This window comes from Macrotis lagotis, chromosome X (genome assembly GCF_037893015.1).
Source record: "Macrotis lagotis isolate mMagLag1 chromosome X, bilby.v1.9.chrom.fasta, whole genome shotgun sequence".
Lineage (NCBI taxonomy): Eukaryota > Metazoa > Chordata > Mammalia > Peramelemorphia > Peramelidae > Macrotis > Macrotis lagotis.
The window spans coordinates 151,378,702-151,494,208 of NC_133666.1; the positions used below are offsets into that span (position 1 = coordinate 151,378,702).

The following is a 115,507-nucleotide window of genomic DNA, read 5'->3' on the forward strand; positions in this document are numbered from 1 at the left end:
CAGTTTGTTGTTTTGTTTTGTTTTTTTCATGAGGTATTTTATATATTTTTTTATTCTTTTGAATTTGTATTAATGACTCTTGATGTTTCATAGTCATTAGCTTCCACTTGCCCAATTCTAACTTTTAAGGAGTAGTTTTCCTCTATTAGTTTTTGTACCTTCCTTTTCCATTTAGCCAGCTGTATTTTTAAGGAGTTATTTTCTTCAGTATATTTTTGTCTTCCTTTTCAGTTGGCCAGTTCTATTTTTTAAGCAGTCATTTTCTTTTTTCCAAGCTATTGAGTCTTTTTAATAATTCTCCTGTATCACTCTCATTTCTTTCCCAATTTTTCTTCTCTCTCTCTCTTAAATGATTTTAAGCTCCTTTTTGAGCTCTTTCATGAGTTCTTTCTAGGCTTGAGACAACTTCTCATTTGGGGGGGTTGCCCCTAAGTATTTTAATATTCTTGTCCTCATCTGAGTTTGGGACATGATCTTCCTTTCATAATAAGTCTATGGTCAGATTCTTTTTTTTTCTTTTCCTTTTATCTTTTTCCTTTCTTTTAAATTTAAGCTATACTCTTGGAATGGAAGGAGCACTGTCTCTGGTTTCTTGTGCCAATGTCTACAGGCCCTGGCTGTTTACCAGTTGCTATACTGATGTTGCCCTGAGGCCCATGGGGGGGGGGATCTGATGCTACCTTAATGGGGTTGGGTGAGGGACAACCGGTTCTGCTGGAGACCACACGGGTCTGACAGCTCACCTGGTGCTGAGTTAGGATCTTAGTGCTAGTGTCTGGCATGTGGTGAGACCAGTAAGATATTTTTGCATTTCCCTGGGGCTACACTGAAGTATAGGGAGGTCTGATTGTGGAAGGCCGCCTGTTTGTCCCAGGCTAGGCTGAAGCATGTGGCAGTTGTCAGAGCTGGAGTCTGCCCATTGCCCTGGCAATGCTTGGGCATGTGGGGGGTGGGGGTGGGGGGCTCCTGGTGATAGTATTTGCCTGCTCCATCACACTTGGACTCAGGATCTCCTACTGGTTTGCTAAGGTGAGGCTTATGGCTGGCTTGCTGGGATGCTTCCTGTCCTGGACTCACTCATTTTCCCTGAATGAGACAGAACCTTCCTGTCAATTTTCCAAGTTTCTCAGGTCCAAAGATTGTTTTATCCCAACTTTTTACTGGTTCCACTATTCCAGAACTTTTTTGTGGTTCCATTTTATTGTTGTTTGGAAGTGAATATGGGAAAGTTATGTAGATTTTACCTCTTACTTCACAATCCTGGTTCCTAGAAGTCCTCAAGGTTACAGTTTAAAGAAAGGTGCCTTGAGCAAAGTGTGCTAGAGTGCACTTAGCTCAAGGTCTACAACTTTAACCCCTTTTCCAAGTATAGAACTAAACTACTACCAAAAAAATATAACTCACAGGCATAGATCCAGTGAAATTAAATAAAACCTATTGTGATTATGAACTTAATAAAAACCTATGTTTACAAGCTGTTGTGAAGATGATTTTCCAAAACAAAAACAGGATGAGCACAGTACCTAATTCGGTTCTTATGAAGGAGAAACTGAAAATTATAGGGTGGAATCAAGAGTTTAATAAGGGCAGACCAAGATTTGTCAACCAAACCAAACTACTAACTAGAGAGTAGCCAGTGCAGACCAGGCAAGCCAGAGAGTCAGGGATCAAACAGATGTTTAATTTCAAAAACAGGGAAATAAATCGCAAACTAGGACACAATGGCCAAGGACCTGCCTCTAGTTGGGTAACCTGAGGAAGTATGAGGACACTTCTATCAAAGACTATGCTATGGACTTGTAGCCTTGACATTGAGGGGTAACAGCAACAATAAGACAAGTTTGATTCTTAATAGGGCTTTATGACCAGAAGAAGAGTGTTTGTCCAAAGTTGTCTAGGTTCAGAGAACATCTGGTTCTGGTCAAAGCAACACAACAATTATATGATATTTTGCCAGGAGGTGAGATCATCCTAAGGGTGAGTGTAAAGGATTGTTGTTATGCTAAGCTCACAGTTTACTTGCTGGGCCTTAGCCCTGTAAAAAAGGTGGTCTTCTAATATCTTTACAGACTTATACTTATTATTGAGCTTTCTCCTACTGGTGAAGCTATCAATTGATCAGCAAGTATTTATTATCTAGTAAGTACTAGTTCTTGGTAACCAAGTGATGCAATGGATAAAGCACTGGGCCTGTTCAAATCCAACCTCAGACATCATTTGTGTGACCCCGAACAAGTCACTTATCCCTGTTTGCCTCAGTTTTCTTCATCTGTAAAATTAACTGGAGAAGAAAATGGCACTCCAAAGTATTTACCAAGAAAACCCCAAATGGAATCAAAAAGAACAGGACATGACTGAAAAAACAACAACAAAATATCAGTTACTGTGCTGCTGACCATCAGGGATGAAAGGCTGAAACAATCTAAACTAGAAATAAGCTTAGAAGAGACAAGTACTTTTTTAAAAGTACAAAGATAAAGTTAATAAATATAAATATAGAAAGAGTTGCTAAAGAAAAGACAGTTTGGGGTGAAGGCATGATCATTTAGGGGCATCTGGAAAGATTCTGTGCAGAAGATATCTTTTTTTTTAGTTTATTACAAGGCAATGGGGTTAAGTGACTTGCCCAAGGCCACACAGCTAGATAGTTATTGTGTCTGAGGTCAAATTTGAACTCAGGTCCTCCTAACTCTAGGGCCTGTGCTCTATTCACTGTGCCACTTAGCTTCCCCCCAGAAGATGATATCTTACAGAAAAAGTTATAGGTGAGAAGGAAATGGATTCAAGAGTGAGAAATAGAAAAGAAAGTTTTTGCTTGATCACCCAAAGAAGAAGAGGAGTAATTTACAATAAGCCTGGAAAAGATAAATTGAGACCAGTCCATGTAAGGTCATTAAAAGGTAAACAGAGGAGTTTGTTTCTAGAAGCAATAGGAAGTCACTTGAATGTAAGTAATGAAGTTATACAATCAGATCTATGCTTAAGGAAAACAAATCTTTTAGGGAAAATTTTAATGGTGAGATACTTGAAGTAGGAAGACTTTAAGAAGGTTATTGTGATAATATAGGCAAAATGTGATGAAAACCTGAGCTAAGGTTATACCTTTGTCAATAAAGGGAAAGGGTCAGATTTGAGAGACAGTGTGAATGAAGATAGAAGATGAAACATTTGCCAGCTGATTGGATTTATGGCGTGAGAGAGAATGGGATAATGCTAAACTTGTAGACCTAAGCCACTAGAAGGATCTTCAACAGAAACAGGTAAATATGAAATAGGATGAAAAATAGTGATTTCTTTTAAAGACATATCTCTGAAGTCTAAGACTTTTTAGTCAAGATGTAGAATTTGATATACATTTCTGAACATGACAAGTAAGGCCTTTTATTTGGCTTGTTTATTTGTTAGGTTTTTTTTTTCTTTCACTGCTTTTGTTTTCTTCTATATGGGGTTGAAAGTAGGTATAAAAAGAAAATAAATGCTTGTTAAATGAAAAAATACTTTAAAGAATATATGACATGTTCAGTAGTCAAATGGTGATGGGAGACTGAAATTCAAGGAAGAGTTTGAGATGGCTTTTTAATTCTGAGAAATCACTTGCCTAAAAATTGTATTAAATGCTTAAGAGATGTTATAGTGTGGTATATAGATTGTAAAAAGGGAAAAGAGAAGAACCAGATCAGAAGTTTGAGGAATACCCACAGTTAGAGGTCAGTTAAACATAGAGGATAGTCAGCAAGGGTGACTTAGAAGGAATGATAAGATATGTGGAAGACAAACTAGGAGGTGATAGTATCACAAAAACCCAGGAGGAAAAGGTTATCTAGGAAAAGAGAAAAGAGGTAGTTCATAGTAACAAATGTTCCAGATACAACAAGAATGATTAGGATTTATAAAAGACTATCAGTTTTGAAAATTAAGAACTCCTTAGCAATTTTAGAGAGATAAGAAGTTGGAATGCAAAGAGAAATAAGTGGCAAAGCTATGGAGGCAGCTGGTATAGATAACTTTTTTCCAAAGAATTTGGCTGAGAGAAGATGGGAGAAATAGAGCAATAGCTTAAGATGATGGTCAAAAGAGTCTAGTAAAGACTCTTTTTTAGTGTAGGAGAGACTTGGGTATGTTTAAAGGAAACAAGGAAGAAACCAGTTGGTAGGGAGAGATTGCATATTCAAGAGTGAGGGGAAATGATTTAGGTATACAGTTTGGGGAAGAAGATGGAATTCGGTGCACAGGAAGAGAGTTTGCCCTTGACAAAGAAGGATTGTTTCTTCCTCAGAGAAGGGCAAAAAGGAGAAGAGAATGGGAGATAATACTGAGGTTTTAATGCCATCCCCAACCAAAGTAAAAAACTATGGAGTGGGAATGTAGAGCAAAACACACTAGGATCACTTTTTAAAACGTCTTTTATGTTTTTCCTTTCTTTCTCATGGTTTATTTTGCCCCCTTCACAATATGACTTATAAATGAAAATATATTAAACACCATTCTACATGGACGATTTTTACCAGATTGTTCACAGTCATGGGGATGGGGAAAGGAAGGGAGGATGGTAGAAAAAATCGGAACTCAAAAACCAGCAAATGGATGAATGTTGAAAGCTACTTTTGCATGTAATTGGATGGAAAAAATAACATAATAAAGAAGAAAAGTGAGGAAAAAATAATGGGAGAAAAGGAAACTCTAGTAGTTGTCAAAAATGTTTTCTTCCCAGTAGTCTGGCAAAGTAATACTAGTATTATGATACCCAAATGCCAGATAAGGAAACAAAAATCCAGGAGGTAAAAGTGACTTGTCTGAGTTAGTTATTCATGTTGAAGTCAGGATTTGAACCTATGCTTCCTAATTTCAAGTCCTGCATCCTTCCACTAACTATTTCACACTGCTACTATAATCCATATGGGAGGTAACACAAAAGTCTTAGTGTAATTTGAGCTGTTAATATTTTAACTTACACTCTTGTCATTCAGGATCACATCAAATTTGGAACCTCTAAAAATGCTTAGTCACAATGAAAAATAGAGTAAGGAATGATAAATTGACCTATCTGAACCTCACACAAAACAACAAGCTGAATAGAGGACAGGGGTGCCCCACAGTGGACAGAGAGCTACTTCAGATCAGGAAGCTCTGGGTTTAAACCTTGCTAGTTCTCTGACCCTGAAGAAATCAACAAGTCTCAGTTTACCCATCTTAAAAACAGGGATAGTATTCTCATTTATCTCAGAGTTATTATGAGACTCAGATAAGATAGCATGTAAACTGCTATTAAATGATCATTTAATTAAAAAAAAATCCAGAATCTCTTCCTCCTCCTCTCCTAGAAATGAGAGCAGGCAAAAATTGCTGCCTTGTTTCTATTTGCTGACATATCAGAGAAATGAGTTCTACAGTAGCATAAAAAGAAAAGGGAGGGGAAGAATGATCTCAGCCTCAAAAGTCAAAGCAGCTGCTTACTTTTGTCATAGGTTTCAATTTTGCAAAATTGGAAATTCGTCTGCAGACGATAAACTGCCTTCCAGACCTGCTACAGGTTACCTGCTACAGGTTTGGTAAAAATGATTTCTTAAGGACATAAAGTTTAAGTCAGAACCTTCTCATCTTATGGGTCATAAAAATGTAATGTCATTATTTTGACTGACTTGGTTCGTCCAATCACATTCCAGTATGCAAATGATCTTCAGTCAGTTCAGAGGAAAAGGAACAAATAAAGCCCAGGGTTCAGTCAGGATAAAATTGCAGTCTGTCAGCTGTTTAACTTACCTCGTGTCTTCAGGATCAGCTCAGAAATGTCGTCTAAGAAACCGACCCCAGCGAATCCAGCAGAGGGGACCATACCTGCCCCACTCACCAACTGCAAAATCCAATATACTAAGGTTAGTACAATTAAACTGCATATTTGTTCCCTTATCTTAGGGAGGTGAAAAATACACTTATTTAAAGAGGGACAAGATTAATTTAAAGTAGCCTTAAAGAATCTTAAATAAAAAAAAAAATAGTTGCTATGCAAAATGGGGATTTTGGTAAAGAAACTTGTTGAATACAAGGAAAAAAATAGCCTAATATAACTTTGCTCATATTTTCTTGCTTAAACTGTTCTGTTAGTAAGTCTTCTTATAGGAGCCAGTGCAAATTACTTAATAGTTAACCAACGTAGTTTGTATGCAAGCATGTGGGGAAGCAGGGAATATTTGAGGATAATTATTTGAATGAGTAAATTTGAGGGGAAAATCTGTAGGAAACCCAGAATAAAGCCATATGCATTATGAATACATTTATATATATATATATATATATATATATATATATATATATATATATACATGTATATATACATAATAGAAAAGCATGTTGCTATTAATTAGTACAGATGCCCTGCAGCTAACTTGTCAATATTAGTAACATAGAGCCAAAGCAGGCCTCCCGGCATTTCCACTTAGGAAGTTGTTGCTAAAACGAAAATAAGATAGGGTTCCAGCTTTATTAAGTCTTAAATGTTCCTCTGATGTGTACTCATTCCACACTGTTATGTAAAAGCTCGTAAATGCATTTGCAGAACCTATGCAGAAAGATTTTTTTTTAATTTCCCATCCTGACTCTATAAACTTGTGATAGCTTCTTATATATTTTAAACTTTTTACTTTGGCTGAACTGGAAAGTCAAAGATGTAAATATTTATTACATTTATATATATATATTTATTTTGCTTTGTGAACAAACCATTTTAATAACAAAGAAATTGGCAAAGGAGAGAGGGGGGGTCCCATTATTTGCAGTCTTGAGAATTTAGGCATTTGAAAATTTTAGCATGTTTCTGTTTTCATAAATAGAATGTGTGAGATAGCCTTGACTATGTAAGTGTTTAGTTAAATTTTGTTTTTTGAAAGTGTCAAATTCTGCAGACCATTCTTTTCAGAAATGCTTTATTTGGAGGTCTAAATTTTCTTTTAATATTATTGCAGGTCAGATTTATGTCTGAAGTTTATGGAGTCAATGAATTCAGTAACTATAAAAACATCTTTATTCTCATTAGTTGCTCCCTCCCCAACTCCAGAGTTACCATACATTAAAGGCACTCTATCCCTTCTACCACCACCACCTCTAAGAAGTAGACAATATAAAGTGATATTTTTGAAATATGATTTTCCACATAGTATTTGTTGATTCTGTCATTTCAGTCTTATCTGATTCTTCATGACCCATTTGGGGTTTTCTTGGCAGGGATACTGGAGTGGTTTGCCATTTCCTCCTCCAGCTATTTTACAAATAAAGAAACTGAGGCAAACTGGGTAAAGTGACTTGCCCAGGGTCACATAGTGAGTGTCTAAAGTCAAATTTGAAAGATGACTCTTCCCCAGGCCTAGTGCTCTATCCACTGCAATACCTAGTTGTCCCCACCAGATAGTAACTGTTGTTAATTATTACAGGGCTATCTGCCATAAGTAAAGGTGTGAAATCAAGCAAATGAGAACCTCCTTAGGGCTCAATTCCCTTTTTATTGACAAAGTCTGAGTTGGAATAAATTTTTTGTATCTGCTAACTCTCATATTCTGCTAAAGTCTGATTTTTTTTTTGCTATAATTTTATGCTTTAGTAAACTCATATCTCCCCAATCCAAACTAATAAACATAAGACTAGCCCCCTTTTATTGTTGGGAGTAGGGAAATGAGGAAATTATATTGACTAACAAGATGGTGGACCAGGTAGTTAGGCAATAATGAATACTAAGCTTTCAAAAAGAATAAAAACTCTCTTAACCAATATTACAGAGCAAAGGAAAGTGAACTAATGCCGTTAAAGCACAGAACCCTTTGATTCCAAGATAGGGATAAATAGCAAAAAGTAATTCCAGAATTCTTCAATAGGAAAATAAAGTACATAAGAGAAGGGTGTGAAAGAATAAATTTCAGAATTTGTAAAAGTAAAAAATAATTAGATTAGGGAAAAATTGAATTCAAGTAGAAAGGGCTTTTTTCAAATAAGTAAAAAGTAAAATTTTAAACAACAGAAAAATACAGAAATGGAAAAATAATCTAGAGGAAGGCAAAAGGCAAAATATTAAAAAAATATAGTATCTACTATATAAGTCAAAGGCAATGACCTCAAATACAAGAAGTACAGATTCAATGTAAGATTCATAGAGGGGAATAAAACTGAAGAACTTGTATGCAATATTTTAAGAAATAAAATAACCCGGGACTTCTGAATACTCAAATTAGATAGAAAATGGAGCTCAAACTTGGTACATTTAATATGTTTTAATTCTTTGAGGAATACAAAGAAATAAATCTCTATATATTATGAATCAGAGAATAAAAACAGTATATGCAAAAAGGGAAAAGAATTCGAAGAGAATGAGATAAAAAAGTCTTTAAGAAAAAGAAACAAGTAAAAGAAATTGAAAATAATAAGAGGAAGATTTTGAATTACCTAAGTGATAAGGGGGAAAGGGAGGGAACAGGAAAAGAATTGGATAATTTGGAGAAATTAAGAAAAACAAATGAATAGATTAAACTAAAACTAAGGAAAAGGTTGACAAGCAGGAGAGGTAGTGAGGTTGGGGAGAGTTGTAGAAATAGGGTTTCATCAAATAAGGTTAAGAAAAATTAATCATTGGAACACTGGGACCAAAAAAAATCTTGTTTGTTAAAGCAATAGTGTAGAGTCAGAGGAAAGTATTAACCTAACTTATAACTTTACATGAAAATTTTTTAACCAGTCCAATAAAATAATAGTGATAGATGGGATAAGAAACAAAACCCCACAAGAAGATGCTTACAAAAAAAAAACACTAAAAAGTAAATATATAAATAAAATTGAGAGGCAAAAATATTCCAAAAAACAGGTAGTATAATTATGCTATCAAACCAAGCAAAAGTAGAAATTTGTAATGGAGAGATAAATGAGGAAATAATATTATGCCTAAAAGAACCATAGGTAACAAATCAAATAATACTATTAAATTCATATTCTCCAAATGGCATGGAAATCTATATCCATAAAGGAAAATATTTACTAAATTGAAAAATAATTTAGATTTTTTAACACCACAACAGTAATTGAAACCTTTTATGCTTCTTTCTCTGAGATAGATAAATATAAAAGAAAAATGAAAAGGGGAAAAAATAGAATTAAATGAATTGTCAGTGAATTTAGAGCTGAATGACTAAAGATACCTCACAAAAGGGAACATTAAATAATATACTTATTACCACTAAATAAATAAATAAATAAATAGTAGTTCTATCAGATACAGAATTCTTTCCTAAATAATAATATCCTAAAAAAACATACATGATAAGAGAAGGATTAATGTACTGAATATGCATTTTAAAAATTGAAAACTGAAAAAAATAAACTCAAGTAAGCACAAAAGATTAAATCTTAGATTTTTTTTGCAAGGCAAATGGAGTTAAGTGGCTTGCCCAAGGCCACATAGCTAGGTAATTATTCAGTGTCTGAGACCGGATTTGGACCCAGGTACTCCTGACTCCAGGGCAAGTGCTTTATCCACTAAGCCACCTAGCCATCCCAAGATTAAATCTTAAATGTTAAAGAATAATCAAATTTAATTAAAACCAAAAATAAAAGTTTAAAGAATTAATATATAAAGTTAATCATTGAAGGAGAAAGGACAGAGTAGAAAGGCCTGTTAGTGAGCAGCAGGTCTGTTTTAGTATTTTCTCTACCAGAAAGATGGAGTTTAGGCTGATATGAGAGGTGATATGGAAGGAAAATCTCTAGAAATTCTCATATTCTTAACTTCTCTGTCACTGAATAATTTGTGGAATCTTTCATAAGTTTCAGTTTCTGTTTTGGCCCAAATGAGTTAAGAGAGGAGAGGATTTTTTTCTAACATAGATATCCTCTCTGACTAATAAACCTTAGCCCATTTATAGGCACATGTCAAACTTGCTATAAAAATTGATTTTGATTTTACTCTCTGTCTTCATGAGAAAGATTTGTCCATAAGCAGAATAAAAAGTCCCTGATGCCCTGATGTAATGACAATGGGAATGACCTGGAACCCTTGAAAAATGCCAACTATGATATCTGAAATTCTACAACCAGTTACTCCTTTGAATTATATGGTGTCTTCTTTCAAATGGCAAAGATCCCTACAAGGGTAACACATCAAACTGTCTTCTGTCACAGATACCCTGTTGTTTATTACATGATATGAGTGTATCATTTCACTTTAAGTGAGAGCTGAGATAAGGAAAGCTTTGGGGAAATAAGGTCATAGTATTCCAGAATGGGAAAGGAAGATACCACATCCAATATATACCTGAATAGTAGTCCTTTCTATTGACAAATCCTCGGGAAGTTCATTTAGCCTTTTCTAAGAAGTAAAGGAAGATGTTTTGATTTCCCAGCCAAGTCAGGATCACTTCTCTCCACAGAAAATATTACTTCTCAGCGAAAAAGTTGGAGACCATGACACAAGTCAGAAGGATAGATTAGCCATGGTATATGATTTTATAGGATCTTTCCCTTCTGTTAATTTGAATAATTGAGAGAAAAGCTGATAGTCTGTCAACTAGATGGAACCAACCTCTAATCTGAGGATAGCTGGAGCTGTACAGAGCAGGCTAAAGGAAGGAGAATCAGGAATCAAACAGAAGTTTAATTACAAAGTGAGGGAAACAGCTTGCAAGCTAGGAGGCAGATTAGTGATATGTGCCAGGTCCCCTATTGGGGATTGCATTATGGGGAGCTCTCAATACCTATATCAGTGACTACACAATGAGTTGTAGCCATGCCAATGAAGGGTAATAGCAATAATGAGACAATTTTGATTCATAGAAAGACTTTGTGGCCAGAACATGAGTTCAGCAGCTGCTTGTCCAAGCTCAGAGAACACCTGGTGCTTGGCAAATCATTACAATAAAATGTGATTTTGCCAGAGGGTGAGATTATCCAGAGGTAATGCAAAGCATTGTTGTTATGCCAAGCCCAAGTGGACAGCTTGCTTGCTGGGCCTTAACTCTGGAAAACAGGGTGTCTCCCAATATCTTGACAAGTCAAAACATATGGTAGCATATAGCAAAATTCTCTAGCATCACTACCACTAGCCCTATAGCAAATATTACATAGATGCATGTCATTCTTTTTAAAAATTCAGTATTATTTTACTTTTAAATCTTCTTCCCTTCCACCCCTGCACCCTACTCATTGAGAAAGCAGGAAAACCAAAATCCCTTACCAAAAAAAAAAAAATATATATATATATATATATATATATATATATATGTATATATATATATATATATATATATATATATACATATATATATATATACATACAGAGAGAGAGAGAGAGAGAGAGAGAGAGAGAGAGAGAGAAAGAGAGAGAGTCATGTAAAAACAAACCCCCACATTAGCTTTAGTTTGGCCTAGGATGAATGGGGAGGAAGGAAGAAATAAAAAATATGTCAATCTGCACTCTGATTCTATAAGATGAATCTGAAGCTGGATAGTATGTTTATCATGAGTCATTTGGAATTGTGGATGGGCAATGTATCTTTTAACGTTGATTATCTGTATCATATTGTGATTATACAGATTATTTCCCTGATTCTGCTTAGTTCACTTTGCATCTGTTCATATAAATCTTCTCAAGTTGATGTATTGAATACTTAGGTTGAAAATTTCAGGACATTCTGTAACAATTATAGAATTTGGAGGCTCTCTTTGAGGACATGTGTTTATTTCTGCTCAAGAAAACCAAATGTTCAAAAATACAAACTTATAACATAGTTAAATTAGTAGTGTATGAAACAAATGAATAACCATTACCATTCTTAGCTTTGAAGAATGTCCAGTAATTCTTTAAATGGTTGTTGTTCTTCATTCTCAAAGGGGACCAAAATGACATAACTAGGTTAGAATCATGTTATAGTGTGTACAACTGTGGCTGATCAAACCAATATGAACTTGAAATGCTCTACCACAGGTCAGGCATACGTGGTCCATGTGAACATCTGGGGTGGATTTTCTAAATTTGTGCATGTCACATTTCTTTTGAACATTTTGTTTTACTTATAAGAGTACCACATTTTCTCTCTCTCTTCCAGTCCTTTAAATAATGGGTCCCTAGTGAATTTAAGGGGCTACCTCTATTACCTGCTGGAGTGGGAGATAGGAATTAGAAAATTATGGAAACCATTTTCAGTAAAAGGCAAATTAGAAGTTGACATAAATTATATTTGGAATCATAAATTGCAAGTTAATATAGAATCCTTAATATTTGTAAATTCAGTCTATATGAAATTTTGCAGAAGCATACCTACTGTGAAAATTGAGATATGCTTCTATCCAGGGGTAATTATTTAATTTTATAGCTATTTCTTTATAATGAGAGAGTCTAAAAAGGCAGTGCATTAAATTGCCATTTTCATTGCATAAGAAACAAAAAGGGACAGCCAGGGACAAGTTTTAGAAGGACTAGACTTAAAGAAAAAGAGGGGCAGTCTTAGTTATATAAGTAAACAAACAGCTTAAGTCATTTTATATATATATACATATATATATATATATATATATGTATGTATGTATCACAATTAAATTAAAGTACCTGTTTGAAAACTAACAAAAATGAAACACAAATATTTGCCCAAATTTGAAGTCCCAATGCTTTGACTTGTTCTTCCAAATTAAGAAATGTTAAGCCTTTAAGTAAATATTCTTTGTTGCATGGGTGTAGAAAATCATTCATACTTGTCTTTTGGTGCTATTCTACACATTATTTTGGTTGTGATGGTGTAGCTATTGGTGGAAATATACTAAATGCCCCATAAACTCCTCAGAATAAAACTTAGATGAAAGAAATTAAGACTTTTAAAGCATATGAGATATATTTATCAAGTTTTTTTGTTAGTTTGGGGGGTTTTTGTTTGTTTTGTAAGGTATAGGATGGATAGATGGATGTGGCTCTCAAAGATAAATTATTTAGCTCATTTCTGCTTTTCCCTGAGTTAAAAAAAAATCAAGGATTTCCAATGTTAATTTTTCCAATAAGTCCTCACATTTAACTATCATATAAAACAGAAATGAAAGTTCTGTTTTTGTTCCCTTAATTTTTGCTGTCACTTTTTCCTCTGCTTTGTTTTCATTCTTTATTTTCAGTTTTTTCTTTCTCATTTTGTTATCTTTTTTCTCCCATCCTGATCTTAGTCTCACTATTTCCTTCTCTGAATTTTTGTTGTAAACTTGACTTCCATGAGAAATGCTGAATGATAGTGACAAAATCAATAGTCATAACATCATAGGTCATCTTAAATATAGATTTTAAACTGGAAGGGGTTTTAGAAATTATCTGATGCAATCCCTTAATTTTACAAATGAAAAAAGTCTAAGTCCTAGAGATGGAAAAGGGATTTGTCCAAGGTCACACAGACAGAAAAAGTGTCAAAAGGAGGATATGAACCCAAGTACTTTGATTTGAAATATGTTTTCCACTATGACTCTGACTTTTCTGACAAATTATAAGGCTTTAAGGGAGACAGTCAAACCCTTTGAATTTTAGTTTGCTCTGTGTGATACAGTAGAAAATGAATGGGATTTGGAGTTGTGACTTGGCTTTTCAAGTAATATCTGTGTGATTTTAAGGGAGCAAATTTGCCCCCAGGTCTCAGTTGCTTTATCTCCATAATAAAGATGTTAGATTAGATAACCTTTAAAGTTCCTCCCAGTACTAAATCTATTTTATGTAAAGTAGTGATGGGGTCCCAATTAAAGACTCCCCTCCCCAACATTCAGATCTGCTCTGAGTGTCCTTCCTAGCTCCTTTGCTAGAACTAGAAATTCTAGCTATGACTTAATTACTGGTTCTGCAGTCCCTACTTCTACTTTTACCCACGGCCTTTTTGTCTTCTACTTGCCCATTTTCAGTGCCCACTACTTAGGGTGATCCTTGCCTTTTAACCTTTTATGTGAAGATGGGGTCTGTTCTGCCTAAAGACTTAATCACTAATTATCAGTATGCAGGGTGTTCTTTGATATCCAAAATCCCTCCTTAACAAGCACATTTATAACATAATTATAAATTCTGACTCTTCTCACTTTCGTTTTGTGGCTCCAACTTCTAACATCCAGACCCACTTCAAACAGACTTTATTATTTATCTGAGATCATTTTTTTCCTCTCATCTTCCTTCTCTCCCTATACAACTGAGATTTTGTTAGATCCCTCTTTGTCAGAGCATTTCCCAACTCTTGGCCCACTGCCATTACAGTGTCCAATAAAATGCCAACTTGTCTTGGACAAAACCCATTTCTCATAACATCCAACAGGAAACCCCAATATTTTGAAGATGTGAACCCCAACAGTAGGAATGTGATTAATCACCAAAACTTACTTTGCTGAATTATTAGGAGAATCAAATGATCCAGTAATAATAAGTAAATAATAATAACACTTTAAATCATACCTAATAATTTACAAGCTTTCATCATAATAGTTATAATAGTTGGATCCTGAGGGCCTTTTTCAGTTTTGTTTATAATCCTATTATGTATACATTGTTATTGTTGTTTGTCTTTCATTATGGAAGAGGACCAGTGTGTGAACTAGAGTAAGATATTTAATCTTTCTTTGATTCAGTTTCCACAATGGTTAAAAAAAAAGCATTAAGAGTAAATTACCTCCGGGCAGCTGCATGGCAAAGTGGATAGAGCAGTGGTACAGGAGTTAGGAGGACCTGAGTTCAAATCTGACCTCAGACATTTAATAATTAGCTGTGTAACCTTGGACAAGTCACTTAGCCTAATTGCCTTGCAGCAAAAAAAAATAGAGAATAAATTATCGCTAAGGTTCTTTCTAGCTTTAAATCTATCATAAGATCATCTCCACACTCTACCACCTACTGGGCTATATAACGCCATACAAATACTTAGGAGGCTTAGGTTTCTTATCTGTAAAAATGGAGGTTATGGGGCAGCTAGGTGGCACAGTGGATAAAGCACCGGCCTTGGAGTCAGGATTACCTGGGTTCAAATTGGGTCTCCCATTATTTCATGGAATTATACTGAGAACCAAGATTGTAAGAGTGTTCATGAAAAGGCTTTCATAAGTATTAAAACATTATGTAAACATAATGTTCTTATATTTTATTTCCTAATGGATCTTGGTTTAATTTAAATAAGGTTTTTCAATATTTATATTTATTTAGTTGTCTTTTCCTCTATCATGTTTGTCATACACCATTATTTCTTTACTTAGTTTTTTTCTTATAACATTTACTTCAATAAATATTTTTCCTCTCCATCTGATGATTTTGTCCTTCATTCTCAAAGAAGACCATGTCATCAGGGGAGGTGATGCCATGATAAGCACATGAATTTAATTTGAGTGAGGGGGAGCTGTGCTGTCACCAGCCTTACTTTCTCCACCAGTGGCCAGATATGAATCAGGATGACTGGAGATGGCCCTGGATGTGAGACAATCAAGGTCACACAGCTAATAAGTTGCAAGTGTCTGAGGCTGGATACAAACTCCCATCCTCCTGACTCCAAAGTCAGTGTTCTATCCTCTGCACCCCCAAGCTGCCCCCCCTCTCTATTTCTGTATTAGTTTAAACAATCTAATTGAAATTCCCTTCCTGGTACAGTATATGCAAACCTTTGGTGCTTTTAAAAGGTAACTTGTTAAGTTATGCTGAAAGAAAGAACCTGTAAAACTGCCAACCTTCCCTTGAGAAAATAGATCTCTTACCTGACATAGAGATTCCAAGCTAGTCAACCTGATCCTGTCTCCTTTGATCATTGGCATTGTGCTCTGTAGTATCAGAAAAGGACCAAGACAGGGAAGGTTTACTATCAGAGTTCATTTCCCTGCCTTTAAGTGAATTTATAGAAATGTTCCTGGTACAATTTACACAACATGCTTTCCGTATGGCCCTGAAATATTTTCTCTTGAACAGGCTATAGAAGGAAAACAATTGAACCCAATTTCAGATACAGAGCCCAAAGCAAAAATTCAGAGTATCAGAGGAGAGAGGTGAGAATGACCAAAACATTCACTGGAAATATACCAAAAAAAAAAAAGTGAATAAATAACACTAAGGACATAACCAGAGAAGTAGACCCATGCTCCATTAAAATCAGAGATTAGAACTTTCAAGAGTCAATATGGTGGCTTAAGCAGTAAATCTCTGTAACTTTCTCATACTCACCTCCAAACAAACCAAAGAAATCCTGAAACAATAGAATCAGCAAAAAAACAAACAAAAAACAAAACAAAACAAAAACAGGGTGAAATCAGCTTTTAGCTTAGAAGATAAGCAAAAAGATGTCTCAGTCTGGTAAAAGGTCAAGGAAGTCTCCCAATAAGCCAAAAGCAAGCCCTACCTTAGCAAAACAACAATAGATACTGAGCCCCAGTGTGCTAAAAAAGGTAAACACCAACACCAGGTCCTCAATGTTCTTCAGCATGGCCAGAGGAATGAGTAGATCCCAGCTCTGAGAGCCAACTTGTGCTTTACCATAGCTTTGGAAACACATCAGCATTAACCCTGGGGGTGCCTAAGAAACAGGCTCCTCCAGCTGCCAGAGTGTAACTCCAGGGAGAGCGAGAAGCACACCTCCAGTCTCAGCACTTGCCAGTAACTTCTCCCCTACTCCCCTCCTTTCTCCCCTCTCCCTTCATTCAGAAATTGTCAAAGAAATCTTCCCTGATACCTGGAACCCAAGGAAAACACCAAAAGAATCCACTGATCATCTCAGGGAAAAGATCTCAAAAAAAAAACCCTACAAGGAACTTTATAGTCAAATTTCAGAACTATATAAATAGCCAAAATTCAGAACTACCAGGTCAAGGAAAAATTAACACAGGATTTAGTAGCTACAACATCAAAGGATCAAAGGTCATGGAACATGACATTCCAGAAGACAAAAAAAGTTACAATTACAATCAATAATCATCTACCTGGAGAAATTAAGCACAAGGGGGGGGGGAACTGTCATTCAATGAAATAAAAAGATTTCAAGTTTCATAAAGAAACCAATAGAATTGAACAAAGAATTTGATCTCTAATTCCAAATCCCAAGAAAAGCCTAAAATTATAAAAAGGGAAAAGAAAATACTTGGGATTCAATGGACTCAAACTGTTTGCATCCCTATATGGCAAGGTGATTCTTGCAATTCTTAAAATTGTACCATGAAGAAATATACATAGCAGTATGGATATAAGATGAAGTTGAGGGAATGACATTAAAGAAATAAGACACGAGAAAAAAAATAGAATACTGTGTGCAGAAGGAAGGGAGAGATAGAATGGGGTAAATAATTTCACAAAGTGTTATAAAAACTAACTGTAGTGGGGGGAAAGATGGAAGAGTAGGTGATAGACATCTTTTTAAAACCTTTCATCAATATTAGCTCAAAGAGGGAATAAAATGTGCAATCAGTTGAATACGGAAATGCCTTATCAGACAGGAAAGTAGGAGGGAAGGAAACTAAGTAAAATTGTGGGAGTAGGGGAAGGGAGAGAAAGAAGGGCAGATTGAGAAAGGTGGTAGACAAGTAAAACATTGGTAAGGAGGGAAAGGGTGAAAGGAGAAAGAGGACAAACTGCAGGAAAATAAACAATAATTGTAGTTGTGAGTGTGAATGGAATGAACTCTTCCATAAAGTAGATGTGGATGGCAGAATGGATCAAAAACCAGAATCCCACAATATATTGTTTACAAGAAACACACTTGATGCAGGGAGACACACACACACACACACACACACACACAAAATAAAAATAAAGAGTTAGAGCATAATCTACTATGCTTCTACTGAAGTAAAAAAAAAAAAAAAGCAAGGTCTGGACTCAGACAAAAGAAAAGCAGAAATAGACCAAGCTAAAAGAGATAATGAGTAAAACCATCTAAAAGATTCCATGGTCAATGAAGTATCATACTACATTATAAAGCAGTAATCAGCAAAACTATCTGATACTAAGAAATAGAAGAAATAGTAGTCAATGATCATAGGAACCAATGTTTGATAAACCCAAAGACCCCAATCTTTGACATAAGAATTATTTGACCAAAATTGCTGGGAAAACTGGAAAACAGTAGGACATAAATGAGGTCATAGACCAACATCTCACATCATATACCAAGTTAAGGTCAAAATGGGTATGCCATAAGCAAATTAGAAGAGCAATGAATAATCTGTCTATGGAGAAGGGAAGAATTCATGATGAAACAAGAGGTAATGTTATGAAATATAAAATAGATAATTTTGATTATATTAAATTAAAAAATTGCACAAACAAAACCAATGCAACAAAGATTAGAAGGAAAGAAAAAAAGCTGGGATACAATCTTTACATCAAGTATCTGTTAAAAGCCTCATTTATCAAATATATAAAAAATTGAGTCAAATTTTTAAGAATACAAGCCCTTCCCCATTTGATAAATGGTCAAAGGATATGAACAGGTGATTTTCAGATGAAGAAATTTAAGACAAATAGATAGATAGATAGATAGATAGATAGATAGATAGATTAATGGATGGATAAAGAAATACTCAATTCCTATTAACTAGAAAAATGCAAATTAAAACCAATCTGAGGAACCACCTCACACCTATCAGATTGGCTAATATTACAAAGAATGGAAATTATAAATATTGAAGAGGATATGAGAAAAATTGGGACATTAATGCTTTGTTGGTGAAGTTGTGAACTGATCCAACTATTCTGGAGAGCAATTTGTAACTGCACAAAGTGCAGCCAAACTACTGCTTGGTCTATATCTTTAAGACATCATCAAAAGAGAAAAGGAGCTATATATGCAAAAATAATTATAGTAGTCTTTTGTGGTTGCAAAATATTGGAAATTGAGGAGAGGCTCATCATCCAGTAACTGATCAAGAAAGTAGTTGGAGACAAAATATTGGTGAGCCTCAGTGACATCTTTGGTTTTTACCACTGACAGTATATGAGTATAGATTGATTAAAGTATTTTGGGATCATTTGAATCTGCAAAGACACAAGTGCTAACTTTTCTAAACTTCTATCAAGTATGTGGTTCATATAGTATCCCAACAAAGTGTAATGATCAATACAGGGGAAAGATAATTACTTTTGGCCATATCCACCAAATATTTGAGAATAAAGGGAAATTCTTGAAAGATCTGGTGGTTATTAACATATAGATCTTAAGAATTATGTGCTGCTATTGCTAAACGTTGATTGAGGAGACCTAGAAGTATAAGAAATTCAAAGCCCTTCAGAAATTGACAGATAAATACTTGCCTTTTACAAGTTTACAAGTAGATCAAAGTATTTTTGTTTTATGCATGAATTACAGCCTGGAAGATGTGAGAGTTATCTTGTGAAAGAGTAATGATCACAAATACCAATTGTATTTGCCAGCAGAAGTTTCATGTATGATACTTATAACCCCTGTACAAGGGGAAGTTATTGCTTTGAAGTGGACTGTTATTGAAAAGTTCAGACTGTCTATGGAGCAAAATTCTAGATAGTGCCTGACAATCATCAATTGACATATATTTTGATCATTGCCAAGTTGGCACAGTCACAAAGCAGAGATGGATAGCTGTTTCAGTCAATGATGACTTAAGCATACATTACAAGCCAGAAAAGAGCAATAATCCCAAATGCATAGAAAAAATGAAAGTGCTGATATTTAAGGTAATTATGAAGGCTCTATGTGAAACACAAGGAGACAGGCTAGTAAATAGAAGAATAACTGAAAGTTTGGAATATCTATCAGAGGGTGTGTCAATCTCATAGGTAAGCCTTGTTATATTGAACCAAACATCAGTTTTCAGTGAATGACTGGAAGCAAAATCAGTTGGCTGATGGACTGAGGGAAAATGATACATGCCAAGAAGCAAGAGAGTTATGTTAAAAGTCTCAAGTTCCAGTCATCTGAGACAATGAGAAATGTTGGAACTGTGCAGTAGAATACTGGATTGGACTATGAAAGATGCCCCTAATGGTATCAAGAAACAATTGATTCTACTCAGAGCATATCACCCAGATGATTTTGAACATATGAGTCTATAAAAGACCCAGGGTCTAGGAAGAAATTGATTTTGATGGCAAGACCCTTACTTCCTTGCTCCCAGAGTAGTGATGAAATTTGGGGCACTGGCATATCATGAGACATAGGGAATCAATAAAAGTACTAATTCTCACTGGAGATCAAAAACACTTGGGAGGCACTTTGAGGTAGAATGCCTCAACCAGCTTAACTTGATAAGCAGGAGAGATTTTAAGTAGAAAGAAAATAATTTAAAGTGAATCAAAAGACCTTAAACATAGTAGAATAAATTGAAAAGCCAAGAATCCAGGAACATAAAGATGTATTATCATGTGGACTCTAACAGAGTCCACAGGGCTCCCCTTTGTCTACCATATCCTTCAAATTACCTGTGAGGGTGGTACTCACCTCGCCCACCATCACTACCTGCTCACATATAAACATGCATGTATATACACAGTGTAGTGAAGACATCTGTCTTATATTCCTGATCCTAATATTCTAAAACTAAATCTCTCATCCTATGATAAGGCACACAGAGTATAGAAGAAGTGTATTTTTCCTTAGAGTCTTACTTCTCCAGAATTGACTCTTGCAATAATCTATGAGAACCGAGTGAAGTCATTATTTTTAGGAAGTTCATTTCACCATTTTAAGACTCGCCTATGTTCCTTATAGTCATTTTTAAAAAATAAGTCATGGTTCCCATTTTTATATGTCCAAAATAAGTAAAGGGAGAAGTGAGAACTGTAGAATTGTGGTATCTTTGAGTGAAAAGGCTAGGAAAGTGATAACCACTGAGATATAGGAGTATAATGTTTGAGTGTTTCAAGTTTAATCACTGTGGGAAATTTTCTAAAACTAAGTGCACTATGTATATAACCTTGTTTTCCATTTTTATTTTCCAACAGATATTTATAAACAATGAATGGCATGATTCAGTAAGTGGCAAGAAATTCCCAGTCCTTAACCCTGCTACTGAAGAAAAAATTTGTGATGTGGAAGAAGGAGATAAGGTAAGTTCTCTCACATGAACATTATTGGAAAGTTTTCTTTCTCTTTTTTTGGTCCAAGTATACAAACCACTTTATGTTCAAATCATCATTTCTTTCAGAAAATAAATGTACTGGAAAGATTGAGGTTTAGATTTGGAATGAACCATAGAAACCAGAATGTAACTCCCTTGATTTTACAACTGAAGAAACTGAGACCGACAATGAAAGACTTGCCCATGGGCACACATGTAGTATATAATAGAGTATGGCTTAAATGCAAGTATTCATACTCCAAATCCATTTCCCTACATCACTGATAACTCCTAGAAGAAAGTCAAGTTATTTGATAAATATTCTAGATGTCTTATAGATGTCTCAAGAAATATTTGTTGGTGATGCTGTGTTTTAAATGATACTATTTCTAGTAATATTTCCCTTTTCCTTCACCTTAATCATTTATAAATCACCATGAAAATAAACAAAGCATAAGAAAATTTAAATGATAGGTTTTGCTCCCCAAAATAAAATTTATCTCTATACTTAGATATTAAATAATATAATGGAAAAAAAATGCGAAATTTGCAGTCAAAAGATTTCCCTTTCTTTAACTTAATAGATGTATAATTCTAGGAAAGTCACTTAATTTCTTAGGGTCTAAGAACACTTGTGTAAAATGAGTTTTAGAAAAATATTTCTAAGGGTCTTTCTAGCTCTGACACAGTGTGGTTAATGATGCAGTGACTAGTCCTTTTGAAAATATATTAGCACATCTATAAGTTAGCAGACTATGCAAGTATAGAGAGCTTAATTCGTGACTTCAGATCAATGGTTTTCATTTTATATATATATTTATGCTTACATATATGTATATATAATGCATATATCTACACTAATGCATATATACATCTATTTACCCATTAAAATTGATTAAAAATGAATTTTTAAAAATAGACCAATAGAAATTTTTATCCTTTTTATATCTCCCTAAAAGTCTTGTCTTTTAAACTTAAGAGTTTTTCCAGTTGCATCTTATACTACAGAAAACAAAAGTAAGGTTCCGTGTCCCAAAGTCAAGCTACTGATCAGTAAAAGAGATAGAATAGAGCTCATTTTTTTCTGACTTTGTTCCAATGTTCTTTCTGCCATGCCATGCTATTGAATTTGATTTTTAAAAAGTCATAAATGTTTGGATGCTAAAGAGATCTTCCTAAAACACAGGCTGAATATGTTACACAATCTGTCCACAAACTCCTGTGACTCCCAGTTATTACATAAGATAAAATTGGAAAGCAAATTCAGATTTGCATTGGTAAAGTGAATGTTCTTACTAGAGGCACCCTATATAGAGTAGGGTGGTTTTCTAAAACATTCCCAAACTCCAGGTGAGCTCCCTTACTACTATCACTACTAGGGGCTAGAAATCCTGGTTACTATTCTGTTCATTAATATGCTTATAATTTACTTCAGGATCTAAAAGAACACATGCACACAAAATCACTGGTTTGAATCACTTTCCAATTAAATTTTTCAAGGCATTCAACTGTTCCTTTAACATTCAGATCTTTTGTACTTTTGACCCGAGGACATTCTAACAACTCATTTAGAAAAAACAAATTGTTCCAAAGGTTTGCTTTCTGTCCAACAATTTTGTAGACAAATATGCAATGATAACTGCTATTATATGCATTCTGCATTGCTTAGAGACATATATCAATTTGGTAAATGATAAAGTCATTGGAAAACTAATATTCTAGAAGTGACTCTCTTTAAATAAAGTGCCAAAAAATTTTAGGAATTTAATTTGTGAGTAGTGAGCTCACAAATGCCTATATATTTGCCACACAAATTTAGTTTTATTAAGTTTTGTTTCTAAAGTAGCTGGGGGCAGGGCAGAGAGGACTAAATGGAAATTATAAAGCATAGACCCAGCTGTGGGTAGAAAGTTTATCTTTTTTGTTCAATGCTTCTTTCAGGTTATATTCACTAATCCTGAAGGCAACATATTAACACTAGTCTTTGAGTCTACTTAACACATAATCACTAAGATTTAAAGTGAATACTCACTATAAATTAAGTACCAGTTAAAAAATAAATGCTTGTGTCAGATATAAAAGAAGTGAGTAAACGGAGTTCCATAACCTGCTTTTTGTAAATGTTCATAATTAATTTTATATGAATTGAAAACTCATTTTAATTATATTTTAGAGATTTGATATTTTTCTCTTCAAAGTGTTTTCTAAATGGAAAGAAAAATAACACTGAAAACCAAAGTAATGTTGGCTGCTATTAGAAAAGATTACAAATGAAAATTAATAAAAAGTAAACTACTGTGAAGAGGTAGAAAGGAAACTAGATTGGGTTAAATTAGGAAAGGCACTTAACCTCTAGAGTATGCCTATTTTAAACTAGGGTAGTAAACATAAACCTCCCATAATTATTTAATAACCAAATAAGTTAGTAGATATAAATGTGGTTAGAAAACATGAAAAAAATACTCTATAAATGGAATTTGGCACAGATGTTAGAGATCTGCCTGTGTCACCCTGCACCAACCCCTTTTGTTTGTTACTGAGTCATTTTTCAGTCCACTGCACCAATTCCTAGCAACTAAATAAACTTCAATGGCTCCCTGTCTCCTCCAAGGACAAATATAAAATCCTCTTTTGGGTTTTCAGAGCCCTTTATAATCTGACCCTAGCCCCCTTCCGGTTTTCTCTTATTAATACTTTATATTCTACTATGTACTCTTTAGTGCAGTTTCTGGGAAAGTCTAGCTAGTGAACTTTTAGGTCCCGAAATAAATTATAAGCATATTAATGAACAGAATAGTAACCAGAATTTCTAGCCCCTGAGATAAATTTAACTGTGGGAGTGATGTGGTAGTAAGGGAGCTTCCCTGGAGTTTGAGGTCTTAGGATCCCACCTTATCCTATAAAAGGAGCCTCTAGTAAGAACATTCATTTTACCAATGCAAATCTGAATTTGCTTTCCAATTCTATCTTATGTAATAATTGGGAGTTGTGAGGCAGATTTTGTAACATGTTCAGACCTGTGCTTTAGGAAGATCTCTTTGGCCTTCAAATATTTATGCCTTTTTAAAAATCAAATTCAATAACGTGATATTGCCGACACTAGCCTCTACACTTTTCTTTTTTTTGCAATTTAAAAAAAAATCTCACTAGACTTTGAAGTCTTCAAAGAAATTAGAAGACAATAAGTTTAAAAAGAAACCTACATGTAAGATATGTTTTATAAAATACAAGAATATGTTACCTATATAAGAACATTGAACATACATAGATTGGTTAGTGTGTGAGAAGGGTAAACAGATACATGATCTGGGAACTGTTCCAATCTGTATCCAAGGAAATCTGTAATTATTAACTTTTTATGGGAGTAAGAGAAAGTTTGTAGCAATTACCCATTCCTTCACTTTCCCATTTCCAAGAAGGGTAGGAACTGGGCAAAAATTCTATCTATTTAGTACACTTTAAATATTTGAAGTCTACACATCTGATCCTCTTTTAAGAATACAGAATAGGGGCAGCTAGGTGGCACAGTGGATAAAGCACCGGCCTTGGAGTCAGGAGTACCTGGGTTCAAATGCAGTCTCAGATACTTAATAATCACCTAGCTGTGTGGCCTTGGGCAAGCCACTTAACCCCATTTGCCTTGCAAAAACCTAAAAAAAAAAAGAATGCAGAATAAAAAGTCATTTTTATTGGTCATTCTAAAGGAGATGGTAAAATACAATTTAATCTTGACCAACTTAACTTCTCCTGATAATACTGGCTACACAAAAGATAATCACAGAAAAAGAATAATATATTTGTCAAAGAAGAAACCAGTAGATAGAAGTTAGGGAAGTTATATTAAAGTAGTTGATAGAATGCGCAAAAGCAATTAAACTCTTTAGAAACAAGCAACAATCTTACAGAGAACATTCTGTCAGTGAAGACATCTGCTCATAACCATTTCTAGGACACAGGGATTGGGAATCCAGGGAGATGACAGAAGAAGGCATTCCCCATGTGTCTAAAGCTCTGGTGCTCTCATTTAGCATGCAAAAGTTTGCACCTTCTCTCTAATACAACTTGGTCAAATTCTGATTTTCCTAAGTCTCTTCATATTTAGGGAGTTTCATGGACTCAAAAAAAGGTCACATTTTTCTCTTAGATGGCAGCATAGGACTATCCTTCAGGAATACTTCAGGGAACTACCTCAAGTTATCCTTGGACAGGGTTGTTACACAGTAAGGGAATTTTTTAAAAAATAGCATTTTTAAGATGTAGAACAAAGGGCTGCAAAATGTTCGCATTTTAATAGAACTGGGTAATACTCCTCCAGAGACATTTAAAATATATATGATCACTTTTTAATTTTCCCTATCAAATCTTTAAAATATTATATAAGTATACCATGATATATTTTCTGTCCATATATAGATAATATATTTTATTGTTTATATTTAAAATTTGTGGTATATCTGATATCCCCAGTCAGACCCCCCCCAAATAAAAGAAAGCAAATTCCTTGGAAGCAGAAAATATTATTTTTAATCTTTATATCCTGGGACAGCTAGGTGGCACAGTGGATAGAGCATTGGCCCTGGAGTCAAGAGAACCTGAGCTCAAATCCAGCCTCCGACACTTGATATTTACTAGTTATATGACCTTGGACAAGTCACTTAGACCCCGACCCCCCCAAAAAATAGAATCTTTGTATGGATTTGTAGTAGAATTTAATCCCTCTATAAAGATAGAAATGCTAGTAAATGCGCATAGAACTAAGGAAGGCATAAGAGTTGCTCTGATTGCTACTTTTTTTTGCAGGACACCACTTTGTTATGCCTATCTAGTTTTTGAAATGTTCTCCTTGGGGAACTTTTTGCCAGAATTATTACAAGGTTCAAATGAAATAATATTTATAAAGTTCTTTGCAGAATACTTTGCCCGTAGTAGGTATTTAATAAAGGTTTGTTTCCTTATTTTTACTGACTCTAACTGGCTCATCTCTCCTTCAAGAAACCTTGTTACAAATCTGGATGCAACCATTTTGGTTCAGAGAAGAAATTATTGTTTCTAAACACTGTTATGGGAGTTTGATAGAGAAGTCAGAGATGTCCCAGAGTTGGAAACTCTGGACCTAAAAGGCTGTTGCAATAGCAAAAGTAGCAATTTGGGGACCTCTCAGCTAAAAGACAATAACAGGACTGGACAACTGATAAGAGATTACAGTGGACTCCTGTCCTACCACTATGAGCAGGACCAGGACCTGTTTGGTAATTCAACTGTCCATACCTAGTACCTTGTTGTAGTTCCATGGCAAAGAAAAATGCTTGTGTTTGCTACCATAAGCTAAGCCTGCCTAAGAACTATAGCACAGAAAAATGACCAATCTACTTCCCAGATCACAGCAACTTGGAAGAACCAAAAACTTAGAAATTTCCAGAAGTAGCTGAGATAATAGAAGCAAGAAGAAGTCTGAAACTTAAGGCAGTCTCCTCCCCAACCCCTGATGAGTGGACCCCAATTTTAGCATAAAGTTCAGTCAAGAAATAACCTTGGGGGAAAAATAGGTTAGAAAAATGAGCCCAGAAAAAAAAACCTGATTCTAAAAAATTACTATAGTGACAAGCAAGATAAAGATATAAACTTAGCAGATGACAACAGTGTGGATCAGGTACAAGCAAAGCTCCAAAGAAAAATGTACATATATATGTGTGTGTATGTGTGTGTGTGTGTGTGTGTGTGTATTGAACACTAACCCAAAAAGAGTTTTTGGAAGAGTTAAAGAAAGAGCATAATAAATTTTTAATAAAATAAGTTTGATTGGGAAAACACAAGAATTATATAAGAATAATTATGAAAAGAGAATTGATAATTGGAACAAAAAGTACTGAAGAAAATAATAGCTTAAAAACTGAATTGACCAAATAGTAGAAGCGGTACAAAACTTTATTGGTAGTTGTGAGTTGATTATGTTGGGATTATCTCATTAAAAATAGTGAATGGTTAAAAAAGGGAGATGACAAGAGAAAGGGCAAGAGAGAGGAAGAATGAACAAAATTGCCTCATATAAAAGAGTCATACAAGAAAGAGCTTTTACACTGAAGGGAAAAGTGGAGAGGTGGTGGACTTCACTCTCATTGGAATTGGTTTAAAGAGGGAAGAAAATTTACATATATTCAGTTGAATACAGAAATTTATCATATCCAAAAGAAAAGTTAGGAGGGTAAAGGAATACTAAAAAAGTGATAAAATGGAACATGTATCAAAGGGAATAATGTTCAAAAATAAAACTGACTTTTAAGGAAGAACACAATAAAAGGAAGGGATGGGGGGAGAAAGGTTAACAAGAAAAATACATTGGAGGGAAATACAAAGTTAGTAATGATAACTGTGAATATGAATGGAATGCTCTTACTATAAAAGAAAAACAGGAATAGAAATCAGAGTCCTCTAATATGTTATTTATAATAAAGATACTTAAACCAGAAAGACACTCACAGAATTAAAATGAGGGGCTAGAGGAAAATCAACATCTGAAGCAAAAAAATGGTAGGGGGTAGAAACAAAAGTAGACAAAGCAAAAGTAAAAACATATATAATTAAAAGAAATAATTAGGGAAACTCCATTTTGCTAAAAAACAACATGATCAATGAAATGACCTCAAAACTAAACACATATGCACCAAATGCCATTGAATAAAAATTCTTTTTTATTTTTATTTTTTAATTTTATTTGAGGCAATGGGGTTAAGTGACTTGCCCAAGGTCTCACAGCTGGGCACTTATTAAGTGTCTGCAGCTAGATTTGAACTCAGGTCCTCTTGACTCCAGGGCTGGTGCTCTATCTCCTGTGTCACCTAGCTGCCCCTGAATATAAATTCTTAAAGGAAAAAGCTAAATGAGTTACAGGAGGAAATAGTAAAATTTTACTCATGGAGAAATCTTTATTTTTACCCTCCTAGAATCAAATTAACCTAACCATGAAATAAGTTTTTTTAAAAAATAAGGTAATGAGATGAATAGAATTTAAAAGTTAAATATGATGGATGTCTGGGGGAAAATTGACTGAGAATAGAAAGGAGTTTTTTTTCTCAGTTGTATATAGTATTTTCAAAAAAAATTTACCATGTGTTAGAACATAAGAATATCAAAAAAATGCAGAAAGAAGCAGTATTAAATATACCCTTTTCTGATTATAATGAAATAAAAATTACCAAGGAATCATAGATTATAAATTAACTTTAAAATGAATAATTAAATTCTAAAGAATGAGTCAGTCAAAGAAAAAAAATCTTAAAAAGCAATTAATAATTTCAAAATCTGTGTGATGTGAAGTGTGCCATATCCTAGTGTCCTAAGAAACACTGGTGTTCCATATTATATAAAAATCAATTCTATAAAAAATGTCAGTACTAACAAGTTTTTCCTCAACATTGATGTTCCATATTATATGAAAATCAATTTTATAAAAACTGTCAGTACTAATAATGTTTTCCTCAACAGATTTTGAGTAAAGGATGATCAAAATATATGTCATGAAATGAGCACAGTATATGAAATCAAAAGACTCGGGTTCAAATCCCAGTTATCTCACTGTATGATATTGGCAAGATCCTTTTAATATCTCAGAACTTCCATATTCCTCCTTGATAAAATAAGTAAATTGGAATTTAATTAAAATCTTTAAGGTCATTTTAGATTTGCAGCATATTAACAGTTAGGGACTGTTATGTGTAGGAGCACTATAAACTAAACCTGTTGTCCTTGAGCACCAAAATCTTATCTTACTAAGTGCCATGGGAGTGGGAGTGGATTAGAGACTGGAAAGGTATTTAGGCACTGGTGTTCTTGATGCAGTACTTGTCTCCTTTGTCATCCTTCTCTCCTGCCCCTCCAATGCTTGCCTGGGGAAGATAGAGGAAGTCCAGAAGAAGGACTCAACAATTGACCCTAGAAGAGAAGCAAAATTTTTCATTTAAATATATCAGAATTGTTTTTTAAAAAAGTCATTTAACACAAAATCTATGACCCTATGATTTGGAATTACATCATTTTGAAAATGTGAAAATAGACTCAATGTTCCCTCTTTAGGAAATTTCCTCTAATGCTCTCTTATCAGAGTAATATTCCATACTTAACCATATGGATTCCACATTTAAATGTTGTTCTATGGCCAAATTAGATGAGAAAATGTCTTGAGTATTCTTCTAAACTTAGTTTTCTTTGACTTTCTAGGGGGATGTGGACAAAGCTGTGAAGGCAGCAAGGCAAGCTTTTCAGATTGGGTCCCCATGGAGGACAATGGATGCTTCAGAGAGAGGACGGCTTCTGAATAAACTGGCAGATTTAATGGAACGGGACCGTCTACTCTTGGCAGTAAGTATGCACTAGATGAAGCAAGGGATGGGTAGAGGCCTCAATTGTTCTCTTTATTGTGAGCTGGTTTTGTTTTCATTGATGATTTCATGTCCTAAAAAATCTTTTTGGCTTGTAAGGAATCCCTTTTGAGAATGTATTTTTCTTATGTCCTATAAATATTGAAGGAATTTTTACTGATAGATCCTTTTATAGGTAATTGTAGTAGTATTAATAAAAATCCAGTGTTTGTATGACAACTTTAAAGGATTATAAATCACTTTATCACATAATTAGAAAGAGTCTAGAAGAATATCTAGTCCAACCCTTCTACAACTTAGACAAAAATGTCATCTGGCTTTTGCTTGAAGACCTCTAACCCTTATTCCTAATGTGGTCTATTCTGTTCTTAGATAATTTTAATTTTCCTAAGGAAGATTTTCCTTACATCAAATCTAAAATTGTCTCATTTTAACTTCTGCCATTTATGCCTACCTTTATCTACCTGAGCAGAAGAGTAAGACAAATTCCTTTTCCATGGGATTTGCCTTCAAATACAACAAAAATTGAAATTTAATCTACTAAAACATTAAATATCAGAAATGCTACTTCCTTTGTCTACCAAATAGTAGATCAGAATCAAATGATATTTAAGATTTAAAAGACGAGAATAAGCTTGGATGTACCGGATACTGTGCTAAGTGCTTTTTTTTTTCTTTAATAATTATCTCATTTAATCCTCATGACTGACCTTTGAGGTTGATGCTACCCTATTCCTAGTTTACAGTTGAGGAAACTGAAACAGAGAGAAGTTAAGTGACTTGTCAAGGATCACACAAGTAATACCTAAAGCCAAATTTGAACTTAGGTTTGTTCAATTTCAAGACCAGCACTCTTATTTGCTGCATCTGATGTTGATCAATTGAAATAATCTATATGAAAGTAGCTTGTAAAGTGTTATGGTCTAAAGAAATATTATCAGCAGCTTCTTGAATCAGTTGCCACCAAGAACTGTGCCTGACACTTTACATGAAATAAATTTTGAAACTTATGAATATTCAGAAAACAAATTATTCATGCTCTGTCAGCCTTGCCTATTATATTCAAAGCACTGTGCTTATACAAGGGGAAGAGATACAGCAATATTATAATTAAGATATTGTCTCTTCCTCTATTGAGGTTACAATCTACTGAAAGTTGAGGGGGAGGGGAAGGAATATGAGTGTGTTTCTGTGTGTATCTATATATACATATATAATAATATATAATATTAGATATGTGTGTACATGGATATATGTTTTATGTATGCATATATAAAAATCTTCCTTATTGATAGACCTCATTATGTTATCATTCTGGTTAAGATATCTTAGTGCTTCCTATTAATCAACAGTTATCCTTGCCCAGGTTTTCAGGACCCTCCACAATGTGGCCCCATCACCACCTTGCCCCATTCTATGCATTCTCCTTTGAATCTGTAGGGAGTATAAGTCATCTGATAAGTACATTATAGTATAGCATTATAGCCGCCATTTCTCAGAAAATGAAATAAGCCCCTAAAACATTAAGCTTTCCTGTGATGATGTTTTATCCTTCATTCTCAAAAAAGACCATGACATCACGGAGGTGATGTCATGATAAGCATACGAATTGGATTTGAGTAAGTCACCAATCTCACTTTCTTCTCTAGAGCCATCTACTTTCTAGAGTAATCACAACAAATATATGAGAATTCCTCAGTAAGAGCAGCTCCTGAACTGCTAACTCCCGCTAACTAAAAGAAGGCAACTTATCTTGGAGATAGCACCTATTGCCTTAGGTGCATAGAGCTTAAGGAACACAACCAAAGTCACCCTGCTTGTAGGTATTAGAGGGTTAAGGTCTGTTCTTGACTCAAAGCCTAGGACTTCCACTCTGAACCCCCTCTGTGTTACTGTAGATTGTTGCCTAAAATTGTGTTAGTGTAATTCTTTTTTTACAATATCCAGACAAACCCTTGAAATTCAGTTTGGGACCTGATCTTTTTTTTTCAGACAATAGAATCAATGAATGCTGGAAAAATCTTTCCCGTTGCCTATATGATGGATTTGGTGTCTTCTATAAATGTTTTACGTTACTATGCAAGCTGGGCCGATAAGGTTCATGGTAAAACAATCCCAATTGGTAAGTAAATTTGAAGATCCCTTTTTTAAAAATTTCTATTAACACTTTGGTGCTAGAATTATATTTGTCATAAATCTCCTACACTTTCCTCCTTTCTCCTAGTCTTGTCTCCTTTGCTTCAATCTCTGATAAAGATACTTGGCATTTAAAGTCCTGAGTCCAACCTCTCTTTCCAATTACCTTAAATATCCCCTTTCTATACTATATGGCCTTCTCTATTACTCACACATCACACTCCATAGCCCCCTCCATGCCTTTTTAGTGGCTGTCTACTATTCTTATAATGCATTCCTTCTTATCTGTACCTCAAAAAGTCCCTTTATTCTTCCAAAAATTCAGTTCAAACTTCTGTATGGAGCCTTTCCTAATCTCTCCAATTTCTTATGCCTTCTCCTCCAAATTACTTTGTTTAAATTTTTAAAATTTAATATAATAATTAAATTAAAATTTAATAGTAATATTTACTATTTTAACTGATATATTTCTATATTATATTTTTCTATTTATTAGTTTTCTATTTATATTGCATATCTTTTTTATATGTACTTGTTGTCTTCCCCCTCCAAAATGTAAGCTCATTAAGCTTACATCATAAGAAGAGATTGTTTTGTTCTTCGTCCAAGATCCTAGGACAATTCTGACTCAAAATGATACTATATAACTATTTGTGGAATGATTGGTTGATCAATAATACAAATTTCAGCTGTTGAGATTTGTTATGCTTTAATACATGCTTTTGAAAAATTCAGCAAAATCATGTCATTAACAGGCTTAGGAATATTTTAATAAATATAAAATAAAATATGAAATATTTTATTAAAATATTTCTTAACATTTTATAATATTCATAAAATATTATATGATGTTATACATATATTTATTAAAATATAAAATATGGAATACAAATGTGTTAATTATTTTAAAAAGTCAAATTTAACATATACACATATGCCCATTTAATGGCCCAAACATTTCATAACTGATATTTAATGTTATGATGTTTTTTGTTTTCAATCTGCAATGATACTTGATATGCTTAGCTATCAAGTAGTAGCCGACATTCCTTACTCCCATAACACAGTCACAATCACAACCATACTTTATTCTGTTGCTTTGACCTCTCACTAAAAGATATTAATTCAAAAGACAAAAACCCAAGGCCTCATCTCAATTTGTAGAGAAGCAAAAGAATCTATCTTTTGTTTGTTTTTAGTTTGTTTTGTTTTTTTAACAGGATATGCTAAAATGACATGAAAGGATAAATAGTAAGAAATCTGAAAAACAAGAATTGTAGCTGAATTTATCTCAGCTAGCCAGCAGAGGAGAAACTGAAATGACATATTGATGTAAAAGTGGAGGATAGACCGAATTTGAGCATAAAGGTTGGGAGATCAGCTGATTGGTAGTCTGAAACCTTCTAAAGAGCAAATGAAGGAAAGTTCCTCAAGACATGCTCTGCTTCCAACATACAGAACTAACTTCACGCTCCAGTTTAATGAGCCTGGTAGTTGAAGATTTGATGGAAATTATCTTTAAGTTTCCCTAAGGATTTAAAATAACCTTAGCAACACTGAAACTATCTAAAATCTAATAAAGAAACCCAGCCAAGGTGAACCACACATATGAGATAGGGATTGGGCTGGTCAGAGGCAATGAAACAGAATGAGAATGACAAGAGAGTAAGGAAATGATGCTCTATAGACATGGAGCTCATTTGGAGGATCTAGTTTCTATTTTGATAATATGGCAGAAGGAATGAAATGTACAAATGGTTTGAAATGAATGAGTATTAATATTATAATAGTAAATAATACATTTATTTAAATAATTAATAATTGAACATTAAGATAAATTAAATTGAAATATATATTTTATATAATAATAATTTAATTTAAATTAATATTAAGCACCTAGTGTAAATAAGGTCATTATATTCTTGGAAAATACAAAAAGGAAATTTTAAAAATAGTTGGAAGGGCAAAATTGAATATTAAGCAGGGGAATGAAGTCAGATTTAAATCAGATGTCTTGGGGGGAGGAAAAAAAGATGGGGGGAATTTTGGGGAGTTTCTGTTTTTTTTATTTAGATCATTTAAGACAGAATATTTATGGAGGTTGTACCACTATTAAGGAACATTTAGCACAAATATTTTGTGCTAAAGTCCAGGATGGCATTTTATTGTATTCCCTGCCAACTCATCCCCTCCATAAACATGCCATTCCCTATAATTTTCCCATTTATTTTCTGGAGACCTTTGCTAAACTGTTTCAGAATGATTGAAAGAATGGATTACATCACTTTTTGTATCTTACCTATCTCTCTTGTTCTGACATGACTTGAGTGCATGGTTTGAGTAACATCAAATAACATTCAGTATTATAAAATCCTCTTTTTCATAAAAATAATTGGTTTGTTTGCTTCTGGCTATTCCAGAAAAATATTTGTTGGAAATACAATGTTTTGTTTTCTTTTTTTTTATTTGTCTTAGATGGAAATTTTTTCTCATATACAAGACATGAACCTGTTGGTGTTTGTGGCCAAATCATTCCTGTAAGTTGCTTCCACATATAAGACTTTGAAAACTCTCTTATTAAAGGGTGAACCAGTTTCCCTCTACTACCCAAAGGAGTGTTTAGAATTGTACTAAATATGTAAACTAAATACATAAGTGGTGAACTAAATACATGAACAGTAAGTCATATTGCACCTTATTTTACCTGTGGCTAAATATAAATGAGGGATCCTTGAACTCTTCTAGTCATTGGAATATTTTCTAAAATTGCAATATCCTTGAATCTAGCTTATCATTTTATAATCATAAGAATTTTAACTCTTAGCAGTACAAAGGTAGATTTATTATTTTTTAATATTTAACCTTTATTACATTACTATCCACAATGATTCAGTTTGCATTAGTTCTCTCAATATGGAATAAGGCAATAGGGATAGGGACTGGATCTGTGCTTTTATTGGCAAAGGAAATCTTTGGTATTGAACCACCCCCCCCAATGTAGTTCAGCTCCTTCACTATAGTCTAGCAGAGCTGATTAAGGTACTAATTTAAAATGTCCTCTAGCCCACACATTAGAAACAGACTTTATAGCTTTGAGGGTGGCTATCTTTCCACTAGAACTCTAACTCACTCTCTCTCTCGTGCTCTCTCTCTCTCTCTCTCTCTCTCTCTCTCTCTCTCTCTCTCTCTCTCTCTCTCTCTCTCTCTCTCTCTCTCTCATAGTTAATGGTTCTAGCCTTTCAAATCAAGGCAAGCCTGATTTGCTCACCATCTTTTTCAATTGCCGAGTGGTAAGCTCTAATAACAGAACAGTATCATCTTTGAGTTGTGAAAATCCTGAGAAGAGAAGAATCTTCAGTTATAATATAAATAAGAACTTCAGGTTGAGAGGATATTGGTGGGATGCTGATCAGAATCCCCAAGACAGTAAGATCAGAGATACGTTGATGTATATGCATGGACAAAGTACATTCATACCTCTACCATGCATATGTTTATCAAGTAGTGCCAGGAGTATTTTGGCATACTATCCATATAAGAAATTTAGATATAAGAAGACCAGAGCATAAGAATATTAGTAGGAGTAATAATAATAGTAATAATAATAATAATGATGATGATGATGATGATGATAACTAGTATTCCCAAATGTTTTATGGTTTGCTAAGCTCTTTGCAAATATCTTATTTTATCCTCACTACAACCTTGGGAAGTTGATATTTTTATTCCCATTTCAATGATGAAGAAATTGAGACAGATTATAGTTAACTGTCTTATTTAGGGTCATATGGATAAAAAGTGTGTGAGAACACATTTAAACTCAGGTTTTCCTGATTCCACAGTCAGCCTTTTTCATAGCTAATATTTATATAGCACTTTAAAGGTTTGCAAAATATTGTATATATCATCTCACGATTCAAATAATTTATCTCCTTATTTGTTATTTCATGATCCAACTGATATGTTATCTTATGATGTAAAAAAGGTAAATGGAAACATACTTTTCTTTTAACTCATTTAAGTAACAATCCGACCTTACTGAGATTTCTTTTAAAGTCAAAGGAATGTTATCTGGATGATTGAACATTTGCACTTTCCAATATTCGGGTGGATGGATGGATGGGTAGATGGATGGATGAATGGATGGATGGATGGTTGGATGGATGGATGGATGGATAGATAGATGAGAAAATAATTAGATGAATGAATTGATAAATAAATGTAAGTGTATATATCACATAAACTCTATTGAACTTTGTATCTCAAACTAGTTGATGTGCTAAGTAATTCCAGATACTTGATATCAAATATAACTTTAAAAATAATAACTAATAGTCCAGAAGACAAGAAATATTTCAGTGTTTAATCATTTTTTCTCCACATTGAGAATTTGGTTCCTGTTCCATGAACATGTTGCTCTTTGTGTCAGAGATGTCTATTCAATTAAAGGATCAAACCTGTCCTTACAGTTCTACCTCACACATGGTTGTTTTTTCCTAAAAGTACTTTAAAAATATATATGGGTTCCTATCAAAACTTTTAAAATCTGTAAGGTTACAAGTCAAACTGGTATAAATATGTGTGAGAAACCTGGTGATTATGACTTAAAATTGAGTTTATTGTTTTAATAATTCATAGATCCATATTTCAACAATGTGGGTTCTCCATTCTTTGATACCCAACATGATCTCACTATGTAGATAATCTTTTAATTTTTACTGGGGGAAAAATTTTTTTCAGTTGGTGGCCACTCCTCTGATTAGCCTCTCCAAACAGAACTATGTTAGTCTTCAGATAAGCTTTTTAGCTGAAGTAACCTGCTCAAGATTCACCAGATGCCAATATGAGGCACAGGATATGAGTTTAACAGATATGTAATTTCATCATTTATGAGTAAAAATTGATGTTCATCCATTACTTTACAGTGGAATTTTCCTTTGGTTATGCTTACTTGGAAAATTGGACCTGCCCTTTGCTGTGGAAATACTGTGGTTGTTAAACCAGCTGAACAGACCCCACTCACTGCTCTTTATGTAGCATCATTAATTAAAGAGGTAAGTTTGCTAACAATCTTCTATAGGAAAAATTGAAGTACTTAATTGAAGTACTTAATTGAAGTACTTAACTCATTAGCTAGCATTCTTTTTTAATTATATAAATATTTGTTTTCCAATTATTTACAATAATAGTTTATACCTATCATTTTTTGGTAAGGTTTTGAATTTTACACATTTTCCCCCACCCTCCCTTCCCTCCCCATTCCAGTCTGATAATCTTTACATGCTAGCAATCATTCTTGTATCATCTAAAGCCCTTAATTTTTACTACATGAAACAAACACTTCACCTATCTTTGAATTAATTAATGAGCTCTGTCCAAATGTGAGAGAACATGAAAATCATTAATGATGATTTCAGATAATCAAGATAAAAGTCACATCATGATGAAGCATTAGAAGAAGAACCAAAGAGCAATAGATGATAGCTAGTTAGATAGATGGATATAGATGGACAGACAGACAGACAAACAGAAGAAATGTATATATCTACCATTGAGTTATTTTCCTTTCTTGTGTGGTTATTGATATCTCTATCCTGTCCCCTTTGGGTAAAGAAAAGTGAAGAAACAGCAAATATTTTATCTTCAGAACTCAGTAAGGATTTTTTGGCAGGATGAATAAATGAATGTAATCATAGGTGGAGACACAATACTTTTACCCCTTTCCCTTCTTCCTTTATTTTAAGAAGCAGAAAATCATACCAGCCCTTGGTTAATCTGAATTTTTTATGTAAAGCTATTTCATTCCTCAAAAAGAGAACAGAACAGATAGTGAAAAATAAAGCAAAAGGATAAGAATATTCTACTTGATATAACTATCTTCTATAATTAGATTTTGAAAATATTATTTCTGTTACCAAATTCATATTTCCTTTACTGAGTTTGATGGTTCATGGTAAAAGTATATTCATCTACTGGGGTAACTAATAGGCTTGGTGTTCTACTGTAGAGTGAAATATCTAGGTTCTATTCTTATATCTATTTGGTATATCTCTTACAGATAAATATTTCATTACGTTAAAAGTGAACCAATGGGTAAAATTATAAATTCTCCAAATTAGATTTTTGCATAATAATATTAATCCCATATATGTGGAACGCTATGGCTTTCAAAGGACTTTTTTTTTAGGTTTTTGCAAGGCAAATGGGGTTAAGTGGCTTGCCCAAGGCCACACAGCTAGGTAATTATTAAGTGTATGAGATTGGATTTGAACCCAGGTACTACTGACTCCAGGACTGGTGCTTTATCTACTACACCACCTAGCCACCCCCAAAGGACTTTTACATGTATCTGCTCTAGCGAAATTGAAAATACCTATGATTGAATGTTCCATGGATTCTAAATGCTACCACAATTAAAATGGAAGCTATTTCTGAAGAATATAGCCTTCAAATAATAATGAATAAAACATATAAGGTGCAGCTAGGAGGAAACAATCATAGAGTTATTTTGAGATGATTCTTTTTCTTCCTTGGGAAGAACTAAAGAAAGGAAGCAAAGTGTCACAGAAGAGAGTTAGTTAGCAGGTTAGACATGAAACCAGGAAGACCTGATCTCAAATCCTGCCTCAGACACTTACAAGCTGTGTGACCCTGGGCAAGTCACTCGCTCTCTTGGTCTCTTTCCTCTGTAAAGCAGGAATAATAATAGCCAATAACTTGCAGAGTTGAGAATCTAGTGAGATAATATGTAAAGTTCTTTGTAAAATTTAAAGTGTTTTGTAAATGATAATGATAATGAGGTGATTATAAGCAAGGTGTTTTTTCTATTCACAGTAGTTTTAGGATTAATTAGGATTAACTTGTGCTGTCATTCCTTTAGGCAGGATTTCCACCAGGAGTAGTGAATATTGTGCCTGGTTATGGACCCACAGCAGGAGCAGCCATTTCTTCTCACATGGATGTTGATAAAGTGGCCTTCACAGGGTCTACAGAGGTAAGTCAAGTTATATATTAGGGCATTCCCAGTGTTAGTTTATGTAGCCCTTTGGGGGTCAAGCTCCATTTAAGTTACATTCTTCTGTTCTTATCTAATACTTTCGATTATAGTTTGGAAAAAAAGGAGCTGAGAGAGAGAGAGAGAGAGACAGAGACAGAGAGATAAATATTCAACTTAATTCAACAGACATTCATTTAATACCTTTTATTTTCAAGGTCTGAGAGAATGTAAGCTCCCTGAGGGCAAGGGTTTTCTCTCCTTTGATTGAATATATAGTATCTAGACAAAAGTTAACAGATATACATTTAATAAATGATACTTAATTAATTGATAGATAAAGACACCATTATTTCCCCCAGCCCCTACCAGACTGTCCTTCCTTACTTTGTATATAACATATATAATATATATTATATATATATATATATATATATCATAGATTAAAATAAGTTTGAATTCTATCTCACCAACTGATAGGGTAGAGAAGACCAAGGTGAGGTCTATATGTTGTTGTGGTTAAGACACACATATAGAGATTTATAAAAGCTGACAGTGTTTGCAAGGAAGACAAGGTCATGGTTGTGAAGAAGGTGCTTACACATAAGACTGTAATATGATAAATGAAATTGTGATAGTCATACAAATCAAGTCTTGCTGATTTTAAATGATTACTTTCTATTTGGGGTATTACTGAATGAAATCAATGCCAAATGATATGTCAGGTCTAATAAGGACTTAGATGCTTATTGTACTTGAGAAATTACAAAGTACTTTTCTTGCAAAAACCCTATGAAGAAAAGATCCTGAAGTTAGAAAATTTGGGATCAAGTCCAGGTTATTTCATTTACTGTACATTTTCTGTAAAATACAACCACTCAGTGTTTCAGGTTCTTCTTCTATATAATGAAAGAATAGGAGTACATTAACTTTAAAGGTCTGCCTATTCTAATAGGTTATAAGTTGGATAGCTCAAGTAAATGCAATACCCATCTATGTCCAATACAGTAAAGTGTTCATTTTGACAACTTTTAATTATAATAGTAATTCAGGTCTCCCATGCTCCTTTAAAATACCTTGTTTTGTAAGAGCTTTTGTTTCAAAGTTTTATGTTATTTACATAACAGTCAGACCCCTTAGATGCAAAAAATAATAATACCTGATATTTGGATAACACATGTAAAATCTACCTTCATCCTCACAAAAATCCTGTGAGTTAGCTATTATAGGATTTCCACCCCCCCCCCCTGTTTTACAGAGGAGAGGAGCTGAGGCTTCAAAGAGTTGAGTTATATTGTTACCTCAGATAATAGAATAATAGACAAAGAGCAACTAACACAACTGCATTTGAGGACTTCTAGTATTTAACCTGATTACACATCTGACTATCTAGAATGGAAATCACTAAGTGGCATAGTTTTTTGAATCACAAACATTAAGCCAACTTGTACTCTCACTGTTCCATTTACACTTCCAACAATTATTACCTAATCAATTTAATATCCCTGAGGATCAGAAATGTGCCATTAATTCTAGTTTAAATCATGTATGCCAAAATGTTATGAAATAGGAAAGTAAAATAGGAGTGATTGCTGCTTAGCAAGCACTGTTTACAAAAATAAATCCATTGAGGCCCTTTGAGAAGAGAAGGAAAAATGCAGTTTTAAAGAAATGAAGATTCTTAGAAATGCATGTATTGGACAGGAGAATTGGGATAGAAAATTTCAGATGAGCCCCATATCAGGTGAAGTCTGTTTTTATATTCACTTGAAACCAATTGAATTAAAACACTAAATTAACAGGTAATTAATAAAAACAAACAAAATAGATACACATATTTTGTTATCGCTTATGGCAGCAGTCAAGTTCCTTACTTTAATAGAACCATTATCTAATTATAATAGGTGGTTCCTCGATTTGTACTCATCACATCTCCTCTATAAACTCTCATTCTATATAATTTCTGTCTTCAGTGGTTACTGAAGTTAAACATGTGGTCAGATTAATTTGACAGGATTCTCATTCAGCTGTATGACATGAGTTGGCAACAGATATTTTTCATTCACTTTAGTTTTTCAGTTTTGCTGGACAACTGCTATAGAAAATTAAAACTAGGACTTCATTAACATCCATTGAATTTTTTTCCTGTCTGTTGAATTAAAATAGAAATGTGTTACTAAAATATACCCTTACAACATCAATTAACATTTAAAGAGTTTTCTGTTTTCTTATACCAAATTTAAATGTGGTAAATAAGTTGTTAAATATTAACCATTGTAATAGAAACTGTTTATGATTGTTATATATAACTGTTTTGTATATATATATATATATATATATATATATTGTTATAACTGTTATGACTGTGTAAATTTTGTGTAAATCTGCCAAAGTCTGAAAGAAACTCACTTTTTATATCTCAACTTTTCTGTTCTTGGCTTTTTATATCCAGTTATTTCTTTAAACCTCTCTCCATTGCCCACATCAACTTCCTCCTACCCTCTGGAGCTTTCTCCCTGACTCCTTCTCCATCCCTACCCTCTCCAGTCAATGGATTACTAGAAAACTACCTTTAGAAGAGCAGACTGTAATATTATCAAGTCTCCTTTGGTGCGGTTCCCTATCAGAAAGTTAGTTCCATTAAGAAAGGATTAGATTTCAAATCTGTTCACCAGTTAGTGCTATGCTAATATTGACTATGGATCTTTACATTGCCCTTCACACATTCTTCTGTGAAATATAAACATATTAGTTATCCTGGCAAGCTGCTATAAGCCCAGAGGCCTCCGTTCAAACAATGCAATGTTTTAATTGGTTGGGAAAGGGTAAAAAGTGTTAACTTAATGAGCTTCCTAATGAATTTCTTTGGTTGGGGGGGGTCATATATTTGGTTAATGCACATTCTACCTGGACCTTTCTTTGACATTTCCCAACCTCAGTGATTGGGCCTGCCTCCCAACTTTGCCCTATTACTTCAAATTGTGTTTGCTTTAATGTGAGAACTTTCTGAGTTAGGGCAGAGATGAATATTCTGTCTCCTCCCTCTTCTTTTGTTCATTGGACCTCTGTTCTCCCTTTCCTTTCCATGTCATTTTATTCCATTCAAGGCATCTTTCTTCCCAGATAAGAAATTTTTCTGTTACTCCTGATGAGTAGTCAACTTCATTTTTTTTCCTTCTTTTGCACAAGCAAAGATACTTAGCTGCAAAAAAAAAGCAGATCCAAATTCTTTTTTCTATTTTGCACCTTACTCTGCGTTAGTAAAAAGGAGATTGTGATAGTAAACCCAGAGAATAAAGGAGATGATAGACTCAAACCATTTTCAAGTTGAAAAAAAGATATTGGAAGACATTTTCCAACTGAGTAAATATAAAAGAATCAACAGTTTCAATGAAGAAGCATCATGAGATATTCAGGACTTTAGATCCAACTTCTGTGGATGGGAACCAACTTCCTCTTTATATTCTCTTTCAGGTTGGACAGCTAATTAAGGAAGCTGCTGGGAAGAGCAACCTGAAGAGAGTTTCCCTGGAGCTGGGGGGAAAGAGCCCTTGCATTGTATTTGCTGATGCCGACTGTTAGTATATTTAGTGTTTTTATGTTTCTTTTGCTTTCACTATGATTCAGAGAAATCTTTGATCAATAGTCTACAATGAGTTAAATTATTTCTACTTAGATCACTGGGATTAGCCTTTTTTTTTCAATTTAATCAACATTTCCCCTCCTTAGCTCTTCTCTGTGCAAAGAACTTTCATGATTTGATGCTGAGAACACAAAAGACAAAAATCAAAATGTTTCTCCCTTCAAGAGGATTGCATTCTACTTGAGTCTCTATAAAGATAAAACAAACAAAAAACATACATTCTTTATTTATGGAAAATAATCAACTAAACCAAACTAAAAAGGAGTGAGTTATATATTCTTTCTACCACCCTGAGAGAAGCTCATTTTTTAAAAGAATTCTCCCCTAAAATTAATTCAGTAGTATTTTAAGAAGGTGAAAAGATTTCATTAATTTAAAGAAAACAGTATTTAGGTTGTTAAAATGATGATGATGATGATGATGATGATGATGATGATGAAAACAATGACAACAATAACAGTCAGAATTTATTTAACACTTTAAGGTTTGAAAAATGATTTACATATATTATTTCATTTGATTGTCATAAAAACCCTTGGAGGTAGGTGCTATTAGCTCCATTTTATGCTTGAGGAAACCGAGTTTATGTGACATGTCCAGGGTCATATAGCTAGTAAATGTCAGAGGAAAGATTAAAACTGAGATTACTTGACTTTAGATTTAGTATTCTTTCCACTATGCCATATAATGTCCTTTCAGTTATGAAAGGATAATATGAGCAATCTCATCAACCAAACATCTATTAAATAAAAGCATTATTCTTTGAGCCAGGGAAAAAAGTGGACCTTGGCAGTATGCAAAGGTTAAAAAAATACACAAAATTTCCAAACAAACTGCCAAACTATATTTTTAAAAAAGACACTATTGTCTTCTAGTATAGAATTAATGATAAAAAATACAACTTTTTAATTTGCATGCAAATGTCTCAACAATACATGAGAAGCCTTTTCAGAATGTGGACCTACTTTTTAAAATAATAATATATTTCCCTAATTACATGTAAAAACAGTGTTAGAAGGAAGGAAGGACGGCAGAGAGAGAGAGACAGAGAGACAGAGACAGAGACAGAGACAAAGAGAAAGAGAGATTTTGCCCAACTCTATGCCAATAAATTTGATAATCTAAGTGAAATGGATGAATATTTACAAAAACATAAGTTGCCCAGGTTAAATGAAGAGATTAAATACCTAAACAACCCTATCTCAGAAAAAGAAATTCAACAAGCCATCATTGAACTCCCTAAGAAAAAATTTCCAGGGCCTGATGGATTCACAAGAGAATTCTACCAAAAATTTAAGGAACAATTGGTTCCAATTCTATATGAACTCTTTGGAAAAATAGGGAAAGATGGAACTCTGCCTAACTCTTTCTATGAAACCAATATGGTGCTGTTACCTAAACCAGGAAGAGTTAAAACAGAGAAAGAAAATTACAGACCTATTTCCCTAATGAATATAGATGCAAAAATCTTAAGTAAAATCTTAGCAAAATGATTACAACAAGTTATCGCTAGGATAATACATTAATTTAGGAAAAAACAGATATCTTATTGTCTGATCTTGTTACCTTTTAGACCTCTTTAAGGATATGATTTCTCTCTCATCACACCCAATTTGGATCAAGGTACAACATGGAAACAAAGTAAAGACTGACAGATTGCTTTCCATAGGGGGGGTGGGGGGAGGGAAGTAAGATGGGGGGGGATTGTAAAACTCAAATAATATCTATAATAAAAATAAATTTAAAGAGAGAGAGAGAGAGAGAGAGAGAGAGAGAGAGAGAGAGAGAGAGAGAAGGAAGGCAGAAAGAAAGGAAGAAAGAAAGGAAGGGAGGAAGGGAAATGTATTTTGCCAAAAGCAATGTAGCCTGATCTCTTCCTTCAATGCAATTCTAGATCTAACTTATTGCCCATCCAAAGTGATTGCTGAAATTATACATGTGGTCAAATTTATTTCTTAGGATACTTATCCAGCTGTGTGACATAACATGAGTATTTTTCATCCATTTTAGCTTTCTGGTATTTCTGGACAATTACTTTAGAAAACAAAAAGCAGGACTTGATTAATATCCATTCATTTTTTGTCTGTATCACAGCCCACCAGTTCTTTCTCTGGAGTCAGTACTTTTCATCATGATCCTTTGTATTGTCTTGGATCATTGTATTATTGAGAATAGCTAAGTCATTCATAGTAGTTCATCATATATTGCTATTATTATGTACAATGATTTCCTAGTTCTGCTTAATTCACTTCTGAAAATATTCTGATTGTCATTTCTTGCAATACAATTATTTCCCATTACAATCTTATACCACAACTTGTTCAGTCATTTCTCAACTGATGGAAACCCTTCAATTTCCAATTCTTGAAAAAAAGCTGATATAAATATCCTTGTATAAGTAGATCCTCTCTGGCATTTTTTAAATCTCTTTGAGATACATTCTTAGTCATAGTATTGCTGAGTCAAAGGGTATACACGGTTATAAAGCCCTTTGAACTTTTTGAAGCATTGTGAAAGTTTCTTTCTGGGGATAAAAAGATTCATCAAAAGTGAAAAAGGAAATTTTAGATTCCACTCCAGTTGTTTCTTTTACTGTTGCCAGAGAGCAATTACTCGAGCCTTTTCAAAATGATATTATGATTCTATTGAGCACTGGAGATTTGTATAGTTATTTCAAGCTTTTTTCCACCATCCGGTTTTAATACATTCTCCAAAACGTTCAGTGACAATGAGATACAAAAGGAAACATAGACTATCTAAATTTTAAGGGTTAAGAGACACTTTCTTTTCTCTTGGAAAAAAAAATCATTTTTTGGAAATGTATTCTTTTTGACTAACCTGGACGATGTTTCATTTTCAGTGAATAATGCTGTGGAATTCGCGCACCATGGTGTGTTCTTTCACCAGGGCCAGTGTTGCACTGCTGCATCAAGGCTTTTTGTCGAAGAGCCTATTTACAATGAGTTTGTTCAGAGGAGTGTAGAGCGTGCCAAAAAATACACACTGGGGAATCCTCTCAGTCCAGGAGTACAGCAAGGCCCTCAGGTTGGTAAATAAAGGAAGACACACAAAGAAAACAAAAAGCAATAGACAGAAGTAATATTTATCTTGATTTCCTTTCTCTGAATTCAGAATGAAATGATGATGATGAAGCTCATCTTGATTGTTTTCCTGGCAAGACTGGAACAGATTGGAATGATGTTCACAGTCAGGATTTCCCAGTTTGGGGAAGGAAACAAAACTGCCTCTTCTCCTGTTGTTTAAGCCTAATGACTGAAATTAAACAAGGGAACAAATTTAGAATTAAGACTCTAAGAAGGGGAGGCTAGGTGATGCAGTGGATAAAGCACCAGCCCTGGAGTCAGGAGTACCTGGGTTCAAATCCGACCTCAGACACTTAATAATTACCTAGCCGTGTGGCCTTGGGCAAGCCACACAACCCCATTTGCCTTGTCAAAAAAACTTTAAAAAAACCCAGTTCCTTGAGTGTAAGAACCATCTTTTGTTTTTCTTAATATTTTTAATGCTTAGCATAGCATCTGGAATAAAAGAGGACCTCCATAAATAATGATTGACTGACCTTTTTTCCTCCTTCAGTCACTCTGATTAGTTGGCTCTATCCATCATCCATTGAGGATGATTATACTGAAGCATTTCTGTTCTTCACATGAAATGGGTTTATACCTCTCTGTTAAAAGTTTCTAATTAATATAGTAAGTAAAGTTTATAAACAACTTTTTTTTGGCTTGCCCAAGGCCACACGGCTAGGTAATTATTAAGTGTCTGAGGTCGGATTTGAACCCAGGTACTCCTGACTCCAGGGTCAGTGCTCTATTCACTGTGCCACCTAGCTGCCCCCAACAACTTTCAAAGTAGTAAGAACAGGAAATAAGATTGCCAAGGGGCAAGCCAACCCAAAAATCAAAGGAGCATAATTAACAAATTGGATCATACAACTATCACCTCCTAGTAATAGTGCTGAATCTAAGAAGTCATCTAGGCTTTTTTTTTCAGGGTCTTTTGATCCTATTATGTAAATCTCAGATAAGTTCCTGTCTTATGCAAGAAGACCAACAGAGCACTAAATTGTACTGATGACTTTGAGATGATGTGGATATATTAATAATAAATTGTTAATAAATATGTTAATAATAAAGCCCAAGGGAGCATGAATAAGATTTAATTTGTTTCCATAAAAGTTACTATAAAAATGAGAACTCAAAATCCTGTCCCAAACATGCCCCAATTCTCTTCCATTTTCATTTGGGCACAAGCTGCCAAGTGTTCCAAATACCAATCCATAGTTACATGAATCACTCTCTGTAGTTCTTCCCCTCCCCATTCCCTTCCCCATAACACTTGCCTTCTCCCACTACCCTATGCCTGTCCCCACATTGTCTGCTCTATAAATGACTTTTGCCACTTGTCTCTGTACTTTTGGTGCCATTTTGCTTTCACTCTATTCTTTATTAAAATAAGCAAACAGCCTCGCTTCTGGCTGCCATCATGGTCTTTCCCAGTCAGCCAGGTAGCCTGTTCCATTTCATAATTCCATAAATTAATTCGCAATTCACTTCTTATTTTGGCTACCAAAGCTAACTCCTTCCTCCAAAAGGTACTTTTCTCTTTTCTAATTAATTCAATCGTGGTAGCCATACTCTTTTATTTCACACTTTTTATTTCTCAGACTTACTTTTCTTCTGCTTCAAAAATCAGTCTACTTTCCCTTTATCACATATTTAACTATTTCATTTAACCCGGATTTCTTGAATCCAGGGCCATCTCCAGTCATCCTGATTCATATCTGGCCACTAGACCCAGATGACTCAGGAGGAAAAAGGGAGGCTGGTGACCTAGCATAGAATCCCAGTTTCAAATCCAATTCACTTGCTTGTCATGATGTGATCTATAGCAATAATTTGTTTTAAAATGTTAATGCACTCTCAATGTTTGTGTACCCTTGAAAATTCACTTAACTTCTCAGCCTTCCAGAAGTTATTATTAGTCATATGCTTGGGAATGAGAAATATAAAAAATGAAATTTAAAAGAAATATAAAATAGGAAGGGAAGGGAATAAGTACTTATATATCACCTATCATATGGCAGGCACTGTGCTAAGTCTAACGCCTTCATTTTTACTTATTAGAAGTCTGAGTACTTTAATCAAGAGATGAGATTTGAATTTAGGTCTTTTGACTCTAAATCTAGTTTTCTCTACTTCCTAATCTCAAGAAACTCTAGGAATGTTTAGCTCAGAAAAGAGAGAGATCAATGTGGCTGTGATTTTGAGAACAAAATGGGCTGATTCTTCATGACCCCATTTGGGTTTTCTTGGCAGTGATGTTGGAATGGTTTGCCATTTCCTTCCCTAACTTACTTTGACAGAGGAACTGAGGCAAATGGGATTGATTTTCCCAGTCAATGACCAGTATCTGAGGCCAGATTTGAACTCATGAATTTGAATTCAATCTGACTCCACTCTACTGTGTCATCTAGTTACACTTAGGCTGTGATAATTCTATTCAAATATTCTAAGATCATTTGAGCTGAGCCTTTAAATTTGGGTGTATCTATATCTATCTATCTATATATATCTATATAGATAGATAGATAGATAGATAGATATATCATATATGTATGAGAGATTCTTCCAGACAAGAGAAATATTACAGATATAACCAAAAAAATGGCAAATGAATTCTTATATTTAAGGGTCAGTAAAGAGACAAAGAGGAGCAGAGGGTGTACATATGGGAGGTGGTAAGAAATAATATTATGTAGATAGGTCAAGATCAAGAATAGATTTGTTGGGGCAGGTAAGTAGCATAGTATATAGAGCACTGGCCCTGGAGTCAGGAGTACCTGAGTTCCAATCCGGACTCAGACACTTAATAATTACCTAGTTATATGGCCTTGGGCAAGCCACTTAATCCCATTGTCCTGTAAAAAACTAAAACAAAAAGAATAGATTTGTTAAATATGGACAAAGTTTCAATATGATGAAGATTTGCAAGCATCTTTTTTTCAGGATGGGTTAGAGAGAAGAAAATCTAATGTTAGAGGGATCATAAAGAGGATATTGTAAACCAGTAAGAGTGGAAAGGAAGAGACATTTTTAGAAGATAATAATATGAAATGAGTAAGGAGAAGGGGAAAAGTCAAAGATATCACAAATTTTTTCAGTTTATAAACTTAAAAGAATGATGATATTAATGCAAGAAATTAGGAAGGAGAGCCAGTCTAGGGAATGGAAGAAGAGAAAGATGATATTAGTTTAGAAAAGGGTGTTGAATCTGATTCCCATCTTCTGCCCCTTTGGTACCTGCATGATCTTGAGTCTGTCATTTAAACTCAGTTTCCTCATCTACAAAATCAGCACATAAGACTGTAATTATCTTCATTTGTCATAAAATCATAGATTCAGAACAAGAAAAGATCTTAAAATTCACGGGTATAGCCCCAAATGAGGAAATTGAGGCCATAGAACGTAAATAACCAACCCAGAGTCACAGAGGTGTAGATGGTTACCCCCAATTCCTAGATGAACTCTCAGGTTCTATCAAGCTCTAAATCTATGATCATATTATCCAGCTCATTACTTGTATAGTGAAAAGTGGGAAATATGAGACTTAAGAGAACAGCAGAACTTGATGTGTTAATTTGTATATCATTATCAAGTGGTTGTCAGAAGAGAGTGTTTCCAGACCTACAGGTGTGAGAATTCTTATTCTAGCCAACCTCATGAAGGCAGACTAGTCTGGAAGGAGAGGAGGGGAGTACAAAAGAGATGGGGAGTGATCCACAAGTGTCCTACTCTGGAAAGGTCACTGTGTAGTCTTTGGCATACCTGTACCCTAATAGAGTGAGATGAACTATACACTGAAAACCTGTTTGTACAGTAAGATTCATGAAAAAATAAATATTTAAATATTTCTTATTAGGTTGCAGTGAAGAAAATAGAGTAGAGAGTGTTTTCATTTTAAATTTGTAACCCCAGTGCTTAGTATATAAAAGAGAGGGAATAGGGGACTAAACCTGGAATTTCATTTGTATAAAGTAAAGATGTCAAACTCTCAGCCAGCAGGCCACAAACTTGAAATACTACCAACAGTGGCCAGAACCAGATGAAAATGTAATTGGGAAATGTCTAACAATATAAATAAAAATATAACACGATATGGATAAGATTAATTTGTGGTTTTCTAAGTCAGCATAAAGCTTACAGTCAATATAAACTTTTTATTTGAGTTTGATGGCACTAGAGATTTTTGGGGTGAGGAAATCCTTATCAGTGGAGATCAGCACCTTCTATGTAATTTAGTCTTTAGGAAAGTTGTCTTAGAGCACTGATATTTTAAACTGTACACAGATCTTCTAGACTTTAATGCAAGCTGTCTGTTATGTCATATTGCCATTTAGTGACACATAATAAGTGTTTCTTAATGAAAAGATTGAATCTCATTTATTTAATATATTTAAGAACACCTTTCTAATAGCAGTTCAATGAAATAGGCAGTGAAAATATTGTCATCATATTTTAAGGATGAAGAGAATGAGACTCAGTGGTTGAGTAAAATATCTTATCGTCTCATAGTCCTGTTTCTCCTACACCATACTTTATTTTATTTTCTCACCTTCTTTCATAAACAATGAATAACTGGGAAATTTTAAAACTATTATTGTTTTGGTAATTTTTTTCTTTTCATAATAATAAATGTTGAAATACTTAAGAAAATTATTTTTATTTGGGATAACCTCTATGGCACAAAAAATAATATCAAGAGATAGTTACCATGAGAGAATGTTATGCAATAATTGTGTTTGTATTAAGTTGACCATTTCCAAATAATTGGCCTGAAAACACTAATCTTCCCAGTCAAAGCCACCATTTTAATTCTCTTGATGAGTTTTGCCATAAGCTTTATTGATTTCAGGGGAAAGGATAAACTCTTTGAGAACAAATCTCCTAAATTATAGACTCAGTTCTAGATGATTCTAATTTTTTTTAACTAAGAAAAAGTAAACCAATATTAATTGGATTTTTTCTTAATTTTAAAGTATACTAAAATGGATTCATGTTTTAATTATAATTGAATGAAATTATATTATTTCACTTCTCCAAAGCTTTTAGTACAGCATGGTTTAGAGTTTGTCACAATTATATGAAAACATTCTATAATAATTGAAAATCAAACTGGTAAAGTTGGTTAGAGATGAATTTCTTTTTCTCTTTATTTTAACCATGTCAGAGATTCATTTAAATTAGCTAGCCATAAGATTCTTCAATACAAACATTTTTAGTAATAATAATAATAATAATCTTAACTTATATTGATGAAATACCTTAACGTTTACGAATAATAGAGTTTTTAACAAAACAACCAACTTTCTGGTGAGGGAAGCTGTTTAAATATGACATTTGCAACATATAACTATTTTGTTAAACACAAGTTCAAAGAATAATTTTCACTCTAAGTTTTGTTTTTCTTTCCTCTGTTATCCCTTCCCCTCATATTTTCATATAGATTGATAAAGAACAGTACAATAAAATACTTGACCTCATTGAGAGTGGGATGAAGCAAGGAGCCAAACTGGAATGTGGAGGAGGACCCTGGGGAGAGAAAGGTTACTTCATCCAACCCACAGTTTTCTCCAATGTTACTGATGAGATGCGCATTGCTAAAGAAGAGGTAAAGGACTTGGTCACATTCTGTTCTTTAAGTTTTTTGTTGTTTGTTTTTTTTTTTTGCCTTCACACTTGTACACAGTGTCCATTTTCATGGCACAATTGGTTGACTAACTTTGCCAGTAGAATCTAATCTTTTCCTCTCTTTTACCTTAACTGACTTGCCTTATTTATTGATAGAATTGTAACTGTAGCCATTTAGGTTAGGGAACATTAAGCACTCCCCAATCATCTGGCAGTAATTACTAAATATCATATGGCAGTTCTAAACTATATTATACCCAGGTTATATTGCAGATTACTAAACCATCCAGAACAAATTGTTTATTGTAACATATCTGGAGAGATGAAGACTTAATAGCTTCTACTAATATTCCCATCACCCTGACTGAAGAAGGCTTCACTTCTATTCAACTCAAATTTTGGCTTCCCTTTCCATCTAATTCCCTTATCCCATCAAATAACAATAGTGATGATAATTGCTAAAATTTAAATTAACACTCTAAAAATTACAGAGAACTATATAAAATATTTAACAGCAATGTAGAGTAGAGGTCATGTTTATATAGTTGGAGCAATAGAACTTGTGGGTGGCAAATCATTTTATTAATGGTGCTAATATATTACCAATTAAATGGGTCAGTGATATTCTGGAATGCTCTAGACAAATCAGTAGGATCACAGTGTGTATAATACTCCTTAATTCCAACTGGTTAACAATTAATGAGAGAGTGACTATTACAATGATAGGTAGACCATTCTAAAGAGGGGTTGGGGGATTTAACTTTGATTGTCATTTACTTCTAAATTGTCCAGCCTTGGGCAATCTAATCAAAGTATTCATCCCCACCTGTACCTATTTAGAAAACAATGATTTTCTCTACTTTAGATTAAATTCCTTGTAAGGTTGTGTAGGGGTCTAAACAAGATTTAGGAGAAAGTTAATTCAATCTCATTATCAGAAATGTCTTTCAAAGACTGAACCTTGAAATGAGGGCTTTAGGAAAAAGGAGGGAACTCTGGATCTCCCCAAATCATTGGTTATTAAGAAGCATTTCTCTCAGAACACACTAATTACATCTTACTCCCTAGCTTTCTCTTTTTCAGAACAAGAATATCTTATTTATATTTCTCTTTCTGACAAACCTAGTTTTTTTTTTTATTTCCTTAATTGTTGGATCAAACGCTTAGGGTCATAAACTCATAGACACAGAGTTGGAATGGACCCTGGAAGACTATAATACTTGAGGCCTTGAGAGAGTAAATGATTTACCCAAGATTATACAAATAGCCAGCTTTAGATGGAAGATGTGAACCCATCAAAGCCAACGAATGCTATGTACATTGAACTTCTCTGACCCCTCTCCAGTTTGTTAATGTCTTTGTATATGGCAAAAAACAAAAAAGAAGTCATCATAATTGAACCTAATAATTTCATTAAAAGATAATAAATTAGAAGTATAGCTGTTTCATCCCAGAATAGAGAATCTAATAGTAATGTCTTTCAGGGGGTAGAATGGAGGCTGTTCTGAATGGCTCTTGTGAGCCAGATGTTCAAACCTTTCACCTTTAAAAAACAACAAACCTTATTAAACCATGGTTTGATTTCTTGTTTTGTTAACTGACTAAACTTAAGAAAGTGATGAAGGAAATGTTAATAGTGCAGATCAAACCTAAAAGTGAATCACCATTTTCAGAAAGCCAGTTGTGATGTTCTGTGTCTTGTCCTCATAAAGTACAATTAACTAAAGAGAGTATTTGAACCTCTGAGCTCATTTTACCCTTACACAAAGCCATCATTGATATTATGGATAAGTGTCAGAAAGGCCTAGTTTTTAAATCTTGTTTATTATACTAACTAGCTATGTGGATGTATCAATCTGATTCAGCCAATTTCTTTTTTTTAAATTTTTTTTAAATTTTATTTTATTTAAGGCTATGGGGTTGCCCAAGGTCATGCAGCTAAGCAACAATTAAGTATGTGAGGCTGAATTTGAACTCAGATACTCCTGACTCCAGGACCAGTGCTCTATCCACTGTGCCACCTAACTGCCCCTCAGCCTATTTCTTAGCACTTATCTTCTAAGTCATAGGCTGGTAGTGGTCTCTGATATTGCTGGAGCAAATTCCCAACACTGGGAAAATCGCAGATCTTTTATATATCTGTGTTACCTCACTCACTGTGGTACTGCCCTTTTTATGGATAAAATAACTGAGGCTTAATAATGGCAAAGTGACTTGACCAAGGTAGCACAGCTGGTTGATGGAAGTTCCCCTTTTACCTGCAAAACTTCTATATTATCCCATCTGCTATTGATGCTCATTTTGTTTCCCTTTATAATACTCAAATTGCATTTCAATCATCTTCAACTCCAAGGGGCAGTGGCCATATAAGCATTCACTTCTCTTTCAGAGAGGAACTTTACGTCAAGAAAATAATTTATATGTCTTTCTTTTTTTTTTAGGTGTTTTCTTTTTATTTAAGGCAATGGGGTTGAATGACTTGCCCAGGTCACACAGCTAGGTAATTATTAAGTGTCTGAGGCTGAATTTGAGCTCAGGTCCTCCTGACTCCAGAAGCTGTGCCCTATCCACTGGGCCACCTAGCTGCCCCTCATCTGCCTTTGTTACAGAAATCTTATGTACCTGTGTACGATTGCTTCACTCTTTTCATAATGCTTCTTGACCAGACTTGAATTTAAATGGAAAGTTTGTAGCAGAAAATTAATACCCAAGAACATATCTTGCTCGTATTGTTTAGTGTTTAGTATTTTTTAACCTCTTGATACTTTTTAAATATCAGATATTACTAAATCAATTCCTTCCATTGACTCCCCCCCTTTATTTGATTTTATTTTAGTTTTTTTTTTTTTTTAGGTAAGCAATGGGGTTAAGTGACTTGCCCAAAGTCACGCAGTTATGTAATTATTAAATGTCTGAGGTCAGATTTGAACTCAAATCCTCCTGACTCCAGGGGCTATGCTCTATCCACTGCCACATAGTTGCCCCTTCCCCCTTTATTTTTAAATCAAAATTGACTGACAAAGTCATCAAGTATGAGAGCCTATGTAGTTTTACCTCTATAGCACCCTCTTCCCCTAACTAAGAAGAAAGTGGCCCCATTAAATATTTCCTGGATTCAAATATTTTACAGCTGCTGTCAGTTCTTGTTTAAAAGACTGGCCACTGAATTAGATAACTCAAGTATAGAAATTGTTTTTAAACTTGGAGGAGACATTTGATACAACTAAATACAATTCTTTCCTTGTGTGAATATATGGAATATAGGAGGGCAGCTAGGTGGGACAGTGGATAGAGCACTGGTCTTAGAGTCAGGAGGATGGAAGTTCAAATTCAGCCTCAGGGACTTGACTCTTATTAGCTGTGTGATCTTGAGCAATCACTTAACCCTGTTTGCCTCACATCAGGACCATCTCCAATCGTCCTAATCCATATCTGGTCATTGAACCCCCTGATGACTCTGGAGGACAAAGTGAGACTGGTGAAATAGCACAGCTCCCTCTCATTCAAATCTAGTTCATATGCTGGTCACAGTATCACCTCCCTCATATCATGGCCTTCTTCAAAAATGAAGGACAAAAAAAATTAATTTTCTACTAAGATGGGCATCCGTCACTTGAGTATTCCTCATTTAACAAAGCAAAACAGCAACCCCAAAACTCAAAAGATAGTCAGGAAAACTAAAAGGTTTAATAATATACTATGGGTATTTCATAATAGACTATTATTTTCAGTGGATGTTTTCTGTATGACAGAGTAAGTTCGGAATTTCAGATTCTAAAATTTTGCCAACTGAAGGACTAAGGGCCATTCAAATTGGAGATTTTCCATGTAAGATTTTGTTCTCACCAAAGTGAGTTATTTTCTGTTAGTTAAAGATATTGACCCTTTAAGGGTACATGGAATTTCTTACAATAGAAAAATATACATGCATTTGTGTGTATATCGGTTTATAAATGTGTAAGTTTATAAATAAATTATATATGTATGTATTTGTATGTGTAGAGGTGTTATGTACATATATCTTCCTTATTAAGAAACATTGTGAAATTTTCTTTATGTACACATATATATGCATATGTATACAGAATCTCTACACAAACTCATATACATAAATATATGTATATGTGTATATACACACACACACACACACCTTCCTGGTTAGGTAATATTGAGAGTCTGTACATACATGTCTGTATACACGTGCATGCCCACATATTTGTATATATGCATATATACCTGAGCGTATGAGTATATATAAACCTGCATGTATATATTTGCACATAATATATCATATGTATGCATGCAATCAGGTTGTGAAGAATGTGTATGTGTGTACATATATATACATGTAACTCCATTGTGAAGAATAAGTGAGATCAAGTGAATTACCCAGGGTCACATATTCACTGTGTGTCAGAGTTGAGACTTCACCCTTAGGGTTTCTGTCTTGGAGGTAAGCTCTCAACCCACCATGCTGTACTGCTTCTCACTCGCCCACCTGCATGTGAATTATGGGACATTTCTGCAGTCAACCCATCCACATACACAGAGGGTGAGGGGAAAAATATATTAAATATTTACTGAGCCAAGCACTGTGTTAAATACTGAGGACAGAATTATAAACAGACAAGAAACTTACAAAATAAAGGGAAGAAAACAACATATTAAGCGATGTTAAAAGTGTGCTTGTTGGGTGGGCTTGGGGAAGGGGGATACTTATTTGGGGCCACAAGAAGAAGCAGGAAATGGAAAAAAGTCTAAGCTTCAGTAAATTAGATCAAAATCTCACCTCTCACCATCAGATTAGTCAGAGTTGAGTCCAAATTTCTAGCTGAGTGGAGATGATCATAAAATAGGGTAATGGTAAAGAGACATCTGCAAAATGTCTTAAAGGTCTAAACTCTAGGAAAATAAGCTTTCATTTCTCAAAGCCTTGGCACACAGTTTGGAGTCCATATTTTCAATGAGGTGAAGATGATGAGAAAATCATGGTGAAGCGGTCCTTTATCACCTAGGGGAGAAAACATGCAAAGGGGAAAATTCTTCAAAATCACTGTGACTCTTCCTTGCCTCACATATCCTCACCAAAGCCAGATTTTGCAATTACCAAGAATCAAAGCATTCCTCCTACAAACTCTTCTTAGTCATAATGGAATCAGGTGAGAATGCCCATTATAAAAGTGAACCATTTACTGGGACATCCAGGTAGAAGATACTTCAGACAATATATAGTGGCAAAGGAATAGGGTATAGAGCTTGTAATCAGTAAGCAGCACAAGTCATCTTTTTACCAATGTTAGCTCAGGGAAGGAGGGGGATTTAATCAAGCTCATGCTATCCATCCTTTTCATTATAAACTAGAGGAAGTGAATGGAAAAATACACTCAAGGTTGGGCAGGTCGGATTACAGAAAATAAGTGCCAAACCATATTAAAGGTACTACAAACTGGACTGTTCCTTGAAGTTCACAAATATATATCCACTTCTTTCTCAATGATGTAATTGGCTCCAGTAAGACAGAAAGGGAAAAATAGCCAAAATACTGCTTCATAATTATTATAGGATGCCTATATCCTACAGGAAACCCAAAAACCTGAGATTACAAATTCTTAAATCTTGATTCTGTTCATTGCCAGAATAAATCAATTTTTACATTTTAAGAGGCAATCTTAAATAATTTCTGCAAGTCCTAAAGCGTTTTTGAATCATTACCCTCTATTGGCTCCCATAACAACACTGGGATTTGTTCTTTTTTTAAAAAAAAAATCTCTATTGAAGTTTTTTGAAAACACTATTCCTCAACTCCAAAACCACAAGCAGGAATGGAGGATTACCCAGATTAGGGTAGAATCATTGTACTCACCAGATTTGGAACTAGAAACCATCTTAAAAATCATCTAGACATACTCCCTAATTTTAGAATGAAGAAAGTGGAGGCCCAGAGAGATGCTGTGATTTGTCCAGAGTCATTTTACTCCTTAGCAAAAGATATGATTCCTTCTAATTGGACCACACATTCACTCATGGACTATAGGAAATAAAGGGGTAGGGAAGAGGCTTGAACAATTGAGTCACTTCTTGGTTTTACCCAAATCCTTTCCTCCATCCCAGATTCAAAATGGGTCAAGTGCCTCCTGGCTACAGGTAATTTTATACATGAGAGATCAGATGACAAAACATGCTCAATCTGACAGATGAATACTCTCTTTCAGAAAAATCAATGTTAACTTCTGTATCCTGTTCTTGCTAGAGGGTTTCCCCAAAGTCTTAGTACTGTTTGAAGCTTTGACTTTTAGGATATTTATGCAGTATTCATCAAAATTAAATGGGAATAGGAAGTTTAAAAAATTCTCCACTGAAATTTGACTTCTAATATAAAAGCACTGAATTTTAAGTATAGAGTCATAGATCTAAGGCTGGAAGAATCTACCTATTATAACTCTCCCAGTTTGCAAATAAGTAAACAGATGAAAAAGGCAAAGTGTACCATTGTATGTAATCAGAAAACAAAATATATAATTTTTAAAAAGGCAAAGTAATTTGCACAATAACGAACAGATGGTAAGTAGCAGAACCAACATGAGTATCCATGCCCTTTGATTCTGATTTTGGTATTCCCTCCACTGTACCTTGGTGTCTCCTGGCCTGTTTTCTATTAGACATTCATTCAATAAGATATATCAAATTCTACCATGCAAAAGGTAATATGCTAGTCACTAGAAAAACAAAGTCAAATATATCTAAAATCATTCTCTGATCTTGAGGCACTTGCAATCTATCTGATAAAAATTGTTCACCATGGATTCAATTGTAACACAATAGTACGGGGAACGATCTCCACCAAAGTGATTGTATATGTCATTTTAGGAAAACATTCATTCATTAAAAATAAAAAGCTTGCCAAGCTTCAATTCATACCCTAAACTAAATGAAGAAATAAACAAAAACAAACTGTCTATACAACAAGCAAAGTAGTCAACTTGATTTGATTTATGCTTCAACTTTCTTTTCCTTTCTCTCATTCCCTCCACCTCTCTCTCTCTCTCTCTCTCTCTCTCTCTCTCTCTCTCTCTCTCTCTCTCTCTCTCTCTCTCTCTCTTTCTCCTTCTTTCTATGAGCAGATTTTTGGACCAGTCCAACAGATCATGAAGTTTAAAACCCTTGATGAAGTGATCAAGAGAGCCAACCACACCCACTATGGCTTATCAGCAGGAATTTTTACCAAAGACCTTGACAAAGCCTTGACAGTTTCCTCTGCTCTTCAAGCAGGAACAGTCTGGTAAGTTAGACCTTAAAACATCACCTTTTAGGGGCAATTAGGTGGCACAGTGGATGGAGCACTGGCCTTGGAGTCAGGAGTACCTGAGTTCAAATCCAGCCTCAGACACTTAATAATTACCTAGCTGTGTGGCCTTGGGCGAGTCACTGAACCCCATTGCCTTGCAAAAAAGAAAAAAAAACACATTACCTTTAAAGAGATTCACTTACATCTCAAATCACAGTAAGAGGACAAATTTGAATATTTGATAAACAATCTCCTTCCCCCTCCTTTCAAACTAGGAAGGCTACTGGAATGTAGACTTTCTCTGCATATTTTCTGAGTCATAGTTACCTCATCTGTGAAATAAGGAATTGTACTAGGTGAAATCCAGCAATTTTTTTTTACAAGGCAATTGGGTTCAGTGGCTCGCCCAAGGCCACACAGCTAGGTAATTATTAAGTGTCTGAGGTTGGATTTGAACTCAGGTATTCCTGACTCCAGGGCCGGTGTTCTATCCGCCGCAAGACCTAGCCACCCCAAAATCTAGTTCCTATAAATGCCAGCATCCATGATACTATTGTCAAATATCTCTTGGATAATTACTCTAGCAAAGGTTGGTGTGTGTGTTTACTATATTTAAAAGGAGATGCTTAAAGAAAAACTCATTGGCATGTTGATTTTTAACCCATTGACATTCCTACAACTGAACATTTGTTTCTGGACAGAATTAAACACTTTTTTTTCCCCTTGTACTTATTGTGATAACAACTTAAAATGATGGAGTCAATAACAGAGCTCATTATATGCCTTCTAGATGAAGCAATGTTATGTGAATTATCAATTGTACCTATCTCTTGAGTCCCTGATCCGATAAGTTGATAGTATTGAAAACTTAGGGTACAATACATAATCTAATACATGTTTCTTTGAATAGATTAATTGTTTTGACCTGTTCTAGCTAATTTTTTTTCATGTCACAATAGTTAGCCTTAACTAAGGATTTTAAGACAAGGCAAGGAAATTAGTAGTATTTAGTATTTACTTATTCTATATTATACACAGTTCTAAATTCTGGAATTAAAAATATAAATTATGTTGTAGGATCTTTTATGGGACAAAAATAGGACTCTAAAATCTACAGATCCAGATTTTGAGTTGCCAAAGAACATGGATTTTCCTGTCTTATAAAAGCTTTGTATAGTCTTTTTTTTTTCAATATATGTCCACTCTTCCCCACTGATACAGAAGGTTTTGGTGGAATAGTGGTTTAGATAGTTGAGTGGATTGAGCCTGGAATAAGAAAGACCTGAGTTCAAATGTGGCCTCATTCAGTTGCTTGCTATGTGACCCTGGGCAAGTGACTTAGACTCTACTTCAGTTTGATATTTATCAAAGTATTATAATAATAACACTTTACCACCCAGGGTTGTTATGAGTAAATTGACCAAATGATATAATGATTGCAAAGTGCTTAACATAGTAGCTGGCACATATAAATGCTAGGTAATATTTGTAGATTGGATTATGCTTTATTTTTCATGTATTTGATTCACTATTTTAATCCCTTTGATATTATTGTATTTCCTTTGCCTTATTGTTGTTGTCATTAAGAATGGCTGTTTGGTTAAATGAAAATGCATCAGTGGGGGCTCAAGACTAAAATGATGAATATAGAAAGTATATATCTCCCAAAACATAGTTAAGCCTAGGACCTTAAGAAATTTTTAAGCACATTTGGCAGTCCATTTTGGTGAGAACCTACACCCTCTAGTAAGAGAACAAGTGAGTGAGATAGTACAGAGAATAAATAGGTGTCCACATACCCATGTGAGAGTTATGAGGTATTAATATGGCTGACAATTACTTGCTATATTAATAACAACAATCAATATTGTTTAAGTATTCATGGAACAGCTTATAAGTAGTAAAGACTTCCTTGTGATTGTATCCCTTAAAACATAATAAAAATATGGGGTTTTTGCTTCTTGAAGTCACCTGGAGTGTAAAATGAGTGGATACGCTCTCCTCCAATAGGTACCCACATTGATGAGATGACAATGTCATTAAATTATTGAAGTATATAAATTAGTTTAGAGTTAACAGCTAAAGAATTAAATGTTTTAACCTTTCTAGTTTATCTAGAAAATTGTGTATTAATTACCAAATATGAACCTTGTAGGGAGATCTCTAATAGATAGAGAGATGACCTCAAAATCTTGGAGACCTTAGTTCAAGGTCTGCCACTGACACATACCAAAATTCTGGACAAATCATTTAACCATTAAGTGTCCTGGGGCAATTTAGGACCATAAATTACAAAGTGCCTGTAGACCTGCTTTGGTAGAAAACATTTTTTCATCAAAAGTCCTGTATTTCTATGAAATTACAGGCCTGTTCCAAAAATCAAAGGAGATAATATTTGTAAAGCACTAATAGCAAGCATTTAATAATTGCTTTTTCACTTTCCTTTCCTCTCTTCCCTTAAAAAAAATTAACCTCAACATAGTAGGCACCAAACAATTGCTGATGGAATTTAATTAAAAAGTTAATGTTAAAAACTGTTGTCTTTCTAATCTGCAAATATGTTAAACACAAATGTATATGTGAAATATTCACCAGATTGTTCGCCACAGAGGGAAGAGGGCTGGGAAGGGAGGGTGGAAGGAAATTATGTAACTTAAAAATATGCAAAGGCAAGTCGATGAATGCTGAAAAACTTTCATAACATGTAATTGTAAAAATAAAATAAAATATCAATTAAAAAAGAAAAGAAAAAAACCAACTCTTGTTTTTGCAGGGTGAATTGCTATGGTGTGGTTTCTCCTCAAGCCCCTTTTGGTGGATTCAAGATGTCTGGAAATGGGAGAGAATTGTAAGTAAAGCTTTGAGGCATTTTAGATGTCATATCTTCAATTTTCTTTAATTTAATTTAATTTTAAATTTATCTTCATGACACTAGTTGATGTTACCTGTGTGCTCAGAAATAAATTCAAAGCCTATTTTATCATGTACCAACTTTCCTCTTTGAACCTGTTAGTCCAGATATTCTTTGAATCTTAAATTCTGTAGATTAGTATGAAAAAAGCATTCAAATACTTGTGTATATTATACATATATATATATATATTCTTTTAAGGAATTATACAACTTATTTTTCTTCAACTTATTTTAAGAAAAATGTATTAATTTTGCCATTTTAAAAAAATACATAAGGGAATTATTAGGTTTTCCTGGCTTCTCACAGCAGGATTATTTCATTGGGGAAACCTTGATCATATTTGAATCCAGATTTTTCAAAACATATGTTTTAGGTTAACCATCCAAAAGGAAATTTGATATCTGAAAATTTCCTACATAATGTTATAACTTGCCTCAAAAGAGTTTTTCATGAACCATCAGTAGCATGCCTTTTACAACCTTCTGAAATCATGTTAGACAATGTTTAAAATAAATCATTTAGGATATTACTTTGAAATCTCAAGCATAAATTTACTTTTTTTAAGTGTCTAGTTTTTAAGTTTTTAGCTTCTCAGAAATAATTTTGTTTATACATAAATATTGTCTTGGTTAAAAACAGTTATCATTGGGGTGGCTAGGTGGTACAGTGTGGATAGAGCACCGGCCCTGGAGTCAGTAGTACATGAATTCAAATCTGACCCTAGACAATAATTACCTAGCTGTGTGGCAAGCCACTTAACCCCACTGTCTTGCAAAAAAAGGTAAAAACAGTTATCATATCATATGTGATCAAGTTTTATGGAGTTGCCTGTCAGGATCAGAATATTAAAATGAACTTTTCCCTAGTATCTTGATATCTTCATGAATCAGAGGACAAGGTTTTACACCTATAATTTTATTATCTTAATTACAAAGTAATTAATTCGGTAGCAACACCAAGTTATGATGAAATATATCACAGCCTTTGTGGAGATTACAGATTTGTTGGGGTGAGAAGGTATATAATTTTTTTAAAAGAGGTAAAATAAAGAAGAATATTTTGAGATGTGAGGATTGAGCTAATGTCAATAGAAGGAACTCTAGGAATCAAAACATCACTCTATGCCACAGATTAGCTGTTGCTTTGTAACTAAGAGGCTATGTATTTGACCTTCTTCACTATAGCTTAAAGGCAGAATTTGAACTCAGGACTTTCTGATTCCAATGCAGTCCATTCTAATCCTGATTCCATTACTAGTCCTCAATGTCTCTCAAGGAATAGCACAAACTAATATCCAAAAACTTTAGATAAAGTCTATATGCACATAAATATAGAGAGGCATAGAGATGTAAATGAAAATACTTTGAGCAGAGGAAATAGGGTCTACCTCAAAATCTATTGCCAATCTAAATATTTAATTTTCAATTAAAATGACTTAATAATAGACTCACTTGTGTATTTCAAATTGCTGGTTAAGATATAAAACCCAGATTCAAATCAATTTCACAAATCATTCATTAAACAATTACTACATTATCAGTGATGGAAATGTATAGGAAAAAAGAAAGCCACTCCCTGCCTTTATGTAACTTAGATCTTTTTTAATTTTGTTTATTATTTAAGGTAATAGAGTTAAGTGACTTGCCCAAGATCACACAGCTAGACAGTTATTAAATGTCTGAGTCCAACTTTGAACTCAGGTCCTCCTGACTCCAGGTGGGTGCTCTATCCACTGTGCCACCTAGCTACCCCAACTTAGATTAAAAAAAAAAACCACTAAGATATGGGTTAAGAAAAACTAATTCCATAAAGTCAGGATTTTATTTTTTCCTATGCATTTATATCTTACTGTATATTATTATCTGCTGATGGATTTGACCATTTGCTATAACAATGCAACTTGACATCACAAAATAAATACTGATGCTCCATCAGAAATAGTTTTCTGACATTCAAAATTCATATATTTATAAAATTTACTTCTGAATCTTTTCCCATTTCTCTTTCTCCTGCTTTTTCCTCTTAACATTATCTTCCCCAAGTCTTGGCTCTTCTTTTGAGGGTTTCTGCCAAGTCATCCCTGTATACTGTCCAAATTGAATCATTAGATTAATTGAGTAGTCACAAAATAACAGAGTAATATAGTTTTTATTGTAAATTTTAGTTTCTACATCTTAAAATGATATGATTCTAAGTTCATCATAAATGAGAAGTCTGGAAACATTTTAAGTTAAATAGTAAATAAGGCCAAGAAACTAAAGATAGACTGTTCATTTCAGAAATATGCATAGTTGTACCATTTAGCTACTTCATATTGACACGGTACAATGAAATCAAATAACACAGATAAAAAGTACAAAGATTCAAATCCTTAACAAGAATCTCTATATGTTGAAAAGGAACTGAAAGTTCTCCCATAAAAAGTTGGAGGTTTTTGAAAGTTCTGAGAGATAGTTCTGGAGAACTAAAAGTTCTCCCATAAAAACTTGGAGGTTTTTGGCTCAAGCTACACACACCAGTGTTGACTGAATTCCCACAGGAGCCAAGTTTGTAATGTTTAACTGAGGCATTATTTATTGGAAAATACTAGAAGAGAGAGCAGGATAACTTCATAACTTTCAAACAAGAAAAAGAAACATTGATCTTTTGAGATTTAAGACCCCAAATATTCACACAGTTTTATTTTAAAAAGAAACTTATTTCAACTCAAATGTATTAGTTCTACTAACTAGATTCTCATAAAAAGGTATAAGTATACAATGAAAGGATTCTAAATACAAGCAAAATGGTATCCAGAGGAGCTTACATTACTTTTTTAAAAGGGGCTGGGCGGGGGGGGGGGGACCTTAGATAACAGATTTTGCATTAAACATGTTTAGAATACCTAAGAAGCTATTGGATGGATCAGGAAGGTAGAGGTGAGTATGAGGAACAGTGAGAACATCAAATGGGCTAGATTGCAATAGGAAGTCTTGTCCAGAGAATTAGTTATCTCTTTTCTATCACTAATCTAAACAAGGCAAATAAGATTTTTAGGATAGGTATAAAGTCTTCCAGTGTTAACCATTAGAGGGGATAGCTTTTGTGAGGAGTTAAGAGTATGTCTGGATTAAGTTGTTTAATTTGTGATTTGGAGGAAGATAGAGATGACTAGGGACAGAGACTGAATTCAGTTCTACTGAAAAGGATTTTTTGTTAGTTTTCTGCTATGATGCATATGACAGAATATATAATAAGGTGCTTTTTAAGCCTTATTTGGTTTCAAAGCATGTTTGTATGCCTGTGTGTGGCCATCCCAAATTTCAGAAGTTAGCAAAGGTCTTTTCATTCCATGCCAGTCAACATGATAAACACACACTCAAAAGAATATTAGACATTCTCAATGTTAAGTTTGTCTATTGAATGGTCACCTTTAATCTTGTGACAATTTATTAATATTTTAATAATAATTGTAAACTATTCCTGAGTAGTATGATTAAGCTCACTTAGAGATATAACTGGGAAAGGGTGGTTAGGACTTTGCAAAAGGTATCAGTCTGAAAAGAAAGGAATATTTATACTCCCCATGTGGTAACTATCCCCATGCATCACTGGCTGCCAACCTGCACTTCTTTAAGAGATTGGAAAGGGGATATGGGCTCTGGAAGATAACCAGGGTCAAAGTTCTTAGAGGTCAGACAGGGAGGCATACCAACCCTCTTTCCCATTGAAACTACATATAAGGGGAAGCTAGATGGTGCAATGGATAGAGCACCAGCCCTGGAGTCAGGAGGATCTGAGTTGAAATCTAACCTCAGATAATTAATAATTACGTAGCTGTGTGACTTTGGGAAAGTCACTTAACCCCATTGCCTTAAACAAATAATTTTTTTTTAAAAAAAAGTCATATATGCCTGGCTGGCAATGTGGACCTTAAAAAAAAGAAACTATACATAAACTATGTTCCTATGCCTTCCAGTTGTCCTTGGAAATGTGTTGCTATCTCACTCCTCTCATTAGCCTCCAGTTGCTTATGCAGTTAGATATTCCCCTGCATTTGACATTGGAAATATTGCCTAAAATTTTAGCCCTGTGTCTGATGAAGTAACTAACACCTGTAGTACTTAACTACAAAATATAGAACAGTGTTAAAACTTCCAATTTCTAAAATAATATAGTGAGGCATCCAAAAAAAAACTTTTCATATGATTTTATAGGAGGGGAATTATTGGTACATAAAGGGCCTCTAATAGTTAATGCTTCTATTCTTGATGTTTCTGAGAAGATAAAATCTTATACCTACCTTAATGAATGTGTCCAAATTCATACTGAGATATATATTATGTAGTGTATGGATAACAGTATTCAATTGCAATTTTGAATTGTTTTCTCCTCTAGGGGAGAATATGGTCTCCATGAATACACTGAAGTCAAGACTGTGACAGTCAAGATTTCATCGAAGAATTCCTAAAAAATTCCACAGAAGATGGTGCTCTGTATCTTCAATGGCCGAGCATCTCACACCATAAATCACACAAAAAGTTACAGCTACCATTTTCTCTGATTATTTGCATTAGCAGCATAAGAAAAATTCTATCTAGAACATGCTATATACCTTCTTAATCTCATATAAACATGATCAATTTATTCTATCTGAATTTGGGGGATTAGAATCTCTCAAGCATTAAAAAAGTTGTGAGTTTTTCTTGGTAAATGATTTTTGCAGAGATTAAGCCTTAAAAGATTTGAAAGGAGCATTTGGGGTTTTTCTTTCTAGTAATTAGGTTAATTGAAACTTACTGCACATGTTAACTTAACAAATAGATGTACTCTGTTAACTAAAGCTGCTAAGTCTTCTTTGCCTTTGGAAACAGTCTCTAATAAAATAATGACCACTCTACCTAACTGTAATTTTAATATCAGTTTAATTAAAACAATCTTCTATAACACTGTGTACATGTGGATATTTTAAAAACACATCTTTATTATGGAAGTTTCAAATTCATATAAGACATGTTTAATATTGTATTTTTCATATGTTTTATTTTTAAGTCTAAGACACAGATCTCTGAACTTTTCTTCATAAAGGAAGTGTGTTGTTTCTTTTTTTTTTATTTCACTTAAGTCTTATGATTGTCATACTGAAGAAGGCAAAGTGACCAGCATGAACATAGAGGAATAACAAGGGAGGTAGTAAAATTGCAAATTATCAAGTTTACATTTACATTGGGAACACAGAATTTCATAGAGAGACTTGAAAGGGATTTCAGAAGTCATCTATTTCATCCTCCTCATTTTACAAATAAGGAAACAGGGCAGGTAGACTAAATAATTATTTTTTTATTGTTTTTTGAATTTTGCAATTTTTCCCCCAATCTCACTTCCCTCTCCCCCCCACCCCCCACAGAAGGCAGTCTGATTAAACTAAATAATTGTTAAGGTCACAGAACCCAAGTCCTTTGGCTCCAAACCCAACATTGTCCCATCCCTCCAAATTATAAGCAAGAGTGAAGGTAGTTGGCAACTACTTTAGATATCAACCCAGGTCAAAATAGTTCAGCTGAATTTCCAACAGTCATGGAGCAAAGTTCACATAATTGAGTGTCACGTGCCTTGGTTATTCCTAACTGAACTGGATTTTAACAATTTTCCCAAAGGAGTGCTCATGGGAACATTACTACCCGCCCCAGTGTCATCCATTAAAGGATATTAAATACGAAACAAAAGTCAGTGATTATAAGTGACTCAGGAAAAGTGATTTTGGAGGTTACCACAAGTGACCCTATAATGGGATCCTCATAGAAGAGGCAATGACTAGTGTGATATCCCCCACCTGTCCCTAAGAATAGAACTTGGGTGTTCTTAAAACTAGCCTTCTACCTTTATGATTGAGTCGATTTAGAAAAACCAATTAAACAAAGTGAATTTAAGTAGCCAATTGTTTTAGCAGCTGAAAAACTGTTGGTCAACTACCACATTAAAAAAATAGGAAGTTATAGCTGAAGAACTGTCTTGTTTTGGCCAGCTATGACTATAAAGAGGAAGTTTTTTTTTCCTCTATAAATTTTTAGTTTCTCTTTGAAATTTTTGCTAAAAGTCTACTGTGCACAACTAATTTTTAAGGCTTTTTTATCAATTTTAATTCCACTTGTATAATAACTTCTAGGTGTCCTCAATACTTTTCTAGTTTGTTCTATTAGCAAGAATCTCATTTAAGAAGATGATTTGGCTTGGAGAAAATGGAGATCAGAGCTGAAAGGGAATGTCATCCCCTAGAGCAGTCCTACAAGAAGAATTTTTCTTAGAAATAATCCCAGGTGCTGAAGAACCTCACCAGTCACCTACTATTTCACCCATTGTCATGATAAAAATATGCAATAAAGAGAAACTGAGGCACACAAAATTCCACTTTATTAGTATGACTAGCAAATGCCACTGAATTAGATCCAAGACCCCTCAGTAGGCAAGAATGGACCTGACAGAGCAACTCTGTTATGTCATTGTATAAGTGACTTGATAGATTTATTTCACTCATTGGTTGGTATTGCTTACATCAATTCTTCACCACATGGGCCATCATCTCCTGATTAACATTTTTTAGAAAGTCTTATAATGGGCAAATATCATATCACCAGTTTGTTCATCTCTTCACATCATCAGTAAAAACTCACAGATTAGAATTTTTGTGGCTGAACTGAAAATAGAAAGAATTATATCTCTTTCTCATCTGTACATGGTACTTCCATAAAAATTCACCAAATTATGATATAAAAACTTCACAAATTGAGAAAAGCAAAAATATTAAGTGTAACATTTTCAGATCATAATGCAATAAAATTATATTCAATAAAGTACCATGGAAAAATTGATTTGAAATTAAGTAATCTAATCCTAAAGAATGATTGAGTCAAAAAGCAAATCTTAGAAACTTACCAAATGAGATTACTTACCAAAATTTATGGAATGTAATCAAAGTAAGCCATGTCCCATTTATTCTAAGGATTGCTAGTGTTTCATGCTGTGTAAATAACATCTCTATGAGAAAAAAGTCAGTATAACAAACTTTTCCCCCTAAAATAGAAAATACGAAATTATTTACATATCAAAATAGATTTGGAATAATGGATGAAGAGAGAATCTGTACTCATCATGAAATGAGCATTGGCATTTGAAGTCAAAAGACTTGAATTCAAAGCCTAGTTGTCCCACTGTATGAAATTGGTGACTCTATACAACTCTCTGGTGTTCCACATTCATCTCTGGTAAAATAAAGAAGTTGGGCTAATTACTTTGTAAGTGTGAAATTCCATTACTATTATGTTGTTCTGTGGCCAAATTATATTGTGTCAGGACAGCTAGATGGCACAGTGTATATAGCACCAGCCTTGGAATCAGGAGGATGGAGTTAGAATCCGGCCTCAGATACCTGACTTCTACTAGCTGTGTGACCTTGGGCAAGTCACTTAACACTGATTACCTCACACCCAGAGCCATCTCCAGTTGTCCTGCTCCATATCTGGTCACTGGACCCAGATGATTCTAGAGGAGAAAGTGAGGCTGGTGACTTAGCACATCTTCCCCTCACTCAAATCCAATTCATGTGCTTGTCATGGTACCACCTTCCCTGATGCCATGATCTTCTTCAAAAACGAAGGACAGAGACAATTAGGTGGAACAGTGGACAGAGCATGGGCCCTGGAGTCAGAAGCCTCAAATGCTTAATAATTACCTAGCTGTGTGACCTTAGCTAAATCATTTAACCCCATTGCCTTGCAAAAAAAAAAATAAGGACAAACATTATTGTATAATGCCTCTTGACTTTTTCTTCTATATTTAGCCTTTTTTTTCTTTGACATTTTAAGAGAATATGGAAAAGGCAGTAAAAACAGCAAGGGAAGTTTTTCAGCTAAGATGGATGAAGGATGCTTCAGAGAGAGGATAGTTCCTTAACAAACTAGTTGAATTAATTGAAAGGGACAATGATTTGGGCAGTAAATTTGAACCATATGAAGTAAGAGATTGACAGAGGCCTCAATTGTACTCTTTATTTTAAGCTTGTTTTATCTGTGATGGTGTTATCTTGCTCTTTTTTTTACATTGCACAATATTTTAACAATCATCAGAGACTTATTGTCACAAAACTTCATCTTTTCAACACCAGTGCTTTTGCTAGTTTACAAGTGAAAGAAGATGAAGAGGAAATATAATATTAAACCCATTATGATATATATATATAATGTGTTGTTTAATACATTATATATTACATATTTGTAATGAGGAATGCCTTTTCAGAATATATTTCTCCTCTTACCTGTAAGTGTTGAAATTTTATTGCCAACTTCTAACTGGTGGTAGCAGCTGCAGCAGAAGTAGTAGTACTAGTAGTTCTAGTAGTCATAGATACAGGCATAGGCCTAGGCACAGTCATAGTCAATAACAATAACTCAATGTTTATATGAAACTTTTAAGGGTTATAAAAGATTTAATCACAGAAAAGGAACAGATATTTGGAACAATTAGTTCAACCCTTCTACAACTTACCCCAAAATGTCATCTAGCTTTTCCCTGAAGACTTTCAATAAGTAGGAAACCACTATTCCCAAGGCAGTCTGTTCCAAAACCTTAATCTTTGAAGGAAAATTATGCCCTTACAATTAATTCCTCCCCTTTTACTCCTGACACCTCTTCTCCCTTAATATTCTCTTTTTAGCAATGTCAAAAGCTTCTATGGGTTAAACTCTTGTCTCTAAACAGATAATTCTCTTTTTTTACATATCTTGCTACAATCCCCTGAACTTCAGTTTCACATCTTCAGTTACCTATTGGACATTTCAGACTGGATATTGTAGAGCTGTATTAAGGTCAACATGTGTAAAATTAATCTTATTGTCTTTGCCAGGAAATCCTTTTCATTTCCAGGTTTTTTTGGTTTCATTGTTTTTCATTTGCAATGTAAGTAATAACTATTTTTCAGAATTTTCAGAACTGTAATATATATAGACAGAAATGTTGTAAGATGAGAGAATGTGGATGGGTTTTTGTCCAGGACTATCTATGATGATAAGAACAGAGATTCATCATAGCATTACACATACCAAGTAGTTCCAGAAACATTTTGGCATTATTGCCTACATAAGAAGTTAAGACACAAGAAGGTTAGAGAATAATAATAGTAGTAATGATAATAATAATAATAATAATAATAATAACCAGCATTTCTACAGTGCTTTGAGGTTAGCAAAGCACTTTACAAATATTTTATTTTTACAACAAGGAGGATTATGCTCTTATTCCCATTTCAAAGATTAAGGAACTGAAATAGAAGTTAAGTGACTTACCCAGGTTCACACATTATAAGCAAAAGACGACTGAACTCAAACTTTCCTAATTATATAACCAGTACTTTATCTACTTCACCAACTGGTTGCCTCTTATAATAGCTAATATATTATTTTAAGGTTTGCAAAGTATTATCCATGTTATCTTATGATTCAAATTATTTATCTCTGATTTAGGAGCAAATGGAAACATATTTTTTTATTCTTTTTTTTGAAAGATTTTATTTGAGTTTTACAATTTTTACCCTAATCTTACTAACCTCCCCCCCCCAGAAGACAGTCTGTTAGTCTTTACATTGTTTCCATGGTATGCATTGATCTAAGTTGAATGTGATGAGAGTGAAATCATATCCTTAAGAAAAAAAATAAAGTATAAGAGATAGCAAAATTACACAAAAAGAGGATTGTTTTTTTTTTAATTAAAGGTAAATCATATTTGGTCTTTGTTCAAACTCCACAGTTCTTTCTCTGGATACAGATGGTATTCTCCATTGCAGATATCCCAAAATTGTGTCTGATTGTTGCTCTGATGGAATGAGCAAGTCCTTCAAGGTTGATCTTCACCCCCATGTTGCTGTTAGGGTATACATTGTTTTTCTGGTTCTGCTATTTAAGGAAGCGATTTCCTTTAAAGTCAAAGAAATGCCATCTGAATCACTAAATATTTGCACTTTAGTATGCTATTCAGATAGATAAATGAGTCAGTCAATAATTGGATGAATGAATAAATTGATAAATAGCTAGATAAATGAATATATCAAATATATATATATGTATATATAACAATGAGTCCTGTATTTCCAACAAACTAGTTGATCTGCTGAATTATTTTTAATATTTGAAACCTAATATAATAACTTTGAAACAATAACAAGTACTCAAGAGAATAAGAAATATTTCAGTCTTCAATCACTTATGGATCACCATGAGAATTGTTTCCTACTCCATGAAATGTTCTTTCATTAGAAAAGTAATTCAGAAGGACAAAAATTAAAGGATCAAACCTATCCTTCTACACCAACCTCACACAAACACACTGGTTGATTTTTCTAAAAATTCTTTTAAAATGTGAGTTGCCATTGAACCTGTACATTTGAAATATACAGGGTCACAAATCATGTTGGTACCAATATAATTATTACTATGTATTGTTTTAGAAATGTTGAATTGTGAAAAATATATGGACTAAAATTCAGTTCATTATCTTACTACTTCACAGATCCATAATTTCAATAGCATGGGTTCTCTCATCTTTGATCCCAATCATAATATTTCTGTTTAGAAATACTTTCTCAGTTGTTTGCTTGGAGGAAAAAACCTTCAGTTAGTGATCTGATTAGGTTCTCCAAACATAACATTCTTTATATGACATAGAACTTAATATCTCCCCCCCAAACCAAAAAGCATTTCAGCTAGATAGAACCTTCTAGAACATACAATCCACTTTTCAGAGTCACCTCACACTACTATGACTCTCCAAAGTATGGGTTCAATGTAGAATATGATTCAGTATTAATGAAGAAATCAATGCTCCTCTATTGCTTTATAATGGAATTTCCCTTCAATTATGCTTATTTGGAAAATTGGACCTGTTCTTTGCTATGGAAATATTGTGGTTGTCAAAGCAGAAGAGTAGACCACACTCACTGAACTTCATTAATTAGCAAAATAAGCATCATAAGCATCAAAATTAGCATCATTAATTGGCAAAATAAGTTTGCTAAGTCACAATGCGCTCTCTAATAATCGACTAAATGAAAACTTAAACTACTACCATCACTAAAAAGCATTCTACCAATCCAAATTCTTTGCTTCACTTTAAATGAAACCACCTAACTGCAAATTAGCCAATGGGCCCTACCTAAAGATGAGAAAACATGAAAATCATTGTCACTGACTCTAATCCAGATAATGTATTCCATCCTAAGTTCCAGAAGCAAAGTTTTCTTCCTAAATGTCTAAGAAATGCATTCATATTATTTGTTTTGGTTATTTTACTATTTAATTCAGGTAGCATAATATTTATACTACCAGTATAACTGGCAATTTTTAAAGTTTATTAAGTTTGCATGTGGTCTTGAAAACCCTCAATGTTTACCCCTCTTCCACACCTGCAGATCCTATTTTTATAATTCTTCAAAATTTCAATAATATGGTTTTCTTGGTATGTGAGCTCTCTCTACTAACATAGATCATAAACACAACATGAATAATTTGAGGGTCTTTGAGAACTGCTCAGGAAAAAACAACACTCTTCAACTGTCAAGGTGATAAGCATCCCCAAAGTTGGGCTGATTCTCATACAACACTGGTCTATTTCAGTCTTTCTATCTCTGTAGGCTTTCAAGTTTTCAAGCTCTGCCTGAGCCCTTATTCTGAACCAGAAAACGAAATTCAGGGTCTCCTCCTTCCTTTCTCACTTGGAATCTTTCTATCTTAATCCTAGAAGCTTTCAAAATTCCTCAAAAAATAGGTCCACATTCTTCAAATAAAAAAAACATACATTCCCATGATTTGAAGAATGTGGGCCTGATTTTTGAGAAATTTTGAAAGTTTCTATCTGGACTTCAAGATTGAAAAATCCCAAGTGAAAAAAGAAACTTTTAGATTCCATTCCAATTTGTCCCTTTTACTTCTGCCAAAGAGTAATTACTCAAGTCTTTTCAAAGCAATGTTTTGATGCAACTGAGCAATGGAAACTTACACAATCATTTCAAGTTTTACCCACTATCCAGTTTTAATGCAGTCTCCAACAATATGAAGTCCTGGTTAAATAATATCATCATCATCTTAATCACCTTTTATAAATATAATTATTTTGATTTTATATATAACCTGCAAGTTGGTAATGTTTCCTTTACAGTGAATAGTGCTGTGGGATTCCTTCACCAGTGTGTTCTTCCCAAGGCCAGTACTGCACCCTATCAGGGTTTTTGTGGAAGAGTCAATTTACAAGTTTGTTCAGAGCAAAGAGTTGCCAGGATATTACCCTTAAGAAATCCTCTGATAACAGCAAGGCCATCGAATTGGTAAATAAGGGGGCTAATTATCCTGGGGTATATAATGAAGCAGTCAATCCAATAAGTATTTATTGGGAAAAAATAATATAAAAAGAGAATAAATATTTATATATCACTTACCAGAAACTATACTTTTTAAACAAATATTTTATTTAATCACATATAAGGTAAAGAGACTGAGATTTCATACAGGAAACAGGTTTAAAGAGATGATATACCTTACTCACAGTCATAGAAGTAGCCTGTGGCAGAGTGAAATAGAAACTCAGTTCCGTAACTACAAATCTGTTCTTTTTTAATTCCTATCTTATAGGAACTCAAGGAACTCTCATTCTAGTTAAGTAAACAAAGGTATCAAAGTTCTATTCAAATAGTATAAGATTATTTGAACTAAGCCTTCAGAAATGATGACTGGAACTTGAATGGACACAGAGGATAAAGGACCATTCTGAAAAGAAATGTTATGCATATTTACAAAGAGGTAATGCACCTGTAAATGTTTTTTTCCCTTATTTGATATTTAGGTCAAAGAGAAAAAAGAAAAAAGAAAACTATAGAGAAAATAAATTTTTTTTAAATATAGAAAGATTTAACTAAAATAAAAAAATGAGTAAAAAGCAAAAAAAGAAAAAGAATTTTTAAAACATAAAAAATAAAAAGAATAAAACCAATTAACTAATAAAAAATAAAGAGTGACCAACAGCAGGATGTACTGAAGAGTCAGTAAATAGACCAGTCTAAGAGGAGCAAGAGGTACATATTTGGGAAGTGGCAAGAAATGAAGTTAGATAGTTATGGTGAGATCTAATTAGCAATGGTTTTGAAAGCCAGGCCAAAGAGTTTCAGTTTGATGAAGTAGGTTTTAAAGATGATAAAAGCTGTATTTTTTAGAAATTTTGTTTATAAGATATGTATGCAGAATGAGTTAGAGAAAGCCTGAAATAAGGAAGTCATTACATAACAAGTGGAAGTGATTATAACATGGTATGAAATGGACTATGGAGGGGTAAAGTAGAGGTAGAAATGTTTCTAGTCAGACAACCTAAAAGAGTGATCCTCCCAGTGCCAGAAATTGGGAAGAAGAGTCATTCTAGGGAATGGAAGAAGAGAAAAATAATTATGTCAGTTTAGAATGAGCACTGGATTTTATTCTCATCTCTGCCCCTTAGAGAGCACTGGCCCTGAGTTCAAATCTGACATCAGACACTTAATAATTACCTAGCTGTGTGGCCTTGGATAAGCCACTTAACCCCATTGCCTTGCAAAAAAACCTAAAAATAAAAAATAATAAAATAAACTCTACACCTCAATTTCCTCATCATGTAGAACCGAATCTTACTTATATGTGATAAAATCATAAATTTGGATATTTTAAAAGTCTTTAAATGCCATTATTTTAAAGATAAGGGAGCTGAGGACCATGCAGCTTAAGAGACCTTTCCAGAATCACATAGTTGATGGATGGCTAACACCAAGTCTTAGACAATCTCCCAGTTGCTTTCTAGTTCTAAATCTATGGCCATTATTCTGCTTGGTAATTGTGCAAAAAAATAGTTGGAAATATGAGGACAAAAGAATTTAAGGTGTTAATTGCTCCATCATTAGAGTGTAGCTATCTGAAGAGAGTGGAAGAACCAAAAGTATGAATATTTCTAGTTAGCCCCATGAATGCAATCTAGACTGAAAGCAGAAATGGGGAGTGGAAAATGAGATAGGAGCTGATCTATGAGTTTCCTGCTTTATAGGAAGTTCACTATGTACTCTGACTCTCTGATACCCTCAAAGAGGGACAAGGATTATGTACTGAAAAATCTTTTATACAGTAAGAAATATGAATGGAAATGTGAATATCTAAATTTATCTTGTTGTTACAATAAAGAAAATAAAGCAGGGACTGTTTTCATTTTTAATTTGTAACCCTAGAGCTTAGTATATTGTAGACCTTAGGGACTAAATCTGGGATTTCATTCAAATAAAGCAGAGGTGTTAAAATTCTAACCAGTTTTCCAAGAACAGCCTACAAAACTCCCAGGACCAGATAAAACTGTAGCCAGGACCAGATAGAATTGTATTTGGGAAATGTTTAACAAAATAAATAAAAATACAGTACAATATAGATAATAACAAGCTGTGGTTTTCTAAATCAAAATATATGAGACTCAGAAAAGTTTTAGGAACCTCCTTCCTGGATCATAGACAATTGTGAAAGAACTAATAGGAATCTGTTTTAGCCAAAGCTTTTTATTTGTCACCTAAAAAAACCAAAGTAGAGTCAATAAGAGCAAAGTTAGTTAACTAACTATGGTGGGAAAGGATATTCCTTATGAAAAATTTTGGACCTTATCTAGGTACTCATAGGCTACTTATAAGAAAAGGAATATGGTTCATAGGCTAGGAAAATTTCCACTTGTAAAGTTCTCAAGAAAGGAGTTTCTCAGAAAAGGGAGCGGGGAGCATGGGGACATAGAGATAAGAAGCAAGGATGAGTTCTGTCCTGGGGGTTTCATGTCCTTTGACCAGTTTACAAATACTGGAACCAATTTCCACACAAAGTTATGTGCTATAATATCACAGTGAACCCTTTCACTTCAGAGTCCAAGTTAAGCACTTCAGTCAGTCCCATCAAAAGGAATAAATTGTCTTTTTGAATTTGCACTCTCAGGTAAGAAAATTGCCTCTTATCACTACAGGTGATTGCCTGTAACTCCTCTGCAACTTAATCTTAGAAACTTAGAGAGTTGCCTTGAGCTACTTTAAGCTACTTACCCAGGATCACCTAGCCAGTAAGTATCACAGGCAGGTCTAGAACTCAGGTCTTCTTGCCTTTAAAGTAATCTGTCCTTTATGTATCTCAATTACAAAATACTTTGGAACTTACAAAGCACTTTACTCACAATATATCTATGAGATAGTCATTGAAAATGTTATCCCATTTTAAAGATGAAGAAACTGGGACTTATAAAGGTTGAGTGCCTGATGGTCACATAGGTAAGTAAGCAGTAAAGCAAGAACTTAATCCTAAATCTTCTGATTCCAAATCTATTTCTATTTCTCCTTTCTCTCTCAAAAGAAAATATATATGAAAGATTGATAACTTATAAAACCTCTCTTTTGTTTTGATATCTTTTCCTGGCATAAATTATATTTAATTATTTTACAAAGAAACTGAATGTTTAATAAATTCTTAATTAGCATAACCTTAAGGACATACAAAAGTGTCAAGAGATAGTAACCATGACAGAATACTAGTGAGAACTAGTGGGAAATTATTGTATTTATAATGTGTTTAGTACCAATGACATCAGGAGAATGATGTCTTGGAGCCATTAAGGTCCAGTGGCAAGATACTGATTAGGATGACTTGAGATGGTCCTAGATGCAGGGAAAGACCTTATTTAAAATAATTGGTTGTGTTTTGACCAATAATTCTGAGGTTCTTCCCCTCACAGATTGATTTTATTTTAAGTAAGTAAAAGAGGCCATCAAAACTCAAAGAATGAGCAAGTAAGACTTGAGCTGGGACCTCTTGTTGGCCAATCAAGGAGAATCAGAATGATTTGAGTTTATGGCATGGTCGAGGAGTGTTCCAATGGGAGAATTCCAATGGGATATATCATATATCTTTTACATGGGGCAAAAGAGGTAGCTGTCCAAGTGTGTTCAAGTTTTTTAATGAGCCAGGAAGAGAAAAAAAGAAATCTAGCCCGCAAACTCCAAGATAACTTGGAAGGTTTTAGCAATTAAAATTTGTATTCCTTTGGGCAGAGCACCCACAGATCAGAATATGGTTTCCTACATGAAGAGAGGGAGAGGAGGGGAGAGAGAAGGAGAAGAATTAAAGAAGAAAATAAGGAAGTAAGGAAGGAAAGAGGGAAGGTGGGAAGGAAGGAAGGAAAGGAGGGAGGGGTAGGGAGGAGGGAAGGAAAGGAGAGAGGGGTGAGAAGGAAGGAAGGCAGGAAAGGAGGGAGGGGTGAGAAGGAAGGAAGGAAAGGAGGGAGAGAGGAAGGAAGGAAGGAAGGAAGGAAGGAAGGAAGGAAGGAAGGAAGGAAGGAAGGAAGGAAGGAAGGAAGGAAGGAAGGAAATCCCAGATTTAGTCCCTAAGGTCTACAATATACTAAGCTCTAGGGTTATAAATTAAAAATGAAAACAGTCCCTGCTATATTTTCTTTATTGAATCAACAAGATAAATTTAGATATTCACATTTCCATTCACGTTTCTTACTGTATAAAAGATTTTTCAGTACATAATCCTTGTCACTTTTTTAATGTTAATGTTTTTTAATGAGTCAGGAAGATAAAAAAAGAAATCTAGCCCACAAACTCTAAGATAACTTGGAAGGTTTCAGCAATCAAAATTTGTATTCCTTTAGGCAGAGCACCCACAGATCAGAATATGGTTTCTTGCATGGAGAGAGGGAGAGGAGGGGGGAGGGAAGGAGAAGAATTAAAGAAGAAAAGAAGGGAGGGAGGGAGGGAGGAAGGAAGGAAGGAAGGAAGGAAGGAAGGAAGGAAGGAAGGAAGGAAGGAAGGAAGGAAGGAAGGAAGGAAGGAAGGAAGGAAGGAAGGAAGGAAGGAAAGAAGGAAGGGAGGGAGGAAGGGAGGGAGGAAAGAAGGATGGAGGACTACCCAGCTGAAACTAGCCAGTTGTGTCCCCAGCCAGGAGGGCAGCTAGTATTACCACTCATAGATTCTTGTTTGTCCTTCATTCTCAAAGAGCACAGATTTCATCAGGAAGGTGATGAACTTGACTTACAAGTTAATTGGGTTTACATGAGGCAGACCTGTGCAAAAACACTAACCTCACTTTCCCAGAGTCCTCTGGGTCAAGTGACAAGATAAGTCAGGACAACTGGAGGTAGTTACCATGAGAACATGTTAATAGGCAGTAATTTCGTATGTATTGTATTGGCCATTACCAAGTTCCTGGCATGGAAATATTAGCTTTCCCAGACTAAACTACCATTTTAAACTTCTCTCAATGACTTTTGCCACAAACTTTGTCATTTTAATGGGGAGAAAGAACTCATCAGGGTCAAACACCTTTCTAAATTGTAAGTCCAGTTTTAAATGACTCTTTTTCTTTTTCTTTTCTTTTTGTTTGCCAAATAAAAGTAAACCCAACTCAGTTATTTTATTAGTTTTAAAGTATGTAAAACTGCACTATCTGCACTATCATTGAATAATAATTTGACAAAAGTTATTATTTCATTTCTCCAAGACTCAGTACAAAATGGTTTAGAATCTAAAGCTGCTACCTTTATATGGACACTTATTTCAGAGTAACTGAAGTCCAACCATGTGATGATAGAGAACTTCTTTTTCTCTTTATTCTAGCTACATGGTAGTCTTGTTTTAATTGCCTAGGCATAAGGTTTCTCAAAACAAATATATTTATTAATAATATTAATAGAAAATTTGTATTTGCATAATATTTTAATGTTTACAAGATAGGGATTAAAAATTCTAAAACAAGTAAAAACCCTTCTGGTCAGGAAAGCTTTTCAGATATAACATTTGCAACACTTAGCCATTTCTTTTTAAATCACAAATTCAAGGAATTATTGTCACTATAATTTTTTCTTCTTCTCTCCCTCTCTTTCCCCTTATATTTTCATGTAGATTGATAGAGAACAGTACACTAGAGGCAGCTAAGTGGCACAGTAGATAGAGCATCAGCCCTGGAGTCAGGAGGACCGAGTTCAAATCCAGCCTCAGACGCTTAATAATTGCCTAACTGTGTGATCTTGGGCAAGTCACTTAACCCCATTGCCTTAAACAAAAAAAAAAAATTTAGGTTTTTGCAAGGCAAATGGGGTTAAGTGGCTTGCCCAAGGCCACACAGCTAGGTAATTATTAAGTGTCTGAGGCCGGATTTGAACTCAGGTACCCCTGACTCCAGGGCCAGTGCTCTATCCACTGTGACACCTAGCCTCCCCCCCAAAAAATTTTTAAAATCATTTATTAAAAAAAGAACATTACACTAAAATACTTGATCTTATTGAAAGTCAGAAGAAATAAGGAGTCATATTGAAATGTGGAGGAGGACCATGGGGAGAGAAAAGTTCCTTCATACAGCCCACGCTTTTCTCCAATGTTACTGATGAGATACATATCACTGAAGAAGAGATTAAGAATTTAGTTACATTCTGTTCCTTCAGTTACTTTCTTTTTTGTCTATACACTTGTACACAGTGTCCATTTCCAAGGCACAACTGGTTGAATAACTTTTTCAGTAGTTTACATCTCCCCTTATACTTTATCTTCATTTGCTTTTCTTTAGTAATTAATACAATTTTAGGTATTTTTATTTAGGTTAGGGAATACTGGACACCCTAAAACATCTGGCAATGATTACTAATTATCATATGCCAGTTCCAAACTATTTTATGTCCATATAATAGGAGGAGGAAAATATCTTTTATCTCCTAGGGGGAAAAAAACCTCAGAAATCATAAAAAGTGGGGTTTTCTTCCTTTTCAGTGTTAGGAAATCTTCATAGCACCTGCCCTATTGAAGGTCTTAAATAACTCAACTTCAATTTGTAAAATATCATTGAAATGATTGAGTCCATTTAAAAATCAGACCTTGAAGAGACCAGGAAATACCATCTGATCCAGAGCCTTTTGGCTTTCAGATAACCAAGTCATTCAGGACAAATTGTTCGTTATTACACCATCTAGAGAGATAAAGACTTCACAGCATTTGTTAGGATTCTCATCACTCTCACTGTAAAGATTTTTCTCTTCTACCCAACTGAAGTCTCTGGATTCCTTTCTTCTAATTGCATCTAATTATAATTAAGTGACTTGCACAGGGTTACACAATATGAGTAAGAGTTGAAACTTTAACCGAGGTTTTCCTGTCTTGGTGGTGAACTCTCAATCCATTACATTGCACTGCTTCTTACTTAGTTACCCATAATGTTGATAGTAAATCATCTGTACAGGCATCCCATGTACTTATGACTGAGACCACAAAGCTGTGATAAAAATTGTAGTGGGTATGGAATAACATTTTTCATATACCAAGTGAATCATGAGGATGAAAATACAAATAAAACTGTCCTTGAATGCAAGGAAACCTACATTTTAATGAGGGAAAGCATCATATTAAGGTATGTGGAAAATATATTTGTGTTTGTGGGGGTAGGTTGGGGAGATGTAGTGCTTACCTGAGATCATGGAAAGAAAATGCAGGAAGTAGCAAGGAGACCTTGTTCCATGAAGATCATTCAAAATCTTCTCTCTCACATTCTAGGGAACCAAGGGTTGAGTCCAAATTTCCAGTGAAGAGGAGATTATCATGAAATAGGATCATGGTAGGGAGACAGCTGGGACATGGGATGAAGTCCTAAGGCACTAGCAAGATATTGTCTCTTAAAATCTTGGGACCCAGGGTTGAAATCTGTAGTTTCAGTAGGGTAAAGGTAATGAGAAAGTAAAGCAAAATAGCATTATAGAGCCAAAGAGGAAAGGGGGAGTTCAAAGAAACCCTCAACAGGAAAATTCTTCAAAATTACTCAGTAATTCTTGTTTGCCTGAGTCTAATACTCACACACCCTTCATGAAGAATCAATGAATTCATACCTCAAATTCTTCTTAACCACTGTAGAGTTAGATATACATCTTATCTAAAAATGTTATTTCAGATTGTGCATGGTGACCTTAGAATGGGGTGGGGAACAAGTAGACATTGTGTAGTCTCCCCAGTTAGATCAAAGAAGGGAAAGTTAGATGGGGCAGTGGTGGAACACTAGCCCTGAAGTCAGGAGGACCTGAGTTCAAATACAGCCTCTGATGCTTATTAGCTGTGTGAACTCGAGCAAGTCAACTAACCCTAATTGATTCATATCCAGGCCATCTCCAATCATCCTGATTCATAATCAGCCATTGGGGACAGCTGGGTGGTGCAATGGAGAGAGCACTGGTCCTGGAGACAGGAGGTCCTGAGTTCAAATGTGACCTCAGACACTTAATAATTACCTAGTTATATGAACTTGAGCAAGTCACTTAACCCCATTGCCTTGTTTAAAAAAAAACAAAGACATAATCAGCTATTGGACCCAGATGGCTCCAGAGAAGAAGGTGAGACTAGTGACAGCATAGAATCCCCCTCCCACAATCAGATCCAATTCTTGTGCATGACATGGTATTACCTCCTTGATGTCATGGTCTTCTTCAAGAATGAGGGCAAAAAAAATTTTCTCAAAGAAGAAAGAATCAAGCTCATGCTATCAATCCCCCTTTCATGAGATACTAAATGCCATCCCAACTTGGTTGTGAATCATTCCTTGGTTTTATTTGAATTATTTCCTCCTTTCTGGGTGGAAAATTACTCAAGTGACTCCTGGCTATGAATGTGGGTCTTAGCTAAGTACCCAGTCTTAAAACATGTTCAGTTTGATATTTATAGTTAAAATAGTTTACATCCTAATACCTTCTCACAGAAGGTCAAGTGCTGGGATCTGTGGTTTGTTCTCTCAATAAAAATGCCACCAAACTCTCAGTGCCATTTTAATCTTTGATAGTAGCTAAAAACCACACTAAGACTTTTGAAATACTCTATATACTTGTTCTTTCTAAAATTAAAAGTAGGAACAGGAAGTTAAAAGAATAGGAAATTTAAAAATCCTCACCTGAAATTTGAGTTCTGACATCATATAACTTTAGAAAAGAATCACAAATCTAAAGCTGAAGGGTGCCTTGGAAAACATCTATTCTAACTCCCTTATTTTTACATGTAAGTGAATTGAGATTGAAAAAGGCAAAATGATTTCCTGAGATTAAATAGGTAAGTTGTAGAGCCAAGATAAGAATTCAGGTTCTTGGATTCTAGCTCTGGAATTCTTTTCACTATTCTTTGGTGCCTCAACCTGTTTTCTATTAGAATGTTTATTCAATAAGCAATTATCAAATGCCTACTATGTACAAGGCATAATACTAGTCACCTAGAAGACAAAGACAAAACTAAAATAAGGCTCTGATCTTGAGAAGCTTAGAAGAACTATGCCAAGTCAAACTAAAACAGTCTACACACCCAAAAAAGTCAACTTGGTTTGATTTATATTTGTGAGCTTTCTTCCTCTCTCATTCTCTCTCCCTTTTTTCTCTCTCATCTGCTTTCTCTGGGTCAGATTTTCAGACCAGTCAAATAAATCATGAAGTTTAAAACAAATGATGAAGTGATTATAAGGGCCAATCACATCCACTATGGTTTACTTACCAAAGATCTTGATAAAGCATTTCCTGTTTCCTTTGTCTTTCAAGATGGAAGTCTAGTGAATCTAATGTTATAGACAGGGCCTTTAAGGAGATTCTATCACATCTCAAATCACATTAGTAATACATGGACATTTGCAGAGTAGCATTTATTTTTCTTTCCAACCAGTTGACTATCTAGCATGTGCCTTTTCTCGTTTGCTTCTAAGCTACTGATAATTTTATAGATGAGAGATATTCCATTTTACTAGTTTGTTGTTTAAAATAAACTGAGAGGCAATGTGATATTAATAATAATAGTAATCTTTTTCTTCTTCTACTATAATTACAACTGCTACTACTACTACAAATATTTTGAGAATATCATGAATAATATTGTAATGTTAAATAAGTTGAATAATATATGCAATTAAATAAATAAAATTATAAAAGGTATTCATATGATTATATAATATATAAATAATGACATCATTTTAATTAGTATAATAAATTATGCACCATTAAGTAATAAACTTATAATAATATGCAGCCTTTTTAATTAGACTTTTGATTTTATCAATACACGAATCTCCCACTGAGGATAAACTCTATTACCAGTACAGGGTAGTTCCTGCTCTGTAACTTAGTGAGTTCTTTTAGAAGTATGGAGATGTCTCAGGGTACTGAGAAGATAGTGACAGCAAGTATGCATAAAAAAGGTAAGAACCAGGCAGCTAGGTGGCATAGTGGATAAAGCACTGGCCTTGGAGTCAGGAGTACCTGGGTTCAAATCCGGTCTCAGACACTTAATAATTACCTAGCTGTGTGGCCTTAGGCAAGCCACTTAACCCCATTTGTCTTGCAAAAAAACCTAAAAAAAACCGGTAAGAACTGCATCTTATTTTCTTGGTTATATTTAGGGTCATGAAATTTAGAATTTAAGGAGAACTTCCAACGCCTTAAATTTGATAGACAAGAAACTTGAGTTTCAGAGAAGTTAAATGACATGCTGAAATCACAGGATTTCAACTCAAGTCCCCTGATTCAGTTGCTTTTCTATGTCAGTTCTTCAATGTAATTTGGGGGGGGGGTTGGTTTTTGCAAGGCAGTGGGGTTAAGTGACTTACCCAAGATCACACAGCTAGCTAATTAATAAGTGTCTGAGGCTGGATTTGAACTCAAGTCCTCCTGACTCCAGTACTCTATCCACTGCGCCACCTAGCTGACCCTCTTCCATGTAATAGGTTATTAATATCTTTCTTCTGTTTCTTATAGGATTTACCTGTTCTCAGATTAGCTGCTATGTCAGAGCTTTCCTTTGGGGTCATACTCCATCTAAAGTATCTGTTCCCCTTTTCATTTTCGATTTGCTTTAGGCTAGAATAAGGGATCATTCATCTAGTTACTCTGTCTTCATCCAGGACTATTCCTCTCCATACTCTCCAATATATCTATAGGCAACAAAAAGTAATAATAATTGCTCTGGCATAAGCAATCCAAATAGACTTCCTTTTTAGTGAGTATCCTGACTCCCAATTGGAGAACCTCTGTCCTAAGGAATTTCTGGAATGAAAGTTTTTATCCATCCTCAAGAATTTTCCAGTAATTCCACCTGTACAGATTTCTGACATTTAAAAGTCATCTCTAGTTTTATCTTCTTAGAAAAGATCCCATGTTTCCTTTATGTACAGGGAGGAAAGTGATGGATTTTATGTCAAAGAATGTTGTGGGTTGCTTCACCTTGGGGCCCACAGTGATGACCTCCCTCCCAGAGGGGAGCTGAGAATAAGGACTCAAGCCACCACTGCCTTATGCCTCCAGCTCAATTTTATTACTGCTTAGCTTCTACATATATACTGTTAGGTCTTCCAGGATAAAACAAAGAAAATGAGGTAATTAGGTGGAATACACAAACGGGGTACATGCAGCATCTTGCATTACAGGATAAGGGGGTATGTTAGGGGGAGGTGGTAAAACACAGCTGTGTCTTGTGCCCTTGGGCTGTGGGGTGGAATGTCTAGCTCCCAAGGACTCCAGCACACCTTATCTCTTAGGGCGGCAAGCCAGCTCCTGAGACTGTCCAGGTGGTGGTCCATTAGTATAGCCTGTGTTCCCACAAAAGAATGTGTGTACTCACTCATGTCCAACTCTTCATGACCCCTTTTATCAAGAAAAGACAAAGATGCTGGAGATTTGCCATTCATTCTCCATGTCATTTTACAGAGGAGAAACTGAAGCAAATAGGATTAAGTGACTTGCCAAAGATCACATAACTAATAACTTTCTGAGGCTAAATTTGATTTCAGGAAGATGAGTCTTTTTAACTCTAGGTTTTGTACTCTATCTACTTTGCCACACAGCTGCCTACTTATATCAGAAAACCTTTGTTCAAATCCTGAATCTCATTGTTTGTTTGAGTTCTTCTTTTATTTTTTTCCTATTTATTTTTTTTAGGTTTTTGCAAGGCAGTGGGGCTAAGTGGCTTGCCCAAGGCCACACAGCTAAGTAATTATTAAGTGTCTCAGGTACTTGAACTCAGGTACTTCTGACTCCAGGGCTGGTGCTCTATCCACTGCACCACCTAGTTGCCCCCACTGTGCCACCTAGTCACCCATCTTTTTCCTATTCTTAAGGAAAAAAACACGAATTTCCACAACAAAATGAAATACAAAAAAGAGGATTGCATCTGAAACTGTAGACCTGTTACATACAACTTAATATTCCTTTCAAATATACAAAAAAGGAATTTTTCTCTTCCCTACACTAATCCAATGCTAGAGAGGAATATCATTAGACACAAATATTTCCTCTGTATGTGTGTGTATGTGTAGTCAGTTCTTTCTTTGGATATAAAGAGCATCTCCCATCTTCTTCCATCTCCATGTTCTTGGTATTTATAATAGAATGACTTTATCACTGTGTTGTTCTTAAAACAATATTGTCATAAAAAATGTTCATTTGATTTTTGCTCTTCATTATTTCATATGAGTTTTTCCATTTTTAAAAATTACAAGTTCATAATTCCTTATAGCAGAGTAATATTTCATTAGAAACATATGCCACAATTTGTTTAACCATTCACCAATTAAAATTCCTTCCAATTCTTTGGCCATCACAAGAACAGGTTCTTTTCCTTTGGTTTTTCTGGGTCAAATGGTATAGGCAGTTTAATGACTCTTCGAGGATGATTCCAGATCACTCTCCAAAATGACCTGAGTCCACTCACAGATCCTCCAATAATGAATTAAGATCCAAGTTTTTCTATATCCTCTTCAACACTTGTCACTTTTCCCTTCTATCATTTTAGCCAAACTAATAGGTTTAAAATGATATCTCTAGGTTGCTTTAAATTTCATGGTACTAATGAATACTATAGCAAGCATTTTTTCATATGACTATAAATTGTTTTGATTTCTTCCTTGGAAAACTGCCTGATCATATCCTTTGACCATTTATCATTTGGGGAATGACTCATTCTTATAGATTTAACAAAGTTCTTTATATATTTGAAATATAAGATCTTTATCCAAGGAGCTATATATATAATTCTCCCCCACCCCCCATCTGTTTTCTGCTTTCCTACTGATCTTGGCTTTTTTGTACAAAAATTTTATGCAAAATTTTATACAAAAATTGATTTATTTGTACAAAACCTTTTTTTAAATTTAGCATGATCAAAATTATCCATTTTAAATATCACAATACTCTAGCTCTTGTTTGCTCATAAGTTGTTCACCTACTATAAGTCAGATAGGCAATGTGCTCCATATTCATTAAGTTTTCTTGTAATAGTTTCCTTTACATCTAAATTATATATTCATTTTTGACTCTGTCTTGGTAAGTGGTGTAAGATATTTGACTTTCCCTAATTTCTGCCAAACTGCTTTCCAAATTTCCCAATAATTTTCACTTAATAATGAATTTTTGTCCCCAAAACTTGTCTTTACACTTGTCAAACACTAGGTTTACTATATTTGTTTCCTGCTATAAAATGTGTATCTATTCTGTTCCACTGATCTACTTTCTATTTCTTAGCCACTGCCAGATAATTTTGATGATATAATATAGTATAACATCTGGAACTGAAAACAGACATAAAATGATAGAATTCATGATAAAGGACATGTTATATGCCTATCAGATGAAGCAATGTGGTATGAATTATTAACTGTTTCTATTTTTTGAGTCCCTGATTAGATAAGTTGATAGTGTTGAAAACTTAGGATGCTATACTAGACTTATGAGTTATGCTGTTTTGAGCAAAGTAACTATTTTAGTGTTTTCAAGACTATTCTTTCATGCTGTGGTAGTAAGTTAGGGCACTAACTAATGATTTAGAGGCAAGACAAAGCAACGAGTATTTAGCATTTATTATGTGTTATGCACTGTGATAAATTCTGCAATCAAAAATATTAGTTATGTTCCAGTATGAATAGTTCCTGAGACAGAAAAAGGACATCAAAGTCTACATCTACAAAACTATGAGTACCTAAATAAGATGATTGTTTTCTGACTCATATACTCTCTTGACAGATTTGTGTAAGTGTATGCCCACTCTGCCCCTAGATACTGAGTGGTTTGGTGGAAAATTAAGACTAGATGGTGTAGTGGTTAGAGATAGACCTTGAGTCAGGAGGCCTCATATATTTACTAATGGTATGATCCTGGAGAAGTCACTTAACCTCTATTTGCCTTGGCTTCCACATCTATACAATAAGTAGAATAATAGCACCTTCATCCCAAGGTTCTTGTGAGAAAATATTTGTCAATATGAGACAATAATTGTAAAGTACTTCACATAATACCTGGTATAGAATAAGTATTACAAAAATGTTACTGATGATGATGATTTATAGATTGTGATGTTTATATTATGTATTTACTTTAATATTTTAGTATATGTAAGGTGTTTGTTATTTCTTTTACCTTATTCTTAATTAGATGGTTATATTTAAGACTTAATGGTATGATCATTGTAAGTGGCTGTTTTATATAAATAAAGACGTGTTAGTGAGGACTCAAAAATTAATGTGGCAGGTACAGAAAGTGTATAGCTTACAAAACAAGACTAATTTTAGTACTTTGCAAGAATTTTAATGTTACTACATGGTGACAATCCATTTAGGTAGAAAAATAGACCCTTCAGTGAGAGAGTATGTTAGAGTGAGGAAAATAGCACAGAAAATAAAGTAGGTTGGAGTGAGTGATTTGGTCCAAAGGCTAAGTATGTATCTATGTATCAATGTGAGAGGTATGAAATAATAAAGTATGGGTTTTCACCCCATGTACTCATTACACTAATAGCATCAGTAAATATTGTTTAAGTATTTACAATATCATTTATGAATTATACAAAACTTTCTTATGATGCTATAATTTAGAAATGTAATAAAAATATAAGATCTTTTGACTTCTTGAGAATCATAAAGACTATGAAGCAAGTGGAGGGGTATGTGCTCCACTAAAAGAGGGAGTACCCACATTGATAAGATGTCAATATCATTGAAACTATTGAAGTAGATATGTAAGATATTTTAGAGTTAAATAGCTAAAAGTTAACTGATATCACCATTCAGCTAAATCTAGAAAATGTTGCATTCACTATTATGAAATTCAGAAAGTAGTTTTTCCTTGTAGACAGAGAACTGGACTCAAAGTCTAGAAGATATTGATTTAAGGTCTGCTTCTGATACACACAGGTCATAGCTCTGGACAAGTCAGTTAATGCTTAATGTCCTGGGAAATTTAGCACTGATAGTTGCAAAGCAGATTTGCTTCAGAAGAACAAAACTTTTCACTGAGCACTCCCTGTCCCAAGGAAATCAAGATCTTATACAAAAATCAAATGCAATAACATCTGAAAAACTTTTAGTTCACATTTGGCATAGAGTGAGCCCTTAATAAACATTACCATAATAATAAATAAATAACCCCATTTTAAATATTCCTTTTCTTCTCTTCCCTTCCAAAAAATAAAATCAAATGAACCTCATACATAGTAGGAACTAAACAAATACTGATTGAATTAAATTGAAATGGGAGTAGAAAATACTTCTGTCTTTGCTGGATTCTATTTGGTGTCTTCTCACAGTCCCTTTTGATGGATTCAAGATGTCTGGAAATGAGCAAAAAAATGTAAGTTAAGACCTTGTGATTTTTTATATGGCATATCTACCTTTATTGATTATAATGACACTTTTCTTCTTGATATAGTGGATGAGCCAGGTGTACTCAGTAATAAATTGAATCTCTACTTTAATATTTTTCCTCCATCCTTTTTCTTAGGAACCTATAAACTAACTATTTCGTTACATTTTAGGTTCTATTAATATGAAAAAGAGTATACATATACTTAAAGCTACATATCTACACTTATTTATATATGAATTAATTCTGGACAAAACATGGAAATCAAAAATGAAACATATTCACTGAAAGAATTAAATACTTTTTTGTTCTTCATAAAAAAATGCACTATTCTGTCATTTAAAAAGTACAAACAGGTTATTTTATCCTCTCACTATGAATTGCAAAGAAACTGCTTACTTTCTTTGGTAAAGGTAATTTTCTCACTGGAGAACACCTTGTATTAGTAAAATCAAAGTCTAGTCCCTATTCCTTTAACATTTATTAATGTTTCTATATTTAGCTATTTTTGAATTTGTAGCATTTCCTCAGTTTTGAAGGGTGAAAAAGACACTGAATTTAGAGTCAGAGGCCTTGTAGTCATGGATATGCCCTATGTTCACCATGTGACATTTGGATAAGTCCCTAAGCTTCTGTTTATTCATTTAAAAATGAGTTGATTGGACTAGATAATTTCTAATGAATATATCCCTTTGAGCTCCAAAATGTAATTCTAAAATGACTTCCTAATACCCTAAATTTTGATTCTGATGCATCAATGCATCAACTCGTGAATTTAGAATGAAAAGGGATCTTCAATACCATGCATTTAAAGCCCTCAATTTATATAGGAGGAAACTGAGGCCCAGAGAAGATAAATCTTCTCAAAAATCAAATCTATAATTGGCAAATTCAAAATTGGAACCTAGACTCATCTGACTCCAGAGCACTTTTCTTTTTTTTTTAATTTTTTTAAATTTATTTAAGGCAATAGGGTTTTGAGTGACTTGACCAAGGTCAGAGAGTCAGGCAATTATTATGTGTCCAAGGCTGCATTTGAACTCAGGTCCTCCTGACTCCAGGTCAGGTGCTCTATCTATTACATCACCTAGCTGTCCCTAAGCACTTTTCACAGAAACATGCTCCCAAGTCATGTAGGATTAATTCACTGGAAGAGTTTTAATTATATTTGAATGCAGATTTTCAAATCATGTGAATGAAACTTTAGGATCCAATTGTCCAGAAGAAAGGTTGACCTGAAATGTTGCTATTATAACTTGGCTCAGTACAACTCAGAAGCAAAACTTTAAGTTCCTTCTAAAACCATGGTAGATAATTTTTTAAATATATAGCAATTGCAATATGATTTTGTAATCCCAGATCTAATTTTAGGAAATTTTTAATTCTCAGAAATAATTTTATTATGTAAAAATATAAAGCAAATTGTCATGACAAAAATGGCACATTAGATCATGCAAATTATTTGTGGCCAAGCTTTATACAACTGCCTATTTTAGGAACAAAATTTTAAAATGACCTTCCCCTACATCCCTAATATCTTCATAAACCAGAGTTCAAAGTTTTAAATTCTATAACCTTATTTTAGCGAGCCCAAAAGTTAGCAAAATAATAGACTAAGTTATGATGAATCATATGTGCTCTGTGGGGATATATATCATTTGTTCTATGAGACAGACTTTTGGGGAAGATAAGGTATATATTAAAATAAAAAATAAAAATAAAAAAAGAGAGAGAGAGAGAGAGAGAGAGAGAGAGAGAGAGAGAGATGAGAAAGGTTGGACCATCATCAGTGTAGGAAACTCCTGGAATTGAAGGTCTCTCTTCATTGCCACGGATTAGTTATTCCCTTCTAACTGACAGGTTAAGTGAATTAAACTTTGTCATAAAACCAATAAGTGTCAGAGGTAGAACTTGATATCAGGTCTATTTGACTCTCTACTCAATGAATCTTATTGTCTCTCCAAGAATAGTAAGCTAGCTTCCAAATTAATGATCTAGATAGTCTATATGCCCATAAATAAAGACATTGTGATATAGGCTCTATTTAAAGTTCTATTGTTAATTTCTGATAAGTCACGTGAATATTCTGGACTTTGAAATTCTTATCCAGGATTCAGTTTAATCCAATATGTTATTAAGAAGACTTACTGCATTTCCCATTTAATATTTAATTGAAATGACTTAATGAAAGTCAAGTATATTGTACTCATTTGTACATATCAAATCCCTGGTTAAAGGCAGACCAATTCAAATAAATTCATGAATCATTTGTTAAACAATTAAAAGGTTCTAGGTGCTAGAAATACATAGACAAAGAGAAAAACACTACCTTCCTTTGTGGAAATTTGAATATTTTTTTTAATTAATAGTATCTTTTCTAGGGGGCAGCTAGGTGGCGCAGTGGATAAAGCACCGGCCCTGGAGTCAGTAGTACCTGGGTTCAAATCTGGTGTGTCAGACACTTACTAATTACCTAGCTGTGTGGCCTTGGGCAAGCCACTTAACCCCATTTGCCTTGCAAAAACCTCAAAATAATTTTTAAAAAAAAATAGTATCTTTTCTGTACAAAATGACTAATAAGGAAATTTTTACAGGACTACACATATATAAACTATATTAGATTGCTGACTATCTCAAGAAGGAGGAGGAGAGGGAAAGAAGAAGGAATAGAATTTGAATTCAAAATATTTGAAATTTTTAAATTGTTTTAACATGTAATTAAGGAAAAATAAAATATTATAAAAATAAAATTAATACTATCCCTTGGAATATATTGTGTCCTTTTTTGTCCTCACAGTGTTGAAATGCTCCAAATAGCAATTAATTAGAAAAATAAGAAATGTAATCTGAGAATTGTCTTCCAACTTATCAATAATTAATTATCTTAGTTACTTACATAAAAAATGAAGAAAGCCCCAAACCAATCTCATTGAATTGTTATTTGATATACTCGCTCAGCAAAATAAAAAGACCTAGGCAAGGTTTCAAGATTATATGTCCCCATTCCAAATTAAATATTATACCAGCTGGATGTTATTATTCACTAAAGAGTTTAACTCTTCACTGTAGCAATGCAAATGACTTCTCAAAAAAAATCACAAAATAAATAACTATACTCCATCACAAGGAGGGTTTTCCTGATAATCAAAATATATTCACTTGTAAAAATTGCTTCTGAAGCCTGAAGGGATTTGCATGAACTGATGCTGAGTGAGATGAGCAGAACCAGAAAAACACTGTATACCCTGACAGCAAAATGGGAGCGATTATCAAACTTGATGGAATCACTCATTCAATCAGTGCAACAATCAGGGAAAATTTGGGGCTGTCTGTGATGAAGAATACCTTCTGTATCCAGAGAAAGAACTGTGGAGTTTGAACAAAGACCAAGGACTATTACCTTTAGTTTAGAAAGAAACTGTTATCTTATTGTCTGATCTTGCTATCTCTTATACTCTATGTTTCTTCCTTAAGGATATGATTTCTCTCTCATCACACTCAATTTGGATCAATGTATACCATGGAAACAATGTAAAGACTGACAAATTGCCTTCTGAGGGGGGTAGGGGGAGGGAAGTAAGATTGGGAGAAAAGTTGTAAAACTCAAAATAAATAAAATCTTAAAAAAAAACAAACAGGAGCACAAAAAAATTGCTTCTGAGTATTTCCCATGCCACTTTTTCTTAACCACATGCTATTCCATCTCTCCTACATTACTACTCCTAGCCTTGGCTCTTGATTTAGGTATCACTGCCAAGCTATGGCCACATAACCTTTAGATTAGACATTTGGATTAATTGCTTAGTCAAAAAATAACAGAGTGGTACAGATTATATTGTAAATTTTGGTTTCTTACAATGCAATCTTACAATAAAGGGATTGAACTAGATAAATTTTATGGTCCTCTCTAGTTCTCAAATGTAATCTCATGACATGAAACATCTTGAAACATTGAAAGTTTAAATGGTCAATGAGGCCAAGGACCTAAAAACTAGGACATGATAGACTATCATTTCAGAAATATTCACAGTTGCACAATTTAGCTGATTCACAATGACAAAGTACAATGAAATCAAATAACAGAGATAAAAAGTAAAATGCAATCCAAATTATAACAAGAATCTCTAAACTAAAAAGTAACTCAGTAAAGTCTCATAAAAATCAGAGAGAAAAAAGTCTAAAATGAAATTTAAACTCAAACTGCAGCACTATCAATTAAGTTTCCACAAAAGTCAAGTTTGAGAAGTTTAATTGACAAATCATTTATTGAAAAATAATAGAAAAGAGCCGGATAACCTCATGGCCCTTAAACTGGAAAAAAGACAATTAGTTAAAACTTAAAACCTCAAATATTCACATATAGTGTTGAAAAAACTCCTACTCTATTTCAAACCACATCTATTAGTCCACTACCTAGGTTCTCATCAAAAAAAAAAAAAAAAAAGTATAGTAATGCCATTGAAAATACTCTAAATACAAGCAGAGTTGTAAACGAGATAAATTTTTGTCCTTAAGGGAAAAGTACCTAGAATAACAGGTTTTGAGTTAGTGTGTTTAGAACACTTATTGTTGATCTCAGAACTATGAACTTTTGTTTAAATATTACTAGAAAGAAACTAACAGGAAACTGTCCTAATAAATGTTAAGGTCTCTTTTAGAGACCCAATCAATCAATCAACTCACCTGCTAGGTTCTAGGCACTATGCTTGGATGCATGTACATAGAAGTATTATGTGAAATTATTTTTGTGTGTATATTATATATAATATATGTGTACATATGTATGTATGTATTTTATATATGTATATGCACAATACACACACACACACACACACTCTAAATACAAGATAGCTTAGGAAAGAAAGCCCAAGCAATTGGAGAGATCAGGAAGGATTCCATGTAAAAAGTACTTGAGCTATAGTCTAAACAAAAGTGAGAGGGCTTTCAGAAGCAGAGTTAAGAAAAGACTGCATCCCAAGTAAATGGGACAGTGGTTGGAAAGATAAGAGGAGTAAAGATAGAAAATTGGGTGCAAGGAACAAAGAGAAAATCTATTGGGTTTGATGATAAGAAATAATGCTCAAAGAGTTCATTATTCCTTCTTCATTAACCTGCCACAAAGCACAACCTGAGCTGAGGGCCACTCCCTTGGTAGATAAGGGCAAGAGAGGTTTTATCAGATCCTGCCTTCTCATTTATTAACTTGTAGATATTTTTAATGACTTAGCATTTCTTACCCCAAATCATAAAAGTTATTTTTAAGTGACATTATTTTTCCTGATTAGTTACATTAGCAGCTAAAATAATAATGGCTAGAAAATGCCTTGTGCTTTCTTACTGTCATAAAAATATAGTGAATGTTTTTATCCTTGAAAGTTGAGAGACCCTAGGTCTCTCAAATACTATAACTGTAAAGATTGTTCTTATTAGATAATTCTTGCTGATTTTATGTGTTGAAAAATAAAAAAAATTAAAGGTTCAGTTAATGCTTTGTGTTTTGCTTGTGTTAATAATTAATTGAAATGAACTATATGTGTTAACTTACAAAATAAATGTACTTTTTTCAAAGATCCTATTAAGTTTTCTTTATCTTTGGAAACAATCCTTCACTTTGAAAACAATAACTGTATTTGGGTAAGTAATAATTACTCTGCTTAACTGTAATTTCACCATCAAATTCATTGAAATAATCTTATATAACTCTGTATATGTGTTGATATTTTAAGACCAGATTTTCATTGTGGAGGTTGAAACTTCATATAGTCTAAAAGACATTTGGTGTTGAATTGATCATGCATTTTATTTTTTAAATCGAAGGCATAGGTGGCTGAGCTTTTCTTCATAAAGGAACTGTATTGTCTCTTTTTTCTTTTTTTTTTAATTTCACTTACAACTATGATTGCCATGTTGAAGAATGTGCAAAGGAATTGATGCAGGGTAATCACAGAAGAAGGGAGATGTTGACAGTGCAACTTATCAAGTTTACATTTTTCTATGTGAAACCAGAATTTGGTAGATATAAAGTTGAAAAGTACTACAGAAGTTATTTCCGTCAACCTCATTTTGCAGCTGGGGAATCAGGGAAGATGGGTTGAATAGTTGTTAGAGTCATAAATGTGACAAACAGCAGAGCTGGAACTTGAACCCAAGTTGTCCAAATCAAGTATGTATTCCCATTGTACCACCCCCACAAATTGTTAGGAAAAGTAAAAGGTAGTTGGCAGCTGCTTTAGATAGCAACTCAGGTAAGGCTTCAAATTTATTTGTTGATTATGATGGAATTATTGGAAAACTCTGCCCTAAGAAATAGTAATAAGCATTTCCTTTACTTGTCATCAATACCTTTGACCATTCTCAGTTTCCTACAAACACCTATGTATTCTTATTGATATAACTTCACATTTGAAATTTTCATCTTTGAGGAACTCAATGTCTTATCTTTTAAGAAACTAAGAATAGCTGGATTATTAAGATCACAGAATTAAAACTGGAAGGAATATCAGAAATCATTTACTCTAATCCCTTCATTCTGTAACTTAGACAGGATGAGTGTAAGTGATTTGTCCAGAATCACAGAGATGATAGAGCTGTTATTCCTACCTAGACTGACTTCAAAAGCAAGAACCCTTTCTACTATACTATGCTGCCTCTCTTCCTGTTTATAAAATTAAAACTAGGTACTTTTACTTTTCCTTGAATCCTATTACTTAAGAAATTCTGGTATTTTGTTCTTGCTCTTCACAGTTTCCAAAATTGTTATTTAAGACAATTACACAGAGGGAGGAAAAAAAACAAGCTATTCTTTTTCATAGATGAACCACCATTATTCATCAACTAAAATTTATTTCATATAAAGAGGATTAATTTTTTATATTCCAATAAAGTCAAAGAATTTACATATAAAGGAAGATATCAAAATAAATATTAAAAAAGTGACTGCCAATGTTTTGTTAGTTGTATATCTTTCCTATCTTATCCTAACATGTCATGAACACCTTTCCCATCAAAAATGATTCAGTGACTTCATCCTTAAAACATATGGATCTAAACATAATAAAGATAATAATTCACAAATATTTTGAAACCATTTTATCATGCTTTCATACAGACATAGGAAAATTAGCATCTTTGGTGGGGGGAAAATACTAAGTATGAAATCTAGAATAATGATGTAACTAGCTGGCATAATGTATAGTATTCCAGGTCTGGAGTCAGAAGAAAAAGAATTCAAATATGCGCCCAGATGTTTACTAATTGTGTGTGGCCATAGACAAGTCACTTAACTTCTGTTAGATTCAGTTTATTCACCCATAAAAATGGGGACAATAAAAGTACCTATCTCCTGGTTTTAAAAAAAAGATAAAATGATTACATAGATAGATATAGATATAGCTCTATTAATATGGTTATAGATGTATAAATATATAGATAAAGATAGATATACCAGTATCTGGACATAGGAAGCACTATACAAATATTAGCTATTATTTATTATCTCTATCATTATAGCTGACACTTATATATAGAATTTTATCTGAGGTGATGCTCAGGGGAAAAAAAAACCATGTGAGTTAGGTACAATAATTATATTCATTTTATAAGTGATGAAGGTACAATGAATTAATTTAGAAAGACAATTAAAAAGAAATGTAGTAAATTGGGAAACAATTTTTACAATTAGTTTTTTCTGACAAAGTACTCATTTCTAAAATATATATAGAGAGAATTGAATCAAATTTATATATAAAAAAAACAAGCCATTCTCCAAATGATAAAGGGTCAAAGGACATACAAAGACAATTTGCAGATGAGGAAATCAAAGCTATCCATAGTCATATGAAAAATTGCTCTAAATCATTACTAATTAAAGAAAAGCAAATTAAAGCAACTTTGAGGTACCACCTCACACATCTCAGATTGTCCAATAGTGACCAGAAAGGACAATGATCATTGTTGAAAAGGATGAGGGAAATCTGGGACACTAATACATTGTTGGTGGAGCTGTGGACTCATCCAACCTTTCTGAAGAGCAATTTGGAATTATGCCCAAAGGGCAATAAAAATGTGCATATCCTTGATCTAGCAATATCTCTACTTGGTCTATACCCTGAGGAGATAATGAAAAAGGGTAAAAACTTCACTTGCACAAAAATATTCACAGCATCTCTGTTTGTGGTGGCAAGAATTAGAAATTGACAGGCTATTCATCAATTGGGGAATGGCTGAACAAATTGTGCTATATGTATGCTATGGAACACTATTGTCCTATTAGAAACCAAGACGGATGGGATTTCAAAGAAGTCTTAGAAAGACTTCCATAAACCGATGCTGAGTGAGATGAGTAGAACCAGAAGAACATTATACACCCTAACAGCAACATGGGAGTGATGATCAATCTTAATGGACTTGCTCATTCCATCAGTACAATAATCAGGGACAATTTTAGGGTATCTGCAATGGAGAATGCCATCTATATCCAAAGAAAGAACTGTGGAGTTTAAACAAAGACTAAAGACTATTATCTTCAATTAAAAAAAAAGTTGTCTTATGCACTACATAATTTTGTTATCTCTAATATTTTATTTCTTCCTCAAGGATGTTTTTTCTCAACACATCAATTTTGATCAATGTATAGCATGGAAACAATGTAAAGATTAGTAGATTGCCTTGGGGGAGGGGAAGGAGGATGGGGGGGAAGTACAAAATTCAAAATTTTATCAAAAATGATAGGTAGAAACTACTATTGTATATAATTGGAAAACAAAATATTTATATAATATAAAAACACAATTAAGTGATTTATCCTAATTTATATACTAAGAATTCAAAGCCAGATTTGAACTCAGAAATCCCTGAGTCCAAATCTAGTACTCTGCCACCTAGTTGCTTAGAATGACTAGAATGCAGCCACACGAGACTAAATTTTTGTATGAAAAAGTAATTCTTACATGGGATTTTAGACATAAAAAGATATTTCAACAATATTTCACTGCCATTCATATATGAATGCCTTGAACATAGTAGTTGAATTTTGAGATGCTTTTCCAACAGTTTGCTATGAGCTCTAATTGTGAAAAAGGCCACATATTTGAGATGGATGCCTTGAGTTTGAACTGCAGTGATCAAACAACAAAATATCATCTGTATCAGAATTAAATGGCAGAATTTTGTGCTCATGGGATTCCAGAAACAATGAATATAACAGTAACACTGCCAACAATGGGGGGGGGGGGCAGAGCCAAGATGGTGACAGGAAAGGATCCTCTCTTAGGTGCTGTCTCTCTGATATTTCCAAACTTATAAAATAAGGACTCTAACTGAATTTCCAAGAGGCAGAACACACAGAGGGATCCAGTGAGGCAATTCTCCAGAGCAAGGTAACCTGGAAAATAGCAGAAAGACTCAGCTCCACGGGGTTGGAGGGGCAGCCTGCCAGAGTGAAGGAACTTTAGCCTCCCAGAGGCAGCCCCAGGGCTCTGGGAGCCATGCCTCATGGCAGTGGGGGTAGTTTCCTGTTCCACACCCCAGGGAGCACTGGGCACAACTTGGGGGATCAGCAGTGGGACCTCTGCCAAAGCAAGTGAGTGAAGCCCAGCCCTCAGGGCACTCAGCAAGCAGTATGGCCTGGGCAGCCCTGATCCAGGAACAGGAAGCAGGCAGAGCCAGTAAGCAGGATCCCCCAGGCATGAGTGTTGAGCCTAGGAAGGGGAGTGGAGAGAGACTGCCGAGGACTGTCCTCTGTCCCTGGAACAGGACTCTGCGGCTCTGACCACATTCAGATCCTGATCACAGTCTAGGCCTCCCCATAGAACAGCAGGGCCCCCCCCACCTCAGCCCCATGGCAATGGGGTATGCTTGTGATCATTCACAGACCAGGAAGGAAGACAGAGCCTCACACACGGAGATCCTTGTTGGGAGGGGTGTCCCAATAATACTAAAAAGCTCAAGAAGCACCCCAAAACCAGGCACAGGCTGAAGAAATGAGTAAGCAGAGAAAAAAAGAGGAACACCATTGAGAAATACTTTGTCTATGATCCCAAGAAGGATCAAAATACTCAGTCTGAAGATGAGGAAGTACAAGCTCCTGCATCTAAAGACTCCAAGAGAAACAGAAATTGGGCTCAGGCTATGACAGAGCTCAGAAAAAGATTTGAAAATCAAGTGAGGGAGATAGAAGAAAAATTGGGAAGAGAAATGAGAGAGATGCAGGAAAAACATGAAAAAAGAAGTCAGCAACTTAGTCAAGAAGATACAAAAAAAAAATGCTGAAGAAAATAATGTGTTAAAAACCAGCATAGGTCAAATGGATAAAACAGTTCAAAAAGTTATTGAGGAGAAGAATGCTTCAAAAAGCAAAATTGGCCAGATAGAAAAAAGAGATGAGAAGGCTCTCTGAGGAAAACAAATCCTTCAGAGGTAGAAAGGAACTGAGGGAGACTGCTGAATTTACAAGAAATCAAGATACAATACTTGAAAACCAAAAGAATGAAAAATTAGAAGAAAAATGTGAAACATCTCATTGAAAAAAACAACTGATATGGAAGACAGATTCAGGAAAGATAATTTAAAAATTATTTGAATACCTGAAAGTTATGATCAGGAAAAGAGCCTTGACATCATTTTCAAAGAATTACCACAGGAAAATTGCCCTGATATCCTAGAAGCAGAAAGCAAAATAGAAATTGAGAGAATCCATCAATCTCTCTGAGAAAGAGATCCAAAAGACAACCCCCAGCAATATTATAGCTAAGTTCCAGAACTCCCAAGTCAAAGAGAAAATATTACAAGGAGCCAGAAGGACACAATTCAAATATCATGGAGCTGCAGTCAGGATCATATAGGACTTAGCAGCAGCTACATTAAAAGCTCATAAGGCTTGGAATATAATATTCCAGAAGGCAAAGAGCTCAGAATGAAACCAAGAATCAACTACCCAGCAAAACTGAATGTCCTCTTCTAGGGAAAAAGATGGACTTTCAATGAACCAGGGGAATTTCAAATGTTCCTGTTGGAATGGCCAGAGCTGAACAGCAGGTTTCATCTTCAAATACAGGACTCAGATGAAGCATAGAGAGTGGAGAAGAAGGGGAAAATATGAGAGACTTAATGATGATGAACTACATGTATTCCTGCATAGAAAAATGATACTGATAATACTCATATGAACCTTCTCATTTAATAGAGCAGGTAGAATGAGCTTTTATAGTTGAAGCACAGGAGAGAGCTGAATTTGAAGATATAATATAGTGTAAAAATGGGGGTCAATGGCTAAAAGGCAAAGGTAATGGGAGAAAGAAAAAGGAGAGGTGGAATAGGCTAAGATATTTAATATAATAAGAATTTTTTATTACAATGAGTTATTGCAATGATATGGAAGGGGGAAGCCAAGGGGGAATGAGGGAAACTTCACTCTCATCAGTGGTGGCTAGGAGAGGAAACAGCATATATACTCAATGGGGTATAGACATCTAGAGTAAGAAGGAGAGAAGAGGACAGGGGGAAGGGGGGATGTGAGTGATGGAGGAGAGGATGGACCATGGGGGGAGAGTGGTCAGATATAACACATTTTCTTTTTTACTTCTTGCAAGGGGCTAGGATTAGATGGCCTGTCTAGGAACATAGAGCTGAGTGGATGCTGGGCCTAAGTGGTGGCATGTGGGCTTGGGGCCTCTTGGCCCCAGGGCCGGGGATCTGTCTACTGTGCCACTCAGCTACCCTAAAGCACATTTAAGAAGAGGGACAGAATGAAAGGAAAGAGAAAATATAGTATATGGTAGTGGGGAAGTTCGGATGGAGGGAGTTACGATCAACAATGGCAATGGTGGAAAAATATGGAAATAGCTTTTGTGATGGATTTATCCTAAAGAATGTGATCCACCTGTGACAGAGCTGAAGGTGTTGGGACACAGACTGAAGCATTATCATTATCATCATTATTATTATTATTATTATTATTATTATTATTATTATTATTATTATTAGGGGGTTGCAGGGCAAATGGGGCTGTGTAGCTTGCCTGAAGCCACACAGCTGGGTGATTGTTGGATTTCTGAGGCCGAATTTGGACCTAGGTGCTCCCGAATCCAGGGCTGGTGCTCTGTCCTCTGTGCCACCTGGCCACCATCATCATCATCGTCATCATCATCATCATCATTATTATTATTATTATTATTATTATATTTTATTTTGGGTCTTTTTTTTGTTTTTGCTGGTCAATGGGGTTGGGGTGGCTTGCCTGGGGTAACACAGCTGGGTGATTGTTGGGTATCTGGGGCTGGGTTTGGGCTCGGGTGCTCCTGGCTCCAGGGCTGGCGCTCCATCCACTGTGCTACCTGGTTGCACCTATTATTATTATTATATTTTTAATTTTAATTTTAATTTTTCTCTTTCCTTTAATTGCTCATGTGGGTATATATTTTGGGGGGGAGGGGGTATTATGTTTAATCTTAAACAAGAAAAAAATTAATTAAAAAATTGCCAACAATGATTTATGATCATTAAAAAACCTATTATTGATGCCTTTTGTTTTTGTCATTTTTATGTATATATTCTTTCAAATGAAAGAGCAACTCCTTAAGCACCCCAGAGTATTTACAGCCTTGCTTTATGTAAAAATAACTAATGCATATTGAAGCACTAACATGTAGTAAATAAGATTCTATGCAAAAAAATCAAGCATTGGGTTCAGACTGCATACAATTACATACACACACATATTTCTTAGGTATATGATTATAAACAAATTAACATCTCTACATCTGAAGAAACAACCTAAGACTATCTACTAAGACATAAATGGGCTGTAATATGCATTGTGGAGGGAGTTCTGATAAAAATATTTTTAATTACTTTTATTTCATTAAATATTTCCCAAATGCATCCATAATATTTGAGTTCCAAATTCTCTTCCTCTATCCTACTTCTCACCACTTCTTGAGAAGGCAAATAATTTGCTATTTGGTTATACATAAATATAAAATAATGCAAAAATATAATTCCATATTAGCCTTTTTGCACAAAAAATTAAATCACAAACAAAATTAAACAATAAAAACAATAAGGTTATAAAGTGCCTCAATATAGAGTTCAAAATTCATTACTTCTCTCACTGGAGGTAGATAGCATTTTTCATCATGGTTTGTTTATTGTCCTGCCTATTGTATTTATCAATGTAACTAAGTCTTTCCCAGATGATCATCCTTATAGTATTGCTTTTACTGTGAATAATGTTCTTGTGCTTCCCACTTTACTTTGCATGAATTCATCTAAGTCTTCCTAGATTTTATCTGAAACCACCCTGCTCATAATTTCCTATAGCACAAAAGTAACTCATCACAATCATATACCATGACTTCTTCAGCCACTCCCCAATTGAGGGACATTCTCTACATTTCTAATTCTTTGCCATCACAAAAAAAAGAGCTGCTATAAATATTTTTGTAAATATGGGACCTTTTCCCTAGTTTTTTCTTCTCTTTAGAATATAGACCTAGTAGTGCTTTTGCTGGATCAAATAATATGGACAGTTTTACTGCCCTTTGGGCATGGTTCTAAATTATTCTCCATAATCATTGGACTAGTTCACAGCTCCACCAAAATTACATTATTTTTTTCCCCTCTGGCATCTGTCTTTTTCCTTTTCTATCCTGTTAGTCAATCTGATATGTGTGAAGTGGTATCTCAGAATTGTTTTAATTCGCATTTCTCTAATCAGTAGTATTATAGAACAATTTTTTCCTTTTCCTATTGATAACTTTGATTTAATTTTTCTGAAAACTGCCTACTCATATACTTGGGCCATTTATCAACTAAGAAATGAATCTTATTTTTATAAATTTGACTAATTTCTGCTCCATCCTAGTTTTTAGTTTTTGGTTTTCCTTCTAATTTTGGTGGCATCAATTTTATTTGTGCAAGTTTTTTGTTTTTTCATGGAATCTAAATTATCAATTTTTACTTCTTGGGATTCTTTTTAATTCTTGTTTGTCAGAAACTCTTCCCTTATCTGTAAATATGACAGGCACATTTTTAAACCTTGCTCATCTAAGTTACTTATGATATCACCCATTTTATCTAAATCATTTATCTATTTTACCTTATCTTGATATATAGTGTGAAATACTTATCTATGCCTAGCTGATGACAAACTTCTTTCTAATTTTCTCAGTAATTTCTGTCATAAATTCAATTCTTACCCCCAAAATTTGGATCTTTGGTTTTATCAAATGGCTATGATCATTTATCATTGTGTATAGTATATATTATCTACTTCACTGATCCACCACTCAGTTTCTTAGCCATTACCAGAATGACATAATGATTACTACTTTATGGCATACTTCAAAATTTGGAATTTCTAGGATTCTTTGCTTCATTTTTTTTAAATCATTTCCATTCCTTCTAAGAATTTAAAAATTTTCTTGACTTTTTTCTTTCACATGAATTTTGCTATTATTTTTGTAGCTCTATTAAAGATATTCTTTAGTAATTTGATTGTTATGGCACTGAGTAAGTTAATTAACTTAGCCAGAATACTGTCTTGGTGAATATAGCTTTGAGCAATTGATATTTCTCCAGCTGCATAAATGTCTTTATTTCTATGAAAAGTGTTTTGTAATTGTATTTAAATAATCCCTGAGTTTGTCTTGACAGGTAGATTCCCAGGTGTCTTATATTGCCTGTCATTATTTTAATGTAATTCTATTTCCATGTCTTGAAGCCGAGGTTCTCCTTAGTATTATTTTATTAGTTCCTCTTTTTTTGTTTTCTCTTGTTTTGGGAAAACAGTTAAGTGATTTGATCAGGGTCACATAGTGTCTGAGACAGTGTTTGAATTCACATCCTTCTAACTTCAGGGCTAGCAATCTATCCACTGTGCCACCTACTTTTCCCTCTATTTCACCACCTAGTTTTCCCTCTATTTCATATTGTAATTCATTTAACATTTTCTTTAAGAATTTGGATGCTGTGACATTTGCTATCCATGGGTTTAATAGTGATATGACTTCATTGTTTATGGTCCCTTTTAGCAAGATGCAATTTTCTTTCCTATATCTTTCAATTAGGGATTTTTTTTATTTTTTGCTTTATCTGATATCATGATTGTTATTCCTGCCATCTTTTTTTTAGGTTTTTTGCAAGGCAAATGGGGTTAAGTGGCTTGCCCAAGGCCACACAGCTAGGTAATCATTAAGTGTCTGAGACTGGATTTGAACCCAGGTACTCCTGACTCCAAGGCCGGTGCTTTATCCACTACACTACCTAGCTGCCCCAATTCCTGCCATCTTTACTTCAGCTGATGCATAATAGATTCTGCTATAGTTACTTATTTTAACTCTGTGTCTCTTTGTTTCAAGTTTGTTTTTTGAAACCAACATTATACTGGATCCTGGTTTCTAATCCATTCTACTATTCACTTTCTTTTTATGGGTCAATTCATTCCATTCATACTCAGAGATATGATTACTAATTGTGCATTTCTCTACATTCTGTTTTCTTCTGTTTAGTCTCTTTTATTTCTTGACCACTGCCTACCTTTATCTGCTGAAGTCTTCCCCACCAGTAGTCATGATACAAAGGAGAAGGAACTTTCCAAGCACAGTAAACTGAAACGTGATTGATCAAGGCATGTTCCAGTGCAGGATATGCTGGGGTACATTCCTAGTAAACATGTTTTGAGGTCCACACCTGGGGACTTGACCTGAACCTGGGTGTTACCACAAGACACCTGGAGAAAGTGATCGTACTCAGGATCTGAGGGGTTTTGGCCAAGAGAGCCAACTGATCACTAAGCTTAGTCTTATAAACTAGGACTGTCCAAAATGCAAACCCTGAAGATGGTATTATGACTCAACTTCCCCAGTCAGCTAGATTTCCAGGTGTTAGAACCTCCTTTGTTGGGTAACTTTTCTCTTCTTTATCTTTTATCTTTCCTTTTTTTCATTAATCTTAATCTATGCTCTTGTTTTTCTTTATATATGCATGTATGTAATTGTGTACCTCTTAGGTTATAAATATATTACTCTTGGATTATAAGTATATTAAATATTAAATTCTCATTTAAAGACAAGATGGAGTGAGCATGTCATTGTGGAGACAGATTCAAGTTAATCAAGTTCACAAATCTGTGCAGTCTATAAGCCTTTCTGTTACATTTGCCCTCCCTTTTATCACCATTTTCCTTTTTCTTTCCCCTTTACCTCCTACTTCCCTGTTGAGTAAGATAGATTTCAATTACAGATTTTATCTTTTTTTTTCTTTTTCTTTTTGCAAGACAATTGGGTTAAGTGACTGGCCCAAGTCACAAAGCTGGTAAATATAAAAATGTCTAAGGTCAGATTTGAACTGAGGTTGTCCTAACTCCAGGGCCAGTGCTCTAACCATTGCATCAGCTTGTTGTCCCAACTACTAATTGTCAATTACTAATTGACTATACACAAACATATACCCACATATAGATAGTATATGTGTGTGTACATATTCTATTTTCCCTAATTTTGCCTAAGAATTTACATATATCATCTTTGAATATAGAAAAGTAAGCAGTATAAACTTTTTGAATTCCTTATGATTTCCTCTTTTATGTTACAATTTTATACTTTGGTTGAGTCTGGTTTTCAAACTCATATTTTCTATTCAGCTCTGTTTTTTTTCATCAGAAATATTTGAAAATCCTCTATTTCATTAAATATCTATTTTTTTCTCTCTTGAAGGATTCTATTCAGTTTTTCTGGGTAGTTTATTCTTGGTTGTCTTCCTAGATCTATTGACTTCTGGAAAAATCATATTCAAAGCCTTCCACTCTTTAATGTGGTAGCTGCTAAATCTTGTATGATCCTGAATGTGACTATAATTTGAATTGTTTCTTTCTAGATATTTAAAGAATTTTCTCTTTTACCTGAGAACTCTGAAATTTGTCTACAATATTCCTTTGAGTTTTCATTTCAGGATTTGTTTGAGGTGGTGATCAATGAATGCTTTCAATTTCTATTTTATCTCCTGTCTTTAGAATATTATAGCAATTTTTCTTGACAATTTCTTGAGATATGATGACTTTTCTTTTCTTTTTTTTATTTTATTTACTTCATTTTATTTATTTATTTATTTTACTTTTATTTATTTTATTTACTTTATTTCTTTTATTTTTTCTTTTATTTTAACTTTAAGGTAATTTTTAGATAGCTACAAATTTTAATCCATAATACAAAAGTTTGCAGGAAAAAACCAAATAGGGCAATGCTAGAAAGTAAAATATAGTGTTCACATTTGGAGATATCTCTATGGCATAAGATTTCTCATGAATTTAGCTTTTTAATTGTCTTTTTTTTCTTTTTCAGGTCACAGTAGTGACATATATAAAATTAAAAAATACAGGTAAATCTTATTAAAGTGATTACCACAGTGCACTTTTTGGGGGTCGATTCAGTTTATATGGCAATTTATAAGTAAATTCCCTTCTATTAATCTAATAATTCTTTAATTATCTTTCCTTGATCTATTTTCTGGATCAGTCTTTTCCCCAATTCATATTCATCCATATTTTTCCTTTTTTTTTAAAATTTATTTTATTGTTCCTTGAAGTATTATGTACTTTAATAAGCCATTAGCTTCTTCTTGCCTAATTCTAATATTTTAGGAACTATATTCTTCAATGAACCTTAGTGCCTTTTTCCCATTTTACTTATTCTTTTTTTTAAGGAGTTATTTTCATTGTAAAGGGTTAAAATTAAGAATGCTGGCCATGAAGTTCTCTTGAGAAAACATGAGACCCAGATGTTTGCACAAGGTCAGAACACTCTGATAACAGCAAATATCTGAGTGTGCTCTGTACTCAGGGAGGAGCTCTGGTCCTTCTTTGCTTAACCATTATCTTACTCTTTTGAAGTGGATAGAAAAGAGAACATCTAATGTGAAAGAAGAAACCTGCAAAAGATCTTTGAGTTATACTGTTTTGCATACCTAAAAGAGGCCAATAAAGTTCAAAGAGTGGTCTCACATGCATAAAGAAGGACTGTTTGCTTGCAAAGGCAGAGATGTAATGGCCTGTTAATAAAACTTGTTACTCATCTCTCCTGGTTGAACTCTCATTATTGAACACGCTTGTTGTATCCAGCGGCACCCTGAAGACCTTGGAAAAAGGTATGACCCAGATGCCCAAAAGGAAAAGTCAAAGGATTTTTCATTTCATCAGTGAGTTTTTGTGCCTTTTTTCATTTAGTAAAATCTGTTTTTTAAGGTTTTATTTTCTAAAGTAATTTTGTGCTTCATTTACCAAGCTATTAAATGTCTTTTTCAGAACTGTCATCCTTTGTTTTCTTTTCTTTACCCAGTTTTTCCTCTTATTTGATTTTTAAAATCACTTTTTCACTCTTTCAGGAATTCTTGTTGGACTATTATATAATTCACAATTTTGTTTGAGGCTTTGCTTATGGTTATTTTGACTTGATTGCCATCCCTATCCCTCTCATCACAGTGGATTTTTATGATCAGATTCTTTTTTCATTGCTTGCTCATTTTTCCTCTTAATTTTTTTAGTTTAGAACTTTAATGCTAGGTTCTTTTCCCAGCATGTGGGGAAGGTGGTGACTGCCTCAAGCTTCAGTCTTTTTTTACACTGCTGTTTCTGGAGTTTAGAAATTTTTGCTCTTTCCAAAGTAGAATGATCATCTCTGGCTTGCAAACTTCCAAAGGTGCTGCTAATTCTGTCATTACTACCTAATGTAACCAGTGGCATTTCATCTATATCTGCTCCAGATCAACTCTTCTCCCATCTTACAGATCTCTCTCCCCAACCTCCTCTCTTGTCTTGGGTTACAAGAAAGTCTCATTCTGATCTTTTGTTGGCTCTATCATTCTAGAATTTGATTTGAATGTTATTTTAAAGTAGGAAGGGGGATATTAGAAGAGTTCAGGTAAGTGCTTTATTCCACCAATTTGTCTTTACCACACTTGAAGTTCTGACAAAATCATTGCAGCTATGTATATTTATATAACATAGCAATGCACACATACACACACACACACACACACACACACACACACACACACACACACGTATTTTCCAGAACAGGGTGGTTTTATTCCCTTCTTGATTTTTAAGTAAAGTAAGTAAAAGAGAAAAAGAAAATGAACAGTGACATTGAAAGAACAATAAATTGATTATCAAACAATTATTAAGTACTTCGTACCAGGCATTATGGAGGTTTTAAAAAAAGACTCTTTGTTTTTGTTAACAATCTGAGGAATAATCTCCATGATGTTGAAGTCCACTGAAGGTACTCAGTATCATATTATGTGTCCATGGAGAACTGGAGTACGTAGAAATTTCTGTCTTTCCTATATAAATGCTTTATCAAAACAAAGCAAGAATGAATGTTATTAAGTAATACCTAACCCTGAAAAAATATAACTCAACGCAAAATTTTCTCAGGCACAGGTAGGTTTACAGTACTTTGAAAATATATTTGATTGATGACTCTAACTACATTCTAGAGTTATAGAACCCATAGAAAGACTGATTGAAGCCAGATACAAGACAATTTGAAAGATCCACAGGAAGGGTCTATTCCCCTGGGGTTGGAAAGGGCCTCAGCTCAATCTGAGCCACCTTCAAAAACAGGGAATCCAAACCAGCTCTAGCCTTCCAGGAACAGCCTGCAGGGAGCCTGTGTTTGTGACAGAAGGAGCTGCCTCTCCAGACCTCTCAACCCAGGGATTGTGAAGGACAACTTCAAAGGTTAGCATAAAAACTTTGCCACACCAGAGTGAGCCTGGAGCCCATTGCAGCTCAGGCCTCAGCATAGACTCAGCCAGGTATCCAAAGGTGGTCTACAAAGCCACTTGGCAGCTACTTCCAGAGCACTCAACCCATATTCAATAAGGAGGTCAAGGGAGGCTGTTGAGACCTCCCCACTATCACTGGAAATGGACTTTGCTACTATGACCAAGTTCAGATCCAGGTTGCAATCTGGGGTCCCACACTGCTATAGTGCAGCAGGGTCCCTCCTCATAGTTCCAAGACAGAAGGGAGTGCTTGTGATCATTCACAGACCAGAGCATAGACCAGGAGAGAAGTTAGAACCTCTCATAAGACCTTGAAGAAATTAAGGTCCCTAGGAAGGTATACCCAAAACACTCAAAAGTTTGGGAAATTCATTAAAATCAGGTCATAGTAAACAACAGAAGAAAATGAATCTGACCATAGACAATTACTTTGGTCACATGGAAGATCAAAATGCACACTAAGAAGATGACAAAGTCAAAGCTTCTATATCCAAAGTCTCCAAGAAAAATAGGAATGGGTCTCAGACTGTGGAAGAGCTCAAAAAAAGTTTTTGAAAATCAATAAAGGAGGCAGAGGAAAAATTGGGAAGAGAAATTAGAGCAATGCAGGAAAGTCATGAAAACCAAGTCAGTAACTTCATGAAGAAGATACCAAAAAAATACCAAAGAAAATAACATTTAAAAACTAGTTTAAGGGGTAGCTAGGTGGCATAGTGGATAAAAGCACCAGCCCTGGAGTCAGGAGTACTTGGGTTCAAATCCGGTCTCAGACACTTAATTACCTAGCTGTGTGGCCTTGGGCAAGCCACTTAACCCCATTTGCCTTGCAAAAAAAACTAAAAAAAACTAGTTTAGGTCAAATGGAGAAAGCAGTTCAAAAGGTCAATGAGGAGAATACCTTACAAAGCAGAATTGACCAGATGGAAAAGGAGATAAAAAAGTTCTCTGAAGAAAACAACTCCTTCAAATGTAGAATGTTGCTAAGGGAAATTAATGAATTTGTGAGAAATCAAGAAACGATAAAACAAAAACCAAAATAATGAAAAATTAGAAGAAAATATAAAATATTTCACTGAAAAAGCAACTGACCTAGAAAACAGATCCAAAAGAGCTCATTTAAAAATTATTGGACTACCTGAAAGTCATGCCCAGGAAAAGAGCCTAGACTTCATTTTTAAAGAAATTCTCCAGGAAAATTGCTCTGATATGCTAGAAGCAGAAGGTAAAATAGAAATTGAGGGAATCAATTGATCCTGAAAGAGATCTCTCAAAAACTCCCAGAAATGTTATATCCAAATTCCAAAACTTCCAAGTCAAAGATAAAATATTACAAGCAGCCAGAAAGAAACAATTCAAATACCATGATGCTATAGTCAGGATTACACAGGATTTGACAGCATCTACATTAAGGACTCATGGGACTTGGAATATGATATTATTGAAAGCAAAAGAGCTCGTAATGCAACCAAGAATCAACTACCCAGCAAAACTGAACATCTTTTTTCAGGATAAAATATAAATCTTCAATGAAATAGGGGACTTTCAAACTTTCCTGTTGAAATCATCATATCTGAACATAAGTTTGATCTTCAAGTGCAGGACTCAAGGTGAATCACAGAGAGGATGGATGGGAAGGTCAAATTATGAGGCATTTAATGAAGTTGAATTGCTTGTGTTCCTGCATGGGAAGATGATACTGACAACTCATATGAACCCCTTCTCATTTATTAGAGCAGTTAGAAGAAGCATATGTAGACAAGGCACAGGAAGGAGTTGAATGTGAAGGTATAATATGTTATAAAGATAGAATCAATGGGTGATATGGAAAGTACTGGGAGAAAGAGAAAGGTGAGGCAGAATAGGCTAATATATTCATGTAAAAGGGTCAAGAAATAGTTTAGTGGAAGTGGGGGAAGGTGAAGGGGAATTTTCAAGTGAGCCTTCATTCTCATCAGAAATAGCTCAGAGAGAAAATAACATACACCCTCAATAGGGTATAGACATCTATCTTACTCTAGAGGGAAAGGGATGGAAGAAAGGACACAAGGGGAGGGGAGGTGGGGTGTAGGTGGTAGAAGAGAGGGCAGATAGTGGGAGAGGGTGGTCAGATACAATACACTTTTCAAGAGGGATAGGGAGAAAGAGAGAGAATAGAATAAATGGGAACAGAGAGGAATAGAATGGAGGGAAATACAATTAGCAATAGCAACTGTGGAAAAAATATTGTAGCAAATTCTTTGATGGAGAAGCTTTTTTTTTAATCGAAAAAATGTAATCCATCCCAGAGTCAGAGTTGATGATATCTGAACATAGACTTAAGTCATTTTTTCTTTTTCTCTCTCTCTTTATTTTTCTTGAGGTTTCTCTATCTTTGTGGGGAAGTGTATTGTAGCTGCTTTTACAATAAAACTATTGTAGTAATGTGAAAATAAATAAATTAATTAAATTCAAGATGAAATATATATATATATATATATATTTCAGTCATTTGAAGCTAATTATCTCTTTTAATGACTCTGAAGAATGGAAAAGTTCAAGTTATTGGCAAGTTCAAGTACAAAATTTTAAATTTTAGGATTGTCCCACTTGTGACACAAAGACCAGACCATGTCTCATTCTCATGGTGAATGTTTTATATGATATATAAAATAGATGATTTGTTAGAGGGACAGAATAAGGTTGTTATGAGATTCAACCAGAATTTTGCTCTAAAAAATAAATTTAAAAGGCCTAGAAAAAGAACAAGAGGACCTACAAAAAGCCAAAACACACTGAACATTTAAAAATCAAGATCTCAATGTATGGACAAGATAAAATAGAATGAATCTCTCTCTTACATTTATTCTAGTAAGCTATAGATATGTTTTTGATCATATGATATCAAATTTTGAACAAATTTTTTATCAATTCGAACTGCAAGAATTTGGTAGCATCCAGATGCTCTAATTTCCAACACTAGTGTGAATGGAAACAATTACAACAATAATAAAAACTGAAAAGTATGTCATTATACTGAGTAAGCTTGGCTCCAAAGAAGAAATACAGTGTGAACAATGGACCTCATTTGCTTCTTGACAGAAGTTAGATTTTCTGAACTACTTTTTTCCCCATCATTAGATGAACATTGTGTAGAGACTACTGTTATGCTCTAGGAATTTCTCTTGGAGATGTTCAACAGCAAACATATCAACCATTCTTTGGCTATTGAAGGATCATTCTAGTAAGAAGGACTCTGACAAGAATCTTGTCAGCACTGTGGGAGGTGGACATTGAAGTCATTCTTGAACTCCTAGGGGATAATATTCTCTTGACATATAACCCAGAAGATTTCAGTCAGGTTTTGAATGAGCAGTAAACAACTGTCTTGTAAATCTCAGTTAAAATGAAATCAGTTTAATAATGACCTAGTTGTGTGGCCTTGGGCAAGCCACTTAACCCCACTGCCTTGCAAAAAAAAAAATGAAATCAGTTGATCATGGACTTATCCTCTCCAAGCTAAATATTCACATTCAACAAAAGTGGTGGCCCCAAGAAAAGATCACTACCAGAAGACTTAATATCAACAGATTATAGATTTTCTCTGTCCTGAAGTGTTTATTGCTAACTTGGCGGCAACACTGAGCCAAAACAGGATTGGCAACATTGAAGCAAAGAAAGGAGTAGGCTTTGCTACAGGAGAGGAGTCTAATGTCAACCTCTTCTTCAGTTAGAAGTTAGACTAAAGAGGGATTAACTTCAACCTGAGATATATGGTCAGTGACTTCAGCATTAGTTGTCAATTAGTCGAGAACATTTTGGAAGTGTTCAGTTCATTTCTCCAGGACCATGACTATCAATATGATTCATCAGTGCTGCGTAGGTCTTTAACCAATAACTAGCCTTCAGGGCAACAGAACCTTAGATTTTTTGCATTCATTATAAAACTGAATTTCATTTGCCTTCTTACTGAACCAAGAATTTTATATTTCTCTAAGGGTTTTTTTGCACTTTATTTTTGATGGAGCTGAATTCTGCCTTCTTAGAAATATATGAATTAGGTTGTGGCTAAACCCTGTGGAATTTTCATTTTTCATTTAATAACTTCTGAATTTTCCTATCATTTTCCTGAAATCAGTCCTGACATTTGTGAGTGCTCTGGTTCAGATGAGTAAATTTAGTACTGGATCCCACATTTCTGAAAGCTGCCTACTCCTTTTTTGCTTCAATGTTGCCCCCTATTTTGGCTCAGTCTTGCCTCCAAGTTAGCAATGAACTCTTCAGCACAGAGAAACTCTATATAATCTGTTGACATCAAATCTTCTGGTAGTGATCTTGCCTTGGGGCCACCACTTTTGTTGAATATGAATATTTGGCTTGGAGAGGATAAGTCCATGATCAATCCAACATTCTGTCCCTCATGTGACCTGCTTTCACTCTCATATCCTGTTTGTCTCTTTTCCTTACCATGACAATGTATTAAATGGCAATGTTTATTTCAAGGGTGTATCCACAGGATTTTATTTTATTTTAGTAAATGGAAGACAGTTGCTGGTGATGAGATGGTCAAAGATGTACAAATCTACAGTAGAAAGTGACCACTATTGTTGAAAAGTGATTCCATTTTTTCCCAAGAACTCTCTGCCATTTTTATAGTCTGTATCTATTCTGGTATTAAATTGCTGAGAATTACAAGCTTGACCCCTTGATAATGAGAGTCTCCAGGTCTTAATAAAAATTTTCTTTGACCTCATCACAATTCTTTATGGTGGGAGCATATGCAGTGATGATGGTGCCACACTACTTTCCTTCAAGTTGCAATCCCATTGAAATAAGTTTTTGATTCACTCCTTTTTAGAGGATACAGACTAATTGAGCAGATTAGATTTGATTGTGAAACCTACAACAGCTTCATGACACTCCTCATCTTAGTAAACACTCAAGAAAAAATTTGTATACAATCCTGACTTTGATAAATTGGCCTTCATTTACCATCCTTTTTTCACTCAAACCTGCTATTTGAATGTGATAGTTGCTGAGTTCTATTGCCACAAGAGTTGTTTGTCTTTCAGTTCTACTGGATTTTTATTTTCCAAAAGCCTGTGAACCATCATATACTAGTGTTGAGTGGAATCATCTTTGCAAAAATTTTTGTACTTTTTTTCATATTTTTACCTGTAGAGTAGGATCCTGCCTGCTGTGGTAAGCATATCAGGGTTAGGTTAAGTGAAGTAGAAGATTTTTAGAGCACCCTTTCTAACCCCTTCTACATGAAGTGAGGCAGTAAGCAGTGTAATCCTTTAAAAAAGCAGTTTAACATATATAGACAAGGCACAGGAGGGAGATAAATATGAAGGCATAATATTTTGTAAAGATGGAGTCAATAGGTGATATGAGATGTACTGGGAGAAAAGGAAAGGAGAGGTAGAATAGGCTAAGATATTTCATGATAGGAGGTCAAGAAAAAGCTTAGTGGAGGAGGGGAAAGTGAAAGGGAATGAGTGAGCCTTCATTCTCATCAGAAATGGCTCAGAGAGAAAATAGCATACACATTCAATAGGGTATAGAAATCTATCTTACCCTAGAAGAAAAAAAAAGGAGTGGAAAGGAATGGAATAAGTGGGATGGGCAAGGAAAGAGGGGGGAATAGGTGATAGAAAAGAGGGAAGATTGTGTGAGAAGGTAGTCAAATACAACACACTTTGGAGGAGGGAGAGGGTGAAAGGAAAGAAAGAACAAAATAAATGGGAGTGGGGGGATGAATAGGATCAAGGGGAAAACAACTAAGAATGGCAACTGTGGGAAAAAATATTAAAGACACTTCTCTGATAGACTTATGATAAAGAATGAAATTCATCCTAGAGACAGAGTTGATGGTACCTGAACACAGACTGAAGTACAGTTTTTCTCTCACTTTATTTTTCTTGAGATTTATCTACCTTTGTGGGGGGAGGGGGATTATGTTTACTTTTACAATACTATTGTAGTAATGTGAAAATTAATTAATTGATTAAATAAACTTTTTTTAAAAAAGGTTGCTCATTCTGGCTGCTACTTCAGACCAGTGAGAAGAAAACCCTAAGCCCTGGACTACCACTGACTTGGATTGTTACTACAGCAACCAGTATATCCCCAACTCCTGCTCTGTCACTTGCCTATTGCCTTAGGATTTAAAAGTAGGTAAAAAATAATAAAAAAAATTATGAGGGGCGGCTAGGTGGCATAGTGGATAAAGCACTTGCCCTGGAGTCAGGAGTACCTGGGTTCAAATCTGGTCTCAGACACTTAATAATTACCTAGCTGTGTGGCCTTGGGCAAGCTACTTAACCCTGGTTGCCTTGCAAAAAAAAACCTAAAAAAAAAAGAAAATTTCATTGGTGGAATAGGCAGATGTGAACAATTTATTCTAATGGGTCAGGACAGTAGCAGAAGCAAGTGCTATGGAGTGCTAAGAGTTCAGTTAGACATAAAGGATGCTAAGATCATCCCACCATATCCCAAGCCATTGTCAGTGGTCTGGAGTTTTGTCTTGTCATTGGATTTCCATTATTGAGGAAGAGAGTGAGGTCAACATAGCTCTAAATATTCCATTCCTGGATTACTAAAATAGCTTTCTGGTTCATCTCCATTTAATAAGTTTCTCCCTTTTAAAATCTGATCCCTCTTCAGAAATAAAGATACTTCTTAAAAATCCAGTCATTTCCCTATTCAATAACTTGCAGCGACTCTTTTCCTTCTTTAGGATCAAAGAAAACCTGATGCCTGACTTTGACATTTAACAGATCATCTGACACATAGTAGGGACTTGGTAAATGCCTCTTAATTGACTTCTATGCCAGCCTACTTTCATCCCAAAATAATCTGTGATTGAGAAATACTGATCTGCCCACTATTGTTCATGCAGGACTCTGCATCCTCCAACTCCATGAAAGTAACTGGTTGTCCTTCATGTTTGGGAGTCTCTCCATCTTCATCTCTTA

At 34.4% G+C, this 115,507-nt stretch overlaps 1 protein-coding gene across 1 annotated transcript; it reads left to right on the forward strand.

The window, feature by feature from the left end:
* Nucleotides 1-5,701: 5,701 nt before the first annotated feature.
* LOC141501012 (aldehyde dehydrogenase 1A1-like) lies at nucleotides 5,702-66,014 on the forward strand. The gene is made up of 13 exons (XM_074204653.1): nucleotides 5,702-5,873; nucleotides 20,915-21,019; nucleotides 29,245-29,385; nucleotides 31,398-31,527; nucleotides 34,017-34,078; nucleotides 36,467-36,595; nucleotides 38,422-38,535; nucleotides 42,010-42,112; nucleotides 45,039-45,223; nucleotides 50,705-50,869; nucleotides 58,011-58,168; nucleotides 60,948-61,022; nucleotides 65,466-66,014. The coding sequence occupies exons 1-13, from the start codon at nucleotides 5,787-5,789 to the stop codon at nucleotides 65,536-65,538; spliced, it is 1,527 nt and encodes a 508-aa protein (XP_074060754.1). The 5' UTR covers nucleotides 5,702-5,786; the 3' UTR covers nucleotides 65,539-66,014.
* The last annotated feature ends 49,493 nt before the right edge of the window (nucleotides 66,015-115,507 follow it).

Excerpts from the sequence above, each read along its gene's own strand:
- LOC141501012 (XM_074204653.1), top strand. The coding sequence starts at position 5,787 with ATGTCGTCTAAGAAACCGACCCCAGCGAATCCAGCAGAGGGGACCATA. Across the intron at positions 5,874-20,914 it reads GCAAAATCCAATATACTAAG|ATATTTATAAACAATGAATG; the intron begins GTTAGTACAATT and ends ATTTTCCAACAG. Across the intron at positions 29,386-31,397 it reads GGGACCGTCTACTCTTGGCA|ACAATAGAATCAATGAATGC; the intron begins GTAAGTATGCAC and ends TTTTTTTTTCAG.